Below are 144,179 nucleotides of genomic sequence, written 5' to 3' on the forward strand. Positions count from 1 at the left end.
TTGCACTGGCCATGAGAAGATGTTTTTCTGTAAACAAAAGTTTCAACCTTTGCAGGGCTCTTATACAGATGGCAAAGGGTCAAAATAAACCCCCGTGCACTTGAGGATCAACAGAAGTTTTCCATTGTAGTGTTGTATCATGTTCATTTTGTCTTGGTTCTTCATACCCCCACTGAGATGCCAAATGAAATACTTGAGAACACCCAGAGCAGCAGCCGAACATGACTTTGAGAAGCTACAAGGAAATTGGAGGACTCTGCTCCATGACTAATGTGCTGATTATAATATTTGCCTGCTGAATTTTGCATAATACATGGGAGAGAACTACAGAAAAGGAAGTCAATAGACTTGGATCACTTTGCATGCAAACATATTGGTGATCTGCTGCTGCTGAACTTACACAGAACTGGTCAAGATGAGGGACTTGTAGAGCTAAGCTGGGCTGGTTCTCTGCATGTGCTTTCAGATCAGTGATGGGAAACTGGATATAGATGAGTGAAATTAAGGTTATATTTGGTTTAAATGTAATTATATGTTGCTGGCTTGATCTATACTTTACCAATGTGCGTTTATGAATTTTTTCTCATGATTAGCAATTTCTGTTTGAAAGGGTGAGGAAGTGCTTGGAAGAGTGAATTACTGCTCACTGCTGCTGCCAAGTCTCATGTTTTAATTTCAAGTTTCATGATTTTGATGCATTTCTTAAAACTTAACATTCTTGGAATAAAGATTCTATAGCATTTCCAGACTTTTAAAATGTAAAACTTGAAGATATTTTACCTAGGAGATCAGATCTAAAAGGCAAATAGAAAGAATCCAAAATGTGTTACTTTAAGCATGCTTCATGATGTTAGGTTAATCTGGTGAGACCTGGGAAGCCTGACTCCTGAGAGTCTAAGGAAATTCTATGCTTTACTTCTTTGAAAAAATAGTACATCGATGATACAATTACATTTTTTCAAAATCAGTTGCAATAGCCAAATGAGGAGAAACATTTGCAATAGCTAGTACAATGGAGATGTTGTTTCGTTCACATTTTCATACAGTCCATTCCAGTTAGCCCTCAATTTTCCTCCTCTTTAATATGGTAACTAGCAGAACAAAATGACATGAGAATTTCAGAAAGCAGCAGCTCAAGAAGTACAGTTCTGTACTTGAGCAGGTGATGTAAGACCTGTTGGGGAGAGAAGTTTTATTTTCCATTTAAAATACCTTTGGTATTCTGGAATTTTGGATTCTGGAAGCCTTTCTTAGCTGGTTCCCTCTATTCCGTCTCAAGTTCTGTGCACTTAAAAGTGGCTTATTCAGAGAAATGCCTTTGATCTGAGCTCAGGTTCATCCTGTCAATGCATAGACAGAAATTAGGCTTTTATATTCCTGGGATTTGAGATTTCTATTCTCCTCCTGCCACAGATCCAATTTGCCTACTCCAACCAAGCCTATTTGTCAGTGATTACTACAATGCATCAGCCGTTACCATGTAACTGAAGAAATTAATGCAGATTAAAGAGTACATTGCCATAGGAATATTCCATTCAGTCCTAGAAAGACTGAAAGAGTGTAATTGAAACAGCATCTTCAGGCCAGTCCTAGTTTCTTGAAGCTTCCTTTCCCATTTCATTAAAGCTCGAAGCTCATTTAGTGTGGAATATGCAAGAGTGCTAGAGAGGTTTGCAAAAAAACAAGATGAAAGGAATGAATTAAAAGGAAGAAACAGGAATGCTCTTATCTGGGCTGATTTTGTGAACGCAGCATGGTGCATTATAGGAGTCAAATGACTGTAAGTGTTGCAAATTTCTGCACGGCGTGTCAGATCGAGGTCAAATCCTCGCTTTGTAACAGATGGTTTACTCTTGATCAGCATTGATTCTTCATGCAAACAAGCTCATATTTTTTTTCCTATTCATAAAGGTCAAACATAGATCCTGTAAGCCTTGCTTCCCTTTGTCCTTAGCATAAAGAGGCTCTTCTGAACTTCTCCCCTGCCATATCTGTTTCAGTGATCTTTCCCTCTAGCTTCACAACATTTTTTTCCATAGCAATACTGTGCTAGCCCTCAGCTAGATGCAGTACAAACATATGATCTAACAGGATTCTTGTTCCCAAGAGCTTATAGTGTAGGTAAAGCAGAATTATGATACAAGAAGTACACTTCGGGAGCAGTTATAAAAAAGCAAAATTCAAGTCCTCCTTCAGTGAGGTATGACTGAAGTAAAATGAACACTATGTGGACAGATTTGGCCCCTGAAATAGATATGTCCCTTTTTTGGTGTCTCTCTTCTCAGAAGAGAGGTGACTCACTGGTAACGGGGCTCTGTTTTGTTGTGTGGCTGGGCATGTTCTGGAGGCTACAGCTTTAAAGTTTTGTTATGAAACCTTTCTGATCTTTGAAATTTAGGACTTGAAAGAAAGAAGATATGGGTGCAATAAGGAAATTATGGTGAAATACTGTAATGTTTGGATTAGGACACATAAGGTTCAAGATCACACAAGAAGAAAGATGACTCCACCTGAATTTGGTGCAATGATTTCTACCCTGTTTACAGAGAGTTGCTACATTGTGGCTCTTATCTTGGAAAAAATGTCCTCAAGTCTACTGTTATTTAAAGATCTGTGTCATGAAAGCAGTAGGAAGATTAAAACAAACAGATTTTAAGCTTGTTAGCTTCTCACCTCTTTTTGAACTGCTCTGTTAAGTTATGAGGCTCTGTATTTTCCTTTCTTTAAAGTTTCTTTTCAGCAGCCTTTTCTGGTCCATGAAAGACCCACACAGAGCAACTGGGGAAAACACACTAGATAAGGGATATACAAATAACACTATCTGATGCGCAGACATAAAAAAATTATCTTTTGTATCATTTCTCAGAATAACCTAAGCTTCATGCAGCAGAATGAGGTTTCTTAGAGGTCCCAGGAGGAGCTCTGAAGGCAGCCAGAGGAGCAGAACTACTTCTCCTCTTGTCCTCTTGCCATCAAGAGTAGGAAAGAGGATGTTTGAGCTCCCAAGTCCTTCCCCTAATTTCTCAGCTCCAGCAGCAACAGTACAATGACAGGCAAAGGAAAGGGCTGTAATGTGGTTTGATAGTCTCAATAGACAGCTTTTACAGCCAGTGAGAAAACATATCACAGAGCAAAGGAGTAAAAAGAAATTAAAGCTTCACACCTGTCTCTTTGAACGCTATATTCTGTGACCTTGGGCTGCTGCTTTTTTCATTCCCAGCATAACTTTCCAGACTACAATTTACCCTATTAAGTGTATAATTTCTACAGTGACCACAAATAAAAGCTTTTGATGCATGTAATCTGGAACTGAGGTCCTTTCTCAGCATTGGTGCCTATGTGTGCTGGGTATGCATTGGGCTTTGGAGACAGGGAACGGGAGATCACAGTTCCTACATGGTAGGGTTGTCTGTCATGTTTACACTGATATTCTTGTCTGCACTTTGCATTACGCTGGGGCGCAATAGCAACAGTTAAACTTAAATGTCACTCTGCCCAAAAAAAGAAGAAAAAACAAACAAACAAACAAACAAAAACCAGCAGAAAAAATCAACCCTACCTGAGAATCCTGTGGTCTAAATGCACAAGAGACTTGGTAGGAAGAAAGCATCCTTGTTACTCACAGCATATACAAATATTTCTGAAGAATACATTTTTAAATCAGTGAAATATCAGAACATTTGCTTGTTCTAAGATATATTTGACCCATATTTTGCAAAGTGGTTTGGAAATGTAGGGTGTTTCTCCTCACAGTCTCTGTTGATTCTGTGTAGTATCAATGGAGTGGCACATCAGTAAAACTGGTTTTCATGAGGTAGCAATGCTCAGAGTAGCTTAAATAAATCTCCAGGTGAGCATCCGAAATAGCTCAGCTTGTCCCACCACCATTTTGATGTCTAGCAACTCTGAATGTATTTTTTCCCATGGCTGTTGATACTTAACAGTATTAATATTTTACTGGGTTGGGCAAAGTTTACCTTGTTTGGTCTAAACTGCACTTGCAAGTTGTCAGTAATGTGAAAAAAAATCCTGTCCTAATTTAGGAATAGTGCTGAAAACTCTACTCTACATATAAGTCCACATTAAAACAGTTCTTTTGCTAGTGCATCTTATTTTAATTGGGAAAATAGTATGACTTGGACTGATAGAAAGATTGTTTTTGGAACATTATCTGACCTACAGAAAGGAAGATGTACTGCTCTTAGGAAACAAAACTAAACATTTTCTAACTTGAGCAGGCTTTGGAGGTCAAATGCATAAAGATGTCCAGGTACTTAACTCTACAGAAATTAGGTGGGAAAATTGTTTAGCTCAGTTTTTATCTGCAAAGAAGCTGAAGAAAGCATGCCAAAGGTTATTTCTCCAACCAGAAAATACTGGCAAAATAAAGACAGCAGCACACATACAAGTTTAAGAACATTCATTAAATCTTCTAACAACATCTATTCTTTGTACTTGCAATATCCTTGCAGGATCTGTGTATGTTTCTTTGCACCCTATTAAAGCACGACAGACTGAACCTGCCTGATGGGAATTATATTGTGGATATCTGTGCAACCTTACCATGGTCCTGTTGTTTCCTCTGCCTGGTCCTGTTCCTGCCCTAAGACTGCAGAAGCATTTACCCTTCTCTGTAACAAGTCATGCCTCCTTCAGGGTTGAATTTCAGGCAAAAAAACCCATGCCTAAACCAGCAAACAGGGTAAGAAGAGGCAGTGCTTGCACGCTTGTAACTTTAAGTCCAGCTACATGAGGATTAGTGGGCTGAGTGGAAATGCCACGTCTGCTGATTTCTGAATGCAGACAAGCATTTCCTCAGACTGGGCTCCTGCAGCCACATTTGATTTGTCAGCCATTTCACCAAAATTGCCTGGACACCTCAAGAGACAACAAACTCTAAACTAAGCAGGAAGGACTGAAGCAGAGAAATAAGAGTAATCACACACTGTGGCTACGAAATCCTGGCTGAAGTTAAATCTGAGTTTATCTCATGACTCTCTGTTTTCAGTGTTCCAGTGTAATTTAAATGGGGAAATGCAGGTACCTAAACATAATGCTTTTGGAGATGGTGGAAGTTGCTGGAGTCATGTAATGTGTTGGCAGCTTTGACATAGGATTTATGGCAGGATTTGTGCCCTGCTGGAGCAGCAGCTGCAAGCCAGACGGGCTTCTTGGAGCATCTAAAATGACATTAGACAGCTCTTCTTATATTTAGGCACCTGAATCTCTTTAAATGTTCCTTTCTTGGAAATAAGTGTTTTAGCATCCATTCAATGCTGCCTCTAAATTACAGGAATGGTACAGTTGTGTAATCAAATACAGAACAGAAAATTACTGAAAGAAGGGGCCTCAGGCAGTCTCGACATGTCTTCTTGCAAGCATGCATCTTGACAGAGTCTGCAGGATATTGGATAATTTTTTCTGTAAAACCCACATTGCATTCAGTTTTTGGAAGGTCAGTGCATATGCAAAACTTTCCACCTTTTAATTACTGTGTACCTTTCAGACTCTGAAGTGAATACAAAATTATTAATTTCCTCGTGGCAAACTATTAATGAATACTAATGAATACAACTTTACAGTGCCTTTCCCTGAAGAAAAAATTACCTCAATCCCCAGTTTACTCTGGTAGATATGATGTCAGAATCTTTAAAGTGAGAAAGGGGACAGGCAATGTGGGCAAAACATCTTGATGCTCTACCTGTGTCGTGTCCACATGGGTCTCACGTAGAATGCACTGGGGTTCATTGATTAATACAAGGCTTGTCCAGTTACTATGATTCACAGTTGTATGCCACATGCTATTACAACTTAACAGGGGTTTCAAAAGGTGTGTTATGTCACCTTATCCCAGAGAGGGGTACTGATGAGAGGGGAACGATAAAGTCCAAGTCATCACATTTGCACTTGAAGTGAAAGCACATTAGGAGTGAGAAGACAAAATAGTGTGATATAAGAGTAAGGAAGGGGATAAATTATTTGAATCAGAGGAGGTGGGTAGGGAGAGGAGAGGACAGCAGATGAATTGCTGTGGGAATGCTTACTGCCCATGTCTGCAGCCTGGACACACTGGAGGACTCTGTGGTGATGCACACTGGAATGGTGCAGAGAGAATGTTCTTAAGTGTAGAACAGTGCTCTGTTTAACCTCTGATTGGAATCTCTGTTTCCAGTATTAAAATGATTAGTCCTAAAAGCCTAGCCTTAGGTCCAAAATGTGTCCTATACTTAATAGGCAGGATGAGCCTCAGGGAAACTGGAGATGTTGAGGCTCAATCTCACAGCAGCAGCAATGAATCAGCAGAGAGGGAACCTGAAGTGCCCACTCCTGGCAAAACAGGAAATCCTGCCTAGGATGGATGTTCCCATGTTGTCCTTGCTGCCACCAGCACAAGGCCTGGAGATGTTCTGCGAGGCCCTGAGTGAACCCTGAGATGCCCCAAACATGGGGTCCAAGGACAACAGACAAGCTTAGTACAAGGAGGTCTTAAATCCTTTGTAGACTCAGTCCCAGTCCTCCAGGGCCACAGTAAAGTGCCCCAACTGTAAGCCTGCCCTATTTGCCTGTGAACCACCATCTCCTTCACAATCTGTCTTTACAGTGTCTTTAGAGAATGAAATGGGCCTCAAGGGACTAAAAGAAAATGTTGAAGAGAGCAAGCAATAAAGTATGTGTGTAAAGGAAATGAAATGAAGGCTGTACAGGAACTCTTAATTTACCCATTTCCTAATTTCTTCACTTCTTTCATTATGTGGTGTTTGAAAGAAAAAATATCCATCTCCTACTGTCACTCAAAAATTAATCCAGACAAACCACAGCAAACAAAGTCCATGGCGTGACTCAGGCTTTACTCTTACCAGTGTGGTTGGGACATTTTAGGTCTTCAGCAAGTCTTCTTCTCTTTTTACACTCAGGTGAAGGGTTTTGTCTGCCATCTGCAGACCTCAGAGGCAGGAAGACTGGAGGTTTTGCAAGATGTCAGGGCCATTTACACCACCTGTAACTGTGCAGACAGAGAGAGAAATCACAAATTGGTCCTGGAAATGTTCATGCTGCTTCCTGCTTTTTAAAAAGGACGGTGCTGGAGATGTATTTCCTAATGGCTTTTATCAGACTCCTCTTTAGAAGCTTAAAGAGCAAACAAGTTCTTTAAAGCTACTGTGCATAGTGTTTGATACCTGCCTTGGCAATTTTTCACTTGGCCATGTACTTCAGTGATTGCTGAGGACCTCCAGGGCTACTGCCAAGAGGACATAGGAGCTAAACCACCTCCCAGTACTTGCCTCAGCATCACAATATATATAAAATGATAGCTGCAGCTGCAAGGCTTGGCACACACATCCCTGAGCAGTTGTGGGAACCCTTGATGTTAGGACTTGAGCCAGCTTCCTCACCGGAGGCTGCAGCCTCACCATGAGGCTGCACATCCCTCTGTATCAAAACTGAGTCCTTTTGGTGGAGGAGGCTGAGCAAAGCCTGCTCCAGCCACCCTCTGCTCATGGTTAGTGTGGAGAGGAGGATGCACATTTCCCACCCAAAACAGGGTGGGGGTTTGAAGATGGAGATCCACTGACCCAGGGGTGTAAATAAAGTTCCTTTCCTTGCTGTCAATTACGGATCAATTAAATCTAAAAGACAAGGCAAGGTAGGAGAGGATCTGTAGAAACTCTTTTTGGGCCTTTCCTGTGAACTAGGGTTACAGGCAATTTCTGGCAATTTATATGTGACCACTGGGAAAATTGGCACTGGCAAAAGCTGAATGTGGCTTTTGACATTTAAAGTAGTAGATAAATAGGTAATAAAATCCAGTGGAAAGCAATTGGTTAATTTTTAAATGTGTAAATTTTTAAAGGTGAAAGTGATTAATCACTAGAAAACCTTGTCAGAGGATTGGTGAAACCAAGCATAAGCCTTTTGATTTCATTTTTAGTCAAGACTACCTGTTTTCTGAAAGGCATTTTCTAGTTGAAACTAAAAATTACTTGAAAATATCTGGTAGTTTGCTCTGGTAGTTTCCACAAGACACCAAGTCAGGTGATCTTTGTTACCCCATGATTATTTCAGAAATGCACACTTCATACTTTAATATCTCTGGTGAGTTACAGACTAGCTGTTCTTTGCACCTTAAATGTTGCTGTGTGAACTCAGAGAGTGATTTGAATATAAGTATGCAAAATTGTGCTTGTGTTTTCCTGGAAATTCTTTAGCACTTCCTTTTGAATGTCCTTCCCTTAAGGCAAAAGGCTATCAGCTGCCACCTATACATGTAAATTCCACTCAGTTCTTGATACTCAAAGTCCTTCTCAATTAATGACAATGGACGAGAATTTCTTCCTCTAAAGGAAAGTCACAAAAACTAATAGTGGAGAGCTCATGACTTTAGGTTAAAAAAAAAATCTGAGCAGACAGATTTCTGAATCTGATATGTTTCCCAACTTTGTAATTCTTCCTTAGATTGCAAAACTGAAATATCTCTGTGAGCAAAGATGAATGTGTAATAGCTGAATTTGCTACAGATAACTGATCAGACATCCATGTGTCATCATGTGAACCCATGAGGAATTTCCTGAGTAAGAAAGATACCATATCAACCCACATTTATTATTTTGTTGAAATGTAAGTGTGATATATTTAGATACATTTTTTTCAGTAATGTCATCCTGAAGTTTATTATATGAAATGTCATTTTATTTGCAAGTGAACAGATAAATTTTTATTTTTCTTTTCTCTTTCTCCTTCAATTCAGGTAATGGGTTACTGCACATGTACAATCTCTGCTACTTAGCAAAATTGTACTGTATAATATTTGTAGGTCCATCTGTAAAATTAAAGCAAGAACCCATAACTTTGTGACATATTTTTCATGGCACTTATGAACAGCTGCACCATACCTGTTAATCTGTTAAATTCCCCAGAACACACCTTCTCTCACATTAGAAATTGTCCTACTTATTTTCAGTCAGCCAGGTTTTCTTACCTACATCCAGTACAGTTCCAGGCCATGTGATAATTTCCATAGAGGTTTATGCAACATCTTTTTTTTTTTTTGTAGGACTGCTTTTTACCTGAACCAAATGGTTAAAAACCAAATTGTAGCTCATGTTAAAGCACAGTTTAGGAAATAGATGATATCCACTGACTCCCTGGCTAATAAGTGGCCATCATGGCTTATGGAAAGTGAAAATTCCAAGCACAATCAGCTGATCATAAGGGCTCTATTTGGCATTGGTGTACACCCCAGTGCAGAACACACAATAGAAGGGAATGTCTGAACCATTTGATTAGTTTTCTTGCAATTACGAAATTGCATTAAGAAATGTACAAAGATCCATCTTAAAACTTTCTACTTTCACATCAACTCAGTTGCTGGTAGAGGCTGTTGGAGAACCTGTCTCTGCCTGTGATCAGCTTTGTTTACTTCTTTTAGCATCTCCACTGGCCATGTTTGCCTTAGCATCTTGGTCTGAATACTCTGATTGTTCCCATCTTCTTTTTGTCACTTTGGTTCCTCAAAGGAACTAGAGCATGAGGACGAAGTGGTACGTGAGAAGGAACTTAAAGGACAAACTCTGTTACAAACGTATTGTAACACGCATCATGAGTCCAAGGTGCAAATATGAATATACAGCATCATGACATCCTCTAGGAGGTAAGTCTTTGCAAGTTCCTGTGACAGCTGACACCACAAGGAACAAGAGCCACAGGCAGTTTACATGCTGCTGACTGTCAGACATCAACTGGGCTCTCTCTGTCACATTCCAAACAAACACTATACCTAAGAGAATACCTGTTCTGCACCAAGCCATATTGCTGTGTGGGGTAAAACAGCATGTAGGCATATTGTAAATCAGCAAATTTCAGTTGGCTGCCCAGTATTGGGGTGGGCTGTTGCGTATGGTGAGATGTTGTTACCATTCCCAGCCCTCAGGCCAGCAGCACAGCGTGGGTGAGATGCACAGCAGATACTAGCAGGATGTCCCTGCTGTGCTCAGAGATGCCATCCACTGCACTGCAGCATGAGAAGCAACAGGGGATTTTTGACTTCTTCATACGTGCAAAAGAAAAGGATCAATAATGCCAAGGAGGCCTCTCTCTATCCTCCCTATGTAGCCTCAGATCTCCCCTTTCCTTCCTTCCTTGACAGCCCTGGACAACCCTTCCTTCCACATCCCATCTTGAATTCCCTGCCAAGCAGAAGAGGTTGCAGAAGACAGTTTCATCATCATTGTACAGAAAGAATATACCAATTCCTAGAGAATTGCCCCCTTCACAGATGGACTTTCCCCCCACTCTTGACAAAGAATATGTTTTCCCAGTAATCCTACAGAAAACTCTGTCCTTAACCACCTAGAGATTCACTGGGGGTGGCCACTGGCAAGGGCATCACAGAGGGGTGGGACTGTTGAGTGTCTGTCTGTCCTCTATGATGAAGAGCAGGCTGCAAAAGCTCTTCTGCCCCTCTATGCCCCACACTGCAGTAGGCATGATACAGGTACATCCAGAAGTCCATCCTGGAGAGAGCAGTGCTAGAGTGAGAGGTGCTTTAGAGGAGAAGCTGGAGGAGAGAGGCTAGGGAAATGGGGTGGAAAAGGATCCCGTTTCTGTAAGGCTGATGGCACCTCCTGCCTGCCTGTGACACACCAGCAAAAGCCTGGAGAGGAGGTGCAAGGAGCAGCTCTTCCCCTGTTCCTCAGTTTATAGCCTATGTTGCCCTCTCAAATTGTCTCCCTGACTTTAGGAGCTACAGTGGTGCCCAGGATATTGAATTTTTCTATTTAAACATTTATGAATGATAAGGCCACTCTCACTTCTCTGTGGTCTTCTGTTTTAACATGTGGGATGGGTGCACAAATTGTGTTCTAGCCAATTTGTGGAAGTTAGTTCTTGATTTTTACTGTTACAGTTTTCTTCCATACATGTTCCTCTTTCTTTCATGCAGCTGGGAAATATTTTGCTGTGTCTTTTAATATCCTTTGCAAGTCTGACTCAGCTTGACTTTTGGCAATACTCCTTTTATTGAACACAGATTTCTTTGCTGATCAAATGCTTTTGCAATACTTCTGAGCTCTCTGCTACCCTTAATGTGACTTCTGAGATGCTGACTCAGTTTCCTTAGTCTTGAGACCTTTCTGACAGATTTTCTGTTTTTGCTTGGGATGTAAGTTGAAGATACTATGGCACTTTTGGCTTTAACGCATTTCTTTCCATTCATGTCTTCCATTCCTTCAGCTGTTAGAATTAATTTCATTACATAAAATTACACTTTAGAAATTGAAAAACTTTAAAGCCTTCCAGTGAATTTAAGCACAACCAGGTTGTAATAACAATTTCATAACCAGAGAATATAGAGGATACTCTTTTTTTTTCCTGAGAGCTTCTGTATTATATAAGTACCTTTCCTGAGAAAAATGCCCCAGAGTTCCTTTCCTTCTTTCCTTGTTCCACTGCAAGGTCCAGGCTCCCCAGTATTTCACTTCCCAAGGGTGTCCCATGATTCTTTGCTCTTCACAGAAAATCCCATCCCTACACTTGATCACAAATCCTGATAAAAAGACAGCCGTCCTTCCCCTGGCTGTAGACTGTGAGATCTCTCATCTGCATGATGTCTCTTCACAACACATTTCCCAGTTCAAAGTGCCAGCTACAATCCATACTTGCCTGCAGACCTGAGCCCCTTGGTCTTGGAGCACTGAGCTACGGGAACCACCTTGTTCCTCCCCGCAGGTCTCCAACCCAAACATACCCTCACCCTGGCTTTTTCTGCTTGTTTACTGTAGTCCAGTCCCATATGGCCAAGTACAGTTCTGAGGCAGGACTGGAGACAGGGCTGGGAAGAATTGAGGACAAGCACTCCAGCTGTAAGACAATGCTGAGGGCTCAGGACATTTTTATCTTATTTCCTGATGCATTTACTAAGGATGGAAGATTGTGATTCTGAGGATGATGTCTCATCATTAGCAAATTAGATGCTGTAATCTGCTTCTAAATGAATCTTCTTAGGGGGTATTACTCAGGGTCAGATTAAAATTAAGTGAGAGAAAGACTGATTAAAATATAAGGTGAGCTTCCGTTTTCTGCTCCTGGAGGGTGCAACATGAAACCCTTGAAAGGGCAGAAGTATTCTTAAACCAGCTTTTTTTTTTTTTTTTTTTTTTTTTTTTTTTTTTTTTTTTTTTTTTGTGGCCTACCCTGAAACTGTCTCTAAATCCTGATGGCTCACATATCCCATGGTGATGTGCATTTCCTTCTCTCTTCCAGATGCCAATGGGTGTCAGACCCCAGGTCAGTAGGAGACCAGGTCTTCACTGCCGAATGGAGGAAAGCATCAGTCCTTCCCATACTTTTCTAGCATGCAGGGTTGTAGCAACCTGGGCTAGCAAACAGTTGTGGCTACACCAGCAGAGTTTCCTTCAAAATACAGGATCCCAAGTTATCTGCTAAGGGAGGAACAGCTCCAAATGTCTTCTTGCCCTAGCTACTCATTTGTTCAGTCCTGCTCTGATTTCTGAGAGGGATATAATCAAAGCCAGCAAACAAGTCTGTAAGAGATCAAGTCTGCACTTTACCAGGGACCCAGGTTATCTGGTGGTATTTCATGGCCATTTTTTTGCTCCTTGGTTACATCAACCTTTATTTACCTTTTGTCATCTCAGATTAGTTCTGTCCAGATTCAGATGTCACACTGATGCCTTTAGGGTAATATGGAGATCTGCAAATGGGCCAATATAATGTATTTGGTTTTAATTTTTACTGAAATAAATGACTTAGCAAGCTACTTTATATCAAAGCTTTGCTATGGCAGATCAAAACTGTCCTGTTAATTAGCTGCCACGTTAATTAATTGGACGTGTGTGAGCTGATGTTAGGTGCGGTCAAATAGCAGCGTATTTATTTTTCTCACGGTGTATAAATGGCATCAGCATTTCTAGTTTCTCGTCTCAGAGCTGCTGCCTAATTTAATGACTGAACATGAAGGCTGTTTATGATGAATAGTGCTTTAAACTTTTCTGACATGCTCTCCTTTCTTCTTATTTTCCATCCAGTGGCACCAGGTGCATGGGCTTCTTCTGCTCCACGCCCACTGCCTGCCCATGTGGCCCCAGAGCCACTGGATGGCCTCACTTAGTGTGCCAAAGGAGAACATCTCCAAATGCCTGAATACAGCCTCCTTTTCCCAAGGCACTGACTCCCACCTCAGTGCCAAACTTTGCGCTGAACAGTTTCATGTCTTGTGTTGCAGCTGCTAAAGCTCCTTGTAGTCTTGGTAACTGCAGGGGACATTGCCTTTCCTCACTGCCGACTGGTCTGCACCGGGCTCTCCCAGCTGGTTACCACTGTCTTATTCAAAGCCCTCCTAATCTAATTAGGTGTCTCTTGTTAACATACTAACAACAAAGGCCACACATCCAGAACTATTATTTGATGCACAGAACAAAGTCCATTTGGTAATTTTTCTGTCAAGGCTTCTAATAACCAAGCCCATGTTTACTGCGTAATATATTTTAGGTTTTCAGGCATGAGCCAATTCCTACTGGTGTCCATAAAAAGGCCCCTGCTGACATTTGGCTGGGGCTCAAGACCTATATCTCTATCAGAAGGCTTTGCTGTCTGCCAGCTTTTTTGAACCTAATGCACAAATACAGCCAAAAGCAGGGACAGCTGTGAGAACTGTGCTAGTGAAACCAGACAGGTACATCCATAACCCAGCTTCAGTCTTTTTTACCTGAATATCTGAGGCAACAGATTTTAGCCTTTTCTTTGAAATAGCTGAAAAACAGATTTAAAATCTGACCAATTTTCTAGATATCATGACAAATCTATCATTTATTTTCAGGCCAGAGACTAATGTTGCTGCACTTAAGACAAATTCTTAAAAGACTTGTGTGTTGTCACTTGGTCTGAAGTGAGGTGTTAGAAAACAAAAGCAAGATCTTGCCAAGAAATGGCGATAGCTATTCAGGATGCAGTGTTTTATTCTCAGTTTGGTGGAAGTATTCATCTCCACTGGGAAGTGCTGAACAGCTTCTGACATTTCTGTTCCCTTTATTTTTCAGTCATATTAAAAGTTTACTGTATTGTAATCATGCACATACATACATAAAGTACCCATAGGATGGGACCAAACATGAAACTAGCAGATGTAGGGGGTGTGTGTGTGTAAGGGTGTGCTGGTGTGTATTGGACATCAGTCTCTCTACAGCTCGTTTTGAAGTAAGAAAAAACACACCATAGGGATATCAATTATCAGGATAGGATGAGGACAGTTTCAGATGAGCCTGTGCTCACGAAAGCGGACAGTAAATGAGGAGGTATAAGAGAGGCTGAATTCAAAAAGGAGAAAAGTAGCACTTTTTATATCATTTTAAACACACAGAGACCACTAAAAGAATAGACACCAAACAAGTGCCTAGATAATAAGGGTCCCATCTATTGTTAAAGGATAGATAAAGAGGAAAGATAAAAACTACTAGGCAGACACATTAAAAAACTCAAGAGACAGTAGGAAATAAAGACTTTTGAAGGACGCACTTTAGGAGAGTGGCAAATGAAGTCCAGAGTGGGCAGTTATGTCCTGCCAGCTCTATGCAAAATGAATGCAGCTTTGATAAAAGCTTGTTTCAGATATTCTTTTTTAATCCTAAATTTTTGCGAGTATATTGAATGAGGCATTTGAAGAAAACATGCATGAAGCTTTCGTGACCAGGTAATAAATGGTCCAGGATGAATTAATTCTGGTAAATGATTGGAAGAAGTTATGGATTGGCTCATCTCTGATATGCACTGTTAAGAATTACTGCACAAATGTCAGCGGGATACATTAGTGAGAAAGGGAGAATTAACACCTCAAAAATGTTCTTCAGTTTCAACATCCTACTACATTTCAGAAGTGCTTTGGGATCCAGTGAGATAAAACATGCTGTACAAATGTAGATGTGTCTTATTAAGTGTCTGCTAATTTTATTCTGGGAAATAACCCTTGCTGCTCTGAGTTCGGCAGAGATTTGCATAATCTCAGGTAAGTGAATAAAAAATGCCTTTAAAAAAGGAGGTTCAACCCTAAAGAATTTAAAACTAGAAAGGACATTATACTATTCAAACTTATCTGAATTTCTAGGTGATTTTCTTTATATTTTATCTTTCCAGGGGCATCTAGATCCAGCTGCATGAAGGAAACGGAGGAGTGGGCAAGGTAAAAGACATAAACAAAACCCTGAACATTTGAAGGAGAAGTGGCATAAATGAAGATTGAAGAACTACAAAGTGAAGAAAAAACACCTATGAGAAAAAGTATTGCTCAGTGAGTCTTTTAGTCTGTCACAGGGAAATTACATTTACAGTGTCACAGATCGATGAAGAATTTTTTTAGAGGGTAAAAATACATTCCTTAGCTCATTCTAATGTTATCATTTTTGCTTTGGAATGTTTTGCATATTTTAGATGATAAATACACCTTGACCATCCTTTCAGGTTCTGTCTCTTTCTCTGAGACATGTAGATTAACAACAAGCATAAATGCATAAAAGTCAGAACACTGGAAAAAACCTTGAAATCAGGGATACCACTCACCTTCACTGAAACCAAGATTTCATCCAGAGAGTAAGATTGTTCAATACAGCACAATCCTTCATATACACTGGGTGTTTCTGCCATCAACTAATTGCTTTGTATTGGTTTCTTCAAATTTTACAAATGACAAATACAAGCCATGAGGAGCCAGAAAACAACTGTCTGGCCTCAGGATTTTCTTCAATGGTCTTTGACCCAAAAAAAACTCGAGAATTTGGGGTTTAGGTAAAGAAAGGTGTCCCTGTCTTGATGATCTAAATAATGAAGGCTGCTCTTTTGGGTTAGATATTCCATCATTGACAAAGACTTTCTCGTCAACAAAACGTTGAGCTTTCCTTTTTGACCATATTATTTTAAAAAGCAAATGCATGATACACTGGGAATATGAGTACCGTCAGTCACAACAAGCTCATTTTAAAAACCTTAGATAATTTGCTTCCTTACTCCAATCAGATAGGGCATTGGAGGATGAGAACTTACTTTTAATTCTCATTCAATGTTTTAATTCCCATCCCATTCATTGTCACTTTCCTCCCATTTGTCCTCGTGCCAGTGTTGTCACCTTACTTAAATAACTTTTAATTCTTCAGTGACTACCTGGTGATTAGCCATTGAACAGATACATGCAGAGCGATCGTAACTCTGTATTCTAGTCTTAACCACCCACGCTCTTTTTTCTGTTCTTGTGAAATGAGACCTCCACTTCTCCTTGCTTTTTAATGACCCTTTTTTTGCCCTTCTCCCACCTGAAATTCACATTTTTGAGTATGAGCTTGTACAGAGTAGTTGGGGTTCTAACAGTCCCTTTACAATGGCATGCACACACCTCCCAACTATAAGAACCAAGCTGATGTACCTCACAATTATGTCTTTATTTCCTGACTGCATCGAATTGATTGATTGATTTCATCCTGTGACTGCCTAAATACCCAGGACCTTTTTTCTCAATCTCTTTACCCTGAAAGTTTTGTTTTGCCATGCCCAGCCATTTCATCAGGAATGACACTGAGGTGTAAAACACACAGTGTGCAATCAGTGAGTTAGATGTTTTCACACACATCACCTGCCAGTAATCCAAGTCTCGAGAGTTGAACCCAGCCTCAGAAGAAGCTCACCATGGAGTAACTTTATCATGTTTCCATATTGTGGCTTAATCTCTCACAAAGATCAAACCCAGTTCCCATTTCCTGGAGCTGTACATGGAGGAACCACACAGCAAAAGAAAGTTTCTGTGACACCTACTCCCATTCTTCTTCCAGCCAGTGCAGTGGTGTCTCCTAAAGATTTTTTTTGACAGCAAGTGCTGTCTGGGGGGCTTCCCTGCAAGTGTTCCCAGATTATTTTGGCTCCTACTGTGCAAGACATGTAGCTCAGAAGAACATCCATCTCCTGCACTTGCAAACATCTTTCTGCAGTGATAACCTCTTGTCCATCTAGCTTTGAGTAGTCTTGTCCCTCACCCATGTTTGCGGCTTTGTGTCCTTAATGTAATTCCAAGAGGAGTTTGTTTTTATGACTGAAAAATACCTGTTATAGGAAACTGTAGAGGTCAACCAGGTTTTCTCAAGGGGAATTGCAAACTCATGGGAAGAACCAGAATGCCTTTACTCAGAATGTCAAGCCACATGTACCTAGACAGGTTTCAACACAAGGCCATGAAGAACTGAACAGGTTGTAGCTTCAGGGTCTGCTGGTTATATTAGAAGTTGTGCTGACACTCAACCTGCCATTGTGGAAGCCTGTGGGGGACTTTCGAGATGAATTCTGTCCTTAGACTAAGAAATAGGAGGAGGTTCTTGGCTGTAAGACACTAGCAATGAGGACACTATTTGTATGGATATCTGAGTCCTGCTGCCTGTTCACAGAGGTTGATCAAGTGCCTCATTTACTTTGGGAGTGTTCACATTTTTTAAAAATCCCCATGCATGTAGTGCCTGCATGCTGTGCCTGTTAAAATCCCATGGCAATGCCCCTGGGGCTGCAAGTGATAGATACTTGGTTGCTCAAATATGTTTGAGAAGATCTCCCGTTATCATCCTCCCTTGTTTCTGCTGCTTTGCTACCATGTTCTTAAGACACAAGAGGTTTCAGTTGTTAAAAAATTAAGGAAACCGTTATTAAACTTTGGAAAATGTCCAGCATCGCTTCTATGAATGTTATTTAGAGCAAGTCTCAGGAATCCAGTCCAATCCTAGTGTAAGTCAAGGGAAAGTCAGATCTAGCTGATGTACCAATACAAAAACAAGACAGTAACTTGTAGTTAACAGCACACATGGTGAAGGTTGCAAAACATTGATGAAAAAGATAAGCTTGAGTTTCTTTAGCATAAATCTCAGTAAATAACAACCTAAGCAGGCACAGTCCAAAGCACAAATCTCAAAGGAATAGCTGCTGTTTTTTATAAGATCTGTTATTTATCCAGTAAATTATATGGACAGTAATCACAAAACAGAAATGATAATGCCTTCCACCTGAAGCAATGCCAACCATGAGTTAATGATAATGAATTTGATGGGAAGGCCATTTTGAAAGGAGCTTATGGATGGAAAAGCCCATCTGTGGGGTCTAGAGTACCTCTGATGCCTGGAGAGGCTACCTAGAGCAGAGGCTAGACAGTGGAATAAAGTAGGTATTTATTAAAAGGCTTTCAAAGAATACACCTTGGTCAGTACAAGAGCCTGGCTGTGGCTCCACCCAAGTTGGATGGCATGTCACGAGTTTTCACACTTTCATAAGTTTTGGTCCATTAGCATATTGGGGTTAATTGTCCAATTACAGCTTCAGGTCGTGAAGTCCCATTTTCCCAGATTGCCCTCCTCAATTTGCTGTTGTTTACATTTTTTGGGCCCAAAGTTGCAATGGTGTCCTTGGTTCTCAGGATTGTTTTGTCTAACTAAGCTGTGAAGAGAATTTGCTAACACTTTATATGAAGTTTAGAGTTATATACTAAAGCAGTACAGAATCTGGAAAATACGAAAGCTAAAACTTAAGACATCACCTTCCAGAGCAGAAATGAGTCCACTGGTGTGGATTTTACGTGAGCAGATGTAGATGGCTACAATGAAAATACCTGTGGCTGAGCTGGTTGTTGGAAGAAAAGAATCACTTTGGGTATACGATTTTTAAAATTATTTAAGCAGATGTATACAATGTTTCTGATTAATTACTCCTAAAATCCCTGGCTCTCCCAGTCAACTCTTAGGGGTTCCTAGACTGGTGGCCAGAAGGAGCAAACAAATCTGTGCTGTAGACATAAAGATACATGAGATCAGCTCACCCTGGTGTGCAGCTCAATAACCTAAAATAGTTATTGCTGTTCTACAGGTGATCTGCACTGTCTGATTAGTGAATAGCATGACCACAGGACATGTGCCAGCTCCTTCTACTGTTTCTGCTTCTCCTGTCAAAGCACTGATGAGCTACAAGTCATCAGATACCATGACCTAATTTATCCGTGCATTGCATCCAACATACTTTTCTATCACTCATTTAGACAGTAATTTATATTTTCCATTGGGGCAAAAGGAACAGACAATATGAAAAAGTTGAAAAGGAGTTTATGCTGCTTGAAATCAAACCAGATCAACAGTATTTTGCATTTAAGATGCACATTTTTTCAAATGATCTCATGCTTTTTTGAAAGAGCACATTAGGTGTAATTTAATTTAAGGAAACTGAGGTTAAAGATGTGATTCCACAGTATACCAGGTTGAGTACTGCATGGAGAGGAAGTGCTGCACTGGGGTCACAGAAGAACATTCCTGGGTTGTGGTGTCAGTGCAAATCTACCCTAAAAGTTGCAGGGAAACATTAATTTACTCTCCTGCAGCAGAAATCACAGAAACAGTTGCACTCCTCAGCAGGCCACAGTCAACTGTTAACACTGAAGTCCAAAAACACAGGTATCACAGGTATTGCAACTGCTTGGGATTTGTAGTGCCCTCTCCACGAAGCAACAGAGGAAAAAGAACACACAAGTCTTGCCAAAAGCAATGTCATTAAGTGCTAATGGGAAAAGCAACTCACCACAAGAGAAATCTATATCGAAAAATACTGACTACAGCTGAGAAAGGGTCCAAATAGCACCTACAGGATAAAGGAAGCTGTGAATAATTACTAAGAGAAAACAAAACAGGGTTTTTTTTATTTCTCATTTGTTACAGACACAGCAGGTAATGAAAGAAGCTTGTCTTGGAGCACATAGTTTCCTTCCCTTCCCTCATTTTCCTTTTCCCCTGGATTTCCACCACATTTCAGGGCATATTTTTTCCAAAACACAGCAATATTGGAGAAGTGCCCCTTGAAACTTAAAGTATAGAAAGAGAAGTGGGATTTTTTTTTTTTTTTGTACAGGTGAGATCTGAAAGTCAGATCACCAGTTAGGAAATAGATGCTGCCCTTACAAGAATAACATTATGAGGGAGACTTGGCAAAACTCGATTCAGATGGTGAACAAACAGGTCTCCTATCAGCTGAACACTACTTGTCAGGAATGGACCAACAGCAGAAGTAGGCAAACAGTGATGATGGTGCCAAACTTTACCACAAAAAAGAAACAAAAAAACAAACAAAAAAAAAACCACAACAAACCATTATAAAAACCCACATACTAAGAGAAAAACAGTTACTATAAAGAAAAAGAAGTGATATTGAGAGGATGCTATCTTTGAGCCCCCAGTACCAGCAAAGTAGTGACATGTTTTTGACCACTGTGCTAGGTTACACAGGACAAACATTACCAATTCCCAAGTGCTGTGGACACATCAGGACCAAACCAAGTCCAGCAGCCTTTGCTCCAGAAGAAGGGGTTCACTCACATATCCATAGGTAGGACTGAGGCCCCACCAGGGATACTTCTCCAGTTGTTCCATCAACCCCAGAAGGTGATAATGGCCTCATTTTCTGTGCTATATGTGCTGAGGAAGCAACCCCCAAACTGAGGGATCACAAATAATCAGCTAAAAAAGGAAAAGCAAACACTGATCTACCAGGAGCTATAAAATTAAGGCTCCTGTTTGTTATCCTCTTCTTTTCTACTCTTTGAGGATTACTGTATATGCACAGCCCATATTGAGCTTTTATCTACAGCCATTAGGACTGGAACTTTTCTTTTTTAATGAATGCTGAGTTTCTCACATAATGACAAGAGCTGTGCAAAGCATCAAATATCATAAGACATGTGAAAAACATCTTAAATTGGCAGTGCTGCACATAAAAAGAAACAGCTCTTGTCTTACAGAGCTACAGTCTAAACACAAGACAAAGAGTAGTAGAAAGTAGCACTACCATAACATCAAGATTAAGGAAAAATTTGCCAAAGGGGAAACTGAGGAAAAATCTGACACAGCTGTTTTTAGAGCCCTATTTATAGGGACACATTTCTTCTTCCATACACAGCCTTAATTTTCATGGGGAAAATAACATATTTTGCATGTTGCCAGAGGATTATGTTTTCCTTCCTAAAACAGGCAAACTAGGCTATTGTTGTGACAAATCATGCTAACATTTGCTTCAGCAGGCCATAAGCTTTGCAAATAGAATTTGCTGTGCTATGGCAAATTTGTATTTTTCAATGAAATGAATGAAAACAATGTTATGGCACCCAGAGAAAGCAATTTTGAAATATATTCAGCGAGGATTTCTCAGATTATTTGTGCAAGTGTATGTATATGTACAAAAGCAAACAAAATCCCATCCCCTGCAACTCCTCAAAGCATCAGGAAAGCGACAGACTGTGACACCTCTCCTTACATTGCTCTGCAGAACATTATTGCAGCACTGACCACAGAATTTCATATGGTAAACAAATTTTATCCATCAATGTGACAGCATCAGTTTTACTACGGGGTTAATTTGCTTCAGTTTGACAGATTATTTTAATCAGAAACCTAGCCAGTTCTCAGATGTAGCTTATTTTGACAGCCAATGCCAACAGAGTGTTCCTTCAAGTTGTGGGCACATTGATTATGGTGGTTATGAGATGAGCTAAAGCTATATGCACTTGTTCTCTTTTATTTAATGAGTCATTGAAATTAATAACTGCCATCTTCTTATCTTGCATTACAGTTGAGAAACACACTAGTTGTAGCCAAAAATAAGTTGAAAACCTGTTTTTATTGTTAATGGATCTGCTGTACTTATGCACTGTGTAGCTGTCACTCAGTTCCCAGAATTTTACCGTCTTTATGTCCTTTAAAAATTTCCCAGTATCCAGAGGCTATTTCATAAGTACTAGATCATACCTTGTTTCAAGTTAATGGAAGTGTATGCATCTGTGCTAGTATTAACATAATTCAATTAATCATATTTAAATCTATTTGCTGGTATTTGCATGAAATAATGAATTGATTAACATGCCTTATGCCTTATTCCTAAATTATTGACTTAAAAATGAAACCAAAGCTGAATTGAGACTTTGAAGCTTTAATTCAGTAAAAATGTCTGAGCATTTTATTGAACAACGATCTTACAATAAAACTATTGAGTCAAATACAACCTAACACTAATTATGCTGTAGCCCTTCATGGCACTGGTCATTCTGGCTTTTGTTGCATTCTGACCTTCTTCCACTTAAGCTTTGATTTTAAACATAAATTATGAGTGTGTGAACTCAAACTACATAATTACTTTGTGCTGCTTACCTTGTTCACACTGAAAAATTGCCTCTTCACATATGGGGTGACTGAGTCAGAGCCTGTGCAGTGGTGCATGAAATGCAGGAAATCACTCCACCAGCAGCTTGGCCTGGGTGACACTAAGTCTGCTTTGATGGCTTCATTCAGGGGAATTTGATATTTTGAAACAGTCCATTGCCATATCTTTCTTTCAAGCACTATCCTGCATGAGCAGGACTCATGGCTCCACTCTAGAGTCTCTAATAAAAGCATGTAGAGAAAGACTTTCAAAAAGGATGGAGCACTTTTAAGTCTTTACTGAAGCTGGCTTTGTCTTTCTATTTTATATTTACTGGGTAAGTACTTCTGAAAATCGTCTCCTCAGTTGCCATAGAAAAGTATCAGAAAAAATGTCCCACAGGTAAAAATAAGTTCATACCAGTGTTCACTTGCCCTCCCAATTTGTGCAGCCCATAGCTATTCCCTCCTCCCTGGCCCCTGTACACACAGCAATACTCTGCTCAGCCAGGAAATCTCATTGCTACAAGTAGGCCAAAGAACTCACTTCCCTCAAGTTATCAATCTGATTGATTTTCCTTTCAGTGTCTACTGACAACAAACCTTAAAGAACATTGCTCAATTTGCCTCAACAAGTGAAGATGTAAGGGAGATGTAATAACAGTTCTTCAGATATGTGAGAAGTAAGTGGGAAAGAGCCAACTCTTCCTCTCCTCCCAGATGGACAGAGCAAGGGTTTAGGGCTTAAATAGCAACAACAGTGATTTATGTTAGGCAATAGGATAACTGTTCTCAGTGATGAAGCATTAGAATACATTGCTGAAGGAGGTAAGGGATCCCTAACAATGCTCTTGGACAAACTCCACTGGTAAATTCTTTAGCAAATAAGTGTCTTAGCACAGAAGAATGGTATCAATGAACCTTTCAGCTTTTTTCCAAGCACTGGTGTCAAGTGGAAGGCAGACTTCATTGTTAGACTCTCCTTAGGTTCCACTACAAGTCAATGTCAAAATGGACATGACTCACTTTCAAATTCAAATTAATTTTTCTGAGGCGCCACTACTGATGGCTACAGCAAGCAGCAGCACTGGTGGCAGTCAGAGAGCATGACATGTGGGCAAGGAGGTGGCTGTAAAAATTTTTACAGGCCCCCTCAGCTTCTCCTTTCCCACAGACAATCTGCTCCTTCCACAGCAGGTCTGCACTCTGTGTCCCACCTCCTGCACTTGGGTGTGCAGGATCACGGCCACTGCCCTCGCTCTAGACCTTCAATGCAGCCACTCTGCCTCCCATTTTTGGTGGGAAATCTGGTACTTTGTCACTGTCTTGGCTTGCAAAGCAGGATGTAACCAAAAGTATGTAATCTATCACCATGTGTTGAAACCAGGTAGGGCGGTGTTCTTTATCTTTTCCACAATTCTTCCTCCAGGGAGATATCTTCTGTCAATGGGACATTGAGTCCCACTGCAGGACTGATAAAATTACATCATCCCATTAGGAGATGCTCCCCCTGGGGGGAGGAGACAAGCATTTCCTACCTAGATAAAATCAGAGTAGCCTTCCCCCCCTCCCCCCGCCCCCCCCCCCACTGGATTCCAGAGGAAAACCAAGCCTTTCCACATAATCATTGGACCTAGGGAGGAAAATGGCACCCTTTTACAGGATCACTGCTTCAACTGAACCACATCTACCATTCCAGGAGGGCTGCAGCCACCATTTAATTGGAGTGCTACCAACACCCTGACTGATGGGGTGTCAGGTTGTATTCTGACTGTCAGTGTTTTGGGTTTGGGTTTTTTTTTTTTATTACTGTATTTTTTTTTTCCCATTCCCATAGAATTTCTATTTCTATTCCCATATCTTTGCCTGAGAGCTCCTTAATTTCAAAATTATAATAATTTGAAGGGAGGGGGTTTACATTTTCCATTTCAGGAGAGGTTTCTGCCTTTCTTAACAAATACCTGTCTTTCAAACTGAGACAGATTTTGAATTCCATTGACATTGGACAAGGAATCTAGTGGAAGTCATTACATCTGTGGTCTGGAAGACAGAGAAATGTTGCTTTCTGCAGTGGACCATGCCAACCCTCTGAGGCAGCATGTATGGCACCAGAACTCACTCTCAATTTTTCACTCCACTTTACAGCTGGGGAGACCTCAGCACTTCTGCAGCTGATGGCACTGGCACAGCCTCATGGACAACATCAGCTGGCAGCCAGGCACCCTCTCCTTTCCTGACTGAGTGCAGTGCTTTCCCACACCTGCAGTATCTATGCTAACATTGTTCCATGTTAGACTGCAGGTTGGATGTTTTCATCTTCAAAGTGTCCTGGTTCTGGCAGTGAAGGTAGCTTAGACTGGGCTGGTGTAGTGGCTGTTGTCAGATGTCTCCACGCTGTGCGCTGAAATGACATCTCATCATCCCAGGCAGACAGGAAGCAGCAAGCAGGCGAGAAAGAAAATACAACAGAAAGTACTTCTCTGTCTGCCAAGGGAACAGTCCATGCACAAAATCCTGGCTGCTAAAAAGGCAGACAGCAGTGTTAGTAAATGATACCTTTGGATTTTTAGTGCCGTCTTATTACCTGAATTTTTATTGCATATTTATTAACTAATAATATGTAGTTGAATGCAAATGTATTTTGAATTTTTTTATAGGTTTCTACCAGTTTGTTTTTCTAAACACTGTAGTATTTCACCTTCTATTTGTGCATCCAGGTTTTAGTTATCTCTATCACATTGGAAGTACGTAATAGCTTTTCTCTGTTTTTCAACAGATATATTTTTTTTAAAGCTAGGTACATTAAAATTACTCCCTTTTTACTGTACAAGTGAAATAAAATCCTCCTCCATTTATCCATCTCTGAATATAAATTCACACATTCTTCTTTTGGCTTAAAAAAATCCGTAAATTTATTTTGTGGCAGTTGTAGTAAACTGCAGCACTTTAGAGAAGACCTTCTGTGTTTTCTTTTAACATGGATCCTGTTCCCAGTAAGATTTATGCAGAGGCTAAAAAGAAAATCATGCTAGTTTTTATGGTTAAAATTTCCCTCACACTTTAAGCACTAAAGTGTTCATAGCCTGAAAACTTCTGAAAAATGAAAACCTCATGAGTTTTATCAAATTTACAGCCTTCCAAAAAATGTTGGCTTTTTTTTTTTAAGCAGCCACTTTTTTAAAAAAAAAATCTATGTAAAAGTCCATTTTCCTGATGAAAAAGACTTGGAAGTTATGCTTTCACATGCTTACTGAGCTCCTCAGGCACATTAGAAAATTATTCCCTTTAGAGAAAAACACTGAGGGTTTAGGACAAGAATAAGCAATCCCATTGCAGAACACACTCAATGTGCTGGGGCTCAACACTTTTCTCTGAGGAACGTTTTGTGGTGTTATGTTGCTGTCTTCTCTATCTCTACTCTGTATCTCCCTCATGTTATTTCAATACTTACTTGAAGAGGATGTTTAAGTTCAACATAGTTTTTGTTGTTGTTGTTGTTTGTTTTTGTTTTTGTTTTTTGGTAATGTGGGCATGCATCTCTTTAAGTTCCATCTGGAAGACAGAAAATGCCATTTAGCACAGAGACATTCAGACATTATGAACACCCTAAGCTGGTGTTTGACCAGGGAGTATACCTACAGCAGTAGCTGGGTAGCCCAGCAAGTATGAGCTGCAAAGCAAATCAGTTCTGGTGCAGAGGACCCAACATTTGTGATATGCAAGTTTCTGAAGGTCTTACTTCAGACTAGCTGTAATAGTACCATCCCTTTTGCAGATGGAACAGCACTCCTGATCTGCAGTGTCTGGTTTAGGTGAATCCTAGAAAACCCAGCTTGTGTTGCCCAGCAGTGCTTCACAAAGCATGCTGAACTGGGGCATGCGGTTGAAAAGAAGGCTCCTGATCCAAACAGAAACAATACTGAAGATGCATCCCGAGCTACCCTGGGTTATACCTCAATGCAGAATTACTGGGACCACTGGAGAAGTCTGGTGGCTAGAATAGATCATTTCATTCATTTGAGTGATCCTGGGAAAAAGCCCCCTCCCTTCCAAATTGTGCCTCTCTTCCTAGAGTTCATTAACACACATGATGCATAGCTCTGTTAGTGGCCACTTTCTCATGTAAGGAAAGATCCTTAGCAAACAGTGGTTTGTCTCCATCTCCAATTTCCAGGGACACCCATGGGAAGCTGATACAAGGTAGGTGCCCAAGTACCTTTGTAGATCTCAGACATGCCCCCTTTGGCTGGTGTTAGGTGGTAGTAGGCAGTGATTAGAGAGCTAGGGATGTAACCACCCTAATCTTGGGCTTTTCAGACCCATGAAAACTAAAATAAACTCCACATCTCCCACCTTCATGGTGGCAGCTCTCAGTCAAGGAGCAGTACCTTTTTAGACTGTGATTACTTGATCCTTTGTGTCCATTTGACTGTGGTTGTATTTTGTGGAATCATCCACAACAGGGAACAAAAGTATCAGCTACTAAAATCTCTCAGCTGAGACTGAGGGGCGATTGCCATACCCACCAGTGAATTAAGTACAAATGCAGTAAAACCAATTTCATTCTATATGAGAAAGTCTGCACAGGATGAGCTAGAATTCACCTACTTTCCTCAATGTACAGGTCTGGTGAGTTTGGACCAATGTAAACCCAACATCTCTACGAATACATGCACACAGGCTTTCTCCCATCCTCTTCAGTGAGAGTGTGTTCATGCTAATTTCCTCTGCTTTCTCTGGCAGTGGGGAAATGCAGCCACCCTGCCACAAATTAAATGAATCCTTCACAGATAAGATAGTCATTGCAGCTTCCTGCATAGAGCCCAAAATTTTCATCCTGTTTAATAATCAGACACTGTAAAATGGCATTTTAAATATATTCACAGCTTTCAAACATCTGGTGCATACTGCTGGTGTGCAGCAGATGACTAACTTCTATTTATTTTGGAGCATAATGCCATGGACTATTTAAGAAAGAATATATGAGAAAGAACATCCCAAAGAAGGGCTTATTGGTGAACTTACCTGCCACTGTTCTTTACTCATTTGTTGGAACAGTATTTGTGTATTTGCATAACTTGAGCTGCTCAGCAGCAATCAAAGCTATCACTCTTCTGCTATCATTAGTTTTTGCGTCATTTATGTAAATATCCATTTGCATGGGTGAGCAATATGGGTCTTACCTTTGCCCATGTTTCAAAATTATTAGCAGAGAGAGATTTTGGCAGAAGGGTTTAGTCTTTTTGGAACCCTTTCTATATTGCTCAACCCTTTGTCTAAGTAATTTGAATATTTCTTTAAGTTTTACAGTCTCAATCTAAACATGAAATTTCTGATGATGTAGAGTTTCTGCAAAATTAGTAGTACCATGTCATCTCCCTTTACTTTAATAACTTGTCTCCAGCAATAGTCAGTCTCATTACAAAAATATATTTTATTTTGACAAGGTTTGTTTTCCATAAACCAATTTTGATTTGAAACAGCTTTCTATCCTTAAAATCAAGTCCTAAACTCACAATTCAACATTTTGTTTGGCTTCCAAATAGTTATGATAAGCTTGTAATAGCCAAACTTCCTGCTATGGGTTTTTAAAATACTGACATGTCATTGGCTTGCTTCCAGTCTTCTGGACACTGCTGGAAGTTTTCCGGTATGCTGAAAATCACCATTTGTGCTCCTTGGTTAGCTGTCTTAAAACTCACAGGTGCAGGTTATCCATACCTGCTGATTTAAAATGTTTAATCTTTGTAACTGCTGTTTAACATCATCTAGATCCATGCTTGGAATGACAGTCTACAGAGGGAGCTGTGATATAATCAGATTTTAAGTAGCACAGACTTGCACACACACTGGCCCAAAATGTTTTACCAGAGGTTGCCCAGTTTCAAGATAAAAGGCTTAGTGGTATTACTGAGAGCTTAGACTGGGCTGGTACACTGACCTATAGAAAATATATATACATCTCAAAATCTAGCTGACCTTTCATTTTTATAAATAAGAAAGGCTTTTGCTGTAAGAGCTGAAAAAAACCCAATCTTGTGAACATGAAATGGTTGTGTGCTTGAAGCTAAAGGAAGCTTTGGACAACTACTTGAAGAAGCCAGAGGTATTTTTCTGTCATAAAATGCGAATTATGATAGTGAGGGACACTAATCTTTATCTCAGCATTTATAATGAACTTGCTGTGGAAGAGGAAAGCCTACTTGACTTCTGTCAGAGTGTTATTAAGAACTTTCTTGGCAGTAGTTTCCATGAAGATGGAAATAGTTGTCCCCTAACATGTAAGAGTTATGTCCCCAGTGTACCTGACACAAAGCCCTGTCTCCCCTGGCACATTCTCCAGCTGCCTACCAGCAAAGCAGTGACTTTGAGCAGACATAGCTGAACAATTTTAAATGTCTTGATTTTGAGAGGGTACCTCACTGTCATAAACTATTTTTGATGGTGGTCTGTTTTCACTTTCTTTTCCTGCTTGCCTTGGCAGGTTGTCCTAGTTCTGGCCAGGACAGTGCTAATGTTTGCAGTAGGCAGGAGTGGCATAGGTAGGATCTGGAGGTTATTTTATATCACCTCACTCATTTTCTGGGGACAGGGGATGGGGTAGCCTGGTGGAAGAAGCAGTCAGTTATTGTCGGGGGTGAGAACTCACATGCAAACCATTCATTTCTTGTACATGCTTTTATTAGTATTGTTGGTGTAACTCTTAATTTTCTTATCTCATTGCTGTTTCCAGTAAATTTTTCTTATCTCCACCCAAGATCTTTATGTTTTGTGCCTCCAATTCCCCTTTTCATCCCATCACAGGAGGCAGGGAGAAGGGAGCAAGTGAGCAGTGCCTGGTTTGGACTGTATCAGTGGGAACATTAAACTGGGGAGTGCCGTTCCTAAATCAGGAAGCAGGTATATTTTCCTACAAGAGAATGTAGAAAATTGCACATAGCTCTCTTTGCCTCTCCAGGGGCCAGACCTCTATTTCCAACATAGCACGAAAGCTGGCACATGACAAGACATATCCAGGTTTCTAGACTGAGACCAACACACTAACAATCCAGCATGTCAACAGCTAACACCTGACCTCCACCATACACACACACACACACACACACACACAGCACACACACCGAGTTTTACCTGTGAGCAAATACAGGGAGTTTAGTTATTGTATGGGTTTAAACACCACTCAACAGTCAACGCTTTGATGACATCACAGCTTATGATAAGAAAAAACAAGATGGCTCTGGGTCACAGTTCTGGCAGTGCTAAATCTTACATACTGTTGATGTTTTTCTCATTTAATGTGGTTTTACCTCAAATACTTAACGCTGGGCATTATGCACTGTGTACAACTCCCCCCAGAATGACTCCTTTTAGCATTTGAGACGAAACATCTGACTTAGTATTTCCCAGCATGCAGGTCGTTGGCACAGTGTTTGCCTTTGAAGTGAAAGAAAACTGCAGCTGACAGGGAATGCTTTGATGAAACAGTTTCTCATGAGAAAATATGGATTCATAAACATGGAAAATTTTCATAGAAACACATGAGGCAAGAAGATAACTTAGAGTGAGGATACATTCTGGGGTACAGGGAGACTCCCATGATGGTTGAAGTGTTGGCTTGGATGGGAGGGATGAATGTCTTTCAGGTAGTATTCTCAAGTGCATCTCAGGCAGTAAATGTGCTCAGGCAGAGTCAGTGCAGTCAAGTGCTCATTCAGTGCTTGAAAATGGTAGCTAAAGTATCAGATGGAAATTTTCAGCACAGAATTGACTTTAGGTGTTGCTGATCAGCAGTGGGTAAATTTGTGGGTCTCACAGCTGAAGTGTAGGGACAGTATTATTGAGAGTTTCCCATGGATAAGTTGTCATCCCCATGCTCTCTGGAGAAATTTGCCATGTCGAGGAATGTTTGTCACCTGCAACAAAGCAGCAATACATTCCTTATCCATGTTTGCAAGTCATTCAATCGCACATTAAAAAACCAGAATCACTGGAGCATGATTAAGGTGTTAATGGAAAGACCTACAAATTAACAGTACCAAAGATGTTGTGGAAAGCAAGGTGTAAAAAGTGTCTTTGGATTTTGTCTTGCCCATCGAAACAAGCTTCTCCTACAGTCAGGTTGCTGTCATACGTGCTGCTTCAGCCCATGAGCTGCTTGCTTGTAGCCATAGAGGTGGCTGAGTCCCAGAAGCACAGCCAGGACTGCACCAGAGCAAATGAGACTATTTGAAAGTTTAGCAGACAGCTGAATGCCCTCTGTAGCTGAGTTTGGTTCTGTCCTGCCAGCCCTGGATGCAGACATAGATAGTGTGTGACCGCCCTCAGCAAGCTGGCAAGCCCACAGGCATCTGTGTAATGAGATTCTTCTGATAAATGTTAGAGCCATGGAAAAGTCCATCTACAAAGCTCTCCTCCAAGCCTTGGTGTCAATGACAATCAAAATAGCAAGCACCCAAGGCTGCACATTTGTGGAATCTCAGTTAGAACAAGTCTTAGACTTCATAAAACAGGCATAAAGCATGTTGGTAGCTTTCCTCACGGTTGGCTTTTATTCACATGAGATCTCACTCAACAAACTGAACAAACTTCAAACAGGGGTACTAATAAATGTCTGTCCACATTGGAAAATCCATTGGTCACAGCAAACTCTCATTTCCTGAGACATGTCTATTCCCTGAGATGTTCTTGAGCAACATCCCTAATCTAAGCAGCCTGAGCTGGCTCAGAGAGAGGTTTCCAGGTGGGCAGAGAGGGTGAGTGCAGCTTCATGTCCAGGCCCACCAAACTTGTCCTATATCTTAATGATGGGTTCTCAGACAAGCTTAAAAAATTGAGCTGCTTCTGGAGGTCAAAAAGTCAGTCCCCAAACTCAGGAAGAGGTGACCCTTTTGGTCTCCGGGCCTTATAATACAAGGGCAAAAGTATTGTCCTCCTGACAGCTTCCTTTAAGCCTTTTTCCTAAGAAGATGCTTGTTTAAGAACACAGTTTGTTTTCTCACCTCCTGAGACAAGGCAATTAGCCTTCTCTAGGTAAAGCTTCTTTAACTGGAAGCAGTTAATGTCAATCAGTTAATTACAACACTGTTAGAGGCCACCTTGCCTTTACCTGGCATTGGGAATGTCTGTCCTGTTACAGCCTGTCCCAGACTGGAGTGCTCACAACCTATGTAAACTCTTGCATTACTTATGTACATTACAGAAGGGACTGAATAATTCTGAAAACATTTCAAAGATGAGGAATATCCCTTTTATTTGCTTAAGTTGTGACTACTGTGCTGCAGTGTATCACTGCACAAAACAATGACACCTGAAAATACATATCTAATTTGATATATGCTCATACTAAAGTGCATTTAACTACAAAGATTAATGTGTCTGAAGGTACACTTGCTACTGGAAGAACAGAAATGCAGAAAATGCTCAACAGTCCAGTAACATAATACTGATTAATAATACGTGCATTTCTAAGGTACCTTTAACATACTTCAAAGGGGGTTGCTGCAAAAGCCCCACCTTTGAAAATTAGGGCTCTTCTTCCATCATGCAGACTGGAATAAAGGGGAGCCTGTCTAAACACTTGGCTCCCTATGCATAAAACATATTTATTTATTTATACTAATCATAAATGGCATCAAAAATAATTCTATGCAATTAAAACAGGACCAAGAAAAGGAATCTGATATAGTGGATTTTGAAGCAACAAGGAAAATTAATGAAAAAAAGCTGTGTGTCTGTCAGAGAGCTGAAGACACTTCAAATAACAGAATCGTGGCAAGCCTAGAACTCCCAAGAGGTCAGGCAATATTGATCTGGCCAAATTTCATCATATAGGAAAACTTACTGTGCTGCATGTCTTGAACAGTTACAAAGCCTACAACATTTTCTAAGAAGACTTGAGTTCTCATGTCTCAACCACAGCACTATGAACAAAGATTTATTGTGTTTTGGAAAGTTTTTCCCATGGAGGACGAAAGGTTTTTTGGTTGTGAAAACTATAGGTGTCCGGCTTGGTTACGCTTAAGGCTCACATTTTCCAAATTTCATAGCAATTTTTATGGCCAAGCTATTATAAATTAAGTTTAAGAGCAAAGCTTTTCAAGGCGCTGTATCAAATGTTGTTGCTGTTCTTAATTTAAATTACCCCTACTACCATGTTTTTTTCAGTTGCTAATTTATCAAAAGAATTAAGAGCCAACAAAGAAAAGCTATCAGGTTTCTCAAGCGAGATTTGATCTTTATGAGAAAATGCATGCATAAGTTTCATTCTTATTAAACACTTGTGAGCATCCAAAGATAATGAAAATTAGGCTATGTCTTCCTGATTTCAAATGTGTAACTCAGAGGCGAAAGGCGCTTTGAGGCTGTATCACAGAGAGACTAGATCTGTGAGCTTGACATTAATCGTATTTTTCACGTCATGCTTCATGCCTGCTGTATTGCTACATTATTTGCATTACGCAGTAAGCCTCAGTCATAAACAAATATATCTGAAAATCTGTATTGTGAAGGTTCGAGAACCGCTTGAAGACATAGCTCATACTACAACACTTAGATACATTGAAAACTGCGGGTAATTCCAGGAAACATTTTGAAGTTTTTGGTAATTTCACTTTCCCCCCACCTTTAACTTGATAATCTCTTCTCTTTGATTGAAACTCTTAATATTTTTGAGTTGCCTGCAAAAAACATCTTCCAAAACCATACTTTAAAGTTTTCCTCCCAAACTAGGTTTGCTGGGGACATACAGCATACGCAGAGGGAAAGTTAAATAACAATCTGAATCCAAATACAACAGATAGTGCCTGAAGAAGCTGTGAATGCCAGCAGGATTTCCCCCAGCACGTTATGATGCTGGACATGTTTGAATCAGAAGTTCAGTACCCTTTCCAGACAAGTGGAGGGGAAAGGTAACTTTAAGTTTCCTTAGGAATATTTCTGGAGGAATTAGATGCTGCAGAATTAAGCTACCCCAGACGTACGACAGGATTTCCTTAATTGGCAGGAAAATATAGGAATTGGGAAGCTAACCAAGCTTTTCTCAGGTTCTGTGTTATGCTGGACTTGGAGCTTGCTACCTTGCTGACAAGACCCAGAGAGCAGAGGTCAGCCTTGAACAGCATCACATGTATCTACCACAGCTGAAGCTCCAAGAAGGGCTTTTGGAAGGAGTCCCTCCTCATTTTTTTCTATCTAGGAATTATGAAAAGTCTTTCAAAACATGGCCTTGTTTTGGTGCAGGAGTTAGAAAAATGAGGGAAGACCCTACATGATTCACATGTACTAAGTATTGCCACCTTCCCATGTATGCATCTCTATCCCTGGCAGCAGCCACTGGCCCGTCTCATTAAAGAGACACTGTAAAATTTAAATCAATTTCAGCAATGGACATGCAAGCAATGTGCCTGCCCACAGGCTCCACTCTCACATCTGGTGAAAAAGATGCAATTATTAGCTTCCTTTATTCCAACCTTTCACCAGAGGTATCAAAGGCCAGGACAAATGATAAGAAAGTCATCTACAGGACAGTGCTGCTTTCCTAGCTCGAGTGAGGTTGCAGCAGCTCTTTTCAGGGTCACCAGACCTGGCAGAAACTCAGCTGTTTATGTTAATTTTTGGGGTTGCAGCAGGATTCCCACGGGGAAGCTCCCTCAGCTCTGTCATATGATAGCAACAATGAAACAAAAGCCGCTGTAGTGCATCAGCAAGAAGAGCAGCTGCTAGAATAGTGATTCCTATAATCTGACATCAGTTTTAGTAAACTTTGTCTGTCTAATGTGCCCAGTGGGATTTTACAGAGGTAATACCCTTCTCACACAAAACTGCAGCCTTGGGTTTTGCTTGCAATTAAAAAAAAGTGGGACTAAGATAATATTTTTCTAATTAACAGCCTCCTAAATATGTGAGCAGAAATTGCACCAGATACAGGTCCATACTAGTATGATTTTAATATATATTATGTTAATAAATTTGTTTTGGTTCTTTTCATCCAATTTGTGTGTTACCACTTTAAAATGTGTGTTATTAGTACGCAACTTAATCTTTAGCACATTATCCATAAGATTTAAACACAATGCTCTCTTAAGTTTGGTTATATCTTCTGTGACATTTATATTTACTTTCCCTTTTTCCTATGCTAATAAGTTAAAGATGCCCTCAAGCATTTTTAGTTTACATCTGTGTATTTATTTCCATGGAATTACACATTTCATGTTGCACAGAAATATGCTTATCTGGAGACTGGTTTTTGTTTCTTTTTATCTTGCAGATATCAATAAAACCAAATCTCTCTGTTTCTCTTCTAGGTTAAAAAAAAAAAAGTAATTCTCTTCCCGTTAATGAACATTATTAGTGATGTTTTTAGTTTCCCAATTTAATAGTCACCTCCTGTGTTGACAACTCTTTCTTTCTTCACAGAACAAGGGCACAAAGTATCTCATATAGGGAGAGCCTGTGACAGATTGCCCCTTCGCTAATGGGGGCTCCAGATATATGACTGAAACATTTACATCAGAAATGGATTGCCTAGACCTAAATTTTTCCCACTTCAAAGCCTGAGGGTGACCAGATCAATTCACAAATACATCTTTCTTCTTTCATTTCCTTACTGTGTCATCATCATGTGAAAGTCCTAAAGGGTTAGACCAGAAATAATTAGGAAATTTTTATTTATAATAGAGTATAGAAGCCAAAGAAAAAAAAAAAAAAAAGAAAGAAAAGATGAAAGAGACCAAAAGGAAACTGGGGGAGTCCCAGTAAGTCTGCTTAATAGATAGGAAACAGGTCAAACAAAGAAGGCAATTTGTGTGTGTCTGGGAGAGATTTCCTAGTGTTAGCAGAGATGCAGATTTCCTTGGCATACTAGAAAAAGTGGGATTTACTTTCTCCTACTTGGATGTTCACAGTCTGGATCGGGAGCACTATCTCACTTTCAGCTCAGTGGAGCATCCCATCCTGAACATCTGCAGAGATGTTCCTAATTATCAAAAGTTGAAATAACTACTCAGCACTTTTAGCTTTCAAAAGTCATTATTTTCAGTGAGGCAGTGTGACAGGAGAAGGGGCTGGAGAAGTGGATGGGAGGGTAGGAATGAGAAAGGGTAGGCTGGAAACAAACAACAAAAAATCACAGTAACATGAGGTAGTAGGTGAAGGAGAGGAATTCATAGCTCCTAATCATTAGTGACATGAAAGTCTGAGCTCAGGTCATGCTCCACCATGGAGTATGGCTCTCTATGACATAGGAAAAGACATCTTCCTGTAGCACGAGCTGAGGAGACCCAGTACAATGCAAGAGAGAGCTGAATGACTTTGTGAGTCTCCCCATGAGTCATGAAGAGCATTAAAGGTAGAGATCTAAGACTTTAGTTTTAGGCTTTGAATATTTGATGCTTTCTACAGCTAACCAAGCATATGCCTCTCATTTAGCTCACAGCCAGACTTTAATCAACACTGACATCAAAGTTCCAGATACTACAGCCTTCCCCTGGGTCACAGGTAAAGCTCCAGTTCTTTACTACCATCTGGGAGAGGAATTTTACACTTGGTTTTCTTGGATGCTGAGGACTAAGTATTATTCTGAAGACAATATATCTCCAGGGGCTGCAATTCTGCCTTGAGCCATCAGTGGCTAAGAAATCTGCACAATTTCTTGAGGACTTTAGTTAAATGCAGTCTAACTTTTCTGTGCCAGCTGGGTATAAAAACTGAAATGCTGGCTGCAGCAAGAGCCACTGGTCAATCAAACACTATTTCTATGTCTAGAAAACTAAAAAAAAGTTGCTTTAAAAATCTTCATATTTTTCCATGGACTTTATTCTCAGAGAACAAAGATATGTTTGAAGAAATGGCAGAGGTATATAACACGTCTCTTTAAAGGTACACTGCAGTGGAATTTAGGTCCAGCATGTACTTGGAGCATTGGTCTATTTACAAACTCAATATTCTATAAGGAAGAAATACTTGGTGCATATTTTCTGCATACTGTTTCCACGTGTAAAACTGAATGTTACTTCTGTGATAGTTCTCTTAGTTTATACTCCTAATCACAGCATTAGCTGTGATTTTTGCTGAAATAATGATGTCAAGGGGGAGTCGATAATACATAGCTCTTAGAAACACAGTTGTGCTTGCAAATGCTGCCGGGACAGCAAAATTGTTTTTCATATTGCTGCTTCTGTTCAGAAAACTGGAACAAGCTCTAGTGGGAAATCACTTTATTTTGGTGCAAGCAGTGATTCTTCATGAGGGTTTGCCAGGATTTCTTTAGAAATAAAAGCCCTCTTCCAGAGTAGACAAAGACTTCGCAGTTGATTTTTTCTCTCTTTTGGCAGAAATGCCTTACAATTCCACGCTGTATTTGCAAGTCTTGACTCTAACGACATTCTAGTTAAAAGTAAAAAACATTCCTTGTTGGCTGGTTTGATTTAGCACAGAAATTAGATACAGTTTGTTTAAAAAAGAACTTTTAATTGTAGCTCAAAATAGAGTGAAATGGCATAAAAACTGATGTCATGGTCCAAAAATACTATTCTATTTTGAACATCTAAATGATGTCTGGTCTTATAAATGTTCAGATTATCATAAAAGTAAAAGAGAATCAGAAGAAAACTGAAAGTGCTCTTTTATAGATCGGGCAGAGTCTATGATTTGCGTAACAAAAAGATGCCCTGTAAAGATATGCTTGCTGTCAAAACTGAGATACTGTTGCATACTTGTCTAAAAAGGAGTTAGCAAACATTTTCCTTTTTATCCAGCTGCAGTCAATGAAATAGGGCAAGCAGGCTGTGAATGAATACGAATTAAAGTTGTTTGTAGGAAATGCAACACATAAATTGAGCACTTTCAGAAACGTTATACCTGAGAACGTACGCAGGTCTAATAGCAACTCGTGCACAAATAGTTTGTTTCCATGGTCTTTTCAACATGGGTATACCTCTGCCACTGCTGTTTAATGCAGTGACTTCAGTGATGTAACATTTATGTCACAAACTGGGGGGTGTCAGCTTTCTTGCAAAGGGAGTCATGTGGACAAGGCACAAGTAGCCCAAATCCTCTGCTCCCAGCCCTCCATGAGATGATACAGGTGAGAGAGCCTTGGGCCTAAGCTGGAGCACACTCAAGAGCTAGTGCCAGGGGGAAATCCATTTTTGAAATGTAATAGTGCAGAGCTTCCCGAGTTCAGACCCTTGCTGCCACTGCCGTAAAGGTAATCCCATACTATCTCTGACTGCTTGGGGAGCCATCTCTACCCCCTCACCTTCTCTTGTCCCAAAGTGCATCCTGCTTGATGATCCACAACTGCACAGTAGGTTCAGTACAGATAAATTCAGAACAGCATTCCTTTTCTGTTTTTCAGTTTGTCTGTGAAAAAGGAGGTGGAATTTATCTCAAACATCTTCTGTAGAAGGAAACCAAATCTATATGAAACCCCAGCCTAGCTAAAGGAACTGAAAACAGAGGCAGTGGCCAGGATTTGCCAGTGCTAGGACACAACAAAGACCTAGAATACAACTGCTGGGGCTGCAGTCCACAATGCTCCTCATTGACTGCGATGTAAATTTAATCAACCCTGTTCTCTACATCACTTTTTATATTACATGAATACTTCAGCTCAGTTAGACCCTGCCTAGACCCACAATGTGGCCTCACAGAGCTCTGCCCAGCACAATGTAGGGGAGATAGCCAAGTAAGTCACAGAGAAGGTAGCAGCAGCTTACTGACACCCAGCTACACCCTGTCTCAATGGGTTACGAGCACTCCTAGAAAACTGTGACAGTGTGCACCAGTGGAGGAATTAACTACAAATAGAGTTTCTAGGCTTGCTGCCTCCATCAGGACATTCTATCCAATCCACACCACTGTTTATGGAAGGATGACTGTTCAGCAAGGTACTTTGGGAAGTACAGTGGGTTGTTTCAGTGGGAGAGGGCATCTGCATCCTGCAGTCTTTGTGCTATGTTGGCTTTGATGCATAGAAAGCAGAGCAGCTTCACAGAGGAGCAAGCATCACCCAGTTGATATCTGGAAATGCCATGAGGCATACTGGAAATGAATGTAACACACTGGAGAACTGTTCTGGGAGGCTAATGCCTAGCTCTACGTTGCTCTCACGAGCCACAGAGCACAAAGAAGGTCAGTACACTTTATAGCTCAATACAGCATGGCACAGAGAAACTTCAACAGATTTCTCCAGTGGGGCAGGCCAAGTGGGATCCAAAATCCCACTTCCATATGGCAGTTGTAGGTTCTTTTTTTTCCCACTGAGCAAGGAGACTTGCAGACCTCTTTAAGACTCTGCTGGTCACAGCTGAAAACAGCACAGGGATATGAAACATAGCTGGTAGTGATAAAGATGTGGACAGATCTGGGCTTGTAACTGAATCTCCATGTCCAAATAAATATTTGGTTAGTTTTGTTTTGGATTTATTTACAGGGAAAATTAATTGACTGTATTTGTTCCCATTATTGTTTTTGATACATTTAAAGGAAATGCCTATTAGCCTTTGAGACTAAACAGCATATGCAGCTCCAACATAATTTCAGCCACCGAAAAGTGAGATATCTGTTTAAACCAGTTGTCTATATTCCCTTTAAGGAGGAAAAAGACATCTCCAGAGGACAGTTCATCCTACCTGCAACAGGTTGGGTGATTGTCACTCCAGAGGTGCCTGCATTTCTGCACTAGATAAAGAAAGCCACTAGTTGTCTATCTTAGACACAGGCGAATCTTAACCTCAGCTGCCTCATTTCAATAGAGATCCTGTCTTCAGTAACTAAGAGAAGCAAAACTCAATGAGCTTTCAGTCAATAACATTTTATCCACTATAGCTGACCACAGAGCAATATGACATGAATACAAAACAAATGTGATGCTGAATTGATTTTTGCCTTTTTTCTTTTATATATTTTCTATGTTCTTTACACATATATTTGTAGCTCTGTAGCCCATCACAGTATTCATAGCTAGCATTTAACCTACTCTATTAGACAGAAAAACAAGATAAATTTCCTAGTGGCTCCAAGCTGGGGGTCCAAGGTTAGCTTCTCAGGGAAGACAAGGTTGAAACTTGAGAAGAAGCTCTCTGAGACACATTTTCATAAACAAAGATTAGCTCCTATCTAAAAGAGGGAGAATTCAAAGAGGGATGAACTGGGGGGAATTACCTCACCACTTATGTCTCTAACTGGGGATTAGATATGCTAATGTGCTAAACATAAAAAATGTATATGCGTTAATGCTAAGGTGAATCTTCGGCATTTTCCATCCGGTGAACTGTGCACCTAAAGATCCTTATAAAGGTAACCCTTTTTTATCACCAAACCGTGTCTGGATCATAATTTTAGGACCAGCAAAAAGGCATCAAGTGGACAGTTGATTTGCTGATGCAGGACCCTGTTATTGCTTTGAACACGTGCTGCAGTTTTCTCTTGTATCATTGACTGATAGTATAACTTTGGTTAGTTAGCCAAACTAACCCAAGGACTATGGTGTGTTGCTAGTTCTGGATAAATCCAGCGTTTGTTTGCAGGATTTCTAAAGCGATTAGAAAGGAACTTGACATGTTCATGTTCTTCCAGGCTTTTAAAGGGTCAAAATGACACATTCTTGAACATATGATTATGTTACAGAAACTGAGAAATCATCTGTTAAAGAAGATGTAAGAAAACTTCTAAACATTGTTTACATTTTGTGCATGTTTCTGCTTATCAGCTGAACAGTGGCTGTGCAGTGAGGATTATTAACATGGCATCAAAGTTCTACAGATAAAAATGCCCCAAGCCTTAACCACAGGTTGAGACTCTGACTCAGGTTCAGCTAACAGCACCTCCTAAATTTGCCTTTGAAAGGAGCTACCCTACCATGTTATTTTGATTTCTTGTCACTGTCATAAATCCAATGCATGTTGTCATAGACTATTGAGTGGACATTTGCCACAGCCAAATCCTAATTGCTATACTAATTTCATCTCCAAAGCCCCAAACCAAATGATCCACTTCTTACACAGGAACTTGAGCAAAATCTGGGAGGGAATTGCTGCCTGCTCTCTGAGGTGTAGCAAGAAAAGCAAGCTGTTCCTGGGCTGACATCTGTGTTAACAATGGGCCATATGCAGGCTGTACAGAGAGAGCTGGTAACATACCCAAGATCATGCATTTCACAGATTGTACCTATTACTGACATCTTGTATAACATTTAATATAAGGATAAACAGAGACAGCAGCCACTCGGACTGGGCACAAAACAATCAGCCAGACAACCTGAAGCAAGGGAAATGGCTCCAAGATAACCAAAATGACCACTCCTAGGAGGAGCTGACTGCTGCATTCCATTGTTTCAACTACCCTGGCTATTTAGGTGTGCACCTACAATGGGGAAATCACCTGCAAGTACCTTCACACCTGGCTTCAGATACAGGCATTATGGCATTTATTTCTTGGCTCCTGTAGAAAAAAAGTGTTTGCTTGTATGAGTTGCTACCTTTAGCAGCAAGCCAATAAAATTTCCTTCTCACTGCTTGTTCTCACTGCTTTTCCTTCTTCAGTTTGGCAGTAGACCTGCTCACAAAGGCACACAGTAAACCAGATCACAAACTAGATTAGAATGAAAAATAGCCTTTTCTGTGGTTCCTCAAAATATCTGTGACAGCAAAACCAAGAGCTAGCAAGTTAAAGTGCCTCAAAAGGGGACAGAAATAGGGCAAGAAGGTCAAGAACTTCCTAAGCCTATTTCATGGCCAGTGTCTCACGAACTAATGCAACAAACACGGGCCTGAATGACACAGGAGTAGTTTGGGATGGACACAGACACAGAAACCATGCTAATAGCTGTGAAAACCCAGTCCCAGCGGATGCACCTCCCCTCAGCAAGAAAGGCCTAGAGGGGTAATGGGCTCACAGGATGCAAAGCTGACATTTACATTTGTATTATTTCCAACAAGGAGCAGATGGCAAAGGGATGCTCTGTAATTTCCATCTGAACCCTAAAGAATCCATAATCTCCATTTCAGTTGGGCACTTTCGGGTCCTAAATCAGTGCTGTGTGCTGCCAGGTGACAACAGCTCCCTCCTCAAAGGCAGCTGCCTTTCAGCAGGGGATGACTGTACAGGCAGTTAATTAGGGACCCTGACTTGTCTGTGAGATTTATAACAGGCAAAAGCCAAATCATGGCTTTTCCACTGCAGGAACAACAAGCTGGTGAGCTCTGTAAATGCAACTTGGTACAGATGCTGGAGGCCACCTCCTGCTAGGTGAGCGTGGGAACCTGTACACAATTTCTAGCCTGGCACAGTGTCCTCAGCTGGGATCAGGGGTTTTCCAGCAGTGCTCTCGAATTCAGAAGCAGAAATAACACACAAGAGGCAACCAACTTAACATACCATGACAAAAACAGATATGGTCTTTAGAACTTTTTTTACATGAATGCACTTGTTTATATTGCGTATCAGATAGATTCATAGGGAAAAATGTTTAGAAACATCTAGATAAATTGCCCACCTAAGTAATCATAATTTTAATATCAACTCCATAAAAGAACAGAGATAAAATAGGAAAAGGATCACAGAAAACACATCCTGAAACTCATTTGTCTGAATTTGAGCATCCTGAATTGATATGATCCTAGTAAATATCCTTAAACTCAGAAGAGGAGGAGAAAAAATTATGAGCAGCCATCCTATTTAACAGAACATCTAAATTCACAAGTCTTCTAAATCTAAATGATTTCATTAGTATCAGCAGGCTTTACAATATCTGTCTCATGAGACAAATACCATTTTTAATGCTGAGCATCTTCACTAACATTTTTTTCCTTCTGGTTATTCAGACAAACTAAGTCATCAAAATGCAAATATATGAAGGTGCAATCCCTCAGTGCAGGCCCTTCCAGGTGCTGGGCAGCAAGTATTCATTGTGGAGGAAAGTGTCTATGAAACACTATGTCTATGAAACAGTGTGCAGGAAAGCTATGCAATGGGCTGCTGACTGAAATTTCCATGTCATCGCACCATCCCATTTTGAAAACTCTTGTCAAAAGGACTGAAAAAACTCCTACAGATGAAAAAAAACAGAGGACTAGATGATAAATGTGATGGGCATGACCTTCTTAATGAGAAGGCATTTTTGACAACCCTTAACTCTTCCAAAGTTGTGTATGTCTACCAATACTGTGGGCATGGGGTTTATAATATATACTGCATTCACAAATACACAGAGCTGGAAAAAAAAAGGACCTCAAAGCCTCTGGCAGTACAAGATAGCTGTAGGAAAATGGAATAAGACTGATAGAAAAATAATCTCTCAGAGACTTTTGGTTACCAAGAACTGTGAAGCCAGATAGTAATGAAAACTTAAATACATTCATACCTGCTTCGTGGTCCCCTAAGGCACCACAGCACTGCCTTGGTAAGGGTCACTTACTCCAGAGAGAGGGACAACAGCATTTACAGAATTTTAATTTAATAGGGATTACTCAAAAAGTAAATTACTCAAAAAGTTGCAGGGGCAGAAGTGAGAAGCAAAGTTAGCTCTGTGGATACTTCATCCATCTGTAGCAAGCTGCAAGCCTGGCTTTCTCAATGATGGGAGTTACCCTCCCAAAGATGGAGATGCTAACTAATAAGTGTCTTGCTCTTTAATTAGTTCAGCTGCCCATGGTCATCCTGGGAGCAGAAAGTGAGACAAGCTTTGTGGAGAGGCAGCCAAGAAGACCAGGCTTCTGGGTCTTTCTACGAAAAATAGTAAATGAGTCACATGTGCAGTCTGTTTACTATTCTAAGAACTGTCTTCTCTCAAAACAAATACCAGCTGCTTCTAAGGCAAAACACTGATATCCTTGTTCCAGACAAGGTGGTAGCGTTGTGACAAATCTACCTTGCTTTGTACAAGGAGACAGGCAGAGCGGGCACTGCAGATGGGACACGGATAGAGCAGGAGCCTCATATGATGATCTTCTGACAAAGGCTGAAGGCTCCACAACAGATATGTGAGAGTAGCACTAACAGGGGGAGTCAAAACAGGCTGCTTGCCCATAAAGTACACCCCAAGTCAGTAGCAAATTTTAAAGCTGAGTATGGGGGAACTGACACATTTCTTCAAACTACAGAAAGCTATAAACAAAATGGTACCAAACCAGCTTTGAAGGTACCTTGCAAAGCTAAAAAGGAACCAAGCAATTTATGATGCACCTAAAGAATGCTAAAATAAAATAGGTTAAAGAAAGACACTTAGAGAGGCAAGGTGACAAGTCCTGATAAAAAATCCAAGCCTTTTAGTTCACCTACTCAAGGAACACAGGCAAGAGAAGCACCCTCTTCTCAACATCATGTGTTTGACATATATAATCTCAATCAAGACAGTTCCTTTGCTTTTGTTTTTGTTTTCTTCTTATTTGGCCCTCAGATTTATAAGCAAAATAGTGCAATTTAGCAAATATGTCAAAGGAATCAACTGGATCTCATGTGGCTTTAATCACCTCAGAGAAAAACGGCTGACAAGCCCCTCTCTAGCCATTTATTTAGATTGCAGATATGGCAAAGCACTGTAAGAAAACACAGAAGAACTCTTTATAAACCGCAAAGCAAAGTTAGTTCTTGTCACAAGATTCAGAGCCTGGATATGGTTTCAGCAACTGAGGCATTAATATCCTGTGGGGAACAGGCAGAGTGGGCAAGGACAAGACTCTCTGGGTCTGTAGCCCAAAGCTGCTGTATATGTGAAAGCCAGGGAAGAATGGATAGGGCAACAAGGTGGGAAAGGAGAATGCATTTGAGAAAGCCACATCAGATATTTCTCCACAAATATTTTTATATGCTCAACTCATCAAAAAAACCCAACAACAACCCAGCAACAAAATTAAGTAAGACAAAACAACACTTGAAAAGACCTAGGTTGCTGCATGGAGTCAATTCTCAGCAGTGGCCTGTGCAAATAAAGCTGCAAGCGATAAAGGCAAGAACTACACTTTGCAACTCATAAAGACAAATCTCTTTTCTTAGCAAGATTGCAGGCCATAAACTAACAAAAAACACTATCAAGAAGATTAGAGCCTTTATTTTCCACTTAAGCTTAGACTGATAAAACAGTTTTTACAATAGTGTGCTATGCGTGTGATAATACAAGATGTCTTCAAAATCAAGCTTCAATGATGACTATATCTAGGCTCTTGACATTCAATGCTGGAAAAATCTTTAATTAACTAGGATGGCAATTCTGGTTTAAGATCACAGGCACAATGGGATTTAGTGAGTATTCTTCTCAATTGGATTAAAAGGGAATAAGACACACCTCTCAGTGTAGTAATACTGAATGGATTCAGTTTGAAGATTCATATTCCAGGGGGAATGAGATAAAGGCGTCCACTTTATTTGAATTTATTTTAGTGTCATCCCTCTAAAAATACCAGATTCATCAGTTAAACTGCATGGAGACATTATAATCCTGCCATGAAGTCTTAAGACACATGCCTATCAACTGCTACAGTTTTCTCCACTTACCCACCCTAACATGTCAGCATGAAGAGCAGAAGACTAGAGACGAATAAAAAAATGCAATGGGATGTCCCAAAATCTCAAGGTTTCTGGAAAACAGGTTCAGATGGATTATACCTTCCTATACCAACAGTTTAGACCAACAGACTTCACACCCTTTTTTTTTAATTATTAAAAGAAGAGGTTGAGAAAATTTACAGCTACAGTTTTGTCGATTAGGATCAAGATACAGCAGAGTGCTGAGTATATATTTTTGCACAGTGGTCATATGACATTCCTAGCAGCCACTCTTCAGAAATGTTGTTCAGAAATGCAAAAGGCAGAAATTTTACCACTTTTTACTTTTAAAAAGCTTAACAAACTTTTATGCTTGTGATTAGACAGCTTTTACAGCAACATTGGTAAATCAATATGTGTTTCAAACTCTCATAATTTCTCAAAGCCTTCAGGAATCACAGAGGAGTTAATTCTGGAGCTGTCTGGCTTGCTGAGGCTGCCAGTTTGTATGAAAGAGCCATGCTCCAGCCTAAAGTCTGTCAAATTGCAATTTAGAAAAAGGAAAGTACAACCTTATAGAAAAAGTTGTTATCGTGGGTTATCAGGAAGGATTTTAGCCAGCAGTGATCAGCTGTATCAGAAGAGTGTTTTCCTCTCTTCTCAACAGATACATTTTGTCATAGATAAAATAGATTTTAAGATTATTTATGCTGCAAAAAAGGTATTCATAGCTCTGACAAATAACTTGTTTGAAACCATCCCACTCACTAATTTCCAAATGCATTTCCATTCAGATACAAAAATGACAAGTCCTTCATTAAAGCACCAGTTTTTTGATGACATTACCTTAATCTTGCCAATATTATTGATCTATTCAATGTTTACTTCAGCAAACAGCCCTACGGATGTCTAAAAGCAATCTTTTGAATTGACTTTGCAAAGGAGCTTGTCCACAAATTTTAAATCACTTTCAGGCTTTCAAGCTGAAGTGAACTTTTCAAATATAATTTCATGTATTTTTCCTAGCTTAACATTCCTATCTCCAAATCTGTATCGTGTCCAAAGTCTGTAGATCTCTCGTCTCTCTCTTCATTCTGCACTCCCCCAAATGTCAACCTACTGCAAGTTGTCTCCAGCAGATGATGAGAAGAGATGGCATTACCTGTCCTAACGTACTGCCACAATACCACAGTGACAACTGAAGAGAGGAACACGTGAGGTTGACTGCAAAGCCAAAGAAGAACCTTTCTGGTTTATGCTCATATATTTCAGACAAAGGTAGGAAAAAGACCTAAGAGAAAACCTCCACTGCTTAAGAAACTTCCTTTTGCTTCTAAAATGCAAACAGGATATAGACAAGAGAATTTACAGCATTCAGTGCAATACACTGGAAAGGGCAACTACATTTATCATTATAATTATTAAAAATAAATGAAGGGGAAAGGTTAAAAGCAATTCACCTTTGTTTCCCACTTACTGTTGCTATTTATAGTCAGTCAAATCATGTGGAGAATACTGTTGCCACTTTGATTTTGAGATCTAACATTGAGCTAATGCTCGTGAAAATGAGGCATATGATGCAGAACCACGCGGAGCTCGGCTTCATGTGATCAGGGATGTGCAGGACCTAAAGGCAGGCCACTAACTGAAAGAGCACTAATCAAGGAGAACAGGGAAAAACCTGCCACAATAACAACATCACATGTTCCTTGATAATGCTTTAGTGAAAACCTCTTATAGTGTACCATGCCCTGGTTTTGCACCTTTAAGAAATTAAATGCTCCAAGTGTTTATGTTAAAAAAATTCCAGCTCACTTTTTCTCCTACAGAAATGAAATCCAGAGACACCTGGAAAATGGGGAGACACTAATAAATTAAGTATTTTAGTTTGTTTTCCTCCCTAGTATTAATTTGATGAGGCTAGCACCTAGTAAGAATTATGATTTTAAAATGTTATTTGATTTTGAAATTGTTGGTGTGCTAACAAAAAAGTATTCCATTTTGCAGCAGAGGAAGGATTCACCTATCAAAAGATACTGGCTGTCAGAGATGAAAGAGAGTAAAGAAATGGAGAGAGCCATTTTAAACATACAAGACAAGACTTTCATCTCATGCTGGACCATGTGGGACAGCGCTATTAACCTTGGGGAAAAATCTGACAGGAGTGAAAAAGAAAGGAGGATGAAGAAAAAAAAAAGGAATATTTTACCTTCAATCATATTTCTGATCTCTACCGACACATTTCAAGAAGTCTACATTTATGCTTTTCTAGGGGTGAAAGTTTTGCCATATATCCTCTACATCTTTCTGTATATCCAGAAGTGTTGTAACGGGTGTGCTGACAGTCTGTGTGTCCTTTGCCCACTTGCCTGTTCTAGTGCTGCCCGTGGATACCTTGGGCAGAGGGCACGGCTGGTGAATGCATGCATGACCCCTTTGCCTGGGTTGCCTGTATCCCTTTCTTTCACCTCAGCAGCGTGTGACACTGACTGCCAAAGCAGTGTAAATGCTAGACATTTGTGTAGTTTGCGTTATTTCTGCCGGCGGAGCAGCTCCATTCCAGTTCTGCAGCTACAGAAGCGAGTGCTCCCAGATCCTTGTCAGCGGTCTCATCGGTGCTTAAAACCTCCCTCTGTGGGATTCCACAACCCCTTCTCGCAATGCGTTTGTAGTCTAAATTCTCATTGCTCTTTGCAGTTGCCTTCCTTATATTTAAGCGATTTTTTCCCCCTAAGAACTAAATGGACAACTTTTTATCTTGCCCTCGAGGGACATGAAAAACAATCGCTCACAATACTTAAGGACCCTTTCCATGTTTAAACTCCCTGTCATTTTTCTCTTTTCCATACAAAACCAACCACTTCTTTCAACTCTTCGCTTTGTGCCACAGCACACACTTTTAAGTCTCACTCGAGGTGCTCTAGCCTTTAATAGGCGGTGGCCCACAGCGGGCTCGGTCGATCTCAGCAGGGCGAGCAAGGGCGGAGGCAATACCTTTGGCGGCTCCAGAATCTGCTGTAACACCTCCAGGAGCGATCAGTGAGGATTTCAAAGCTAGGCAAATGGCTTTGTACCCGCCCTTTAAGGGATGCTCTCTCCGTTTCCAGCTCCCGTGCCCAGCCCGACCGCTCCCTCCCCACCTTTCTCCGCTCCACGCTCCACTCGGGCTTACGCAGCCCCGCAGCCCCGATCCCTGGGGTGCTCGGCACGGCAGAACGCCGCCCGTGAGGACGGCCAGCTCTCCCCCACGACAGCACCGCGCGCACATTCAGCCACTGGGCTCCGTGCTTTTTTCTCAAATCATTCTTTTTAGGGGCTTTAGGGTGAGCCCAGAGGAGGCACCCCAGAGCGCTGCCCTTCCCCGGGGGCGGGGGAGCTGCTCACCTGCGCCCATCCCCGCGCCGGCGGGGCGGGGGCGCGGCGCGGGGCGGGGCCGGCTCTACTCCACTCCCTCCCGCGGGGCTCGGGCATCTCCGCGCCGGGCGCTGCGAGCGGCGGCCGCGCCGGGATGGAGGGCGCGATCCTCGCCCGGGAACTGGCGCGCACCGTGCTGCTGCTGCTGAGCCTCTTCCCCGCAGGTGGGAGCCGCGGGCGGGCGCGGAGCCCCGCGGGGCCGGGGTCGGCACGGGCGGCGGCGGGGAAAACTTCGGCGCTGGCGGCTCCTTCCACGGGGCAGCGCCGCGCCGAGGGTCGGGCGGCAGCCCGCGGTGTGCCCGGCATCGCCCCGCGCTGCCCTTGCGGGACGCCCCGCCGGGGAAATAAAGCCCTTTGTTTGCCGTGCGCGGCTGTCCGGGGCTGGGAGAGCGGCCGGCAGGGAAGCCCGTCACCCCCCGCCCTCCACCTCCCCGGCCGGGCTGTTTTGACAATAAACTATCCGGGGATCAGTACAAAATGTCCCCGCGGCTAAGTGCTCGTTGAACAATGGGCAGGAACGAGCGGCCGGCGTCAGGTGTGCAGCGGGGTGCAGCCGGCTCGGGGGGCTCGGTGCCCTCTGCGCCGCCGCCGGGCCGGTGCCCCGGGTGCAGGGCTCGCCGCGGGACAGGGCATCAGGGCCGGTCTGCTCCCGCACTGACGGACCTTCGCGAAGAGGAGGGCGGTGGGTGCCTGTCAGGCCTTCGGGGGGGTCAGCTGGTGCTAAAACTTTGGAGTGTTGTAGGTTCTCTTCTACTCCTTTGTAAAAAAGGGGTTTGCTTGCTTGACCTCACTGCCCTGGAGCACAGATCTAATGGTTTTAAATGCTGCATCTGCCTGCAGAGCTGGGCAACTTCGCACATGGCTTTCAGAGCCGCCGTGCATCTCCTTGCGTGGTTTGTAGGATTAGGAGGCGTTTGGCGGTGTCCGGGGGAAGATGCTGGAAGGAGGTCGCTGCAAGATCTGGGAAGGAATTTGGCCCTCGCCACTTAAGTCTGAAAGGAGATAGGGTGGAAGGTTCTTTCGGTGCGTATCTAAGAAGGAGCCGAGGATCCAGGGGAGCGATGCACAGCGATAGGTGTCTAATGTGTGCTGCCACCACCAGAGAGGAGCCTGGCAGAACACCCTGTGTGACACGGACGGGGAGGGTTCCACCAGCCTCTGCCCGCGGGAGCAAATACAGCTAAAACACCAGAAACCAACAGTAGTGACAATTTGTGCTTCTTCATTGTAAAACAATTCACTTTAGGATGCGTTTATGGTTTTGTTTAGATGACTTTTCCTGTTTGCTGCCTTTGTTTACTGGTCATTTGAGTAAGCGTGGTATCTGGCAATTTGGGCTTTCCTATTTAGAAGTACTCACATAAGGCGGTAAAATGCTGTGGCCATAGGGCTGAGAAAGTCTCCTACCAATGAGTTATTGCTAGAAAGAAAGTTTTAAAATGTTGAAATTATTAACAGCTGCCAACTTTCTTCATGTATTTCTTGCCTGCACTTTTAGGTTATCCTTCATCATATAGTTAGACTGTCCTTAAGAAAAGATTGGAAAACAGGTCACACTGGCAGCATGTCCTGGAAGACAGAAGTGCAATTTCCAGAGTACTGGAGGAGCAAGGGGGGAACCTTTCTCATGATCCTTCTTCTCCTTCTGGGTTTTTGCACTTACTTGTGGGAGACTTCAGGGGTGCATCAGACAAAAACTTGTGTGAACAAAAACACACCATGTTGTAAGAAATAACTTGCTGCTGCAAAAGACAGCTGTCCTTGGGTATGTATGTGCATCATCTGCGTATCACACAGATGCAGGAGTATTCTGGGCTAGTTTTGCAGTGCTGGGGGAGGTACAGCATGGTGGTTCGAGTCCTGGCAGCAGCACAGGAACATCTGAAGTGACAGGCAGGACAGAGCTGACGTGCTGTTCTGGATTGTGTTGCTCCAGAGCTAGTTTGATGCTGTGCTACTTTTGGTTTTGCCTCGGTGTAGACACTTGGCTGGGATGATCTCTCACAGTCCCTTTTGAGACCTATCCTGTTTATCAGTATACAGATTTATAATAGGTATCTTTTTTTGGCTGTTGTCAAGAGCTTCTTCCTTTGGTTGCATCCAGGGAAGGAGGATGTTGAAAACAACTTAATGTAGCTTCTCAAAGGGTAAACCATTCATCTTTTCTGTCCACAGTCCCTTCCTACTTTTTGTTTTCCTTGCGAACTAACATGCTTCCATACTTCCTTCCATTTGGGACTTGCCTTGTCCTCATTTTGATGCAATATTCTGGAACGACCTTTTTTCTCCTCCTGCCCTCCCTCAAGGCTCACTTTGTCCCCCACCATCCAGTACTCTGCCAGAGCCTCTTGCATTTTTATCCTGTGGTCATGGAAGACTGGACATGGTTCCTTTCAGCATCCATCCATCAGTGTGAGCTTTTTTCCTTCCAATCAGTTGCAGAGTAATGGGAGACTTTCCCTGTGCCCAGAGGGAAGAATGTCTCTTTTCATGATGCTTCTGCTGTCAGCCATGAGGGAGGAAACTTGAAGAAGGAAGATTGAATTTGATGAGGATTCTGATTGCTGTCATTCAGTCACTGCCTTGACCCTCCTCAAGCCATCTGAGTATCCTGCCCTCCCTACTCCCATTTCCATCTCTCACCTCCTTTTCCTCCCTCCCCTGTGGCAGTGCAGAGTCTCCTGTACAGAAATATGGCCTAAGGCCACTGCCAGAAGCAGAATGGAAATGTCAAAGATTGCTCAATATTCAATTCTTTTTTTCTTCCCACTGCCACTGGGAACCCTCTTCCTGCAAGTGCATAAGTGATTTTTGTTCAGGCTTTATTATAAAGAATGTGACAAGTTTGGCAAGAAGCGAGACTCCCATTTACATCCTGTTTAAATGCTATTCATAGACACTGAAGGCATTTCCATGTGCTTATTTTGCCAGAGAGAGCCTCTTATCCACAGATGACTGCAGCTGTAATACTGTTGGCTTGTATTGGCTCTCTGTGGGTTTTCCATCTCACTTCAGCTCTCCTAGTGATTGTCCAAACAGTAATGCTTCTTTGCAGGTGCCTGAATTCAGCAAAGGATCCTGAGTCACCTCCAGAAGGAACATGCTGCACCAGGATACAGGTGGAATTGGAAGGGATATGTCTTTAGCACATGTAAACATGGGCTAGGACAGGTCTTGGGAGACACATCTGAGTCGTATTCCAGTCAGTAGGAGGTTCTCCTAGTGAAGCTTATCCTTTTCACTCTCTCATCTCTTCTGAGAGACTAATGGTATCTCTATAGTATTTGGATTTCTGTCTGAACTATAATTTGTTGTTACTGCAAGTTATTAGAACGATTTTTAAGGCATATGTGGAGCTGCAAAACTAAATACCAAATACTAGGCATTTGTAGTTAGAATGAAAACTGCTTTCTTGTCTGAACAGTAAACAGTCCGATGGAATCTGAAGGTAAGGAGCAACAAATTCTGGATAAAACAAGAAGCACACAGCATCAAAGAGTTTCAACAACATATATGTTTAGCTACAATACACGATGACTGATGTAATCTCATATCAGTCTTGTAGAAGAGAGACAGTAATTGCTCAAGGTTAAGCCACTTTTCAGCTTTTTTTTCTGCCCACCAAGATGAATGCCATTGCAGAGATCAAGTGTTACACATTGTCTTGCTCTATGGATGTGACACATAATTTTACAGATGTTGTTTTCTTTTTCATGTGGTACAAACATCTTCCAGGATTTTGACTCATTTCCTTAAGTCTCAGCTGTTCAGAGAATGGCTAGAGGAAATGAGGTCTGATATCCTAATGCATTGCATTTACTCTGAGTACCCTCTCACTTTAAGTACAAAAATTTACCTTTTTAAAATTTCTGAATGTCTTTCTGACTGTTCCCGTGCACAAGAAACAATTTGCAGATGTTTCTGTCCCTTAGAAACTCAGCTTCCCTAGTCGAGGCTTTTCAGCTGTAAGAGTTCGTTGTAACTTCAGGCGGGAGAGAAGAGCTGATGCTGCTGCATCAAAGCAAAGTGTGTTACACCTTTTGGTCATTTATTTGTAAAAATCTGAAGAGAATGCACACAAATTAGGAGACCTTGATATAAAAGGAATTTTAAAATTTCTAATATTCTTTGCTATTACTGTGTTCTGTAGTATTTGGCTTGGCTTTTCCAGTGACTTTTACAAAACTAAAAGGTTTTTTTTTCCACTAGGACCCTGTTTGACAATGAATCCTGCAAACCGTCATAAATGAACGTAATTTTACGTGTGTGAGCAGTCTCCTTGGCTGGCTGCCAAACCTGATGACAACTGAAGTGTGTTGTTTGTCCACTGGCCAAGATTGCTGCCGTTAGTGATAAAAGCATAAGGAGAGTGTAAACATCTGTGTTTGAGGGGAGAATGTGACTCCTGTTTTCTCGGGGATACCAATTAGAAAGCTCAGTAAATGTTATTCTCTCAGTGGATTTCCTCTTGGGGATTATATTGATTTATTCTGAAAACACAGGTTTTCAGATTTAATGGATTTTTAATGATATTTTTCATGTTGCAAAAGTGTTGTGTCTCTTTTTTGGGGGAGGATAGTTTGTTTTTACAGAATGTAAGGCTCTTGACTTCAACAGCAAAAAGGCATTTAAATAACTGAGAAGTTTATAATGTTGCTACCATACTATGCAGCTTCTGGGCTGCTCCATAGGGATCATTTCTGGAAATTGAACTAAAATGAAGCATCACTGGGTAACATTAGGAGCTACAGGGTTTTTTTTGTCACTGGGGGAGCTGACTGCATTAAATGTCTATAATTTTAAATGTCATCTTTGCAGTTGAATCTGTAATCATGTAACACAATCAAATATCTGATATGGAGAAGAATTCTCTGGTCAGCTAGGCACTGGCAGTTGTAAGTCTTAAGTGATACAGAGGGTGCATGGGCTGATTTAAGTTAAGAAGAGATGAAAACTGTGGCAGGCAGATGTGAAAATCAGAGAGCTGCATCTCTTGCAGGTTCTTCAGAAGCATGGCAAATGCCAGGTTAGTCTGACATCTCCTATATTTTCCTATCAGTCTTTGTGTTAAGCTAGGCAGTGCTCTTCTGCTCATCCTGGGTGACCATGCTTCTCAGCAGGGACCAGAGGGCTGGAGCAAGACTCCTATGAAGACAGGCTGAGAGAGCTGGGAGTGTTCAGTCTGGAGGAGGCTGGAGTGGATTTGTTTTACAGAAAGGCATTGTGCAAAAGCCACACATGAAAAAGAAGTCAAGCTTGTTGGTTATAACATGTCATTCAGAGCCTGCATGCTTTGAAGGGATGGAAGATCCCAGTGAGCTGTGTAATAGAAATGTTTTGGGTGTTCGCATGCCTAGGCCATTCAGAACTAACTAGATTCCTGCTGACAGGTATCGTGAGATTTGAAACTTGCACTTGGCTCTCTTACCTGATCTGTTTTTTGTTCAGGAGTTAATGGCTGCACTGGATGTCACATGTTGAAGGTTTTGTCTACAGGCCTCAGGACTGGAAACTTCATTCTTTGCTGAATGAAATCTGACTTTTTCATGCATTCATCTTTTTCCTGCAGCTGGGTTTCTAAGAGACACGGCAGGTTTTAGGAAGCTCCCATAGAACTCTTACTCATAAGGCTGGAGGAAACCTGCAGAGAACTGGTCTGTCTCCAGCTCTTCCTTGTAGTCAGATGGAGCAGATCTCCACACAGACTTTTGTTCTAACCTGATCTAAGGCAGATTTGTGCTCCAGAGTCTTACCACCTGTTTTTTCCTGTAAATAGTTATTAAAGGTCAAAAGCTTCTTCTGATACCTAATCTCCCTTGCTTAATTCCATGCTTTTATTCTCCTGGTCTTTTGGGTATAATGAACTACTATACTACTACATCACCACCCCTTTTATTATAATATTTTACACATTGACAATATAAACCCTTCAGCTTCTCTTTTCTATGATAAATGTTTTCCAACATTTTCTTTTGGAGTGTCTTCTGTAACTCCTTATTCTCCTCCTCTTCTCAGCCCTCTCAGACTTGTTTGCATTTCCTCCAGATATGATGCATAAAATTGACATCTGACTGCAGATGAGAAATGCAGGTTCAATAAAATGGTTACCTCCCCCTGTACTATGTGCTTCAATTTGATTCAAAGCATTGTAAATCTGATTTTAATCACGATTTAAATCAGCCAACAGTAAGCCTCATTTTAACTGTTTTGCATTTGTACTTAATCATTTTGCAAAGAAAGGTTTAACCTCTTTTATTACCATTGAGATAGTTTTAATTAAATATAGCCTTTGCAGTTAATGTTATACTTACTTTGATTAATCACTGTGCCTGTATTTAAGCAATTATGTAGCTTGTTATATATACACTGATCCTGATTCTTCATGTGTGTGTGTTTTAGTATGAAAATAGAAAATGTTGACATTTCTTGTATTAGATAATTGATTTTTACTGATGATTTGCATCGATTACAATGAAGGAAACAAGAATTCTGAAATGTTCTTCCGTTAGATAAAAAATAGCACCACATAGAAGGCAGCCAGTTCAGAAGAAAAAACTCATTGAGAAATGTTTTGAAATAGAGAATAGATGCCTGAAAGGCCTATCTGTAGTCAAAACTGGTGGCTTCTAATTGCTATGCTGCAAAAATTTTAGCATTAGACCATGTCATTCTCTCCTTATTCTTAGAATAGCAATGGAAAGAAACATTCTTTTATTTTTTTTTTCAGCTCCAGATCAGTAGTTCTTCTTTGAATGGATTAGTTGCTTAATTGACTTGTACTGAATGAGCTAAAATAAAGAAAATATTTTCTCTGCACCTGCTAGAAAGCTCCAGATGCCAAATGCTGGTCTATTGCTGCAGCACAACCTGCCTAAAGGTGCTCAGGGACTGACTTTGATGAATCCAGTAGTATGTTCAAAATATTGACAGCAAATGTACAGCTTGAATAAATTTTTGCTTTTATTTTTTTTAATGATTAGAGGAGCTGTAAGTTTAAATTTACATTGTTGTATTTTCAAAATCACTGTTGAGAATTTTTACCTTTTAAAAGGAAAATGTGCTTTATAAAAATGCTGTGGTTTGACTTTTCATGTAATAATAAATTAAATATGCAGCTTAATAGGGTATTTTTACCTGAAATGGTTCTATATGTATACCTTTATATACAATTCTGTGCTAGGACCTGATCCTGAGGCAGTAATTTTCTGCTGCTCAGTAGCTGTTTGATTCTCTTCTGCACTTTTGATGCTTGTTTGCTATTGTCTATGTCATGGAAGTGCTTTCTATGCCTGGATGAACATAACTTTTGTACTTCGAAGAGAAATCATGTTATCTTCCACAAAATAAAAGCTTCCTCCCAATAGTCTTCATTTTAACACAAGCTGTTAAGAAGTTTCCTATTCCATAGCACGTCTGACTTCCAGGTATTATACATAAAATTGCTGACTTTGTAGTAGTGTTAATGTTATCATACCTAGGATTTGAAGTATGTAGCACAATAAAAGAGGTCAAATGGAAGGAGCAGAAGTAAGCCCTGTGTTTCTGGTCTCCTCCTATAAGTTAGATATATTCAGAAGAGATGCTGAAACGGGATTCCCTGTTTAAGCTGGCACTCACATTTAGTCCTCTGTGTATCTATCCTGGAGCAGGAAGGAGGAGGACTACTTTTCAGTAAACAGCTACCTAAATATATGTATGCAATGTCTATGCAATTTCTGATAAGGCTTATACGTAAACTAGAAAATCAAATACAATTTAAGAGCAAAAACTGCAAGTTAGACTTCTGTGATACTGGAGATGGAGTTCAACAGCTGAGTTATTTATCTCATTGGCAGAAGACTGAGGAAATGAAGCTGAATTGTCAGAAATATATCCGAGTCTCTGTGTTCAAAGCACTTCTATCTAAGATGACATCAGTGACAGATGTTGCTGGGTGTTGGTGTGATTTTTCTGAGGTGAATTTTTTCACCTGAGTGTATTGTAAAAAAAATGTGCCAGTGACTCCCCTAGAAACTGTCCTAGTCATAGTTTGAGAAGGCATATGCAAAGATACTTTATATCTAATATACTGGCTACCTCACTAAAAACCGACTCATTAGGTTTGGTATTGTGTGTAAAACCACACTTTTGCAAGATTTTTTTTTTTTTGCCAGCATCTCAATAGAAAAGCTGAAGTGTTATTCAGACAAAGGAAATCTAACTTCTTGCAGGCTCATCAAAAATCTCTGAATGGGTACACTTAATTAATATGGACAAATGTGGAAATATCCTAAAACCTGCCTCTTAAATGGATCCTGTGCCATGTGTCTGCATGACATGATGCAATGACATGTATTTTGGTAGCACAACTATATAAATACTCTATCTTATTGCTACAACCAGAATTTTTCTCATTAATCTGTCAGCTCTTTCAGTGAAGGAAAAGAGAATACAAAGTATAATGGACATAAGAGATAGCTGTGTCTTTTCTGCAAAATCTGGTGAATATGTTAATCTGAAAGTCTTGTTTATTGCTATAATCTTCTAGGAAAATGTACTGAACTAAATATCTAGAGAAAGTAAAAAGCAGTGTTCCTCTTTGTGGTATTTAATGTGGTCCATCATACGAGCAGTGATAACATAATTATGCAATTATTGGTATATTTTCCCCTCTGGAGGCCTTATGTAGATGATTACCAGTGCACCTTTTAATGAAATTGCTACTATTTGATAAAATTACTGCCAAGACCTGAAATAATTAGAATTCGCATTGCCAAAAGTCTTACATCTCCTTCCTCAGTTGAGTCTTTTCCAAATAGGCATTAATTCAGATTGCAAAACGATTTACTGTTCTCCAGTTTTCTCATTTCTCTTCGTTAAAATTACCTTTTCATTGCATTGCAGAAAACATGCTTTCAAGCCTGTGTTGCTCATTACAGGGAACATTCGTTCAAAATGGAAGTTGAAAGACACTGCACCTTCTAATGTAAATGTCAGCAAAGAGAAGGGAGAAGAAAGAGCCATTAAAGGAATAGATGGGGTGCATGACAGCTGAATATGAATATATATGAATACTATGTGTTAGTGTGCTTTTTCGTTCCTTCGAATCATTCTCCATACTTACTTCTTAATTTGTTTATTTATGTGTCTTACAGCTGACAAAACTAACTCTGGGACAGCTGGTTAATAAGTAATTTTGGAAATGAGAGGGAAGAAGGCAGTAATTCAGTAAGAGTAAGGATCAATCTAAATATATAAATCTCAGTACTGACAAGTGCCTTTTCTTTTTTTTTCAAATCTGCTTGTCTGTAAACATACATGTTTAGCTGTACTCTGTATTTCTCCTTGAGTGAGAATACCAGGGAGTTGTAAGCACAGGCCATTCTAGTTAAAAAAAAAAACAAAAAACAAAAACAAACCAAAATAATACAACAACCTGGCAGGTCAGTCATGCATTGGGTTTGGTTTTATTCATTAATACATTGCCTGTAGATTCCTTCCATGGTGGGAAGTATGGGAAGTTTAGGTATAGGAGACCATAGTGCATCAATGTAATATAATGAAGTGAATGAATCACCTCACGTAGGCTGTCACACATAGTGCTTCAAGATAAGTGACTGGGCTACTGCAGTGCACATGGTACTCCTTCAAAAAAACAAGCCCTGAAACAAGAGGAAAAAGCCCCAAAGCTGTGACTTCTCAGAAAAGGAGGATTCAGGGAGATACCATACTCAGCCTTGGAAGGAAACAGGCTGTTTGATCCTGCTGTAGCCAGTTACTCTGTGTGCTGGACTAGAATTATATTCAGCTACATGTCTGCCTTTGACAAATGGCTCTATTTGCAGAGTGAGGGATGCCTGTCAGAAAGGGCAAGGTGCTCAGCAGGTAGGGACAATAGCCTGTTTGCATGGCTGGATTTTCCTCACCCCAGCAAGGGAAATAAAGCCAGTGGGAAGAGGAAGGTGTGTCTGTCTGTCTCTGGAAGGTGCAGTTGCTTCCCCCAGCCCCTGGCCTTGAGGGAGTGTTGCCCTTCTGTGTATAGGGTAGCTCTCGCATGGTTGTGGAGGTCGTGTGAGGAATCTGCTCTGCTAAGCCTGCTTCTGAAGCTGTTAGCTACATCACTAATTGGTGCGACAAGACCCCCTGCAGGAAGATCTGCTGGCTTCCACCCACAAGCAGGGATTGTCCCAGGTGCTCATGGTTATCCTGCCTGAAGGTTCTGTCAATGTTTCTCGTGGACCCTGGAATGTAGAGGGTCTATAGAGCTGGCTGGATTTGTCTTCTTGTTATAGTCTCTGATACTGGCTCTTCCCGATTCACCATATCTTGTTCTAAGGGGGTGCTTAACCTCTCTCCAGGTGTAGCTGGATGTCCACTCAGTCTCCTGAGCTCTTTTCTCTGAAGTGGTAAGCACCAAATGCCTCTTGTTCTGTGAAGTGCCCTGCCAGGGCATGAGGTGTGTCATGAGGCAGGCCACGTAGGTGCAACCGTGGCCTGTGGAGCTGAAAGGTTACCATGGGGCTTCACTGCAGAGGAGGGTGCCTCACAGTCACAGCCTCCGCAGTTCCCCATGCCTCCACGGATGATAAAGACAACCTTTGTTCTAAGCTTCTGCCACTTTTTCTCTTGGGTTTGCCGTGAGTGGGAATCAGCTGGCTGGTTCCACACTTGCTCTTTGTGTGGGAGATCTTCATTTCTCCTTGATGCTGTTTGCAGATGGAGTCAGCTTGGCTGTGCCTTTGAGTGCTGTGCTGGTGAGCTCTCGCCTCCTGCTCCCCACGGTGCCCCTCCTCTGCCCCCTTCCCTTTGTGGGTGAGGGGGCACGCAGGGCTGGGTGGGAAGACAAGGATTGCCCTCATGCAGCTGGGTAAAAGTCAAAGCCCTCATTTTTCCTCTACACTGGTCTTCTGCTTAGTAATATTTGGTTTCCAAGAATCCAAAACTTCAGAGTGAGCACAAGCTTGTGAACTCTTTGTTTTCTCGTTTTGGAAAACACGGCATTGAAGAGTCTGTTGGTCAGCAGATAGCACCGACCCCGGGAGATGGGTTAGAAACAAACCGCTTCGTTCTGCAGGGAAGCGTAATCAGCCTAGACTTAAGTATGTGTCCAGTGACAGATAATTTTTCAGTCTCTGAAAAGATGTTGAGGCAGAGGAGAGGGGTCAGCAAGGATTTGTGTCATTCAGGTACGCTGAGAGTCCATGGCAGTTGCAGGGTCAGTCATGTCTTGGGTATTTTTTGACCTATGTCTTTGAGGAAGACGTTAGTGTGGGTATTCATGTGGATGGTTTCTTTTGCTAGCCACCTTCTCCCCCACAGCCTGGTTGAAATGGGATCTCATGTAGCTTTCAGATCAAATAATTTAAAACTGACATTTGCCATTGCTAAACTTTTCATCTAGCATAAGGGAGAGTGTCTGTTTAGTGAAGTGGAACAAAACAAGTAAGCATATGATAGCATCTCTCCTTCTAAAAATCTGGGAGATTTTATGCATCAGAGTAAATTCAAGTTGTTTCAATGCAATTAACATGCAAGTTTGACACTTTACATTCTTTCTTGGGGCATGAAATGGCAGGACAAAGAAAATGTAATTGAAAGGATCTTACATTCTTGTCCATCATAGCATACGTCAACTGTCATAGTGGCTTTAACAAATAGGAGACAGAGCTGGAAAGGTGATATTCTTCAATTAGACCTGTGTGTAAATACTCCAGTGAGGATTGAGCAGGCTTCTGGCTAGGACCTCTGCACTCGTGTAAAAGAAATGGTTTTGCTTCTGCTCTTCTTTCAGACCTGCAGGAGACTTGTGTCTGAAAACATGTTCCTTTTTTCCTGCAGCACTGGGTATGCTGAAAAAGGATATTACTTCCCTGCAAGCCGTGTCTTGCTGATATCCCTGGACCATGGCATCTACAGCAGTGCTGCTACTTTAACTGATAAAGCATATCTCTTGTTTCTGCTCTCTTATGTTGTTGTAGATGAAAAACCACGGTGAGTGAGGTCTGTGTGATAGCCCTTGAAATGAAGCCGGTGCCCAGAATGCATAGGCACTGAAAAAAAAGTCTCTTCAATTGTATCCAATCCCCAGAGTCTTACACAAAAGTTGTGGACATTTTGTCACTTGAAGTTTAGGTCCTCTGTGCATTTATGATAGAAAAACGTTAACTGCTTTAGAAATCATGGTCAGGATCAGGTCATGGTCAGGTCGCTGTTTTCACTGTGCAGTGTTTGTACAGCTTAAATGATGATGACTATGAAGGTTACAGACAAAGGGGAAAAGGGAGAAAAGGCAGAAGCTTAGAAGAGCTTGCCATGCCCTTTCAGTGTGTCCCAGCCCTTGGGGAGGCAGGGTGAGGGATTTGCCCCTGCTGAGCTGCACTAAACCTGTTGGCAGGGCACTGCCAGTCCTGGCAGAGAGGCTGGTACTGGATGTGATCAGGTTGTGACTGTGCTGTGAAGCCACACTCTGCCTCTGCCCTGGGTGATGTTTGACACAACTTGAAAGTGGAAGGGCATGGGATAAGGCACAGGGATTTTTGTTTTATTTTTCTTTGGAAGCAATCTGTTGTGTTCTAGAGCTGCCACAAACTTCTTGTTCCTTTTAATGTTTAGATAAGAGTTGAAAGAGGAAGGGGCCACAGAGAGACTAACCTGTTTGCTTAAGGTTTGTGCAGGAAATCTGTGGCAGAGCTGGGAATAAAATCCACAAAGTTTGACTCTTCATCTTACTCCATGGCAGGACCACATCCTTTGCTTGCTTGGCAGCTGGAGATGGTTTCCAGTTGCTTGCAAGCTTGATGTGGACTTGCACCTGATGTGCTCTTCCGTGCTACAGCAGTGTTGTATTGAGGCTGAAAAGCTCCAGCATTAAGTGTATTTTTTTCCCAGGATGGTTCACTCCTTAGCTAGAGCTTTTGTTGTTTGCACATCCCTTAATTGTTACAGGAACATTCTGCTGTCCTTAATCATATCCCTGCAATTTGACCTGCATTTCCTATCAGTATTATCTAGAGCTGTTTGATTTTCTAATTCTTCCAGCCTGGTTTTCCAGATGTTCCTTCTGCATGCAGAATTTACAACTGCTGTACTCCTCTTTCCTCCCTCTCCCTTCATTTTAATATAATAATATATTCTTTTTTTCAGTTACACAGCTTTGTTCTCAAGTGATCCCAGCACTGCAGTTTTTAACTCAAGTTTTTTATATTACATGGAAAAGTTAGGGTTGTGGAAGTGAAGCTCTTCAGCTGTAGGACTCAAATTTAGTACATCCAAAACAGAATTTGAGCTGTACAACTCTGAGCTTATTAGTTTATTTTTGTTTTTTAAAATTGTGACATATTTGCCATTATCAGTGTATTTTTGTTAGCATATAATAACTACACCCTCTAGTTGCCCTTGAGGACAATTCTAGAGGATCGTCCAGAATCCCAGTGTGGTACTTGGGCTATGCAGTGTGTGGGGAATGTTGAATGTATCATGGTGGGATCCACAATCTGTGATCAACAGTGGGATCATCTGCCCCAGTGGAGACCACAGGACCCATGTGGGTAGAAGACAGGTTTCCTCTCTTCTCCTTGTCCTGAGTTGTTCCTGTGGTCAGGTGGGCCTCTCTGAGATGGGGACACTCAGCTGAATATTGAAATAGTACTCTACCTCCTTTTCAAAGGTGTGAAGTGGTAGAGAGGGTGGAGGCATGCCCAGGTGTGGGGTAGATAACAAAGTAAGGATGCATACCCACAGCTGGAAAACTTCAGTGGGGACACAGCAGTGGGTTCCTCCATCCCATTGCTCAGTAACTGGTAAAAACCATGATCCCGCTTGGGCTGAACGCAGAGCTCTGGGAGGGGACAGCAGACGCTGTATCCCATGGGGTTTGGCACTTGGAGATCCCTTGCTATCTCTAGCATATATACTGCCAACACAACTGATTCCTGAATCATGAGTCTTGGTGTCGTGGCTGTGTTTACATGGTTGATGTTGCTGGAGTCCCGAAGAGCAACAGAGGGCCTGGAAAGAGCCCCATCACTCGGTGCCATACACATGGAGCAGTCTCAGACACGAGTCTGAGAAAAGATGAGGAGAGAGCAGATGGACACATGCTGTGGGGATTAGTGCACCAGATTACAAGTTGTTAGTTAAACTCTCAGATTTATGTCACTTAATTATTCCTCCAAAAAGAAGATATAAAGTAATTCTCATCTTTCTAAACACCATCTTAATTCTCTTTTTGAAGACAGATGATATTTTGGTGCATAATACGAAGCACATCTAATAGTCATTGTGTTTACAGCCGGTTGTCCCTACACTGTCATAGTTTTTTTGAAGAGACATTATTTTCAGAAGGGAAGAGAAAAAAACCCTTTACACTCTGGGAATCTTTTGCACAAGGCATTATTCAATTTGTAAATTGTTTTGCTGAGAATTCATAGGTGGTGTAAAAGGAACCATAGCAAAGTACTCTCAAAACGGGTGATGCTTCATCACATTGTGCTAGTTTCCTCATTTTTTTTTCCCAGCTCTTCTACATAATGTATTTCTCATGCCTCTTGACAGGTCAGGCTCTCCTGTGTTGTTTACTACCTTTAAAAACTTCCCAATAACTTGCTAGATAATCCTGCTAGTAAGTGTTACAAATACTTGAACTCCTAACTGGAATGGTAGGACGAGAACTAGGGGAAAGAGTAGGTAGGAGTCATAAATGTTCCATAAAAATATGAAATTATGTTTTTCTAATCTTTATGGCAATTATATTTTTGTGGGATACTTCTTTATCTGTTCAGTCATGTGAGTTTATATAGAGGATTAGTGGAACTCATGGAAAATTTCTGGTGGTGCTGGAAAAACAGGCACTGGTGGACCTGTCTATTTGGTTTAGCACTGGTAAATTTTCATCAGAGTGAGATGGGGAGAGAACAAGGGCTTCCTCCAAAATCCAGACCACAAAGTAATTAGTCTCTGCAGGTGGTCTGACCATCCTTTGTTTCCTACTCTGTGGTGGATTTGTCAGGAAGAGGAGCAGTTACCTGACCTGGTCTTAATCCGTTGTGTACCTTAAGAACTACTAAAGCTGTGAGATGAGTGAATTAAGTCTGGAGTGTATAACCTCATCCCAAGTAATTATCCAATTGTTTTTCCTGAACGTCTGTTGTTATCTGTGTGGGTAGGGAAATTCAGCCTCTGAATGGAGCTGCAGAGTGTGTTTTTGCATGCAAGTGGTGTTAGGTTTTGAGCATGGCTGTTACATGTCCAGTCCAGCTGTACAAAGCTGTGCTGTGCATCAGAGGGACATGGAGGTACTTGTAGGATTATTGAGCTGACCTCCATAAGGGGAAGGGTTTGTTACTGCAGAACCTGTCAGCATTTACACACAACACAGTGATATGTATGGTTTGACAAATCCTTCCTCAGGTAGCAGGTCGGTTATTGCATTAATCTTTACACTGCTATCTCTAATGGGTCTCTTTTCCTCTGCAAACCCCTTGGTGATACCCTACACTTGACCTTCCCCCACCCCTGTGCCCTAGGGGTGGGTGCTTAGGTGGGTTTGGGAAGGAGGAGTAGCCCGGTGTCTGTCCCCAGGACTGTCCAGGCTGGTTTTGTCTGGGCAGTCTGGAGCCTACACTTAGCCCGTGTGTCATTGTTGGTGAATACCCAGGAGGGAAGTGGAGGGAGCAGTTTTGCAAGCCAGGCTGCCTTGGCACTTCCTCAGGGGCAAGTAAATGACTTTGTTCCCCATGTAGCTCTGGACACTGGAATGAAGCCACCTCTTGCTGCAGCTGAGGCAGCTGCTGGAAGAGGGGGAGCACAGGTGGGGCCAGCAGGCTGGTGTGCTCATCCATCCCTGCTGCCTGCATCGTGCCAGGGCTGGGGAGCTGAGGCTGAGCCATGGCAGTACATCACCTTGTTCTGGGGAAGGAGGGCTGCTCTGTGTCATGGTGAGGGCACACGCTGGTGTTTGCTCCATGGCAGGGTCTGTGTGACATGCCCAGGACTGTGCTCCTCGAGCCAGTGGGCAGTGGGGGCCCTCCCAGTCCAGCTAAATGTGCACCTCCCTGGCAGGGACCAAGCTGAGACCTTGCTGGCTGCAGGCATGGAGTGATGCCAGCGAAGGATGTCCACATCTGCTTTCTCAGTCCTCCCTGACTCGTCTGTTAAGGTATTGCCTGCATAGCTATACCACACCACACTTTCGCTGTTTTATGCAGCTCATGTAATTTGTCACTTGAAGTGCCCTGTTGTCTGTGGGAAGCAGCAGAGAAGTTTTCCACAGAGGTCCCCATAAAGGACCCGCATGGTTTTTCAGGACCCCTTTACAGATGTCTGCCCTCTGTCTTTTCGCATGCCAAAATTTCCTGCCTCTGATCTGTGGGGCTTGAAAATTAGAGGTCTCCTTGCCTTAACCCTGCTGCCAGGCGCCTCCTTGCCCAGGACAAAGAATTTTTCCAAATTTCCTGTTTACCATGCCACTGCTGGCTGGGACTTGTTCTTCTGAGACCTTGGACTTTCACTCTTCTTGTTTGAGCTACTGTGCCACAGCTCAGACACTCACCTGCACTTTGAGGTAGCAGATTTGAAATTAACAGTTGGGTTTTTTTGCCTTTTTCTCGCAATTTTTATTTCTAGGATGGTTTTTTACGCATTCTGTCATGGAAGCATATATGCAGGATTAGTGGACCTCACCTGAAAAATTGCTTGGTGACACTGGAAGAATGAGTGCCAGTTGAGTTTAACACTGATAAGTTGTAATTCCAGGGAGGGCTCCTTTCAAACTACAAACGAACAAAGTAATTAGTCTCTGCAGGTGGTCTGACCATCCTTTGTTTCCTACTCTGTGGTGGATTTGTCAGGAAGAGGAGCAGTTACCTGACCTGGTCTTAATCCGTTGTGTACCTTAAGAACTACTAAAGCTGTGAGATGAGTGAATTAAGTCTGGAGTGTATAACCTCATCCCAAGTAATTATCCAATTGTTTTTCCTGAACGTCTGTTGTTATCTGTGTGGGTAGGGAAATTCAGCCTCTGAATGGAGCTGCAGAGTGTGTTTTTGCATACAAGTAGTATTTTCTCTGTCATGACTCTGCTACTACACACAAATGTTGTACAGTCCTATACAACTGTGTGATATGAGCAAACAGCACAGTTATTGTAAGGTAAGGATTACTCGTGGCACTGAAGAGCCACTCTGAAAGGGGTAAGGTTTGTTACTGCAAAATCACCTCAGTATTTGCATATATTCTTCTGACGTTCAAGTGGGTTTGAAACCGTGAGAGTTTCTCTGGACTTCTGTCTATGAACTCCACTTTTGCAGGCTCAGTAAGACTTTCAAATCATGAGTATGCTAACTCAGCAAACCCTTGATTGTCTTGCCCTAACAGTAGAGCCAAGGAAGCCTGAATGTGCACCTTTCTATGCGTAGACAGTTGGGAAGTGGTTGGGAACTGTGAACTGGAGCTGCTTATTTTACAGAGAAAATATTTTGTGTGTAGGTTTAAAACATTGTGTTAAGGCGTGTTCCGTGACAAAGAAGCTAAATGGTCACTTAGAGCAGCTTTGGTGACTGGAAGATTGGTGTCTTGGTGAAATTAATTTGGTAGCATTGGGGTGGAAACTTGAATAATGTTTTGCATGTTTTTATTTTTTTAATGAAGGAAATACTGAATTGGCATTTCACGTAAACAAGCAAGCAAGTATGGAAGGCCTGTACTGATGCCTTCATTTAACTGGACACTTCTAATTCAAGAGTATGAGTGGAGCATCTGAATACATGAGAGAGCAGTTATAAAAAGATAAAAGTTCTTGGCAACATACTGAGTAAATGACAAAGAATGATTAAAAGTGTTGCCATGTAGGATCAGACTCATATGTTCTTGAATTTAATTTTTAAATAGCTTGGGTCTGTTCCCATTCAAAAGCCAAAACATTGCAGAAAGTGGTGCATCTGAAACTTTAGTTTCAAAAGGTTTTTTAGAGGCCAGCTTCCACCTGCACTGGTTATTTTCTCTGTGTACCAAAGGTCTTGCAAGCCAAAAGGTGTCTATAGAATTGCACAGTGCTATTGAAGCATAGTATTTTTAAGAAATAATTCCCAAAATATTAGTTGCACATATACAGCTATAAAATCATAATTTTGCTGCAGAAAAAAAAAAGAGAGTTTTGTATTGACAGACAATATTTTGTGGTTTTTTTTTTCCAGGTGGCGCACAGTCTGATGTAGAGTCTTTACGGGTTGTGAATAAAGGGGAGGAATTAAGGCTGACATGCAATGATGAGGGACCTGTGACTTGGAATTTCCAGAACTCGGACCCATCGGCAAAAGCAAGGAGTTCCAATGAGAAAGAGTGGTACACCAAAAATGCAACAGTCAGAGACATAGGCAGATACACATGCAGAAGCAAAGGGAGTATTGTCTCCTCTTACTATGTTTTTGTTAAAGGTAAATATCAATGAAGGCATTATTTTTGCTTCCCACTCCTCCTCTTTTCCCCCTCCCCCCCCCCACCCCCCCACCCCCCCAAATAATAGGGTAATAAATGTTGGAAGACGGAATTAATTTGAAGTGCAGCAGGAGAACACAGTCTGGTAGAAGAAATCTTCTTCCCTGTCCAGTAGGAAGAAACCTCATTCTCTGCTTTGTTTGCAGTGGCCTTTGTCAGCAGCACAAAATTCTGGATGAGTTCCTCTTTACATCCCCATTAATTTTGTGATGAAGTTTATCCGAGCTCCCTTTCTAGATGCTACCTAAGTGATCTGATTCCATTGTATGAGTCAGTTATACAGTGAAGAAGCAAGAAATATGTAGAAATGTCTTTTTAAGTCTATGCCATCCATCAGTATGGAGTCATGTAAAGTTTGGTCCCAAGCTTTTAATTTACTGAGGCAGTCGGCCTAAAGGATTTGGTCTTTTGAGACTGTGCTCCCGGGCCTGAGCCAGGAAACAGCAATGATTCCTCTGCCTTCAGCTTCTGATCTGCCTTGTGACTGATCAGAAATGTCTCAGACAGGAAAAAAAGTGCTTCTGCTCTGACACATTTCTCAGTTCTTTATTACTCTTCTTTGTGCAGTGTTTTCTTCAGATTTCTCCTCTGCTGATGTATGTCTACATCAGCTGCCCCCAAGGTCACAGTTTACCATGCTCAGGCATTCCATTTACTTTCCAAGGAAAATTGTTATTTTGTTTCTGCTTCACATAGCTCTGGTTGTATTCCTAACCTGTTGATGGTAAATAGTCCTATGGCATCCACTTTCTTAAGACAGCATTCCTTGACCAACAGGGGATGTCTCAAAGAGCCCCCTTGGAACCCTGCTAATCCTTCAAGAATTACTGCAAGGCTGCTCTCCAAGACAAGGAGATGCCAGCACAGCAAAGCACATCACAGCAAAGATTATTTTCTTGAGGGAAGATATGTGGCGTAGCGGCCACACAATTTAAAGAGTGCTCCTTTAACTGCTTCTGAGTTCTTCAAATAGCCATGCAGCTACCATGAGTAAGTTTTCTTGACTTTCAGTTTTTCTCTGAGACGATAATTACAGGAAATCCAACATGTATTTTACCTGTGTGCGGTAAACAATCTTGACTTTACCTACCATGTTGTTTTTTTTTCCTGAAGGTCATGGTAATTATCCCTGACAGCTATGATCATAGAGATGTTTTTGCCTTCCATTGCATGAGTGACTCCTTCACCTCAGGATAGCAGGCAGCTCTCCTGTGCATGCTTACCAAAGCATCAGGGAAGTTGTGTGGCCCTCATGCAACACGTTACTATCTTTTTTGTCTCGGCTGTGTAAAAAATGGGCAACCTTAACTTTGACAAATTCCTGGCAGTGAAGTAAGTATATTTGTGAGGTTGACCATCATTTTGCATCAGGCATGGTTTAATGACACCTTACATCACCTATAAGGTGCTGCCATATGCTCTGCTGTTTTTGGGGTTGCCACAAACATGCCATTATACTTTTCTTCTTCTAAAGGGGGGAGTGAAGAGAACACAGGACCAAGAAACTTGATCCTGCGTAGTGACATCTAGAATGGTGGCATCTGTTGACATCTTGTGTTCTTCTGAACCTACTAAATCCAAATTTCTTCCATTTCTGTGACCAAGAATGACACAGTGTTGACAGACTGTGGATGTGTACCTGCTTCACGTTTCTGTTTTGGCAGAAAATACCTGTGTTGTATCTGTAAAAGCATTTTTTCCTGATTCAAGCAAGCCTAGTTCAGACTCCTGTGTAAGAGAGAAAAATCTCTTGATTTTGATCGCAAGTCTTCTCAGATGGAGGCCCCGATAAGCAGTACTGTGTCTTGTGTTGGAAACCTGCAGTGTGCCCAAAAGGCAAATGCAATGCAAGATGTCCATGGGGCAGAAGGCCATGAAAGGAAGAACATGACCATGAGCAGCCTTGTTTGTGTCTGGATTCTCTATAAGAAGTTCTCTCGTGTCTTCTCACTGTGTTATTCCCTTCCAGAGGGGGATTGAAGATGCAAGGGGAGCACCTCAGCAATTCTGCTTGCTCCAGTCAAGGCCTTCCCTGCAATTTCAGCTGTTAGTGAAACAGGTCTTTGTTCCTGCTGTTTTCAATTTTTTTTTCTTGTGGTTGCAGGGAGCTACACCTTCTGCCTAAGGAAGATATCTTGGTTCTATCCATACTGGAGAAAGGGGGACTGAGTAGAAAGCAGTCAGTTATGTCTGTTAGCAGGGACATTTAAATGAACACTTTTAATCCATCCTCTTCCTGCTCAGAAGTGACAACTAGTCATAGCATTTCTTTTAAGATCTCTGTGTGCAAAATACCACATTTTGGTTCTGTTCAGAAATTGCTTACTTTTTTTTCATTTCTTAGTAGTCTCCATCCTCTAATTCTAGACTGATGCTTCAAAACCTGTAGTTTGTGGGGGCTTCTTGGGTGGTAATATCATATTCAGCTAAAGCTACACCCTCACCCAGAGCTAGAAACCAGCCTGTTCAGTGATGAGGAGCTCCTGATGTAGTGAATTGCTTGCATAAACATCCCAGGCTTCATTTTCAGCCTGATACTTCTTGTCATAAACCAAATGCACATTGTCCATCATCTTAAACAAATTCTCTCCGTCTTCCTTGGTAAGCCATGGTTTGTTGAATCATTCAAGTTGTAAGCATGTTTGCAAAAAAGAAAGAAAACTTTTCTCTCTGTTTTTGTTTTTCTAATTCATTCTACTCTGTAGAGAACGCAGATGGAATCTCAAATAAACTTTTACAGAGGGTTTGTCATCACACATTCCTTTATTTTTGTGTTTGCCAGCTTCTTAGCATTTCAAGGTCATGACATATCACGGGCTTCAACTTTGGTTGTAGAAGTGTTTAAAGTACTATATGTTTATATGCTGTTGGTTGGCTGAGATGTGAAAGATTGCATGATTATTTTTCAATCAGATACGCTGTTTGTATGCCCAGTTTTTCTTCTAAGAAGGCTAAAAATAATCTCTGCTTTCAGTGAGCAGAGAGAAAGAGAGAAGTTGTTTGCTGTTTCCTGTGGTAGCAATGTGTGTTCATTTAGATTATGTATTTTACAGAAGTGAAAACCATAATTTTAGGTGCTTTTCAACTTCCATTTGCTCATAAATTTCTTTCAAATCTTCCCGTGGGCATGAAGCCTTACAGCCCTGCCACTAGCTAAAAGCAAATTACTTCTAGTGGTCTGTGAAAATCTGTTTACTGTTGTGGGGATATTTTGGACCTAAACAAGGCAAAAAAATGCCCTCCATTTCCAAATAAAAAAGCAGTAAGATTATTTTTAGTGCACATGATTCTTCAGTGTACCTGGTATTGAATGCTCCTGCATGTCTCCTGTCATGCTGCTGTTTTTAGGAGAAAATTTAATGTCTCTTGGTAAACATGGATTAGGCAATACTCAGTTTTACTGGGTGAAAGTAAAACTTTTTTTGAGAAGTGCCCAATTGTAGAGTTGGGGTAATCAGAAGTTCCCATGCCAGCTTGTCTGACAGATCTTTGTGTTTCTTCACAGATCCAAATGTGCTCTTCCTTGTTGATTCTCTGATCTATGGGAAAGAAGACAGTGACATCCTGCTAGTGTGCCCACTAACAGATCCAAATGTTGCAAATTTCACACTGAAAAAATGTGATGGCAAACGTCTCCCCAGAAATATGATGTTCATTCCCAATCCCCAGAAAGGCATTGTTATAAAGAACGTGCAGAGGTCGTTCAAGGGCTGCTACCAGTGCTTGGCTAAGCACAATGGAGTTGAGAAGATGTCAGAGAAGATTTTCCTGAATGTGAGACCAGGTAACACAGGATTTTTGCCTTCTTGTATATAATCTGATTCCCAGGAGCTGTAGAGAAGGGCTGTGAAGCCTCACTGCTGTCCAGAAGAAAGTGGTAAGCTTAGAAAGCTTGTTTTGGGCAAGTTGTGTCAGGGCACAGATTGACCTCGTGACATGTAGCTTGTGGCTGTGCTCAGAAGATTTGGCCATGACAAGTTTTATTTTGTGTTCCTGGTGATTTCCAGGCACTTTCTTCATCCTTGTAAGAAATATGGGTTATACTGTTAAATTCTGAGGGCAAACAAGCACCCTGAGGTTTGTACAGGTTTGTGCAGGCAAAATTATTTCGGTGGCTGACTCCTTTGTCTGTTGCCCACAAGTGACAGTAGAAGGAACTAATAGATGGCATTGAAGAAGAGGGACTTGGTGGACAGGCAGAGCTTGTGGAAGGAGAAGGTCTTTGTCTTCATTATTACTGAGTGAAGATGGTCACAGCAGCAGCCGTGTGCACAGATGAGGATAGGGAATGCATTTGTGGCTGAGCTGCTTGCTACATGCAGCACTGCACTTGGCAAACCTGTTGGTATAATACCCTACACTTGACCTTCCCCCACCCCTGTGCCCTAGGGGTGGGTGCTTAGGTGGGTTTGGGAAGGAGGAGTAGCCCGGTGTCTGTCCCCAGGACTGTCCAGGCTGGTTTTGTCTGGGCAGTCTGGAGCCTACACTTAGCCCGTGTGTCATTGTTGGTGAATACCCAGGAGGGAAGTGGAGGGAGCAGTTTTGCAAGCCAGGCTGCCTTGGCACTTCCTCAGGGGCAAGTAAATGACTTTGTTCCCCATGTAGCTCTGGACACTGGAATGAAGCCACCTCTTGCTGCAGCTGAGGCAGCTGCTGGAAGAGGGGGAGCACAGGTGGGGCCAGCAGGCTGGTGTGCTCATCCATCCCTGCTGCCTGCATCGTGCCAGGGCTGGGGAGCTGAGGCTGAGCCATGGCAGTACATCACCTTGTTCTGGGGAAGGAGGGCTGCTCTGTGTCATGGTGAGGGCACACGCTGGTGTTTGCTCCATGGCAGGGTCTGTGTGACATGCCTGTTCTCCTTAGAGGTGGGCCAAGAGATTGAGGTGTGAGGACCCTCTCAGGTGTGGAGTTTGCTGTGGCGAGTGTAAGTCTTCTTTTCCTGATGATTTGGAAAAACAGCATTATCACTCTCAGTATTGTAATTACTGTGCTGTACTGTTCGGTCCCTACTGAGTTCACCAGGTAAAACTCCCACTTTCTCCTTGACTCAACATTTAAATGCGTTGGAGACTCTTTGATGGGTAATGTTTTTGTAGTTATAACCATGGTACTCAGCCCTGCAGATGTGAGCTTCTGGTGCAGAAAGACTGAAGAGGCATCTTTGAATCAGAGAGCTGTGCAGGAATACTCAGACACACAACAGCTATGGTAGCACAGGGAGTGTTTATGTACAGCCCTGCTCAAAACAATGAGGGGCTTTATGGACTTAGGGCTTTTTTTGGATGTCCAGAGATGTTTTTGGCAGATGAGAACACAGAATGCCTTCTGCACTGGCATCCTCCTGTCACTTGGGAAATGCTGAATGCTGAGGGGGATTTTCATGTGAGCCTTTACATCTGAAGAGAGCAAATATGTTTCTTTATTCTCTTCTGTAGCTTCTTACAATAACACGAAGAAAACATTATTGTTAAAGTATGAATGGCTGAGAAGCATGGCATTTTCCTAAGTCTTGTACAATTTACCTAAGGTAACTACAAAAGTCATGTTAGAGGCAGAAAGAGGGTCTGGAAGACCTTACCTGATACATGCTGCATTCACAGTTTGTCTTCCTGTGTAAAAGCCCTAGTGTGAAGTTAACTGGAGTATAGTAAAAGAGGAGAACTTGAAGAAAGGATGAAGAAAATAGAAAGAAAAATACCCACAGAGGGAACAGAGGAAGAGCTGAAGAGCTTTGCAGAGGCAGGAGACCCACAGTCCTCATATACACCTGATTGTTGACAAAAGATATCCTGAAGCAGAACAGGGTACAGCTACCCCATGCCTGCATGTCACCCCCTGCATCTTGGGTGACAAACTGTGAGCCATCACTGTAAGCAGAGATTGTGGTACTTTCAGGCACAGGTGTGCAGAAGTCCTTGAGCTGTACCTGTCCTTCCTAGGTTGTCCATCAGGAGCTTTACAGGGACCAGACAGACAGGACTTTCTGTTGGCTGTAATGTTTTGTAATTAAAATCTGCAGTTAGTGCTGGGCTGCTGTTCTTCAGTGACTGATCTTTACTGTGTTTTCAGTTCCAGAGGGCTACTTTTTAATCACTGTCACAAAATGAATTGTCTCACTGATGGTTCAACGCTATTCAGTTTTCATCATGCAAGTTTCTATGCTCTAGCAAGTATTATCTAATTTTTAAGTGTAATTTGAAGTGAGGTTTAAGCAGAAATATGCTTGTTGTAAAGGAACAACTGCGTAATATATTAAAAAATTTGAATACATCTCAGAGCCTTGATTTTATTGGAAAGTTAATTAATGGCTGTTGATTTTTATCCCCCCCGGAAGAGCTGAGACTAATGAAAAGTAATAAACTTTGAAATTATTTTCCAGTTCACAAAACTCTTCCTGTCATCTTCTTATCAAAAAGCTATGAGCTTCTCAAAGAAGGGGAAGAATTTGAAGTCACATGTATAATCACGGATGTGGATAGCAGTGTACAAGCTAGTTGGATTTCTCACAAAAATGGGGTAAGTTCCTTTAATTGTATCATGTGTGCCAGTACAAAGACTCTCTGTAGACATTCACATGCTTGTCTTGGGTAGGTGATGCTATTTTGATTTGGTTTGTTGCATTTACAAAGATTCAGTATCCCACAGACTGGTGAGAGGCAACAACTGTTCTGTGCCCATGAGGATGGCTGGGAAGAAAAACATCTGCCTGGGCTTCTCTTCTCAAAAAGAAATTAAAGTTGGGCCCTTCAATGTGAAGTTTAGGTGACCTCTGTTGGGCTTCCTAAATACGGAAGCGTGGAGTGCCTACACATCACATTGCAATCAATGGGAGCTGCAAATATCAACACATGGACTGCAAATTACATATTCTAGTTGTTATCATTAACAGTAAAATACCTGCTAATTAGCATGGGGTTGTGTGTGACAGGAATAGTAGTAAGCATTCACAGGAATGATTAATTCATTTAAATTACATGGTGTGCCTCACTAACTGGAAAAGCTCTGAAAAATGAACCTGTGAACTGGCTTCTGTCTGCCAGTGATAGATGAAGTTTCTGACTGGTATTGCCAAATTAAATTATTGAGAGGCTCAGTGCTCTGAGAGTTTGATACTGGCAGTACAATGACTCTGCTGAAGAGGGGCAGAGAGATCCCCTTCCCTGGTAAGCCAGTGTGCTGTCAGCTGTGTCTTTGAAATGAGCAGCAGACTCTGGGTTGTTCTTCAGAATGCTTCTTCATCTTCTGGGTGTACCCTGAAGTTTAAATTAATTAAAAGCCTTTGAGAAGACCTTTTAGTAACTCCTGCCATATACTCTCCCATGCTAATGGACTGATCTTTTACTGCTAATGGTGGTGACCAGAATACGTAATTCTCAGCCCATGTATATGGAAGAAGAGACTCCTGTGATATTTGGATAAATCACATCTCCTTGGGCACATAACAAGCAGGAATCCTGTTCCCTGGGCCTGGGCATGCTGTGCTCAGCTAATCCACCAGCTCTGGCAAGGCTGTTCTTGCTAAGTGCTCGCTGCTCCAGAAATCCCACCCCACAGCTCTGAACATTGAGAAGGTCTAAGTGGCATGAAGGTGGCTTGGGACATGCAGATCTGCTTTTGTTCCTGTGCAGGACCTTCATCTGAGAGTTCCATTTCTTCTCTCATTCCCCTCCTTCTCTTGTGTTACAGATTGATGAAATTGAGGCCTTCCCTTCATTTTTTTGTGCTGTCTAAATTTTTATTTAATGTTTAAAGGCCACGAGGAAAGTATTTTCCCAATAACTTTGACTTTTGTGTCCTTTATAGTAAATAGGAGGAGCTGCTGTCTTTGAAATTCTGACTATCAAATTTAATTTTTGTATTGAAAGAGAACACATAAACTTCGTATTTAAGTATATTCAGAATTACATTTTGTCCTGAATAGATGAGAGAAAAAAAATCAAAATGCTTTTTCCATGTATGACTGAAGTTATCACCACTTTGGAAAGTTAGGAGACTGGGTATTAGCAAGCACAACCATACTAAATATACTTTTCTTGTGGTTATTATAAGTCAGAGGGAATCAAAATTGCAGTGAGAAGCTTTAATTTGTCTAGAAGCTCTTGGAACATGCAAGAATTGCAATAATTCAATTAGAAAATCATAACAAGTCCAGGTCTGCATTTGGTTTAATCAGTGTGCAAATTTTCTAAATCTTTCCAACCATACTGAACGTTCTCGCAGAGACTAAAGACAGCATCTCAAAGCATTCATTTTTTTTCTATGCGTATGTGTAGAATCATGACATATTTAAGAGAATGAAGTTTCCAGTTTCTTTTAAGATTAATAAATAGAGAATGATATGGATCAAGAATCAGAGTGGGTACCAGAGGGAGGATGCTGTGTATAGCCTGCTTCCAGCAGGGCTCTCTGCAGCATGCCTGCAATCAGGAGATGCTGTGTGCCTTGAAACATAGAGCAACACAGTTAAAATGAAACCCCAGGACCTTAAATTCTCTCTTGTCATTCATTGGGAAGCACTGCAACCATGAGAGAGTTGCTGAGCTTCAGGCACATTTTAGCTTGAGCTTCATTTTAGGGCTGAACCACACTTCTGAGATGCAGTGACTTCAGGCTTCCACTTCTGAGTATTAGGAAAGTCAGGACCCAGTGGTCATTTTGCATCAAGCTCTACAGTTAGAAATGCTTTTTGTGAAAATAAAACCTCCAGTTGGTTACTCACCATCTCACCAGTGTTCACCTTAGTATTGGAAATCTAGTCAGAATAAGCTGGGTCTGATCTTGGGCACAGCAGCCTTGTCATCAGGTAATGGGAACATTTGAAGAAGCTAGAGGTCTAGTTCTTTGGCTTGGAGTGATCTCCTTCATTTGGTTTTCTTGGGGCAGGTGAGCACAGCCCCAAATTTACCTCACCCTCACACCATGTCCCTCCACATTCTTGCCTTAGAAGGGGTGGGGATAGGATTTGGGAGAGGGCATTATCTCCCAAAGGCAGCTGATCACACACTTGTTTTGCATGGAGAGATTCTAGTGACAGGTTTGTCGTGCTGGCTTACTATTCCGGTTTAAAGTTATGAATATTAATATGGCAAAGTTATAATTACTTCTATTTTTAATTTATCTAGGAAAGATGATGCATACACAGTGTTTTAGATGTTAATTGTTTTTTACCGACAGATTGTTACAAGCAAAAGCAGAAATTTGGGTGATTATGGATACGAAAGGAAATTAACATTGAACATCCGTTCAGTGGGAGTTAATGATTCTGGAGAATTCACATGCCAAGCAGAAAACCCTTTTGGAAAAACCAATGCCACAGTAACCTTGAAAGCTCTAGGTAAATACTTCTTGTAGAAATCTTAACATTTTTAAGAGCAGGAGATGAAGAGTGAGAACACTGGGGAGTCTCCCCTTCCTTCTCTCTCCCTTTCCCCAAACCTCGGCGAGTAAGGTTGGTTTTCTGAAAAGGTTATTGCTGACTGGTGCCATATGGGATGGCTCAGGAAGTTGTGGTGTGTATGACTGCATTCATTTCTATAACCCCTTGCTTGTTATTGGAAAGTGATACTAGAACAACCACCCAACAGTTTTTCTGTCCCTCTGGTTTGTCTCATCCTTCCTGGTTTAATCTAAAATTTAAACTGGTTTTAACAAAGCAACTAATTTACCTTCTCCTGGTACGGTCCCAATGCTTAAGTAATTTGGCAGTACAAGTGCAAGGCGCATCTTCAATACCTGCCTTGCAAGCATGGAGAATTTCACTGACAGTGTGTCTGTTTTTTACATAGAAGTTGTATTTGTACCTCTATTTAAAATAATGCTGTGAGCAGCATCGTGGTGCACATAGACAGCATGAAGTTGTTCTGGAGGTCACCCCCTTGTTAAACCCACTATCCATCACTTCTACATGTTTTGGATCATGTCACTAAGCAGTGAGCAAACTCCCTTCCTCCTCTTTTTTAATTACAGATGTGTTTAGAGTGTGCTGTATATTAACTTGGATGACACACAGTGCCTTTTGAATTTTAAAGCTGCTGAAACCTGCTCATTTGATAAATTGAGTACAATTAAGGACATGTTGGTATAGTTAATAAGATCATTCTGGTCTGCTTAGTTGCCACAACCATTTCAGTCCCATTCAAGGGTGTAGTAACTGAGGGAAATACAGCCCTGGATTCTTTTTTTGTCCCCTTTTCAAATCCATTTTTCTGTTGCACAGACACACACTCCGGCCACACTGCTTGTTTTGCTTTCCCTGGTAATGTAAAGAAAACAGAAGTGTTTGACCTGTGTGGGTCAGATCTGCAGCAAACAGGCAGAGGTTTGAGTGCCCTTAACCTTGCTGTGCCAGTTGAGGGTGTAGGGCTCACAATGACAGGGATGTTTTCCTCATTTTTTTGCAGAAGAGACTACATTCATATGTAAAAGAGTGAAACAGTGTGGAGTATGAAAGAAAATCTTCTCCCCAAGGGGATCCATGTGAAAGCTTTTATTATAAGAGGAGGGAAATTCTTCACTACAGAAATTTTTCGTACTACTACATATGCAAATGTAGCTTTAAAAAGGATTGACTTTGGAAAGTCTGGGATTTAAAATAAAGCATAGCATTATGAAAAGTAGGAAATAAAATTTTTGTTTAGTAAAATACAAAGTTTGTATTTAATAAAAACACCAGAGAAAAGATGGAATCTTTCCTTTCTGAGATAATTTTCTCTCTCCACCCTCTCAAATTTGACTTAAATAAGCTCCAGCTTTTTGATACCTTTCACCATTTATTGAGAAACTGACTATATTTACCTGAACTGTGTCAGCTCCCAGGGTCCTTCCTGGAAAGCGGTGTATACATAGAGGGAGATCTGGGATTGCAATAGATACTAAATCACTGTGGCTTTAACATTAGCCAGAAGTTTTACAAGAAATAATGTTTATTTTTTTGCAAAATTCTTAATTACTTTTTCTATCGGTTAATTTATCTAACTGTAGAAGGTACTAGAACTGCATTACAGGGACCAATAGCATTATAATATAATTTCATTTGAAGGGAGTTTGGTATGATTTTGGATATAGCTTGCATAGGGAATCTTGTGTTTATACATAAAACTGAAAAAAGCATTGCAAAGGAACTGCAAACCTTCAGTTTCCAGATTTGAAATATTTTCCTGTTTTCTAATGATGAAGACCATTTTAGAGCATACCTGCCTGCTGCAAATTTACTTTATCCTTTCTTCTTCAAAGCATCTGTCAAGTGCTCTGGCAGATCCATATGCTTTCACCAAGCCCCACTGGCTCTGGTTTTCCCAAGCTCGGATGCCCAGCTGGCCACAGCAGTTTGATTACTAGAAAGTGGGAAGAAGCAGTGATCTCAGATTGACTTTAGGTCTAAATTCAAGCTTCAGTAAATGTGTTTCCTTGTAATTGCAATCTGCCTGTCAAACTCATAATTCCCTTATGAATTTCTGTAGCAGGACTGAAAAACGTCTCTTTTTAAAGTGAATCCTCAATCTGATGAGTTTATTAATGAAAAAAACACTACATCAAGGATGTTGTTAGACGTGATATTTTGGAACGGAACTGCACAGTGATAAATGGTATCTGCCAAATTAAAGATTAAGACCCAGCAGCAGATGTACAGAAATGCCTTAGTTTAAGATGATTGGTATCCAGGCCTGTGGACTTAGCACATTTTTCTCTAATTACAGCTTTTAATAGCTTTATTTGTAATGTTGTTCTTAATTACACTTGACAAAAATCCTTTAATACTCTACTATACTGTAATAAATGATTTTAGTTTTCTTTTTTTGTAATGTTTCTTTCACACCAGACAGTTAGCAAATTTTTGGAAAAATAGAAGTACTTGAGTAGAATCAAACACCTGCTTGCATTTTGCCAAAAGCATGTAGAAGGTATTCATCACCAGAAGATGGATTATTTATGCTAAGGTCCTCAAGGCTTTTTTAAGTCCTGTGCCTCATTCTATATGTAGCTAGTAGCCTTGGTTTTGGCAGGTGAGGGTTTAAGTTCTGCTTTGCAGAGGTTTCCTGTTTCACAGCTGGATGTTTGATCACTGATCTTGAAGTTGTCTAAGTGTGGTTAGGGTACTCACAGTCCTCTAAATGGCCCTAAAATTGTTTTTCTTCTCCTCTTACGACCATCAGCTAAAGGATTTGTCCGTTTGTTTGCAACAATGAATACCACAATAGATATAAATGCAGGACAAAATGGAAACTTAACAGTTGAATATGAGGCATATCCAAAACCAAAGGAAGAAGTCTGGATGTACATGAACGAAACATTACAGAACTCCTCAGACCATGATGTCAAGTTCAAGACCGTGGGCAACAACAGGTAATATGCATGGCTGTAGGTGTTGATTTCACTTTGGAACAGCAGACTGAAGTCTGCTCTGGAAAGAGGAAAGTGGGGACGGTGAGAAAATGGTGACTATAAAAGATGTACTACATGTGGCTTGCTACAGTAACTGGTGCAAAGTCTTCCGACCTACATTTGGAATAGCATCGAGCTAACCACACCATCTGAGAACCAGCATGCTGTTTACTTACTCAGCTACATTCCTGTCCAATAAGCAAAAAAGAGGATTTAGGTTGGTTGTGTGCAGAAACTCCCTTCACTGCCACAGCATACCTCAGTGCTCTGGAAAAAAAGCTTATGCTTTTTTTTCTGCTGTACACTGTTTTCTCCTGATTCCTTGTCTTCCAAAAATCCAGTGAACCACCTAGAACCTGTGGCCTGGGTTGTGAATCTGGGTTCCCTCTTCAGTGAGAAGAGGAGCAGGTGGTGATGCATGCACGGTCTGAATTTGATGCTCAGCTGCCCCCCAGGCACACATCTGGGTGTTAGAACAGGCAAAACTTCTGGATGTTGGAAGTGCAATGGCAATCACAGTGTAAGATAAGACTGTTTGCATAGATGATGTCTGCAGAAAATTCCCTCCTTTTTATCCATGCAGCAATCACCTGTTCAGAGCAAGTTGTGTCTTAGTAATGCTTAAATTTTTTCTTTACAGTTACACAAGTGAACTTCACCTTACACGATTAAAAGGAACAGAAGGAGGCATTTACACATTTTTTGTGTCCAACTCTGATGCCAGCTCCTCTGTAACATTTAATGTCTATGTGAAAAGTAAGTAGAGTGATCTATGTGAAAAATAAGTAAAGTGAACAGTCTGAAATATTTCATTATCACAGTCATTGTATTTTATACAACATAATGTATGCACAAGATGTCACAGTGTGGTTCGGCATATGAGAGGCTTTCTGAAGTAAAGCACATGCTGGAAAACTAAATGTCAGGATATAAAAGTGCAGAGTACTCACACAAATCCACCTACTATCCAGCATGACCTTATATTCTAGCAAATGTATTCCAGAGATTACCAGAGAGCAGCTAGGTTGTTTATACAGAAAAAATCCCTGTAGCACCTGGAAACATGATCTCAGAAATAAGTATGTATCATAAACCTTTTTATAATTTGAGGTGGAGCAGGATACACAGGGATTATAATTTGCATTTTTGGCAACTGAGTTAAGATTTTAATTGTCCTTGATTTGTTTGAGTTGATGAAGAGTTTGAAAGCTTGTCAGGAGAATTACTCACATTTAGATGCCTTTTGGCATCTAAATACTTCAGTACAATAGTATAAATCACCATTGTTTTAGAGAAATCACCATAGCTTTACTAATGTGTGTGTTGTCTTCTTTGGGACATGCTTGTTAAGGAAGAGCACTGGCCTCAGTTCCAAAGAGCATTCTTCAAGACAAAAGCTAAACTTCAAAATTAATTCAATGGAACCTTCAGAAAACCCTGTCCTTAGCAGAGCCATCTTCTTAGAGCATTTCATGTCCTCAACCGACAAATCTTGGCTGCTGCTAAAGGCCAAGATTAAGGAAAATTAAACAAAGAGGGACTCTGAGCCCAGCAGGAGGAACCATATCGAAAGTAAATGTGCTGCAAATGCAGTTTTGTGTTGCTGTTATGCAATGTGTCCTTTTTCAGGCATGGTTCTATGCAGAGGACTGTCAGGACTTCCACAAATGCATCAAGTCCTTGCTGTTAATTTTTGAGTTCTACTCAGTTATCATTGAAGATAAACATTTGTAGCATCTCTATTAGCAGTGACATAGTTTGGATCTAGAAATGTCACTTGGGCTCCTTTCAGAATGGTATTTCTTCCTTCGTCTGTGCATGTTGATGCCTGTATTGTGCCTTCTATGTTTCCTAGCTCTGATTTCTGAGGTAATGGCACTGGTCATCTCAGATGCCCTTTTTCTCAGTGAGTGAGCATGGGTCAGAGTCATGAGGGGTCATTCTAGTGTTTAAAAAGATTAATGGAGCAAAATGTTGAGTCAGAACTTTAATTTCTCTGAAGGAATGGGAGAAATTGCAGGTTGCCTATAGTCCGGGCACAAGAACTAAAAAACCACTATCTCACAATTTTGGCATCATCAGGTGTCAGTTCTCAATGCAGATCTCCGTGTTGCTGCTTTTTAGGCATGTGCTACTTAATAAAAGCTGAAAATCCCTGTGGATCGTAGTTAGGAAACCTGATCAGGAAAAGAATAGGGAAGCAGAACGGACAAGGCGAGAGGGAGCATAGACACTTCTGTTCTTCTGAATGGTTTGTCCATACAACCAGCTGCATTCAAGTCTGTTTCCTTCTTTCTTCAACTACTGGTCTTGTAAGTAGCAAGATCAGCCTTGGGATGCTGTGAGGACACTTAAGCAGACTCTTAGCACCCACATTGTCATGCACTGTAGCTCTGGGTGGACTGCAGCCATTGCTAAAGCAGTTGGATTTGATGCACTTGACTCAGAAAGATTATTTTGGCATTTTGACTAAGCTCCTGTAAATATTTTTTCACTTTGAAAAAAAGAGACAAATAGATTGGCCTTTCTCGGGGTTGTTTTTAACAAAAACAACTCCTAGAAAGGGGGTTTTCACTGAGTTATAGAATGTTCATCATTTAGCTGTGGAACACAAACCTCCTGACAATATACCATATTGTTCTACATAGCAGAATAACTGCCAAAGGTGAGTCATGTATGGGTGGGTCAGATCCTGATCTAATGGTGTGTCCTCACCTGACATTGTTGTCAGGGATTTTGCATAAATTGCTTAGATGTAGCTCTTGATGTTTATGTGTCTGGCTTGGGCATGTAATCAGCAGAAAATAACCAAACAGGTAAAACAGGGTTCATAATCAGGAGAATGTCTTCACGTAAACAAATATTGATGCTGAAGCATTTGCTGAAAGACACGAAAAACCTAGTGAGAAGTACTTGCCTTGGATTTAAACATATTTAGCAATTCCATATGCTAATTTGAAACAATGCTAAATTGCTTTTAAAATAGTGTAGTAATTCATATTAAGTGTATAGTGGTAAGCAGCTCTAAAATTAGGAGCCAAAAAGAAAATTACAGCTTGACAAGCAGTATACTATACTCAGTTACAATTAAGAAACTGTAGAAATCTCCAGAGTGGCAAGGTATGGTATATCTAGCAATTATCAGAGGAATCTTCCAACTAGTAGCTGAATTTAGTGCAAAATAATATTTCAGCTTAATTATAGTTACCAAAACATTATCTATGCAGTTGGGGCTCCTGCTGCAAAGAGAAAACTGGTCATGGTATTATAGATCCCATGAAGCCAAACTCAGCTGTTTCCTTTCATTGGACTATGCAGTGAACAATGAGGAATCACCATGATACTGTAAAAAGATTTGTTCCAATCCAGAAAATGTAGCTCCAGCAGGAAAAACTCTCTCTTTGTCTGGGATGACTGACAATACCTATTAAATGTTGCTTTTTAGACATTTACTTCGGTAACAATGAAGAAAGGGAAACTGGAAATAGAAAGCAATTAAACGCAGAATTTCATTATACAGAACATTGAATTAAAATAGGAGTGACCTCTTATAAGTTGTCCTTGATATATTCAGAATCAGCATTAATAAAAGCTGAAAAGCAATCAATAAACTTAGTGAAATTAGAAGTTTAAGACATTTAATGCCTGATTACAGAAGGTGGTATGTATATATGCTGAGAAATGTAATGAAATGTTACATATTTAAGGGGTTAAAGTCAGAACAGTTAGCAACATCTAGTCATTAGGAGTCTGATAGCAGGAGGGGTAATTAGGCAGTGTAAGTCATAAAATCTAGCACAGTAAAATCCCTTTTAAAAGAAGATGCATGGTAACAACTTGGCATCTGTTTGTGAAAGCCAGTCCATCTCTGCTCCAGCATGCCCTGAAGTACCTACACTGGTGGTTGAGGAAGGTGCTCCAGCTGCCAGAAAGGGGTGCAGGTGCTGAGACACAGGCGTGGCAAAGGAGCAGCCAGTGGGGATTGCAGAGCAGCCATCTCAGCCCCCTTGGGTACTGGCATAGGGAGCTCTTTGCTGCCTCAAGTGAAGTGCATCCCTTAATATCTGTGAGCCAGGGAGACTCGGGAGCCCTCAGTGCTGGTGGGGAGAGGCTGATGGTGCTAATTGCCACATGGGAGTGCTTCACCAGGCACATGGCAGGCAGGGCTGCTCTTAGGTCAGCACATCTCAGAGGCTGCTGCAGCTCAGCTTCCCGTGGCACCAAGGCTGTACCACTCTGCCGGGGCTGCACAGCCTGTCATCTCCTTCCACGCTTGCATGTGGCCTCGTGGCCATATAGACAGGATTTCATTGCACTAGGTTTTTACAGTGGAAAGAGCCTAACTAATATGGGGGTTTTCATTTCCCTTACTCAGCTTCAGATGTTGCGTGCAGACCAACTCTGGCACAGTAGTTTTTTTCCCAGGGTTTAATGCACAGATGCCTCTTACATCTGACTTCTCAGTTCTCTCATTTCTTGGGTTACATTGTGCTGTAATGTTGCCTAGAACACAGCATATACCTAAACAAATAGCACGTGGTTTGTAGTTCAGCTAATTACAATTTCACAATCTAGCCATTTTGATTGGAATTTCAGAAATGTGAGTTACATGTATTGTGTGAGCATTGAGGCTGGGTGAGATGCTGTGTGCTCTGGGAAAGTTCCTCACCAAGTGAGTAATGCTGAAAATCAGTCTCAACATTTTGCAACAATGTTCGGTTCTTGGTGTTTTGCGTAAAACACAACATGCAGATTTAGAAATGAAAGAACATTTGGTTCCTGTAATATGACACAGAAAATGGTGGTATGTGATTGAGGATATACGTGTGCTTTGTTGACTCTAATTTAGTCAGCGAGTAGAATATTCATTATAAACTAACCTTGTGCCTGGGTTCTATCTGCAATAAATCTATGTTTTCCCACTGCAGTCTATACAGCTTCACTGCTTTATAGAATTAGGAGTTCATCATACGTTTCTGTAAAGCTATATTAACTGATAATAGGCTATTGTATCTATCAGGTGAGCAGCATCACTCCAATGTAGTCTTTATAGTTTATTTCATTAACATCTGTTTAGGTGATTTTGCAAGGAGGCTAAGGTTGTTAAGGGAAGTAAGGTCACTAATTCCAGTTTCATCAGGAAAAAACCTTGCTGTGTTTGTGGTGCTCTTAGCTGAAGCCTATGACATTGGACTGATGACTCTGAAATCCACCTGATTGCATTGGTTTCCTGCCTTACTTGAAACAGGGCCTCCTAAACCAACTGCAGGACTAACTCCTGTGCAGGATGTGACAGAAAGCATTGGCTGGATTTAATTGCTTTCTAAGCTATCAGAGCAGTCACAGTTCTCATTTGAAAACCTAATACATTCAGCCAAGTGTTGGCTTCCTCTACCAGCAGTGTTTCAGAGAATCAGGCAGTTGGGCAGTTCAGTTTCTTTGAGGGATGTATGTGCTCTGTCAGGAGGTGTGCACTGGTTGCTTTGCTTTGTTCCTTTCCTGGCTGCAGTGGTAATATTGAATACACAGGGCACATGTAAGAGGGATGTGGTTTGACAGATTTAGAACACTTTTAACTGGGAAGAAACTGTTCTTTTTGCAGATGGATCAAGTCATGCTGTGCAGGAATGGGAGCTTTACTGTTGTTCCAAGCACACACTTCTTTGGATTGTTTAAGCTCTTAGCTTTGATGGTTTAGAATCTTTCATCAAATCCAATACTGAGGGGAGATGAGTTATTCTTCTAACACCCAGTACAAGCATTCAGTGTAAGAACTAATATTTTCACAGATGTTTAATTTTTGCAGGACACCAGTTCAGAGCCAGACATCCTTGAGCATTAAGAAGGTCTTGCTCACCTGAGTGATTCCATGGATTATGAGGCACTCAGGTTGCTGGTGTGAAGAGCAAATAGTGTAAATCCTGTGTTCCCCTAATGGATGACTATTGCTTTTCTTTATTGCAGCAAAACCTGAGATACTTACTCTGGATATACTTAGCAATGGAGTTCTCCAGTGTGTAGCAGCTGGATTCCCAGCCCCTACCATATACTGGTACTTTTGCCCAGGAACTGAGCAGAGGTAAGTTAGGTAAACAAGATTCTCCAAAGGTTATTTTAGGTGCAACACATCCAATTGCTAATTACAAATTAAGAACATGAAATGACTTGGTAATAGTTACATTCAAATGTTGCATCATGGTTTTCATCCTTTTTGGCATTGCATTATTTGCAGTAGTTTGTGAGAAGGCAGAGATACATTTCATTTTTCTCACATTATTCTGTCCTTGAAAAGGGAATAACCAGCATTTTCTGCTGTGTAAAAGACAAAATTTCTGCTGCAAGCTAGCTATGGCTTTTATCAGCTTACAAATGACAGCTGTTCTATGTGCAATTTCACAGAATGGCAATCACAGAATCACTTGCAAATGTGGCTGTTATAATTTGTTTTATTGTGTAATGAAGTAATTTTTCCAGACATAATGTAATTAGATTTCTGTTCACATGAAACATATGACAAGTAAACAAGTCCAGTGTTGTTATGAATAAAGCTGGATGTTTTAAAACTAGGTGTTTATAAGAAGATTGGTGAGTTTCACTGTGAAGTGAGTGAGCATTTGTGAAGCAAATGTTAAAGTTTTGCTCGACTTCCCCCATGGTTATAGATATCATAGTAGCAAGTAATGGGTCTCCTTCCCATGGTGTAATTTGTTTTATATCTAAAACAATTGTTATTTCCTTAATGGTTTTAAATAGTACCTTTTTAAAAATCTTAAGTGTGTGCTCATGTAGTAAATATGTGGCATATGAAGGAGAAGCAACATACTGAGAGAAAAGAACTGGCTATTTTCTGACTGCATGTAAGCTTAATGGTGTTTATGTATGTAATGGACTTCATTGTGTTGTAATAAGATGATGCTTGGGGAATGTTTTCAGAAGTGGGTAGTAGACCACAACTGCTTGACAATGAAATTGAAAATGCATGTTGAATGGTATAAAACCCATAGAGAAGTTACAGACCTGTAGGTATGTGTAACCAAAAGCAAATGCAAAGACATCATGGTCTCCAGTTGGGCCAGGCTAGGTGTATGTATCCATTTCTCCCACTGTACAAGACCATGAGACACCATGAGTAGGCTGTTTCAGGGCTAAGATCTTCAGCTGAATCCCTTTGTGGACCAGAGTTGTTCAGTTCTCTGTTGATCTGGCACTTCAGATAGCAGACCATTGCAGGTAACTCAGTATTGTTTCTCCAGGTGTTTTGATTCACCAACAATATCCCCCATGGATGTCAAAATTGGTTACACGAATTCATCAGCACCGTCATTTGAACGAATCCTGGTTGAAAGCACCATAAATGCCAGCATGTTCAGGAGCACTGGCACTGTGTGCTGTGAGGCCTCCAGCAATGGGGACAGGAGCTCTGCTTTCTTCAACTTTGCTATTAAAGGTAACATCCATGGGTGTTACAAACATGGGTGGTGTTTGGCTCTTTCTGGAGAAGGATTTTAAGTGGTTTTGCCAGAAGAAAGTTTACGGTACCGTGGCTGAGCACATGATAACATACTACATTGCATGTTCTGCCTGTCAAAGTCTTGCTTTAAGTTTTCAATGACTATTGTGGTACTGTCTTTTTATGGCACTTGTTCTGCAGTGCAGTAGGTAGGTGGGTTTCTTCTGTCTGTGCCGCACGGAGGAAAACCACCTACAGCATTACCCTGGCTTTCCCTCTTTCTCTCTCCCTTTTGTTTTCCTGTCATTGTCTGTTTTGACTATTTAGGCCATCACTTTTTTCCAAGAAAGTTTGCATTTTATTTTAGGTTTTAACAGTGTCTCAGGAAAAATGCAGTCCCCAACTTGCCTGGAGCCTAAGTGTCCTGCTACTATAAAAGAAGTAACAACAATATACTGCAAAATGGCTTATGAGTTTTGTAGTGGTATTTGTAGGTTTGTGGGGGAGAAGAAAAACCCACTAGAACATAGATGATTTGAAATGTGTTTGTGAAGCTGTGCTCTTCTCTGCAAAACCAAATGTTCTACTTCTTTTTTTCTGCTACACCCAGATATAACATACAAACAAATATGCCAAATTTGGGGCAGATGGGTAGTAGAATGGTATTTGTTCGCTACTTGGCACAACCTCTCCTTGTAGTCCTCTCCCTGTGCTGTAGTGATCATACTTAGGTAGGGAGCAAAGGGGAAGAGGAGAAATTGGGACTTCAGATAAAAACTTCTTTCTTTAACCTAACTTGACAGAGATCATGCAAACCCCTTGCATTAACTGATCTTAGTGCCAAACCTCCTGAATTAATGAAGCTGAGACTCTGAAGGCATCAAACTGCATGGTTTCTGTGCCAGCTCCATCTCCCACAGCTCATTCAGGAAAGACATTCTGATACACCTGAAGCACATCTGGGAAAGTCAAAGCCCCAAACTGTATTTCACAAAGAACCAAGGAAAGGTTTTCACCTGCATCTTTTTATCTTGTTCAGTATTTTTAGGAGAATTTTCTGTTTCTTTCCAGAGCAAATCCGTACACATACCCTTTTCACCCCTTTACTAACTGCATTTGGAGTTGCTGCAGGACTGATGTGCATCATAGTCATGATCCTGGTATACATATATTTGCAGGTAAAATCAGGAGCCCCTTTGCCCAAATTTTTTAAAAGTTATGTGACCTACTTGTGGAGTCTTCAGTAGTAACAGCCATTCTCTTTCTTTTCCAGAAACCCAAGTATGAAGTTCAGTGGAAAGTTGTTGAAGAAATAAATGGAAACAACTATGTTTACATAGATCCAACACAACTTCCTTATGATCACAAATGGGAATTTCCTAGAAACCGTTTGAGTTTTGGTTAGTTCAGATTTATTTAACTTCATCTGCAAGGTAGAACCTTCAGGTCTCATATGAGACTTTGGTCAAATACATCAGGGTTTTGTCACAAAGGTGTTGTGCAATAATGCAGATAGTGATAATTGTTCATTCTTGCCTTGGGGCAAAAGACAAGCAGGTGTGTCTGAAATAGCTTCCTTGATATAATAAAATAAAATGTTGAGCCCTACAGGAGGAAGTACTCAAAGTCGTTATGGAGTGTTTTGTTTTCTTTCTTAGGTAAGACCCTTGGTGCTGGAGCTTTTGGGAAAGTTGTTGAAGCCACTGCTTATGGTTTATTTAAGTCTGATGCTGCTATGACAGTAGCAGTAAAGATGTTGAAAAGTAAGTTGCTGTAGTGTACTATACCATGTTTTCTCCCTTCCATCTGGTTGGTGTGTTACATACTGCACACTGTGCTTTGCCTTGCAGCAAGTGCCCATTTAACGGAGAGAGAAGCCTTGATGTCAGAGCTTAAAGTGCTGAGTTACCTTGGAAACCACATTAATATCGTGAACCTGCTTGGAGCTTGCACTATTGGAGGTGGGGTTATTTGCAGATTATTGATTACTTCTGTTCTTTTTTTATTGCCAGGAGGGTGAACTTTGTGAAGAAGAATCCAAGGTGCAGCTCTAAGTGTGGAAAATACAAATTTCATCTTAAAATCTTACATTTCGTACTTAGACAGGTTGCAGACCATCATGGTTATCACCTGTGATTTACTGAATCTAGATTTTAGGCTCATTGTAAAAACAGTAGTAAGACCACTGTAGCTGCAGCTGAACAGGAAGGCTGCTTTTCTCCTCTTTCATTGGGTGCTTTCTTCTTGAGAGATGACAAAATGTACAGTACAAATTTTTACCTCCACCACGCTGTTCCTCATTAATGAGAACTGGTTCCTTGTTGGTATCCAAGGTGAAGTCAACAGGCTTGTCTTGTCTAGTTTTCCAGACTTCTGTTTAAACTGAAAATTCATCTGTTACGGGACCACTAAAGGTACAAATTCTAAGCAGCAGAAAGTTGCAAGAAGTAATTCTCCAAATAAAGTATTGCACAACCTTAATGTTTCACATTTAGTATTAACTTCATAAATTTGTTTTCTTACATAATAAAAGCTACAAAATCTCCCGGAGTGTCAATAGAGAGCGATAGGAACCTGTATTATTAATTTGTGTGCATTTTAATATGAAAGATGATATTTCTTCTTACACACTTTTCAAAGAAAAGGGGCTTGTAAAAATTCATAGTTTCAGACAAAGGCAAAACACATCTCAAAAGTAATGTTTTAAAAATAGGGTGAAACAATTTTGTTCAAGCTGGCAACTAAGTCAACTCACTGGCCCGAGTGCATGTGTCTCTCAGTGGAAAAAATGGTGTCTGTAAGAAAATAACACCACAAACAATTCTTTTGTTACTGTGAAAGCTGTAATTTTTAACTGCAGAAAAATGGAAATAAACCAGTAAGGTTAGGAAATTATGGCAGGGAGTAAACTTAAAGATGAAATAACAGTGTAATTACATATTCAAGGTCTGTAGCTGGAGTCATGCACTCAAAAGATATATATTTGATCTGTAAACATTCATGCTGAAGATGACTTGATTCCCTTTTCTGATTTCATTTTACTATTCTAAGATGTTGTGCAGTGTACTTCTCTGTCACAGCAGGCTGTTCTGTTTGAATGATTTTTCCTATTATACTGAAGAATATAACACTCTACATCATTTCCAAAACATTACTGAAGGAGTGTGAAGCTCTACTGTAAACAGAAGTGAATCAAAAGGATTAATGTTTGAAGCTTGAGTTACTCTTAATGTTTGGAACAAATAACTTCCTTCAGGAAGTGAGCAAAATCAAACAGATGTGTCTGGCCAGAAGCATTATCACATGAAGAAAGAGAAAAAGACTTATTTGTTTAATTTTTATATAATGTAATGCTATTGAGGGGCAGAACATTAATTGGGACACAGCTTTAGCTGGACTATAGTTATTCATCTGTGAAAGGGAGGATGCTGAGTTGCTTTTCTATAACTTTTCAAGTCTAGACAGTGCTAGTCAGTGTGATTTTTTGGTGTGCTTCACTGAATGCTAGCTTTATGTAAGGTTTTCTGCTTTAAAAACAATATTCACCAGCTTTCTAAACCTTACATTCATCTACAGGTCCCACTCTGGTCATTACAGAATATTGCTGTTACGGTGATCTTTTAAATTTTCTGAGACGGAAACGAGATTCATTTATTTGTCCAAAACATGAAGAACATGCAGATGCAGCTGTTTATGAGAACCTTTTGCATCAGTCAGAGCCTGCAGCGTAAGTATGACCTGCTGAAATGTACTTGTGTTTTTAGAAGATTGGGAAGGAGGAGAAATCAAAGTTTATTAGGGGTAAGAGGCGTGGAGAAACATTTAATGCAGAAGGCTTTGAAGATTTTCTGCTGCACAAGAAAACAATTTAATTAAGAGGCTATTTGTTCAGTGGGTAGTTTATTCTAACAGAGTGTCATTATAGACAGAGTGGATTGTATGCACTCTTTGTTTTACTTCGTTATCAAATTTTCTGCAGTTATTTCATGCACCTCCTTGGCTCCAATCTTTTTATATATTTGTGCTTATTGTTATTAAACTTTGGTAGTGCTTATTTAGCAGTTTGAACAACAATTTCTGCCAAATTCCTGCCTTCAGAAATGACTTTTACAAAATCAAACCAGTGTCTTAAAATGTCTGCAGCAGGCTGCCACTGACAGCTCACTGCATTTTGTGGTGAAACAGCCTGTGTAATGATTCTGAGATTGCTCTTTTACTTAATTCATCTGTATATTTTTAACTGCTGCGTTTTATCTACCATCCCAGAGTTCTTTCCAAGGGTGTTTCCAGGCGGATTTCCTTCCATTTGCAAAGTGAGAGACAGCTTACCAAAACCTAGGGGCCATTAAAATACCTGCTCATTCTAAATTTTAGTCTTTTTATTGCTCCTGGCCCATTACTTTGTGTTGGCAGTCACGAAAGAAGCAGGCAGACCAAAGGAGGTGGAAAAGTTCTTTATCCCAGCAAGGCATAGTACTGGTGAAGCTGTTTGTGCCATGGCAATAAATGGGTAACTGGTGATGCCCCAGAGAGGTTGGGACCACTGGGGTGATGAACATAAGGCTGTGATTTGCCACTGGAGGTGTTCCCTCTGTTCAGTGTAGAGATCTTGCTGTTTAAGCATACTGAGTTATTGTAAATGGAGTTTGCAAATTGCAAAATGTGTTATTAAAAGCAGAGTATTTACAACATTCTCATGTTAGTATTTGCTACAGCTGCATGTGTCAGATGTGTTTCTGGTGGTAACTAAAGTTCTTGGTGAATTCATCGCTCCTTCCCATGTTAGCTCTGTGGCTGCATTTATTGTTCTTAAACTAAGCTTTTTAGTTTCAGGCTAAGGAAGTATATGAGTTCTAATGTCAATGAAGTGAAAAATGCCAAAGTACATCCATCATTTCTAAAGGTGCCTAACTGTATAGTTATAAACCACACAGTATGAAAATCTGTACATTTGAATTATATATAGCAATAAGAAAATTTAAACTTAAAAGAATGTAGCAGATGGCTGTCCCAAGCGTCAGCTGATTTTTTTGAAATACATATGAATCCCCTATGGAACTTGGGAATTTTTGAATTTAACATTCTTTACCATTTGTCTTCTGCATTTCAATTGCCAGTTGAGCTGCTGAAATATTCTGGTAGAAGTTGGCCTAAGCAGAAAAAGGAAACACTAACAGATCCTGTGAAACATCTGGATGCTAATTTACAGAGAATGAAGTCTGTATAAACAGTATATTCATGCGAATGGTGTTGTTTGCTCACCTGAGCCAAACTCCAATCTCTGAGGTGTACCATTAACTGTACCAACAAACCTCTCTTTCTGTACAGGCATTTCCTCATTTTTTTCACACACCCATGAATTTCCAATAAAGCAATTATTCAGAAGGTTGGGCTGATGTTGGTTTTTGTTTGAATAGATTTTGAGACCTTTTTCACTAAATTATGTTTTCTTTTTTTCTGCTGCCTCTACAGTGATGTTGCCAATGAGTACATGGACATGAAACCAGGAGTGTCGTATGCAGTCCCACCAAAGGCTGACAAAAAACGACCTGTGAAGTCTGGTGAGTTCAGTGAGAAGGAATTCTGTTTGCTGATGGGAGTGCAGGAAGATGGGCTTCATGGATTTGTTCAATTTTATTTGTATCAGTAATATTTGTATTTTGTGAATGGGGACACTTAAAACTTAGTAATTGATGTGAGAAGGCTTGAAAAAGAACAATATGCTAAATTACAGTGTCTTACATTTCTTCACACTTAAATGGAGTATCAGGATTATTTTTTACTTTTTGGTGATGGGCTGTTTATGTGATTTTAGACTGGTACTTACTAAAATTACTGTTTTGTTTAATGTCAAAACAGTTCTACATGATTTCTACATGATTACTACACTTGCTTAACTCAAAAGCTGTTGTTGTTTATACTGTGTAGGATCCTACACTGATCAGGATGTTACCCTTTCTATGCCGGAAGATGATGAACTTGCTTTAGATGTAGAAGATCTGCTAAGCTTTTCTTACCAGGTGGCAAAGGGCATGAGCTTCCTTGCCTCCAAAAATGTAAGTTAAGAATTTTTCAGAGATGGACAGAATCATTAGATTTTTTGTCACTTTCAGTGTTTTAATGTAATCCGTGTGTTTAAATGTTGAATATTTCTGTTCCCTCTCATACCTGAAGCTTTACCTGATGGCTGTTGTTGTGTACTGTGCTTATTGGCCAAAAGTGATGTTTTATATCCCAAAACAGAAGTCAGTGCCAAGCAGTGTTATTGTATATCCACTGTTGAGGACAGTAGAATCAGTACAAAGTTATCTGTTTGCATGAGTTTTAAATAGCATTGCACTTGATACTTCCCTCATGCAGAATACTGCCTTAAATGGGGGAGATACCACATTGTGTGCTCTTTTTTGCTTAATTCACAGCAGATGTCTTTGATTTTTTAATTTTCTGGAAAGATAAAATCATCTGAGAGACCCACAAAAATATTCATTGTCTACACTGAACATAATAGACATTCCTCTGGGTTTCACAGACAACCTCTGGGTTTCAGGAGAGGTACTGCATAACAGAAGGGGATTTATAAAGAAGTCTTAAGCACAGCATAATTAGTATCTTCCTGTGGTTATTCTTAAATTTTATTACAAAAATGCCAGTTAACATGTAAATATTATAACTAATGTAGCTACTACAGGTGCACCTTAAATAAAGTGCAAAACCAAACTTAGACAATTTAAGGAAAGGAAGACAATCCTGGAGTCCTGTGTTACTGTTGGGAAATGTGTCTCAAACTCTGCTCTGAGGAAAGTGCACATTAAAACTTGCTCTTGCACTTGTTTTTCTTTTCCCACTGTTTCTTCTTCCAAACCAAACCATAAGTTTTCTTCCCTTTAGTTTATTTTTCGTCTATCAACACATTCAAAATAGGCCTGACATGCAAACATATCATATTACAGATGATACACAGATTCACCACACTCCTGCATCCTTCACTGTTGAGGACATCCTGTGCTTAGCACATACTCATTCTGTATTTCTTCTCGTAGCTCCCAGATCCATTATGTATTGTTCCTAGTGACTTTTTTTTATAGTCCTTCCATTTTTGCAGACCCAGTGGCATTAAATAGCAAAGGCAGTAAAGAATGTAACATCACCTCACCTTGAGGATGAGAAGTAATGTGCAGGATTGCTTTGGCAGTGCCAAGTTAACACATATATCACAGAATTAAATTGCAGTGCACTAATATGTTACTGGTCCTCTTCAGTTGTTGTATACTTAGATTCTTTTGGCTCCTGCAGTTAAATTAGTTAATGCAGATGGGCTGTGGGCTGATGGATAAGGTGCCTCAGATTGCCTTTCATCCTTGAGGCAGGAGGGTCCATGAAGACCAGCACACGGAGTGCCCTGCTGCTCTTCCACAACTTGCTTGTATGTCAAGGCTGTGCAGGAGTCGGGATAGGAGCTTGTTCTGAGAGGACAATTGCCTTAAGCATTTGGTGCCTTAATCACAGGCAGAGCTTCCTCCCTTGGACAAAGTCTCTATTCAATGCAAACTGCACTGATGCTGGAGGAAAAAGGCAGAGTCATCCTGACTTTTGGCCATTCCTTCACCTTACTGCTTCAGTGCTGTATGACAGCTTTACATGCACCATCTATTCTGCACTTGGCATACAGAGGTGAATGAGAGTCTGCCAGAGCAGTGAACTATTAAAAATCATTCCCCATTTAAGCATTCTAAAGGGACAGAGATTAAGTTACTTGTGCAGTCTGGAGTCACTTTCTCAGCTTGATTTTCATAACTTTTGATATTTTAGGTAATCTTTTGGTTAGAAATTCCAAAAGTTCTGTATTTCAAGGAAAAAAGAAATGTTGAACTGTCTTCAGTTATTTTTAGATAGCTGTGGCCTGCATGCTAAATACCATCAGTAAAGCTGAAGCATAATACTCTCCTTTCGAGGTGAAAAAAATAAATAATTTTGTTAGAGAATCACCTGTATTCTCTAACAAACATACATGAGCCCCACAGTCTTATATAAAGAAACAGCTGCTGGGAAACTCAGGCACACTTCTGGAGCTGCAGTTACCAACACATGCCCACGTCTAAAGTGGAAACTGGAATATTAGGTGGTTTGGTCACTGAATGCATAACCATCTGTTAAAAGATATGGGCATGTGAGAATTTCCACTATTTAAAAATACTTAAGTCTGCTTAAGCTCTCATAGGTACTTAATAATTCAGCTTTTCCAGAGGAGTATTTGTGTTATGGGATTCAGTTTCTGTGTTTGTGTGCTTTGAAGCTGTTACCATAATTTTCCCTATTTTCAGATTTTCAGCACTTTTCTATCAATGACAATAGTTACTTAATAGAATATTGGGAATATTTTGGAAAAAAAACACATTTTCCCTCTATTTGTCCTGTATTAGAAGGAAAGTCAGTGATGATTTTGATAAATCAGAAAAAAGTACATTAAATTTCAACTGAGAATGTGAAACACTGCAAAATTCAATGACTACAACTGCTATTTTCTAAAATAAATGCATAGACAGCCTTATTAATCTGGATCAATGTAATTATTATAAAGATACATCAGAATGTTTACTCATCTGAGTAAGCTTATTAGCACATGGCATCATTGTGATTTACAACTTGCCTTAAAATGCATAGTACAGTAAGTTACATAGCTGAGTAAACATGGAACCAAGAAATAGCCTGTTAGGGATATTATCAACTAGTTTTGTTTGTTTGTCTATTATTTAGTGCATCCATAGGGATCTGGCTGCAAGAAATATTCTTCTAACTCATGGTCGAATTACAAAAATCTGTGACTTTGGCCTGGCAAGAGATATAAGGAATGACTCAAATTACGTGGTCAAAGGAAATGTAAGTATATATGATACTTTATACACTTGTTTTTTTGAGTCAAGCGAGTTCCTATTGCCTTGACATGCAAAGAAAAGTCTGTCTTAGATGGAAATCTGGATTTTCTAGTTTGGGTATATATATATCTGTGTTGGGTAGGAGGGGAAATTTCTAACATAGATGTGCGTGCTGACAAAATCCTTGGTTTATACTTGTTGTACTGGAAAATATGTGCTCGTACCTGAATGCATGTTGTAGTAGAAGGGATGTTTTTGCTGCACCAATATATTGCCCAGTCTTATTATACAGTGAACGTACTCAAAGTTACTGCTCTGTAAGTAATGGCTAGTTTTGTTATGGAAATACTCTGGTATCCCAGTCCTAAATTTTGGAATTATTTGTAAACTTTTCCCCTGGGCATTGCACTATTTGTCCGTTCTTGAAATAGTTTATTTTAAAAATACCTAAATAATCAGGGGTTTGCAGTTTATCGTTTTCTGTAGGGGATCATTCAGACAATGAAAAGTGAAGTGTGAATTTACTGATTAGAGCATCAGTGGGAAGCAGTTGGTTTTCTCTGATTCCATACGGGCACCCTAACCTCGTATGTATAACAAACAGCTTTAGCTTGCAGCTATAGTTCAAACCTTTTAACAGGGGTGGGACAAGACACTATATTTTGATGAGAGAAGTTTAAAACCTCCCATGTAGTAGAGTACCAATCTCATGAGTACCTATTAAACCTCTGGAGGGGTACAAAGGTGCTTTGAAGTGATGCAGATTACTTTGGCAGCACTTGCAGTGCCCTTTAAAGTGCCAGTGCAGTAAAAACAGCCCTACTACAAAAGAAAATCGAGTTTCTCTGTGGTTACACTGGAGAAATGTTTATGAATCACAGATGTTTTGCATCTCAAACTGGTTTATGCTGCCTGGCTTAGTGTTTTAAGTCTGTGTCAGATAGGTGCAGCCAGCTGCTGCCTTCAGAGTATGTCTGCTTTCACTTGCACTGTTTTTCAAAGGAGAAGATCCCTGTTCAGCAAGGCAGCCCTTGTCCCCAGTTCAGCTGAGGTCTTCATGATCTTAGTGATCAGGGGCTGGTCATTACTTAGGGGCTTGACAGCACATAAACTGAAGCATACCTGTCTTAGCTTTGGCAAGCTGATAAAGAGAGAAAAATCCCACATCTGAGCATCTCTCACCAAAGGGGTTTGCCACTCACTTCAGTCAGTCCATGGTACCTCAGGTATCTGACATAACTCTGCTGCTGTGCTGTCACCCAGCAGGCCTTGATGTCTCAAGTGCCTACAGCATCCTTATTTTAGGCTGTGAGACAGACAAGTTTATTGGTTTTCTTCAAAATAATGTCAGTACCAGGCACTGGTTGCCTAGAAGTTGAGGTAAGGGAGCAGTAGGAGCTGAAATAATTAATGAATGGCTGCTGTGACAAAATACTGAGTAGCATTTAGTGTAACCAAGCTAATTTGAGGCTCGGGGTCAGGTTAAGAGTTGCCCGATCACAAAGGGTCCTGGGAGTAGGAAGTTTAGACCAGCAGCTTAGAAGGAAAGTGTGCAACTGAATTCTTTTGGTCTAGGTTGTCCTTTAAGTTTCTTGAGGTCACAGAATCACAGAATCATAGAATGGTTTGGGTTGGAAGGGACTTCCTAAAATCATCTAGTCCAACCCCTCTGCCACAGGCAAGAGTATCTTTCACTAGGTCAGGTTGCTTAGAGCACCATCCAACCTTACCTTGAACATCTCCAGTGATTGAAATGTTGCCCAGATGGAGTGTCCACAACCTTTCTGGACCACATATTCCAGTGTCTCACCATCCTCATCATATTTTTTTTCTTTGTTTCCAACCTAAATCCATGCCCATTCAGTTTAAAACCGTTGCTCCTTGCTCAGTCATCACAGGCCCCAGTAAAAGGTCTCTTTCCATATTTGTTACAAGTCCTTTTTGTATATATTGAAAGGCCACAATGAGGTCTTCTATTCTCCAGACTGAATAACCCCAGCTCTCTCGAACTTTCTTTACATGAAAAAGAAAGAAGTCTGGTTTCTTCCAAAGCAGGACAGATGTTTAGGACAGAGGCCTGACTGTCTCCTACAATCAGACATGGAAAGGGCAAACCAGGGAGAGGAAGGTAGAAGAAAATGCAAAGGCTTCCTGTGTCCTTTCTTCTGCTCCAGTTAGCATTTACACAGGATGTTTCTATTTCCACACAAACTTACGAAAAATCACAGAATCACAGAATTGTTCAAGTAGTAAAAGATCTTGGCGATCATTCACTCCAATTGCTAACCCAGCACTGCCAAGTCCCCTAAACCATTTCTCTAAGCCCCACATCTACTTGTCTTTTAAATATATCTAGGGATGGTGACTCCATCACTTCCCCAGGCAGGCTGTTCCAATGCTTGGCAACCCTTCTGGTGAAGAATTTTTCCTAATATCCAATCCAAACCTCCCCTGGCACAATTCAAGGCCATTTTATGTAGTCCTGTCACTTGTTATGTAGAAGAGACACATCCCCACCTTGCTAAAGCCTCCTTCTGGGTAGTTGCAAAGAGCACTAAGGTACCCCAGCCTCCTTTTCTTCGGGATAAACAACTCCAGCTCCCTCAGCTGTTCCCTGTAGGGCTTTATGTTCCAGGCTCTTCGTTACCTTCATTGCCCTTCCCTGGAAACACTCCAGCCCCTCAATATCTTTATTGCAGTGAGACCCCAGAACTGGACACAGGACTTGAGGTGCAGCCTCCCCAGTGTTGAGCACAGGGGGACAATCACTGCTCTGGTTCTGCTGGCCACACCATTGCTGATCCAGGCCAGGGTGCCATTGCCCTTCCTGGACACCTGGGCACACACTGGCTCATGCTAATCTTCTGCTGACCAGTACCCCAAGGTCCTTTTCTGCTGGGCAGCTTTCCAGCCACTCTTCCCCCAGCCTGTAGAACTGCAGGGGGTTGGTGGGACCCAAGGGCGGGATCCACCACTTGTCCTTATTGAACCTCATACAATTGGCTTGGCTCATCAATCCAGTTTGTCCAGATACCTCTGTAGAGCTTTCCTGCCCTCCAGCAGATCAACACTTCTGCCCAATATATATATATTAATATATATTACTTTTATTAGAATTTAAATTTTTCTACTGATAGACTAAGGAGCTAATGCATATGTATTGACTAAAGCCTTGAAGCATCTCAACTGTGTGAATCTTGTCTGCCTGTGCCAGCCAGTCCACCAAAGTAGACTTGCTTACATGCTTAATGAACCATGATGTGATCACTTAAATTATTTTCCTATAAACTTCCTTATATCCTTTATTAACTAGACAGAAGGAGTCAAACAGTATTCAGAAAACCAGAGTGCAAGGAACTGTATTAGCATGATAGACCCACAGAAACACGGATCACTAGCAAGGCAGCTCTTGGAGACTCTAGAATGCTTAAAGTTCCGTTTTTGGTTGGATGCTTCTTCATTTTAAAAGTATTTAATGCACATAAAAAACAGAACAAATTGATTTTACTTTGTCAATTCTGTATGCCTTATGTCCATTGTCTTAATTTATTCCGTCTTCCCTGGAAAGGCTCGTCTTCCTGTGAAGTGGATGGCGCCCGAAAGTATTTTCAATTGTGTCTACACCTTTGAGAGTGATGTCTGGTCTTACGGGATATTGCTTTGGGAGCTCTTCTCTTTAGGTAAGCTCCTTCAAGATCTGTACTTCTTATCTGTTTCATTTTGGGGTTTACTGCAGATGCAGAAATCACGTTGCTTACCTGCTCTCTCAACAGGAAGCAGCCCCTATCCAGGGATACCGGTGGACTCCAAGTTCTATAAAATGATCAAAGAGGGATACAGGATGTTCAGCCCTGAGTGTGCACCACCTGAAATGTGAGCAACCAGCCCCTCCAATTATCAAAACAACAGTAAAGATGTGAAGGGAGGGAAGCTTGTATTCTTACACTAAGGCTCATTTCACTGCCCCGTTATATTTTTTTCAAGTTCTTTTCATGTTTTAAATAATTCATGTACTCTTAACTAGTAGAATATATGCCTGTGTTGTTACAAGCAATGAAATACACTCATGCCTTGTGCCATCTGATCACTTTGTCATGGCACCTGCTCTCTGTCAATAAATTATTGACAGATCACAGAACATAATTAAACATTTTTACTTCAGATAAAGAAGTCAATGAGATATATCACCAGACTGTAGAGCATCTTCGTTTGTGCTGTACTTATTGACAGCGAGAGGACTGGTTACTGATCTTCTTTATGAGACATTCCTAATTCACTGTTTTGTAAAAGGATTGGTATTTAACAAGCTGTCAAAGAACACTGTGTCCAGAGCCTCCCATCAGTAGTGAGTTCTCTGTTGCCACAAGCACAGGTGTTAGCAGCACCATTCCTGTTCTTAAAGTCATTTAAATAAGATGCGACACTTTTGTTTTAAATAATAATGCAGGAGAGATAAGAACTCTAAGGATTTCTTCATGAGCAGTACTTAATTTTGCTATCTTTACAGGTATGACATAATGAAGAGTTGCTGGGATGCTGATCCTTTACAGAGACCCACATTTAAACAAATTGTACAAATGATAGAGCAGCAGCTTTCAGATAATGCCCCCCGGGTAAGTAATGGATTAAGCACTTTCAAGCAAGATGTTACACTGGAGCTGTGAGAAGCAAAGAGCCCAGGCACTGCATTTTTAGTATTACTTATGTAGAATTGCAGCATCCGTCTGGGTGGCAGGAATGATGTTTGAGCTGTTCCATTAGACAGCAGCTATCTAAACCCATATCCAAAATTTACTAGCTGCAGGACATTTTTTGCATTACTGATGTTTCTCACTCACAATAGACCTGTCACAACAAATTTGGATGTTACAAAATGCAATGGTACTGCATAAATCCATCTTATCCTAAACTATGAAAAATTCTGTTGATCTGGGAAACATCTCAGAAATAAAGTATAATTAGTTTTTATTAGGCAAGCTGTTGGATGAAGGGGTGGAGCCTTTGGTGCTCTTCTGTAGCTTCTCACTTGCCTCTCCTAATACTGTTTACATAACCTTGGAGGTATGTTGTGACAAATTTTATGTGCTGCTCTTTCAATCATTCCATAGTGAAAGCTCATTCTGAGCAGGCAACTGGACAAAACAATCCAAAGAAAAACTGGAGGCACATCCTAAACTTGGGTTTTCTCTCTCCATAGATTTGTGTTTTACTAGGGTTTACAAAAGTATGCTTAAACCAAATTTAAAAATAAAGCTTCCATTTACCTTCTGGGTGCCTCGTTTGGGCAGAGAATACATGGCTTCCTGACAATTTGAGAAAAGAGGAAACTGAAAGCTGCTGGTGTTCGATTGCATCCTGTAGTGTATTTTTGGCAGGCGCAGGCATTACTAAAACAAAAACAAGAATCTGAAGGAATTATTAGTGAGGTTTCTAGGGGAGCTTAGTAAACCTGAGCTATTTTTTTATTTTTTAGCTCAGCTGAAATTTGGCATGCAGTTGGAAGCTATAGTGTTTCTAGTAACTGAGATTGAGCTTCATGGTTCTTTAAAGTAGCAGTTAAGCCCAAGACCTTTTGAAACTGTTTTGATTTGCAAAGAAGCTCCTGAGCTGGAACCCTTCCACAGCAGTGTGTAGTACACAGTAGGGAAAGGCTATGAAAGGAATGCTCTCCAAGAATGTGTGAAGGGAGCAGTCTGCAAAGTATTGACACCAGTCTTTGGCTTCTGCAGGTTTATGCCAACTTCTCAACCCCACCTTCCAGTCAAGGAAATGCTCCAGATCACTCGGTGAGGATTAACTCCGTGGGCAGCAGTGCTTCATCGACTCAGCCTCTCCTGGTACGCGAAGATGCTTGAGTGGCATGTGAAGAAGAGATCAGATGTGTTAGCTGTTTGTATTGCGCAGGGGCTGAGAGAGGGACGACTCCAATAATTTCTCTTTCTTTTACTTGCTACTACCACTGTGTAGCTGAAACGTTGTTGTAATACTGTCCTTTACCATGCACTGTTATACATAAACTTAATCTGCTGAGCACGGTTACAGGCATCATTGCAGTGTTAATTGAAGCTGTATATATTTTGCTGTATTGTGTGTATTTGCAGTAGAGAGCCAGATGTGAGGGAAAAAAAAACCAAAACAACCTACAAAAGAAATCCTAAGCCAGGGTGTGGAATTAGATGACGGTAGATCAAACCAAATCTGCAGTGATTCTTCTCTGGATCTGTGCCTGGAATGCATACAGTCATTTCCTAGTTAATCTTGTTTTTCTGAATTTCAAAAATAAACAAGTATTAAGTTAATGGTTTTGTAAACCCTTTTCCACATCCAGGCAAGCCTGAGAGGCTTTCCCAGTCAGGCATCATAGGTTGGAGGCCAGTGAGGGTGTTGTATTTACCTGGGAAAAAGAGGTGAAGGAACCAAGACCCTTCCAAAGTTTATCTGCACAGCTGGAAACCCTCCTGGGAGCTCTGGGGTTTAAACCAGAGAAGAAGGGAGGAAGAGCATGGATTTTCATTGTTATTTCCCACCTGTGCTGTCACCCTTGCAGAGCAGTTGCATGGTTTCCATGGATATATGCACTACTTCTTCCCACCGGTGCATTCCCTGCCAGGATACAGCTGCCCATGCTGGGTTTCACTCCACCATGGAGCCTGAACTGCTGCTGTGGCACTCTGCCTGGGGTGTCCAAAGACTTTGATATTTGTTTTGCTTATAGTTGCATCTAAAGGTGTTCACCAAAGATAGGTGGGCCCTGCCAATTTGGTCAAAAAAGAGGAGGAAGGCTGCTTCCAGTAAACTGTATTTGGAGAAGAGGCCGTTTAACAAGTCATCTTATCTAAGGGAGAGCAGAGGAAAATAATGCTCTCCTGGGGACCCTTTCTTTATCTTGTCCTACCCAAGTGAATCTTTCCCACAGGCAGTTTTGGATAGTGCTAACTGGAAAGGGCTATTTTCCTTCACCCCAAGTTGTTTCTGTGCCAAATTTATAAATGGCATAAAAGAAAGAATCCTTTCATTCTTCTTTGACAGATGTGAAACTTTGGGGTCAGCATCTGTTGAGCCCAGGGTTGTGCTTAAAAGTGTTTTCTAACCCCTTTTCTTCCCACCAGGAGCACTGCTGGTTCTTTTCTTCCTTTGTTTCTGACCCCTAAAATAAGTAAAGGCATTGAGAGAAGCATATCTCAGATGCAGAGTACTACTTGAGTACCTATTTATTTACAATGCACTTAAGCACTCTGTAACTTTTACTTTACCAGGATTTTGGTTGAGTTTACATGTAATTCAAATGTGTAACTAACTGCCCAAATACAAGGTAAATGTAAATACACACACTGGTAGTATATTTTGGGTTACATTGAATACCGCGCTCCTTCTATGACTGTGCATTTGGTTTATTGTTACAGGAATCCATCTTTCAGAGTTAAATAAAAAATTAGCCATTTGCACTGAACTTACTTAGGCTGTTGCACCTTTCCAAAGTTAGCCATTTGTTTGGATGCACTCTTATGCATACTAGTTGTTGAGCATTTTCAGTTTAATGCTATAAAAAGCTCTTTTGTAACGTGTTGGCTTTTGGAGCAACTGTAGACAAAATAGTTGTTATAGATGTCTCGGTACTTTACAGACACTTAGCTGAAAGAGGTTTGGGTTTTTTCGTTCTTGAAATTTATATTTTTATAATTTGGGGGGTTTGAAGCTTATTTTGCAATGGCTTGGTGTTTTGAATGCGTTTATGCATCGTTTTTGTAAATATGGAAATGTAGCAATAATGTCCTTTTGACTATTCTCAGTCCTTGAGTCTCAAAAATATTTTTTTATATATATATGCAAAAATTATATGTATAAATATGTAAGTGTTTGAAAGTTTATGAAACACTTATGGATATGTTGCTCAGTTGTAGAATTGCAGTTAAGAAAAGTTCAAATAAATCTGTAAATATATATTCAAGTGCTACTGATGTGTATTATGTTAAGATGGAATATTTTCATCTAAGTTTCATTAATTTTATTAATCTCAGGAGTAAATTCCTGTGCTGAAGCAAAATTTCAGTGTCTGGCCACACACAGGTCAGTTCTGGCATTCTGGAACACTTCTGCAAATACATGTCAAAAAATCCTATTTGCTGTTTTAAGTTCTTTATCTGTGAATATGTGGAACAAATAGTTGAAAATTTCAGTGCAGCTTTGTTCTGGAAGAAAATGGCAGTTAGAAGATAGATCTTGTAGACTGCTGGTGCAGTCTGTATGTCATGAATAGTATTTAAAATGAAGATGTCTCAGTATTGCTAAGGAAATTATTGCAGAGGCAGTTGGAGCCACCCAAAGATGCAGTGATGCTAAATATTCTCTCTTTCTTAAATAAATGTACATGCATGCTCTGGGCCCCTCTTTTCAGGCTGGCACGAGAGTTCGTGCTGGACTGGCTGAGTGCAGCACTGCTGGGAGGCAGCAGGAGATACCTGGGGCTGCTGCTTGGGAGGGGGGTCATAAAGGGAAAGCTTCCCTTGCTTGAGCTCTGCCCTTGTTGCTCCGTGTCTCTGATGTAGTTACACCAGGTTTGAATTCTGTGACTCCCCTGTTCACACTTGTTCCTGTGCCACCTAAGAGTTTGCCTGGTTGGTATGTGATTTAATAGTAGTTACAAAGCCTGTAAGTCTCTAGAATTGCCCTTACTAACTTACATGAGAGACAGATCTCAACCGTTTTGGTCCTTAAACATTCCTGTTCTCTCAGCAGACCACCTTGAAAAGCTCCCCTCCTTCAGCTTCCTTTGTAGAATAGCTTCCTTTTTTATTTTTTTTCTTCCCCACATGTCTTTGCTTTGCTATTTAAAACTAATTAAGGAAATTATTACTTAGTTTTGTTAGCAGCCACAAGGTACAAGCTTTGTTACAATTGGCATTGTCATTGTTTTTAAAAATGCTTCAGAAGATATCAAGATATGGAACCGTTTTTTCCCTATCTTGTCCACCCCCACATTCAAGCAGAGTAGAATTCATACTGAGGGATTTCTGCAGCTGAGTTGTACAAATAATTAGTGAATTTTCATTTAGCATAGCCAAAGGAGCTATTTTATGTATTTATTTGGTTAGCACATCATTAATTTTATTTTCCTGAAATGTTTCCCGTTCTCAAACACCCTAGGATATTGCATCTCTGTTTTCTGAAAAAAAATCTTGCTCCTATTTTCTTATTACAAGGCTTGCAGTGATTACCACGTCCATTCCTGCTCATGGTCAAACAGCCCGTTTCCTTCTGAATTATTTTGTTGTGCCAGTTCTAAGCAATAGCTTTCATGGAAAAGCATGACATGCTTTATTGACATTTATTTATTTATTGACATGACAGCAATATTGACATTTAATATATATTTTATCTGCCCTTCAAAGCATTATTGTACCCAGCTATAAAGAGCAACTGGCACCATGTTATCAGCATGGATCATCTGGGCCATGCACCATCGTGGACCAAATGTTCAAAGGGAGAGTGCAGAAAAGCGGTTCGGGATCCTCACAGTAGTGCCCAGTGACAGGACCAGAGGCACTGGGCACAAATGTGTAAGTGTCCCTCAACATCAGAAACACCCTTTTTTACTGTAAGGGTGACTAAACACTGGATTCTCCCACAGATTGTGAGGTGTCTGTGCTTGGAGACTTTGTGGATATGGCCCTGGGCAATAGGTTTTAATTCCTTTAACTCCTTAAGCCAGGGAGTTGGGCCACATGAAATGCCTTCCAACTTCAACCATTCAGTGATTTTGCAATCAGACAAGGGCACTTTGGAGAATCTCAGCTGTAACATGCACATGGCCAGAAGTAGAAAAGAAAATCCGCCCCCTTATGCTGAGCATTAGAGAGCAACTTGTCTGTTCCCTTTACTAGGTAGAAAAGAAAATACTTACAGGCTCTGTAGGAGAGAAGAGATCGTGGAAGCACTAAGGATCATGGAAACACAAAGGGTGTGCAGGAGTTAGTGACCAGTATCATGTGCATCACCACCACTTCTTTTTTGTTGTTGTTGTTTCTGGTTCTTTCATCTCTACATTGGTCTTTGGGAGGGCAAATGGAGACACAATATTCTGGGGCCGAGTCACCAGGGAATGACCGTTCACACCCTGGACCAAAATGTTCACATTGATCTCTGGAGAAATTGGACAACAGCACCCTTAATTCTAGTGTGTTGTAGGCTGAAACTCAAAGAGTGAAATATTTCCCTCTTCTTGTATATGGATTAGGGAACTTCCTACTTGTCCTGTAGGGAGGTCTGAGTCTTAATAGAGGAGAGGAACAGTTGCACAGACTTTTTAGCTTCTGGTTTAGAACCGTAATTGTAACAAAAATGTGATAATCCACTCTGTAGATTACCTGTGGCTTCCAGAAAACTTCAGTAACTATGAGTAATGGTTAAAGATGGCCTTCAATTGCCGTGTTTCCTGTGCACTAATTTCTTAGAAGATTATGCTGTAACTAGTACTTTTGTGTCCAGAAACTGCTCTGAAGCTATGTTTCCTGAAAGATTGTCTGTATTTCTTAAATTGATTATCATTCACTCTTCTGGTGAGGATCATTATCTGTCAGTTGCCAGCCAGGCAGCAGAGATTATTCACTAGCAGCAGTAGCTGCAGTCACTCGATTTTTTTGTCTGTGCCCTAGAAATGATTCTAGCTAGGTTGTGACAGGCAGCAGAAACCAGTATACCCCAAAGGACCCGCTGGGCTTTGAGTGTGTGCTCCCCACGAAGCGCTCTCAGCAACATCAGATAAGGGCTTTGCATGGCACATTTAGCCCTATCTAGCCATCACGTCCCCACATGGGAAGGCACAGCATGTAGCTTCCCTTATAGACCAGCAAACATCAGTGTGTAGCACTAGTTAACCCCAGGACTTTCTCTAGCTGCAGAAAGCCCAAAATTTGTACATTTTGAGACACACGTAGGAGTGCCAGCGGCTGGCTGCTCTTCAGCAAATTATACTTCACGTGTTTTTGAATGGTTCAAGTACCATTACTGGGCAGGGGGCCTTGCTCTTAATGTGTGGCTGTGGGTGGAGCTGGTGTGGCCACCAGAACCCTTCTCTATGGCCTAAAGGGTGCCCAGTAAAGAGAGGGAGCAGCTCTCCTCCCCTCCAGGGGTTACCCAGCAACAGAGCCCTTCTGTGCATGTGCTGCATGTGCTGTTACTGCCAAGGCGTGTGTCCTTCTGGTACTCTTCCATTCGATCATCCCACAGCAGATTCATAACCCACAGTTCAAGAAATGAAACTAAACAATGGTGAAGCATAAATATTTTAAAATTAAATCAGTTCCTCACGGCAGTGCAATAAAAAAGGGCAATTGCAACTTCACAGATGCTGTTTTTGGCATTTTCTCTTTTGAGTTAAAATAGCAAATCCAATCCAAACTTGTGAGATGAAAGCATATTTGTATTTTCACCTTCAGCCATTTTTCATTCAAAAGCTGTTTGCATTTTTCTTCTTTTGCTGGGACTAAATGCTACCTAGTTACTTCAAGAAATTAGCACTATATGAGACATCCCACATTCTTGTGTAACATATTTTGGGTTTTAAGTCACGCTGATCAATAGGATGTCTCTGAGCCAAAGAACCCAGGGAACGACTTGGACCAGAAACAACAGATCAAAAGTAGCAAATGCTGCACCAAAAGCAGCAAGTAGTTATTCAGCCCCTGATGTCTGAGGACAGCCTGGAGCTGCTGCATTGCTAAAAGAAGCAGAAGCCTGTCAAGCTTCTTGGGCTGGATACCAGCACATGGGCAAGCCTGGCTGCAACAGAAGTATTATTGGCTTTATCCCTTCAGAAGTCAGGCCTGGAAGGGTTTCCTCTCTAATAGTGGTATTTGCAAAGCTTCTCTTTTGAGTGAAGAGGGAGAAATGACTGGTGTAATACATTTTAGCTGTTCAGTCTGAAGACACTGACAATAAAAAGGGTAGTGGTGGGGAATTAAGTGTATTTTACAGTACCTTCTCTTTTAATAATGAAAATAAATGTTTGTAGAGGATGTTTGTCAGCATCCTTTGAACCATATTAATGAAATAAATTAAGTAGGATAAAATCACCTTCACTACAAGTAGTTATCTAAATTTTAAAGTTTTGTTTTTTCCTTTCAGAGATTCTAGCTTTTTGGGGCATGGAGAAAATACAGAAATATGAGCAGTACTGATAACCCCTCCCTCTTCAGGAAATTAATAGAACACAAGGACTATAATTACCTTTCAGAAATTTATTGTTAAACTACTGGAGACTTAAGAGGCCTGGGGCAGTAGCAGGGAATACCTGAGCCTGGTAATGAGGAATTGCCATTCAGAAGTAGAGCACTGGTTTACAGGGAGGCAGCTCCTGCAGGAGCCAGAGGCCATGGCTGAGCAGTGCCTTGCTGCATCCTGTCCAGCCATTGACTGTCAGCTCCTGAGAGATTTCCTAGCATTCCTCACACCCCTTGGAATGGCAGCAGTTGAGTAGTTGTTTTTGAGTTTCACGTGTCAGGTTGGAGGAAAAAGAACCACGCTGATTTGATTTTGGTCACTTGAGTGGAAAAAAAACAACAAAACAAACAAACAAAAAAACAAACCTTTTTTTTAATCAAAAAATCAAACATTCTTTCAAGGTTCCTCCATTGACTGCAAGTAGTGTTGCACTGCCACACACTCTGCTGTGTGGTTCCTTCTGGGAGTCACCAGCAGGACCGAGGCAGCAAGAGCAGTGGGATTCCACCACAGGGATTAGCATCCCCACCAGTGCTCACCAGACAGCTTCTCTGTGGAGCCACAAATGGCACCTCTAGGGTCAACAAGAACACATGCACTGTATTTCATTGGCCCCTTGCAAAGAAGCCAACAGCACTTGACGGGGGTAGGAATTTCTTTAGCACAGAGAAGAGTTAACCTAGAGGATTTTCTTCCCAGGTAGTCTCTGTGACTCTGTTGGTTAATCCCAGCAGGAAGTATATTATCTGCTGCTTTACAGCCTCTGCCCCAAAGAGCTGGAATGAAAAAAATATACTTTAGGATCTTTTACCTTCCTTCCTTTTTGGTGGTTTTGTTTGTTTTTCTTTCTTTGTTTGGGGGTTTTGTTGTTTTTCCTATTGTTTGATTGTTTGGTTGGTTTGGGTTTTTTATTGCTCCTTTATAAAGTTGCCTTGGCACCCTCAGTTCTTGCTAGGTTCAATATTTTTGATTTTTCTGTGAAGGAGTTCAATACTGGAGAAGATCCTGGTTTAAGGCAAACTGTTCAAGGCCTCCCTCTAGCAGGAGGAGGCTCAGGTCTCTCTTTGGGATGTGTGTGTTGTGTAGGGCTGTAGCTGCACCAAGCACTGTCCCCCAGGCAAACACACTGCTGGGGCAGACAGCACTGACCCAAGCCCCTCCGACCTCTTCTGCTAATGGCTTCAGGAACAAATATCCTTTTAATCATCTCTGTAAGCTGTTGTTACAATTACATAAGATCCTGAGGCCATGTGATAGTCATGTGTGCTGATCACCACCCCGGCACTTTTCCCAATCACAAGTAATTGATTGATTCACCTCCCTGGATCAGAGCAGTGCTACCAGCTCTGCCCCGAGCAATGCCTGTGTGAACAGCCATGTGACAGGGGTTTAAACCTGCTCTTGTCATTCCTTCAAAGCAAAGAGCATTGCCCTCTGGATGGAAGGAGGGGAGAGAAGGGAGGTCTGAAGAAGAACCATGTTTTATCATGTTTTCCATGGTAATAAAATAATTCAGACTGAAAACATACCTGCTTTGTTACACTTTGCCCTTAGTTCAGACTTAGAGAGGGAAAAATGAGATCTTGATAGAAGGTCAAAGTATTTTGCATTATACATTACAGGATCATTAGTAATGTAGCTACAAATGATAAAGAAAATACCTGTTAACCAGTTGGAAAGTAAGAATTTTGATGCTTTCATTTCCCATCTAGTAACTGGGCAGTCCAAGGACAGTCCACTTATATGACAAGAGAAATATTTTCAGAAATAAAATGACCAAGGATGTTTTCTGGCTTGATGCCCTGTCTTGTAGAGCAACACAAGCATCTCATGTTGCCAGGCCCAGACAGCACGTGCAGATTCATCATCTTTTCAAGATTTTTTCTTCTGATATCAAAAGCCTCTCAGAAGCAGAGCCTGATTTATGCCCAAGCCCATGAATACGCACAAATTAAAACTGTGGACAAGTATATGCACACCTTGCCTGCCCACCCAAGCCTTCCCCTTCCAGTCAAGAACAGATAGGAAGAAATTGTAGTTTTATACTTGTGTGCAGCCAGTTCTAGAGCAAAGATGGCACAGAGAACCACAGACCTCACTTGTGCTGTGTTATGAGATCATTACAGTCATATGATGAGCTATCTAGATTGTTTGGCACCCAAACTGTAATCTGTGGTTACATATAAGCCTAGCTGGAACAATATCTACAAATACTGTTAAAGCTGATCTACAGCATAACAGCTGGAGAAGGAAATGTATCTGCTCCTTTGCACAAGGAACTTAAACAAAAACTGTTTTGTTTTTCCTCCATGACAAAAAAAAAAAAACCAGCCTCCAGGATTCAGTGGAAGTTTTAGAAAACAGGCTAAAACCAGCTTTCCTACACCGAAGCATTATTATCCTCTGGGATGTCTTTTCCTCCAGTAAAAACTAAAAAGCTCAACCATCGAGTAAATGGTAATTTTAAATTAGAAAGAGTAATTTTTCTAGTGGCAGATTAAATGTGAATTGCACACTAGCACATATTTTTCTAAGAGGTTCAAATTCATATCAAAACATGAAGTTGCTCAATGCATCAAAGGAGAAGGAGTGGAGGCAGGAAAACCAAGCTTTGTGATGTCAGAGCTGACTGGCTGGGCTGGGCTGAGGCTCTCAGGGGGCAGCTGTACCTGCTATGAAATCCAGTGCAGCTGGAGGTCATTCCTTCAGTGGGGAGGCCAGGACAGACTTTTTGCAAACTCGAATGAAAGAGGAAGGCAAGACAGCAGCAGTTTCCAGGAGTGAGGGAGCCCTGCAGTAAGGCTGAGTTGCAAGAGCCATACTGAGAATGTGGTGTCAGACACTCAACAAAGACCCCAAACATGGGGAGATCCAACCTCAAAGCTGATCATCTGTAGAGACCTCATCTGTTTCCCTGGAAAGTGATTTCTGGTATTTAGCATTGCACTCTTGGACAACAGCCCCATCAGCTGCTTCAGGGGAGGTTGGAAACAGATGATACATCACCTGCACCTCAGGAATAGCTGCCTCATGGCAGGGATGTATCTTCTTAACCCAAAGCAGTGACCAATATTTAGTACTCTGCACCACAAGGCTGAATATTTCTTCTAATTTTCCATCCTGCCCAGTGTCATGGTGAATATTTGTGATAATTAAATTTCTCTTCCACTACATTTCTTTTTTAAGAGCCCAAAAGTAAGAAAAGCCTCCTTCAAAAGAAAATGAGTCAAATATTTCCCTATTACCCTGAGCAGTGTTGTGCAGACTTGATGCAGCTGGTAATGAGGTTCCAGGTCATTTCTTATTTTGGGTACCATCTGCTGCAAAGGGAAATAGCAACCAAGTGTATTTTATAAACACCATATGAATACAGTTAATTTTGTCTAATGTCCAAAACCTCTCTCCTGACTAAGTATATGCTGAACTCGAAAAGACCATTCCTGAACATCCGTAAAGATTCAGAATGTCTATCACTTCCAAGCAGACAGACTCAATATAATTCTTTCGAAATAGATGTTAGCATTTTACCCCAAGTGTGGAAAGTGGGCTCTACAGGGCTGCTGTGACAGCCAGCTCTACATCTATGCATCATGACTTATGCATATTATGCATATTATGTCATGACTATGTATGACAGACTAACCATGGAGACTTTACAAGAAGAAATACTTTGGAATTTGCCTTATTATTTCACCTATCCTTTGTGCAGCATTTTTAGTCTTGCTGTCAAGAGGCCTTTTGTCATAAAAAAAAATCTGATTATTCTCGACAAGTCTGTCAAGAAAACTGTTTTACCAAGTGCCTGCAGATGCAACTTGCTAAACTAACGGTTTGCTTCCGAGGATACTTACTGTTACTAGGATAGCTCCTGCCAAAGCATATTCTTCATTACGTCCTTACCAGTGCTTTCCAGCACCCACCTGTAGTCCTTGTGCAGCTGCTCTTCTCCTCTGTGCCTGCCACAGAAGTATGTGGGAAGAGGTATACAGAAAGGATAAAAGTAGATAGGTTAAGTGTGTGGAAGGCATGGATTCTGTGCTATTTTGTCCATGCAATCTGAACAAGCTCCTGAGGCAGTCTGGCACAGGCACCACCGTCAGACATAGAGCTCCCTTGGGAGGCACTCCACAGGGTTGATGACACCCAGCTCTACTGCCTGGAGGAGTTGCTCTCAGGATGGGGAGAGAGAGCAATTTGGGGTAATTGCACTGTTAATTTTGGCTAGAAGGAAAAAAGTCTTCCTGCCAGAGAAATAGTTTAACTACTGGCAGCAGCATAGTACGTACCTTCCAGTTTTGTTTGTTCTTCAGCTGTAATTAATTTAGTCCTTTGTAAAATTCTACATCATGAATTATGAAATACATTAAATAAGCCCAGGTCTCATACCATGTGCATTGTGCTCATGCATTCCATTAAGGGCTTTATTGAAAGAGAGGTAGTTCCCACTGTGTTTTGTTTAAAGAAGGTTTTAGTTCATGCTTAGGCATCATGCAAACCAGCATCTGGTGCTTGAGCAGGTAGGATTTTGTGTTGCATGGTATGAAGAGCCAGATGAAATGAAGAAGTATCATAGCTCTTGCCTCCCGGTTTGCTCCCTAATCTGCATTTGCATGTTGTTCAGGGAACAGTGACCTGTGGCTGTGATTGGAGGCAGATCACTTAAGGAATATTTTTAATCATATTAATTGTATTCTAAGATTCAAAACCAGATAGATAATTACTGCAAAATCACCCCTTAAATTAGGTGGTTAATAACCATGTAGATTGCCTCCACTTTTATTTAAGCTTATCTCCCAAGATTTAGCATTTTTATTGCAGTCTTTCCCATGTCCTCAGTGGGCTGGGCAGAGGCAGCACAAGGAGGAGACGATGCCACCAGGCTGGGACAGATGCCCACAGGAGAAGGGGTGAGAGTGTCTCCCCATTGCTTCTTTCCCATGCAAAATGTACAAAGTAATTTCTGAGCACTGACCTCTTCCACGCTGAGCACAGATTCTCTTTTTTGATGCTCTTATCTTTAGTCTGCATGCCATGACCAGCTGTACCTTATGGGACATTTTCTTCTCCTTTTCCAGCCCAAGTTCCTGTTTAGAAACAGATCTTAAGTAGTCTACCACTAACCAGATTAGCCACTTCTTTCTTCTATTTTCCTCTTCAGTGCATTTATTTCAATGTCTTATTTACAAAACTAACCATAGCAAAGATCATTCTCCCTCTTTTTGTCTCAGACATTACTTCATCTAATTGCAGCACCCTGAACAAGGGATCTGATATGTGGGATTGAGTAGCAGGGAGTCCTTTTACAATACTGGCTACATCTGGTCACAGCTCGCTTCCCAATTGCCTCCTACCTCAGGCCTGGCCATGGTGAAAATGTGAACAAGGATGTAGACAATGTACCCACATCTATGTGAAAAATCACAGAATCAGAGTTACTAGGTTGGAAGAGACCTTCAAGATCATTGAATCCAACCCATGCCCTAACACCTCAACTAAACCATGGCACAAGTGCCACATCCAGTCTTTTTTTAAACACATCCAAGGATGGTGACTCCACCACCTGTCCAGGCAGACCATTCCAGTACTTGATCAGTCTTCGTGTGAAAAACCTTTTCCTGATATCCAACCTGCATTTCCCTTGGCACAGCTTAAGACTCTCGTTCTGTCAGTTGCTGCCTGGAGAGTGACCAACACCCACCTGACTACAACCACCTTTCAGGAAGTTGCAGGGAGTGAAATAAAGCAGTTTGTTGTATAATAAAAAGTAATTGGCACAATCAAGAACAGGAATTTTCAGAATTCAATTAAAAAATCAGCAGTCATAGTGAGATCTGGTTTCCAAATAGCCTCCTCCTTGGGGCAGCAATGCCTGTAAGCGGGAGGCTCAGCTTCACCAAGTGACGCACTAGCCATGCTGTCCCTTGGCATGAGAGTGGATGCCCTCTTTGTTCAGGCTTTGCCCACCAGCAGCATGCTCTCCTTGATGCTCTTGCTGCATGGCACCACAACAGAGGTGGGAAAGCTCCTTCTGCAGAGAGCTTTGCTCTTGGATTTGAAGAATAAAAGGATACCTATGCACTTAGTAAGAAAGCTGGTCTGCACAGACCTGTGAACTGGGACCTTCATGAAGCCTTGGTCATATTGCTACTGGAAAAGGGCAACAAATTGTGAGAAACTCTGCTCACCTTTTAAAAAAGGTTTATTTATTAAACCTTAACAAAATACAGCAGAAGGACTGAATAAGGAAAAATTACAGCACTGGAAGTCCCCATGACTGGCAGCCATGTGCTTGACTACAAAATGGATGTTCTGCTTTTTTATACTCTTACACTTTTTACACTCTTATACTCATATACTCTATTATACTCCTTTTTATACTCCCGAAGTCTTGTCAGTCAACTCCTTTGTGGTCTATTGGTGGAGATCACTTTCTTATAAGGTGGTTGGAGGTCAGGCACTGCCATGCCACGCCTCCTAGTAACAATCTTGCCCTTCCCTCAAACACCCCAACCACCAAGGCCGTCCAGTGGCAGCAATACAAGGAGGAGGGGAAAGAGGACTATGAGGAGAACAAATCACAGTAATGTAACTATACATCAATAAAACTTCTCTTAACGTATACATAATATTAATCACCTAATTGTGAGAGCCAATTATCACATTACCTATCTATAAAAAAATACAAGATGGAAAACCTAATAAGTTGAGATGAAGGATGATGATCACTTACTAATTACCATCATGAGCAAAGAGGACTCAGTGTGGAGATGTGGTTTAGTGGTGATCTTGGCAGTGTTGGCTTAATGGTTGGACTATATAGTCTTAGTCTGGAAGGTCTTTTTCAATCTAAATGACTCTATGAGTCTAGGAAGTTGGTGGAAACAGTCAGTTCAAAGTTTCATTCCTTCATAAGTTTTGCTCTTTTAGTATATTTTTTACTATTTTGTATCCCTAGATATATGTAGGATTGGTTCCATTTTGTAGGCCAGGTTTTGCATTAGTCTGTTACTTTCCAAAGCATTACCCACCCAAACAGGTTTTCAAATACATTTTAGTCTAGCCAAGATAACAGCTTTTATTTATTAATTTTTATTTAGTTATTTACTTATTTGTATTTATTTTCCTTTATTTGCGTATCCATTTATTTATTTACCTTTATTTAATTAAATAGAAACATACTTAAAAATCACATAGAATAGTGTTATGTTAGGGCATAGAAGCAGAACCAACATTAAAAAACCATGTTTGAAAGACAGCACATGTTTGTGCATGTGTGCATGTGTGCATGTGTGCATGGGTGCTCTCTGGATGCATATTTTGTCTGGTTTGGAAGGGTGTGATGCTAATTGCAGTGTGCTGAGTTCTTTGAATATGGGCTTTGTGTGTGGATTTCCCCCTCCTGAGTATAAGACTATTTAGGCTGCATGTATTTTTAAAGTAAAATTAGATATCTGTGGAAGGTTTACAGTAATTCACTTTCAATTTAGGGCTGTTTTCTGAACCAGAACAAACAGCTGAGCATCTGTTACCCTGAAAACGTTACAAAATGCAGTCACCAGGCAAAAATCAAGCATTTCTGAAAATGATTATTTTGGCTACATAATCAGGCAAGCAATTACTGCATTATCTACAAAGTATGATCATACATTATTAATACATTTACAGAGAAAAAGGTTTCAGTAAATGCTGTTTTTCTGGCTTTTATGATACTCAAGACTCAGACGTAATTCTAGCTGATTGAAAGTACTTCATGGCTTTTTCATTTCCCAGTTTAAGGTGCAGTTTGGTTGGACATGAGAGACAGTAAGGAGGGAGCAGGAAGAACAGAAGGATATGGACATTCGTGTAAGTGATTACAGACATCCTTCCTATGTGTCATGCATATCCAAAGCCAGAGAGCCAATTTTCCAGTGGAAAAGGTTTTAATAAATGCAAACAGTGTAGTGTGCTGTGCTATATAGAGGACTTTGTATTTACATGTTCAGATATACAACCAGGAAGGCATTTTTCACTGAGCAACAGAGTTTCATGCGATACAGAGAGAATATTTTCAGAGCTGGGAGAAGAGCCCAAGAGAAGCGCTCACTGACCTTTGATGTTCTAGGCTGCCATGACTTCACAAACTAATTCCCATCTTCAAAAGCATCTTAAAGCGGGATTAATTTCAGTTAATTTTGGCTGTCTGAATGTTAGGCATCCTAGCCAAGCTCCTACCCCAGTTTATTTCTGCAGCCAGCAGAGAGACTGTTTCACCTGTCTTGGATGCTTACCCTGTGACAGGATGAATCACTCAAGCTTACAAAGACAGCATTTATACGGCTGAGGCTGTGGGAGGTGAATCCGTTAAACATTAACAGTTTCAGTCAGTTTGCAAACGACTTTTGGAAATGGAAATTAGTTTTCCAATTGACTTGGGGAAGCGAGTGTTACCTCAGCCCTGACATGACCGAGCAGTACTTTCTTCTTATTGAGCTGCTTGCCATAACCTAATGTCACCAGCTGGAACAGAAAGATTCACAACCTGGTTTTGGACAGATTATCTCTGGATCCTGCTCTAATTCCTTTTCTAAAAGATGGCTGAAAGTGTATCTTAAAATGTCACCAGGAAATACTTTTGCCTTATTGACAAATAGCCCAGGTTGCTTGGGAACTCATCTGCCAAGACTGCTTTAAAGATAAAGAAAACATAAGTGAGACCTAGCTGGGAAAGATCTACTCAGAACTTGTGCTCATGCCAAGAAGGAAGTTGATTATAGAGGGGGCTGTGTGTGTGTTTGTGTGTGAGAGAGAGAAAACATTGGCAGGCAGGCATCACAATAAATAGTTATACAAATTACCACTAATGGGTGGCAGCACCAAACTCCATTGGATATATTTATCCTTGGCATGAGGAGGAGTAATTAATCCTAAATGCACCCTTGTGATATAGGTAAGTATTATTATTACCCCAGTTTGACAGACGCAGAGAGGTGATGTTTTGCCCTTGGCAATTCAGCTTTCCAGAAGACTAAGATAATTTATGGTGGAGGATTACGTTATGCTCTTTAGATGATATTCCCTATAACATTGCAACACTATCCCATAAAGAAATACATGGGATAGTCAGAGATTTTGGAAGCTAATTTACAGCCAGAAAATTCAGCAAGCAGGTTCATGTTGAGGTGATCTGGAAAACCTCTAAATACACAACACGACAGTGTTTATGCTGGCACACATGCGTCAGTCAAGAAAACTTGCTTTTCAGCAATGGAAACTTTCTGAGTGTCTTTTTTTCCTTTGAAAATTCACACTTTTGTTATGTAAACGGCAGCTCTTGCTCAGCTTTTGGGGTTTTCTATAAAACGGTCCCTGAATGGGCTGTGGGTTTTTCCCTGCAGCATGTAAATCATCCTAATGCAGTGCTTGAGACTGTTCCCCTTTCCAGTTTATTTGCTGGTAAAGAGTCAATGACCATCAGCTCAAAGAGTTCTGCTGCACATCAGGAAGTCTCCCAAACGAAGGAACATTTTAAAGTAATTCCTTCAAAGATGTGCTATCCATAGCATGAGGAGACTTAAACTGTGTACCATATGTTTAGCATATAAAGGTTTCAACACATAGCAAGTTACAGCTGGACAGACAGATTGCATGTTGAATTTCCTACACACTGATCTGTAAAGCCTGCAAGATATTTGCATTTTCTGTATGTTTTCATTTGGTGCAAATAATTTTGACAATAAAAATCAAAATCCACTAGGACATAGAAATCTAGCTTTCTTGACTGAGAATGAAGCTTTGGAACAAACAACAACAAGCACTCTAGATTGGCTGGAATATAAGCAATACTTTTGGTATCTGTTTCTAATGCTAGAATGTTGGAGAAAAGAAAAGCATCATATTATAAGCCAAAAGCACAATCAGACTGAATTACAACTTCATTACACAGGAAAAAGAAATTGAAAACATCTGTATTTCTTATGCCTAGTTCAGCTTTTAATGGTCATGGGTCAATGAGTTTATCGCCTAAATTTTGCACTTCCTTAAATTTTAAAAATAATTAAAATGTTAAAAATACAAATTTCTGGTTTATTTTCTCAGAGAACTCTTGCTTGGGACCATTCCAAAACTCTCAGAGGAAAATAGTATTTGAATACCTTCTTAATTTTGAAATTCCAGGTACAAGACACCAGTGTTTTGAACTAACGTGCATTAGTAGAAAATGTCTTACCAAAAATTATTTGATACACCCCAAGAGACGGCTCATCATAACAGTCTCAGGAGTACGTTCCTGTCTGTGAAGTATATGATCACCTTCATGTACAATTCAAAAAAGTTTTAAGTTAGTCTTTGGAGAAAACTTAGGATCTGTAAGCATTTAGATAAGTATTTAAATATATTAAAATGCCCTTTTAAACATATCAGTATCCAAACAACCTAAACACTGGCATTAAACATTTGGACAAATGCACATTTCTAAAAACATCCCCCTGCCCGCTAGGCTCTCTCAGAGGGGCAGGGGGCTGAGAGGCACAAGTTCTGGCTGAGTTCAGGCTGGCACAATGAACAAGTGTCGGGGCTGCTGAAGACGCTGCTGGCTGGCCCCATGAAACACATGGTTGCCAGCTGGAGAACCTAGGCTGGCCACAGTCTGCTGTGAGGAGCGAGGCAGGAACTGGTGCCCAAAGACAACCTCAGATTCACAGATGAAGCTATCCCTTCAACTTCTCCTTAAATAAGCTGGAAAAGAGGCTTTATGTGCCAGGAATGGGCACTTGACAGAAAGCAGTAAGGCTTTCCCCATCTCCAGCTGGGGTGTCACTGCCAGCTGCTTTCCAGGGCAAGGGAAAAGAGCCCTGTGTTGAGAACCTGAGCACCAAAAGGTATCCCAGCTTTGGCTTCTGTGATACCCTCTCTGAGCTCCCTTAAATCACTGGGAGTGGAGCCACTAGAGTGCCATTTCTGTCCCTTTCTGAGTCTCTGTGGTCTGTATGTGGGACATTTTGCCGCCTGCAATATCAAAGACTCCAAAAATGCTGGCTTTTCTTCCATGCTCAGAAAAAGCCAGGATGCAAATCATTCAAATGTCTTCAGAAACCCTTGGGAGCAAAATAATATAGAGCTATTTCTTTTCTCACAGCGGCAGTGGTTGCCACTCTGGTTTAAGTTTGAGCTGTGCTGTGCAGCGAGGAAATAATAAAGATCTAAAATGCCTGGTAAAGAGAATTGTAAAAGATTTCAAACTGAGAAAAATGGTGTAGTAATTGGACTGTGTCTTCTCGAAATTATATCCCGCCACTGAGAAAAATCACCGCTACACTGCACTCCTTCGGGTGCGTTTGTGCGCATACACACACGCGTACCCAAGGAGAGAGGAAGAAGAGAAACCCCCCGAACCAGGCAGTTTCAGTTTAGCCCCATTGCAAAACGTAGGTGGTTTATTGTATTTTTGTCTGGGTGGAAAGGAAGCAAACGGCCCTTGCTGGGAAAGCGGTGGGGGCTGCCTGTCCCGTGAGCCGCAGATGCTCAGGAAGCCGAAGCAGCTTGTGCATAGGAAGCGCTGCCCTGGCCGAGCCCCCAGCCCGACCCAGCGCCCCCGGCCCCGCTGCTCTGCCCGCCAACCCCCGCCGCTTATCGAAGGCACGGCGGCTTCCTCGCACCCTCGGCTGTGGGGCAACCCGCCGCTGTTCATTGCATAACAAAGCCGTTGCATAAGAGGATCTGAAGAAAGGATCAAATAATTAACAGTGAATAACCGCCACTGCGTGTTTTGACAATCTGAACCCGGACAATAGTTAGGGGGCAAAATAAAGAAGCGTGAAAGAATCTGTTTCCTGAAACGGTGCGCGGCTGATTTAAATCTAGTGTCACTTTTTCCAGCTAAAGACTCAGCCTTAATTAGTCCAGACCAAACCAGCTGGGGCTTAATCATTTATCTATTTATCTAATGCTGGTCATCCTTCACAAGCCCAAGGAAAAACACGGATCTTTGCTCTCGTGACCTCTTGCATATCTTCTGGGCTCTAGCCCAACGCCGCTGATGTGCCCCAGTGTCACATCTCACCGCAAGAGCAAAGTGATGCTTAGTTGGTCCACTGTGAACTATTGCACTAAAGGTACCCAACCGTGACTTGGTCAAGTACAACCTTCTACCAAGAAAGAGATACAGAAACTTGCCTGGAGATGGGATAAATGGCATCAGGAGAGTCATCTTCCCCTGAAGTAGCTGTAGACAAGAGCTCCCCTGTAGCTGCCAAGGGCGTGTATGAACACTGGGGATATTTTGCAGAAAACCTGACTTTGCAAGTAAAGTACCGTGGGCAGATGAGCAAGCAAAGAGTCTCTGGGAGTCTCCACCCAGATGACAGAACTGGAGACAATTTCTTTATTTTGTTCACTGTTTTATATCACCATATCCTAACTTCTGTAAGAGAGAGAATACTATCCCCAAACTTTGTGAAATTAGGTAGGTGAGTTTGCAGTCAGAGAGCAGTTAGACAAGTTGGTAATAAGATATCTCATGCATGGGCAATCATAAAGGTTTGTCCACTACCACATTACAGCAACTTTTATTTGCAAACTAAAAATAGATTTCTCATTGAAGAAAGTGGTCTAACTTCTTGGAGTTAGAGCTTTAGGTCACAGTCCTTGATAATCACTGCCATCTTACAGCACAAAGGAGAAATAGTCCTTTCTGCTGATGAATTCCAAGTCTTTGAACAAGGTCTATTAATAGGAACCTGAAATGGCACTACCTGGGAATTAGTGTATCAGACAAGAGCCACCTGCATCACCCATAACTTTTATTACCTGAAGCTCTGGCTGAGGATAAGCACAGATTTGGGAGCCTTCTTTGGCCTTTTGGCAGGGAAAACTCTAACAAAATCTAATGCAGGATACTGCCCTTGTCTCAGCGTGAGGTGGCAGATATGTGCCAAGGTGCTGGGCAGGATGAGTATTCCTTCCTTGGTATCCTAAAGTAGTGCTCAGGCATATAAAGAATATTATCTGTTATTATTCATCATCCATAATAAAATGGTATTAAGTCAGAATCTGCTATTAACTCCTTAGTGACTGGACTTAGATTCTTCCAGCATGAGTTACACACTAATGCAAAATGCATTATGCTTTTATGGTAAAATCCCACTAACTGCACCAAGAGGTTAATTAAACTGGAGAGAAGAAAATAAAGAGGCTTTTAGAATGAATTATTCAGAAGATCATTAAGGATCAGACACACATGAAAAGCATGATACTTAGAGATCCTAATTGTAAACACACATTCCTGGATTAAGAGAAGTTGTGCTGCTGCTAACTGTTGTTAAACAGCAGAGTTAGCCGGCATGCCTTTAAGAACCGCTTAACTGAGAACATTTCTTGTGCAGAGGACCAAGGAGGGGGAGATGAATGCTTTAAGAGGAGCAGTATCAGACCTCAGAAGGCTCCTTCATTCTGTGCTGGCCACTTGGGTCTCCTTTTGTCATGAGCCTATTCATCCTTGCTTCAGGTAGCACAGGTTGGGTACAGTGCCTGCAAATACATCCTAACTCTACTGACACCAAATCCCCAAGTGCCATGATCCCTGGGCAGCGCCTGGCAGAGCCATTGTGGGCTGTAAGGGGTCACTGCCTGCCCGTGCCGACCTCTGATCCCCTGGATGCCCAAACTCAGATGGCACTGGCTGCTCCTCAGTGGAGGAAATCAAAACACATGGAGCCCAGGTTTTCTTGGGGGAGGCAAGAAAAGTGGCAGTAGCCTTCCTGCTGCCTTGGCCCCAGCATAGGCATGACTCTAACAAGGGGGACATTCTTCTTTCTTCCCATTCGTGTCTCTGCTCTCAGAGCTGGTTCTGACCAAAGCTGGCCACCTTAACTCTACACCAACCCCCATCCCACCGTGTGTGAATCACCCCCTGAGCTGTCAGATGTATGAGAAGTCTCAAACACAAATGCTTTTTCTCTGAGACTTTGCTTGATGAATGCTGTGGTGATCAGCAGATTCACCAAGACAGGCCCTTGTGGTATTTTCTGAACTCTGAATGCTTTATTTGTTTCCCATTATGAAGCTAGAGTGCAGCCACATTTTCAGCTACACAACTGCCATTTTACACTTTGAAGAAACAACAAATGCATGAATTAATGTCAGCTTTCTCATCGTTAGAGTCTAGTTAGCAAGTCTCCACGGGGGTAATTAAAAGTGAGGTTATAAAATATATAAATTACACTTATGCTGTACTTGTTGTCCCTTTATACAGTCAGAAAGATATCAAAAGGTAGATGAACATTAGGGTCCCAGTCTAGATTACATCTATTTAACTCAAGAGGACCAAAGGAGTTTGAAATGACAAAACATGGTGCTTATCTTGGGCTCTGTGATACCCTTTGTCTTAAGCTGTCTTGAGGTGCAGTATGCAGATCATTTTAAGAGCTGTAATAGAGGGGGAATAGGAATAATGCTATATTACCATCCCAGCCTGGAGCTGTGCTCTGTTACTCTTCCTTCTCTATGCTTAATAGAAGGATTTGATAATACAGACTCTTGAATGTAATTTTGTTATTAACCAGCTGAAAAGAATTCATTCATTCACCTTAAAAGTAACTCCCTTGTATTTCCTTTGTGAAATGGCAACTGTGGAAATGAAAAGATCCTGCTTTCCCCAAGCCAGCTCAAATATTTGAAAATAAATACTGCAAAACATTCCCTTGAATCCTTCTGAACTGACTAGATTTCAGGTTGAAGAGCAAAGAGAGAAGGCTTGGGCATGCTGTGTCCCAATGCAGTCGTTCAAAATGACGAATGTTTTGCAAGTTCAAGGATGTATGTCAAGTCTCTGCCACAGTGCAGTGGCATTCTTGTAAGGTCAGCTGCTGTCATAAGATGTTTGCTGTGATACTCCCTCTTAAATGGACTGACATGTGCACTTCTTCAGCCTGGATTTGGCCAGGATAAAGAGCCAGAAGGATAAATTTCTAGGGGAAGCTCAAACCCACTGTTTCATCATGTTCCATGAAATATATACTCCACAAAAGAATAATTTCTTACAACCAGGGAAACACGCACTTCTCTGTCAAGACAGAGACATGACCTTTAAATTTTGAGGAGTCTTCCTTTCTGATCAACTTTTCTGGTTTCATTTTTAACTTGCAAGATGAATGCTGTCCTTGAAGCTGGCTAATTCACAGTCCCTGATACCATAACTAACATTGTCACCTGAGAGGCAAACCACTGAGTGCCAAATAACAACCTTGGAAAACAGGCTCTTTGCTCCTGAGTTCACTCTATTTTGCTAATGGTGACCACCCTGCCTGGGCAGCTGCTGCTCTGGAGATGACAGGCTCCAGTGTCTGAGCATCCTGCACAGAAGCCAGCTGGGCAGGCTGAGCTGCACTGGGGGATGTGCATGGGCATGTAGAGTGGAAAGGAGCGTTTATGGAAGGCATTTCAGTGGCTGCTGACTGGGCTTCTCCCAGGTGAGCTGGAGGAGGCGCAACAGGGAACTGCCAAGCACTTTCTAGATTTACAAGAGAAAATGGTGGATGAGGCAAAAGGGGACTGAGGTCTGGGTGAGCTCACCTAAAGCTGTGACGTCCCCTATAGCCCTCACTTTGCACGAACAAAGCAGTTGCTTTGCCCCACCAAGACCTGCACCTCAGAGCTCCTTCTGAAAAGGAGCCTGTCTCCTCTGCCAGCCTCCCTGTGTGCTGCCCAACCACTCCTCCATCAGGTCTTGCTGCCTCCCACCTCACCCCACAGATTGCCAAATGCATCCCACTTTTGCAGAGTTCCCCCCTCAAATTCTCTGGCAGGAAGAACTGCTGATTCACACACACCACCCTGGTCCTTGAAAGCATTTCCTCCATGCCATGAACAGCCAGGAAACTCACATAGCCATTTTTAGGAGCATTCTGACATCCCAGGTACCACTGGGTTTTGCTCATCTTAATTTAGAAATCTTTGCCTAGTGTGGTGGATACTTTCAGTCTGTGCAATGCTTCTGCCTTCATCCTTGTGGCCATAGTCTTAAAACTTCACGGTCTAGCAAGGGCAGGGCACAAAGCCCTGGCACATGAAAATATGCCTCGGGATTAATTTTTTAAAAGCAGAGTAAATTACATACCCTGCTACTGTGGCTTTAAGTGCAGATGTCTCACAAATGTGCAGAATTTTTTCACTCTTCCTCCAAAAGAAAAAAAAAGTGACACGACATGTGCTGTGTGCCAAGGTTTGTTTTACAGGAGAGGATAGGATATGTGCCAGGACAAGGTGTCACCATTTAACTTACTTTCCTGAATATTCAGATGAAGCTGGTGGCACATCAGCTCCCTGCTTGCTCTTGGCATCGAGCTGTCCTGTTCAGTAACTCCCCATCTTCTGCTAGTTGGCTGCTGAGTTGTCTAAGCTCATTTGTCCCCTCGAGATGGTGTGAGCCACATTCTCACTGTTTTTTCTGTTGAGATGTGAAATCTTAAAATGAGATCCTAATAGAGTTAAAAAACCTGTTAGCTATTCTCTTTCACTTGTGTCTACTGCTACCATGGCACAGTAGTTACACTAGGGTTTCTATGCCGCCTTACACCACCAGCTATCTCAGTGGTTGTGGGGATGATGGAGTGGGATGGAAGAACTGTTGAAATTCAGCTCCCAAAGGAGAGTTTTGGTTCTTCTTATGGGAAGACAATCACTCCAGTTTGCAGGCCAAGGGAGATGGACTTAGCTCACTCTTCCAAAGTGTCTTTCCAGTGATGAGCCAGTCATGTCATGCAGAGAAGTGGATGCCGAATGCACTTGAACACAATTGAGTGTGGTGTGATTGTCCCTAAACTGTTTGGGTGTGCCACATAACAGCCACAGCTGCACAGGTGAGGAAGCTTAAAGTTATTCAGGAGAGGTGGAAGGGTTGGGTGAGAGTGTTGATCTGCTGGAGGGCAGGAATGCTTTGCAGAGCGATCTGGGCAGACTGGATTGAGGGATTGAGGACAATGGTATGAGCTGAACATGAGCCAGGTGGCTCTTCTACCCTCATGTGGGATCTGCAATTCCTAACCTTTTCCTGGGAGATATTTTCTAACCTGTGCTTAAAATGCTCCAGCATATAATTTCCACAGCCTCCCATATTAATACTACAGTGCTTCACTGCATGGGTAGAAAGTGAAGAAATAGGTTTCCTGTTTCCTTTGCTACTGATTCTTGTTCTAATCACAAGGCATCTGGAAAATAGTAGGTTTTGGTACCTTTTGTGATGATCCTTTATTTGGCTTTTGTTTGCCATTTAAGTAAGCTCAGCAAAAAGTCCTCTGTGAAGGACTACAGTTAAAACCAGTGTGCACATGCAGCTGTGACAGTCCTCACAACCTGGAGGCAGGGGGCTTGCTACTTTTCAAAGTCTGAGCTCTGGCTCTGAGTGAAGTTCCTGCCATTCCTGCATTAACTTGTCTGCTTTGGATTTGGTAATCAGTCTGGTGATCAGTCTGAGACTGCTTTTGGAGAAAAAAACAGGCATGTGACCACTGAACCCTTCCTGTGTAGCAGCAATTCTTGCTCAGCTGACAGCTTGGTGGTGTGTTGGGAGCACAGAGGAAAGGGGAGAATATCTGGCCACTGGTTGCAGTGTCTGCTCCCTGTTTAAAGAAGAAAATTGTGAAGAGCACATGAGCCAAAGTACCTCTGAAGCTTTCAGGATGCCTTGAAAGAGCCTGTAGCTAAGGCTTGTTTCTCCCCAAACTATGACCAGTGTGAATCTAGAATAACTTTGAAAGAAAATTTACTTACTTTGCTATGATCCAGGTCTTATAATACTGAATGTACTTATTGTTATTAAATTGACATCTGTGATTTCACAATAAATGGAGACACATGAAGATCTAATTCTACTGTATATTCATAAGAACAATGAAAAGGGATGTTCAGTGCATTGTAGAAGGAAAAATAGAAGCTTCTCTTCCTCTTTTCCAGTATTTATAACTAAATCAGATGTATTTGAGTCATATGAAAGCAACTTGCTGGGCAAGATTCAGCATCTACAGAGAAATAGCACATGACCCTATACATAGGGTCAACATCATAACACGCAAAGAACACCTCCCAGAATATATGTTGATATAATTCTGGCATTTCTGACCTTTCACATGAGTGGCATAAGGCATGAGATTGTCATCTTCATAATGCCATTTAAACATGGCAGGGTTATGTGTGTCAAACTAAGCCATCGTTTCAAAGCATGAGGGCAATAGGTTTTATAGAAGGACATCATCTTTTTGCAGTAAGGAAAGAAAACACTTCCTTTTTTCATCCAGACTGTTCAGGGAAAGTGACTCCCACACTGGAAAAAGACATTCCCAAACTCATTGAAATGCAACAGCCTTTAAAGCTCCTGAAAACAGATATTAAATGCACAGTTCTCAAATAGCGCCAATAAAAGCTTACACTATGGGCTAGAACGAATTTGTAGACCAAAATAATGACTTCAAATTTTGGAAGAGTGGCAAAAATCACATGGAAACACAAGCATCATGTTAATTGGTAATTATGGCATGAAGTCAATGCAGGTGGAACTGGAAAACCTAAAAATGCACTAGCAACTGAATTCACTAATAAGTTCCTTTTCTCCAGGAGCTCCAAGGAAAAAAAAATGTAACTAATGTACTAGGAGATTCACAATAAAGTTGGTGGGGTTTTTTACATTACTTATGAGTGGATATCTGCACTTTAGACTCCACTACAACTGGAATAAACTGAGTTTTAATAACCATCCCCTGTTTACCCCCCATTCCTTATATACCCATGTGACAGGAGCATTAAAACAGCAATATCTTGTTATATTCCAACCTCACACTCTGCTGAAGCAGAGCTTGCAGTTGTAGCTGTTTGGGAAGTGCTGCACAAAATTAAGCCTCTGGGCTGTTTGTTGTACGCAAGCCTCCCAGAGGTGATATAATAGTTCCAAACTTGAGAGAGGGAGCCAAGAGGGTTATGCAGTGTCTTAATAAATATTTCAGTTCATGTTTACATAGTATACAACTTTGCAAATAACACATAAAACATTTCTGAAAAATCTTTGAAATGGAAAACTTCAGGTAGTATGCATTGATGTTTCCTTCACAACAACCTCCTCCTTCTCCTCCCCTCTGCAGAGATTGCTGATGTCAAATACAAGATCTTAATACACTATTTACATTCCCGTTTCCTAGCACAGAAACACAGACTTTTCCAGGCACTTAGCTTCCTGAATCTCAGACAACATGCCAATCCAAAGATCCTGTTCATGTACCTTCCTGAAGAACCTCCTTCTTACCAGGGGATGCAGGGTAGGATGTTCCAGGGGAGTCTTTGCTGGAAACTTGAGAATGCTGAATGAGCCATCAGGCACAGGTGTCTGCATGGGGATTTTGCTAGGACAATTTAATTCCTTTGGGTCTTTTTCAAATTCCTGAAAGAAAGGAAAAAGTGAAGAGTTGCTGTCTTGGCCCATCATCTGAAGAATCACCTTCAGGTTCTTGTATGCCACAAGACAGGGTGAAGATCTATTAATGACACCATGAGGTAGAAAAACAGAAAAATCTGCTCTCAACCCTTCTGATCATGACTAAGAAATTTGAATTGAAACCACACAAAAGTCCTAAGCCCTGTCCTATGTATTTCCACAGATTTTTTTAAATGTGCCGATGCTATTATCTAAAAGAGGAGAAGGCACATTAATAGGAATTAGAAAGGTTCTGTTCTACTTGGACCTGGGCCTGTATCAGAGATGGTGAATAAGCTGTGTACTACAAGAAATCCACTGAGCGTTTTTGATTCCTGTTTTTCCTCTTCAGAGCATGTCTTGTATTTGTCTATTTTTATAAAACCCCATTTTAAAAATAGCTGATTTCCTTCCTGACCAGGACACATAAATGACATTTATTGGCAATCCTGTAAGCTTTACATTTTGTTTCTCTAGTCGCATTATCATCAAGTAGGTGTGTATATATAGGGTGGCAGAACAGTCACTTCCAGAGAAAGCATGCTTGTGTTTCTGAAAACCCATTTGTTCAGGTGTCAATACATTCATTTCTCTGTTAACAATACCTACTCATAAATAAAAAGACTGTTCACAAATATCTCTGCAAACAATTGAATTAAGGTAGATGTAAAAAATGTAAGCATGGCTGATTGAACTGTGAATCCCGGGGAATTCAGTTTTCCATCGATTACCCAATTCTATCCACTCAATACTTTGAGAAGCATGTATCAATGGACATGGCAGTGCTCCACAACTTGCCCTCCTGTCACATGCTGCAGTATCAGCACCCTCTCACCACCATTCTCCAGCCTGATTCAGCAGTATCCATACAGCAGGCTATGAGCAAGCTCTGGTACAACCCTCCACCAGGTATTAGCACCAACTGTCCTCTCTCCAGGACCACCCAGGCTCATTTGTTCCATGGTCACAAGAGGGTGCACTCCCTATGCCACTTACAGCTTCACAGGGCTGGTTGGAGACAGGGGCTGCTCTCTGGTATGCCAGACTCCCTGTGGTACAACTTCATTTAGCTGCTCAGGGTCACCAAAGTGTTCAAGGTTTGATGCCTCTGTGTAGAACTGGGGCCATCCTTTCAGCATGGTCCCTGCATCACCAGCTGTGGGCCCAGTGGAAACTCCTACAGGAGGTCCTGACTGTCCCATTGGGAAACTCTGTTTTCTCTAGACTGGAAGACTTGTTCAGTCTGAGCACATATAAACCCCATTATTTTAATTTCCCATACACTTGTCTCAGAGGTGATTATTAAAATCACTCACCTTGATTCTTCACCGCTGTGGTTACTTTGCACATTTTGACCCTCACAAGAAGTGTGCACAGTATGCTTGTGTTCATACCCAGCTGTTAGTTGTTGTATTACTTCTGGGATGGTGAGATGAGAAGGAGAACAATAACATCAAGGTTGGTAGTGAGGTGGCACTTTGGTTTTGATCAAGTTGCAGAGCAACACAGGCTTGGTGCCCTGACCCAGAGAGCTTGTAACCAATTCAAGTTCAGTCCAGACAAACTGTGTTTAAAATTTGAGAGAAGGGGAAACAAGCTTAACTGTTCCTTAAACTTGTGTATATACATTTGACAGTTGCTAAAGTAAAATTACCATCACAGCATAGACTCACTATAACTTAAGATCTGTGAAAAAGCAGCATACAACCTTGGCAGAGCAGTGCAAATCTGCACCATTCCAACATCAGATTTCTCATTAAAAATCTGACACACACCAAGAAATTTAAGCAGCCACAATGGAAATTGTTTACTTGTTTGTAGCATTTTAGGAGCAACAGGGAATTGTGATGGATTCAGTACAATTTGAATTAAAAAGCTAGATGAAGCCTCACAGGCCTTTCAGACTGATAGCTAATCCCTGTGAAAAGGGCTATGAAATGAAATGATAGTTTCAGGGCTAGTTCCATTTGCTTACTTAACCCAAAAACCTTGTTAATGCCTATTAAAATTAAATCCAGTAAACAACAGCCTCTCATGTTTATGGGCTGTCAAGTTAATTTCCATAGAGCTGCACTGTCTTCATTGTCATTGTTGACCAAGGGTTAATTCACTGCAGGAAAAAGTGCGGCAAAATGCATCACTTTAATCCCTTTCTTCTTCAAAGATGAAGCAGTAGGAAAGGAAAAGTAACAACTGGGAAAATGTTCAGATCCGGAATTTTTTATATAAACTTGTCAGCCATTCCTGACATCTTCTGTAATAAACACTCCACAATAAACAGTGAGGACTTTTCTTAAATCTCCATAACATAACAACTTTCAGAGGAAAAAAAAACAAAACTGCTCAAAGACTTTTTCTGAATGCATTTGCATTTCCAGGCTTTGTTGTGTTACCTACGTAAAATGAAGCAGTTGCTTTTTCACCATTAACTCTTTACAGAATACTCCTCAGGACCAAAACAGAGTCCTGTGTACATACCACAGTTTCCAAATTCTGGTGTATTCAGAGTGGTGAGCATATCAGAATGTGGAAACTGTGGTATGTAGACTGGTAAAATCCTGACTTTCTGCAAGCTTTGTACCACAATCACCCCAAACTTTGAGAGTCTGAATTGTATTCATTTCTTTCACCCCTGCAGTCTTTTTGTCCCAACATTCCTGTATTTTTACTGACCTGAAGCTCTCCACAAGCCAGTATTTGCAAAACTCCTGGCGTTCCTTATCCATTCCATATTCCTAGTATTAAACACACAGCCATCCTCTCCCATACCAAATCTCATCATACACCAAATAGCCTCAGCCACTGAGTGATTTCTGTTTTTCAAGTCAATTTCCTACCAAATGAAAGGCAAAGAAAGTCTACACCAACATTTAATTTTTCTATTATTATCTGAGACACGCTGCTAATGCTTGCCCAATTTTTGCACCAAATAAACCAAATGAATGAACGAAACATTCAAAGACACAGATGTTTTCAGAATAAGATGGGGCACTTGGTTCACACAATTGTTCTGCCTTTTTTTTTTTTCCTGCATGGTTGTTTCCTGTGGAGTGTAGGATATGTTAACTTGAAGCCACAGAGTACTTGAAACGCATCTACTGGATCAGCCTAGTGCATCAGTGAAAGATGGCTAACAGTCTTCCTTTTCCTGTGCAGCTGTTGTTTGCAGAAAGGGATAATTTTTGAGTTGATTTATTTACCTTAGCCTTTTTCTCCCCCCTTCTCTTCTTAATCAGTTGTCATCAGCACGCTAATTGTTACTAGTAGCTTTGAAACAATGAGTAAACCTCATTGATACAATTAGGAATTTAGTAGAAAAACATCCTTGACGTGCAGGTGGAAAGCTAAGGACTTTGTCTTCAGAAATGTTGATATCACAGAGTTCCCAGTAAATTAAAAAAAAAAAAAAACAAAAACAAGAAGAAACAAAGGTCTCTATATTCAGTTAGAAAAAAAAAAAAAACAAACCTGAAAAGTCCTCATTTTGTTCTTTTAATACAATAGACAAAATTTACGTATGGTTTTGGGAAATCATTCCTGCTCTGATATGACAGTCCGCTGTGCTAGGACAGGGTGGTGTCCAGCAGCAAGGTCCCTTGTTCGCAGAAGGTGGGCTCAGGAATCCCCCGAGCTCTTCAGAGAGGGCACAGGAACCATCAGGGTGGGTACCACTGCTGTCCCGGTCCTGAGAACCAGCAGCTGCAAAGACAACGCTGTCATTTCACACCAGGTGAAACTTTTTGCTTTCACAGGTCAGGAACGCTTAACCTTGTTGCTGGTATGTAAAACACCTGGCTCAAGTGGTGCCTCCACCCTCAGTACAAAGCGCAGGGGTGCCTCGGGAGGTCGGGCACAGCCCCACATCCCGCCTGTATGGACCCTATTTTCTGCTTGCTGATGTTTCCTGCAAAGCTCCTCTTTCACATTCAGTACTTTGGTTTTTAGGTTTTGGGGGTTTTTCTCTTTCTGTCTTACTGGTGGAGGCTGCCTCTCTGTGGCAAGAGCTTGCATGGAAGGTGGTTGTGCAGCATCCCCCTGGTTGTAGCTTGTGAAACATGCAAAGGCACCAGTGCACTCTTGGGACAGCTTTCATGAGCTCCCAACAAAACCCTGAAAAGCACCAAGGAAACTCCTCATGGTGCTTTGAGGAACTGAGGGCTTGCACGTTTCTTGGTTATTAACTGGACTGCCCTGCAGTGTCAGAGAAATCAGAGAAAGTATTGGCTTGGAAGGGACCTTAAAGATCACTCAGTCCCAACCCTCATACCATGGGGAGTCTAAAACTGGTAAAAAGGTTTTTGGCAGCCTGAGATCACAAAACACATTTGTGCTCTGGGGAGGGATGGGGCCTCATTTCTTTACCCACAGATGCTCATTTCACTAGCAGAAAATTTCCAAAGAAGTAGACAATCAGAGTGTCAGCATTTTGTTATTGCAATAGAAACCCTCTCCTCCAACCAAATAATTGTTGGCTTTTAACATATGTCTGCCTTATAGGATTGAATTTGGCTATAAACAGATATGAACCAACTTTCCACTGAAGTGTCTTGCATGGGAAAGTGCCCAGACATCAAGATGAAAGGGCTTCTGAGGAAAGGCACATGTTCTGACATTTTACTCTGTCAGTGCCACACTACTTCTTGACCACTGGCCTCAGGAGCTTCTGGGGAGAGCAGGGTACCATAACCCATGGCTCCCAGCCAGGCCATGCACTCTCTCTCTCTAGAACACTAATTATCAAACTATAGATACTGATAATTATCAGAGAGAGAAGGCTCAGACAAGAAAATTGTATTCCTGCGGCTGCTTTTTAATGCTGATGCTTGACCATTATTGGCATGATACAGCAACCCAGTGTGTTAGTTTGTCCCACAAGCCAATTCTTATAATTTCAAAAGGAAAAAATAAATCAGAAAATAAGTAGATCCTCGTTTAATAATGAGTGGCCACTGCTCTGTGTTCCATAAAAGGCAGAGCTATCTGCAGCACAGCAGGCGCAAGGACTTGGCAGGAGCCACCAAGGCCCTTTATCTGTTTTCCCCTTTCAGAAGAATGAAAGCTGCTGTTTTTCCTTTTCCTGTTTCTTTGCTTGGGGGAATCTGTTACTTCCCTCAAGATTTACATCCTGACCTATGGAAATCTTTGAACTGTTCTCTTCAGCATTTCCCTTAGGGAGGGTCCTTGCTGAGAAACAAGGCTTCAGGAGCACAGGCTGGCATTATTTATACATCTGACATTAGTAACCTATGAGGCTAATGCCTATCTGATTCCACTTGATTTTTAAAATAGAATTAATTCAGAACTGAATATTGGTTTAGGTATACTTCTCATTGTATGATTTTTTGGTATGTTTATTTGTTTGCTCATTTTAAAGGAGGGCACAAATTCCCTGTATCTAAGAAAAATGCAAAAAAGAATCTTTGTTATTAGCCTGTGACCATAGAGTATCTCTACTTCAGGTCTTGTACAGGTCCTGCAGTCAACAGCAGCAGAAAGAAAAAGAAGGGGACTCTTGAGTAAGGGCAGCAAGGATTCCTGTTTACATCTAAAAGCCCTATGAAAGGAAGGTACAAGGAAGGGTGAGCTTCAATTAGTAAGGGACTAAGATTTCTAATCCTGTCTGTAAGAGTGGAGAAATAATCTCTTTCTGAAAGTCTTTTGCTTTGGCACTGTTTTGATAATTTCTAATAGCATCTTCTTAATTACTCTTGTAGCAGTTGTACCTGCTCATCTTGAGGAAGCATTAGATATCTGGACCACATTCATCTTGTCCAACATTTACCATCTGTGGCAGCAGTAGCTGCCTGCATCTGCACTTAATGTCGAGGTGCCCATCCTGCCAGAGATTTTGTCAGCTGAGATGTTGTAATCCGTCTGGGAAAATCTAGTCAACTACTTCAGGCAAGAGTAATTGCTTTCTACATTTCATTAACTCCAGTGACTCTAAAGGGTGCTTAGCTGCCAAGCTGGAATGTAGTTGTGCCTCAGAGGCACCTAAAGTCAGGATAGGAGTAATTTCTCTTTTATTACACCATTGTATACAACAACCACCTGATTGCTGACCCAAGCATTTTAAAATCTGAGCCTCTAGTCTGCTGTATTTACTGAAGTTCATTTAAATGCTTAAGGTTTGTTTGTTCACTTAAAAAATGTTGTAGGACAGTACAAAATTCACCAAACGGCTCAAGCTTGCAATGTAGGAGAGGCAGTGGTGTGCAGAGTGGAGGCAGAGTGCCTCACTGCCAGTTTCAACAGTTCTATTTTAGATCTACAAAATACACTGCAGCATGAAGGAAGATTGGGAGAGTCCCCTAGAGCTCTCAAGGTTTATCACCTTACTGCAGAGTGGCAGATGAAAAGCTCCAGAAGAATGGCAGCAAAACATACTTCCAATAATTCTTTATTAGTTCAGAGAGACTCGGGGCTCTGGTTACCCATGCTTATTCAGAAACAATCAATTCAGTGTCTTGGTAGAAGGGAACTCTCTCTGTGTGGGGCTGTTGACATTACTTAAAAGACAAAAGACAGTGTTCCCATGTGCTAGGCTTTTTGCTAAAGATGAGCAATGATCTGTCACCATGTCCTCTCTCTTGCTATCAACCCTGAACCCCACAGACAACAAGGGCACAAGACTATAGTCCAGTCATTGTTTCCTTTCCATGGGAAACAGGACTTTTCTATCAGCCAAATAGCATTTTAACATCTCACATGACCTAATCAGACTTCATTGCATCATGTGGCTGTGATCCAACCTTCAGGTGCAGAGAAAAGAGAGCAATCCGTAGCTCGGGAGCACATCCAGAGGAGCAAATTGCCAAGCTGGTTACACCAGCTCAGGTCTCTTTGCAGAGGTGAATGACTCTGGAATAAAAATGTGCCTCTGTGAGAACAGATGAAGAGAGATCACTCACTGCCACTGGTGGTTCTCTAAGAACATCAAATGGACCAAACAGTTTTTGCTTGCAAACCAAACATTATTCCCGGGAAACTCTGGGCACCCACCATGATGAGATCAGGCTCTTGCTGCCTGGGAGTAACAGCAGGCAGATCAAACACAGCCTGACCTTTTGCAGAGGTAGGAACTTGGCCCCAGGTAGAATGAATGGTGGTTATATTACCATTGTAATCTCAGTGTCTTCTTTCAGATACTGCTTATGCTTTGACAGGTATCTTCACTATTAATTCCTGAAAAAAGTTCATTAATCTCTTAATCTAACCACTGTTGCTGAAAAGAAAAATGTTACACGTGCCTCTTTGCTGCACATGAATTGATGGGTTAGTCCAGCCAGCAATGGAAGTAAGACTCCTTAGTGCTACCTGCCTCTATTTTATAGACAAATCTTGTCCTCATGTCAGGCTATGATACTGGCGTAGAATTTTTTGTGATGAGTCAGTTCCTGTTTATGACCAAAGGTGCTAGTAATTACTGAGGTATATCCCTGATGAAAAACCCTATTTTTAACAAGAGGGCTGATGACTGGTACTGGCCTGGTCTGAGTACAGGCATTTTACCCTCCTAAGGTCTGCCACTTGGGAGGAGGAAGCTGTAATTGAAGACATGAATTATGAAGGTAATACCTTATGAAGGTAAGCTACAAACAGGGAAAAGGCCACATAGGTTCATTGAAAGGCAGACAGTGCCACATTAACCCAGTGTCTTCCTGTGACCCTACATGTGATGTTCCCAGTAGATTTGCTCTGTTATGGTTTCAATAAAGCTGCTACCATGGTGCCATACAAGAAGCATCAATTAAGAGAGGAGGTGTATCAGAGCTGTGACCTGCCAAAGCTAAAGGGAATGAGACACAGGCTACCGAGAGGGGTGAAGCACAAGACAACAGGGAAATCACTAGAAAGTCTCCTCAAGGATTGGTCTTTAGTTAGGGGTTGCACATTCCAGCAGTGTGGGAAGGCCACTGCCAGTGCCATCAGGAACTCCAGACTGAGCTTTGTTAAGACGGGAGGTAGACAGGGATTTGGAACTGACCAACATGTCCACAAAGGCATCTGCTGTGCCACCAGCTCCTGCACCACTGTGCTGGGCAGAGCATTCAGTGAATGTAACCTGCACTGTCAGACCACTGCAGACATTCCATATGTTGATCCAAATACCTTTTCCACTTTGGATACCACAAAAGCTTCCACCTTCGTCAGCATGGGAGGATACCAGGGACCAAGAGCTGACAGTGCTGCTGGCTGCAGAGGTCTCCCAGCCCCTGGCTTGCCCAACAGGTGTGTCTTGGAAGATAGAGAAGGACCAACTCTCTTCTTCTTTGAAAGCTGGGAATGCTCAGGTGGTCACATATAGCATCACGTGGTCGTTATAAATACAGGGGTCCAAAGAAGGCCCAAGAAGTTTATGTGTGTATGCTACATACAATATATATATCCCCTCATGTATGTCACAGCATTAAGGATAAGAAAGTGTAAGAAGGAAAACAACACACTGGTTGTGAGGTAAATTAATGGGTTTTTTTCTTCTTAAAGTAATCTCCATTCAATATAATTTTGATTGCTGGATAGCTAACACAAACAAAAGCTAGACAGATGTTTTATTTAAACAAAATATGGCTTTTTGTAGAATAGCAGAGAAAGAAATAGATGTTTTATATACTGCAGAGGATCTAGCATCTTCCATTCACTAGCAACAAAAATGTAGATGCTCTATGAGTAAGAGCTCCTCTTTCCAGTGTCATCATCTGTTTTATATTTCCACTTTTCCCATGGGACACCCTGTTTTGTCCTAGCAGCTGGGCACAATAGAGCCCCAAAAGACATCAGGCAGTGAGTGCTCTGCTGTGCCTGAGTCTGCAGTGTGTGTGCATGTGTTTATTTACAGTCTGCTCAGTATCTACTTACTGGTAGGCCAAACTGTGCCAAGAACAGCTGATGTTCTTGATCATTAGATGGCTTGTCTCTCCACAATGATACTCATTCGGGTTTCTTTCCCTCTCCCAGTGACTGATTTTCATGGAGCATACAGAAATTTCATATTTTTGAAACTGCTAGTCTTCCATCCAACCTGCCTAGCAGGTTCAGAAATTACTAGTGGGAGACTAGGATTACTAGTGATCACCCACACTATCTTTCTTAGCAAACCAGCCTGAAAATAAACCATCTCAATGGAAATCCAAGGTTACCCACCTGCTGTCAAGTGCTTTTGAAATTCTGTTGGGCTTGTTATTTTCAGATCCTAAACAGAAGCATAATGATAAATTATGATAAATACATCTCTTTATCTAACATGGATATTCACGTGTTTAGGTAGCAATATCCCTCCTATCATCAGTCTCTTTCAGGCTGTTATTTATATTTGCTTCTGTTCTTGGATAGCAACTTGTCTGTCATTTATTTCTTCATCACTTCCAAAGCAGATCACTGAAATCTGCTGTAGCTGGAGTTGAGTACAAAGGGCATCCCTTTGAGGTCCTTGTGTGGGATAAAGCAGCCTATCTTTTGTGGGTCATATTGGATAACATATACCACCACAAATACAAATGAAACACAGAATCAGTAGCCAAATCCTATACAGTCAAATCTCATTTTGAAATAAGGAAGCTTTCTGGCCCTAAAGCTTTATATTTTTTTAAATTGTTGATTAATGGACCCAGAACAGACATCTACATATACACTTTCTGTTGACTTAGAGAAGTATTTTGGTCACAAAGTAAAATTGCACCTACATTTAGCAGACCAGTTCTTCAGCTAATCTGGCAAATTATACAGTTTTATTCCACCTCTAAAATAGTTGTTATCTTGTACCCAGTGACCTGAAACTTTTAGTAGAAAATGTGCATATTTCTACACAATTTGCATTCACTACTCCTCCTGACCCGGAGGGCCACAGGTGTTCATAAACCAGCTGGAACTGAAGACAATATTTCCCATTAGATCCTCTAGTCCTCTTTTTCTGAGCAACCTGCACTCAGATGTTCCTTTGCTTGCTGTGCTCTGGGTTGTCTGCAGCCCTTCAGGCTGTCTCTGCCCTACCTGAGGTGGTCACCCAAGCTCAGCACCAGGTCTGTCATTTGCAAGGCACAGGCTTCCCTTGCACTGCCCTAATGCTGCACTAACAAAGCCCCGGCTGAAGCAGCATCCAATGCTGCCACATCTCTGGGAGTAAGAGGTAAGACACGGGGACAGGTCAGGAGGAAGCAAGAAAGCATGGCAGAGAGGTCCCACAAACATTCCCAGACAAGAAAGTCTGAGAAAGACACTTGCTTTGCATGGAGGAAAAGCAGAAGAGGTAGCAGAAGAGGTCACCAACGGGCAAATGATACAACAAAGACAGTGCTGGTCAAGTGCCTCCTTGTTTTCCAACAAAGGACAAAAAGAAGCCATCTAAACTTGCAAAAAACAGACTGAACCTAGAGTTGAGAGCAAACTTCGCTAGTGAAAATGAGCAACCACAGGGGAAAGGCTGGCCAGAGAGAATATGAAATTCCTACCTTTGAAATAGGGATGTTCTGGATGTTTTCAGGAATGGGACAGACAAACATCTACTAGGGCTAGCTGAGGCATAATTAACCCTTAGGTATTGCAGAGGATTCAATAAAAGAATCTTTAGCGAGATCCATCCCTATATTCCCTCAGTTTGTGTTTCTTCATCTCTTCTATCCTAGGGAAGCAACAAATACAGAAAGTTGGATGTGCCATAATTTGTGTACAGGTATAGCATAGTCCTTTCACACCAAATTTCTAAATATTGAAAATAAAAGGAAAAGGAAAGAAGGTAATACAGAGGACAAAAATAAGTCTGAGAAACAGTGATAAAGTCTTTAACACATCCAAGGAATTAAGAGGACATGGGAAGAAATTATGTATGTGAGAGCCTTGTTCTTCCAGCACTAGATGGCTCTGCAACCCCAAGAAAGGTTTGACTTGCTGGCTAGCCTTCCTCTCACTTCGGAGAACAGAAGAAGCAAAGGGAAGCAATGGTGGCGAGAATGCTTCCATCCTCTCTTTATAATAAAAGAGAGCAACATGGCAACTGCAGATCTTCTAGATTAGGGAGTTCAATTATGCCAATCTATTTTGATTGTATATGACTTGTGCTTCATAACAGTCTTTAAATTACTTTATTTAAGGATTTTGGATGCAGTGTGTAAAAGTATCATTTGCATTGCTGCATAAGCAATGTAAACTCAGATTATTCAAATTATGTGAGAAAGTAGGGTTTAACTACCTGGGCTCCTGACGTAAGGGTATGGACCTGCTGGAGCAATCCCAGAGGAGGCCACAAAGATGAACAGAGAACTGGAGCACCTCTCTATTAAGGCAGGCTGAGAGAGTTGGGATTATTCATCCTGGAGAGGAGAAGACTCCAAAAAGACCCTGTATCAGCCTTCCATCACTTAAAGGGAGCCTACAAGAAAAACGGAGAGGGACTTTTGACAAGAACATATAGGAATAAGACAAGGGGTAAAGGCTTCAAATAGAAGGAGGGTAAGGTTAGGTTAGATATTGGAAAAAATTCACTGTGAGGGTGGCTATTCACTGGCATAGGTTTCCCAGAGGAGATGTGGATGCCCCATCTGTGGAAGTGTTCAAGGGCGGGGCAGCCTGATCCAGTGGAAAATGTCCCTTCTCACAGCAAGGGGGTTGGAACCAGATGATTTTTCAAGTCCCTTCTAATTCAAACCATGCTGTGATTCCATGATTTTATGACCATTTGGATATTATAGCAGGGTTTATTATAATACTGGCACATTGAAATATTTTAGTAAGAATCAGTAATTTAATATCAGGTATGGCCAATTTTACAGAAGGACAGTGAGCAAGAAGTGAGTAGTACAAGAACACTGGGAGATCTGAAAGGAGTCTGGTTTTAGGAAACTTAATAACCTGTCTTTGATACAAATTTTTTAAACAAAAAAACCAATGCAAAATAAACATATTAATTACAAAAAAATATGCTTTTTTCTAGTAAGCTTTTTATTTATATCAGAGCTGTAGAAGAAGATCCACTGAAGTCAGAGTTTCCTATAATATGCTATAAAGCATCAGTGCTCTGAAAAAGCATTAGCAGGAAGGTAATTTATTTTATAAGGATTTGATTTCACTTGGCACAGAGTCTGTCCTTATTTTAGCATGCTATATTAAGCTACTAAAAATTCCTTAGATTTTTGTTGCTTTGCACTTGTCTTTCTGTATTTTTGGTCTCCTAGCAGTGAACCTACACCATTATCAATCGATCCAAACCACTGTTTCTACAGAAGGTCACCTTCCTTTTCTTCTATTCTTCCTTTATCATTTCACTATGAAAGTGGTCACTGGCTTCCTGTCAATTGGTACATCATTCAAATTCTTCATTTTCTAATTTTTGGGGTCTTATCTACTGTTTTCTCTATGCATCCAATTTATGAAGAGGAATTACACAACCTTGCATAAATGGCTTATTTTTAGAAGCTTATTAATGCTCATAATGCAAATATTTGCTAATAATATGAATTACAAGCATGAATGGCACTGAGTTTGGGTTTTTTTACATTGTGATTTACAAATCAAAGTTGTTACGTTGCACTCCTTAGACATTCGGTTGAGAGAGAAACATTTCTTCAGACTGTGAGGTTCGAAATCTCTATGATAACCATATCCAGGTGGAGTTCATTTTAGTTTTATTCCTATTGCTTCTTGAATTCTGCAATTTCTGTAGCAACCCCAGAGGTTTAGTGTGAAGTCTGAAGGCATATGCAAGGGAGAAGCAGCAGAGACCATTTTTTCTTGTGCAAGGTGGAGATAAGAGTAATGTACAGGTCTGTGTTCACATCTTATGAGACATTGCAGTTAATGGGAAAAGTGCAGCAGAGGGAAGCAGTAAAAGAGGCAGAATAGAAAAATGAAAGGTGGCTTGGTTATGCTGAATTTACCTTGACAAGGAAAAGAAATTTAAGGTCTAGAGACAGCAAGTGCTGGCAGCTGGAAGCTAAAGCCATGCATATCTGATCTCAGTGCTTGATCAAGGGCAATTCTCAGGTGAATGCTCCACCTCTTGCTGACTTCATATGAGAGCTGCTGGACCACTTCCAAAAACTGTGAGGCAGGATCACCCTCAGGAGAAGAAACAGTCATGCAGAAGGAATGGAGGTGAACATGTTTCATGACAGATCTTTGTTTGCCATATCCTAACCTGCATGGGTGCATAATTCCTCCCGTTGGTCATCCCCTGACTCCATCCAAACACCACTCAGTGAAACCTGAGTTTCCTACACACGTGTCAAAACTTTATAGTGAAATAATTACCCTCTCTGGCTGAGTAGTAAAGCCAGGCTGTAACAAAAGTGTTGTGGAAGGTCCTTGAGGCATGGTAGCCACTGCCTCCCACGCAGCAGGCAGGAGAGCCAGCTGGACAGAGGTTACATGTCTGATCTGGTGTGTGTGGTGGTGGGCTGGCCATCTCACACTGCTGGCACAGGGGACAGCTCCGCTCTCCACGTGGGGAAGGAGCCGGCAGCCTAATGGGAAAGGGAGCCTCTCCCATAGTCTGGACTAGCTACTTTAAAGTTTTATTTTGACGATGTAGCAGCTATTACTAACTGTTTTTTTCCTCCTCTTGGGCTCTGTTTGAATAAAAGCTCTGCAGCAACTCTGCATTTGAGAGCTGTGCCAGCTGCAGGTCCAGCTGAAGGCCACACAGCCAGGACAAACCTTATTCTGTGATGAGAGTTGAGGGAGAAGAAACGCAGCAGGTTTGTTCAAATTCAGGATGTTCAGATAAAGCTGCATGACCTTTCACACTTTATACTACATGTTATGATGTTTTTCAAAATGAACCACAGATGTTTTACTTTGTTGAGATTTTTTATCCCTGGTTGAGTCACCTATTTTCCAGGCCATATCTGGGCAGCTCAAACAGGAGTTTTAATGAAGAAGCCTCAGAAAGAAAGTCAATATTTTATTTGATTTTTAGATAATTCTCTGCACCAGAAATCATAATGAAATTAACATAATTTCTACTAATTACATGATGTAGAATATTGGGAAGTAATGGATCCTATTCAAACTGCTGGTGTTTCCCATCACTTTAATTGAATCAATGAGGATGAGTTAGGATTAAATTTTGTCCCTAGCTTGCATCTTTTCTTTAAATATTCTTCTCTGATTACAACATAGGAGTAGAGGAGACTAAAAACTTTCTGAGAAACTTTAGACCTTAACGGTATATCTCAGCCCTCTTGAGCAAATGGGATCCAATGAAGCAAATCAAACTGGAAATACTATGTAAAATGTTAATATGTTGGTAAATGGCCAAGGACATCTTCTGAAAAATGCCAAATATCACAGCAGGGCATGGAAAAAGCCTTTACTTCTCCTTTTGAACAAAAAATAATAATTTTTCCAACAAAATATGTCAATGGGTTATGGCAATATCCTTTTGGGTTGATACTGATGTGCAGGGAAGAAAAAGACAAATTATCTGGTGAGAATTAATTTAAATTTCAGTCAGTACTCTGCTGAATCCTTCCTAGAAAGGAGAACAGAGACCTGGTTACAAAGAACAGTTTGAGAGTAGTAGATATCAGTCCACCCAACCACATCCCCGTGATTTTTTTACTGAGTGCTTCATTTGGTTCATTGTTTTCAAAGAGTTGTGTAATAATACATTCATATCCTCAGAATACATGTTATAGTTTTAGCAGAGCATTGTCCTTGGAAAGTTTTCAAAGCATTTCTGTATATTTGCAATATCTGTGGTTAACACAGTCAAGTCAGAGTGATTCATTTCCTGCCCAGTAGCCACTTGTCATTTCATGTTTCTTTTTTTTTTTTTTTTTTTGGCTGTATTATTACAAGTATAAATGGAAAAATCACTACTTGCAGATAATGAAAGTGAAGGAATTAAAAATTGAGACATACAGCAGAGAACGTCAGCCACATAAACTCGTTTGCAAATGCCAATGCAGACCAGTATTTTGTATGAAATAGCTGTGGTAAGTGCCTCCATGTTCGCATTTAGAGAATCAGTAATTTGAAATCTGATGGAGCCTTGGGTTACCTCTATAGTGTAAGCTCCTGAGTGATGAAAAGAAAAAAAAAAGTCCATTTTATTGCTTAATAATTGACATTTCATTGTATTTTTGTTTGGAGTGAATCTGTGTTAGTCATGACCCTGAGAGTAGCTCAATTGAGTATGGTGCTAATAACACCGAGGGCAGAGGTTTGATCTTGGAACAGGCCATTCACTTAGGAGTTGGACTTGATGATCCCTGTGGGTCCCTTCCAACTCAGAGCATTCTGTGATTCTGTGATTAAAGCTTGGTATCTCTAGTCGTCAGTAATTTTTCTTTGAAGGTGCAGTCTCTCTAGAGATTTTCAGGTATTATTCAAGTAGGTGAGGTCTGAGGAAAAGAGCTTTATTTGTGACATCTTCCATGGATCACCAAGCCCAGAGTTGCCAAAATCATATCCATGATAATGAAGTAAACCTTATTATATGTTGGATTACCTCCCTAAATTTGGCCTATTTTTACTGAAGAAAAACATAAAAAAGACACTAAATTCCTCTAGTCTGTCAGGTCGAAGCAGCTGCTGGCAAAACAGGAGTTCACAGAAGGCTTTAACCAAAGCATTTGTGTATTTCTATGGCTCACATCCTATGCTTGCCCTAGGAAGTGACCTGGCAATGCCAAGGGCCATTGGGAGAAAAGGAGCAGAGAGGCAAGCGGTACTAATTAATACTAAAGATACTCTAGCAGTAAAGAGTGAAGTGTCACTGCCCTCAGAAGGAGTTAAGTTGACTGGACAAGTCATATACATGTGGAAGGACTTTTGGGTAACAAAATCTGATCTCTTTTCTATTTGAATTCAGGAAAATCCAGGAAAAAGAGGCAATATATCGCTGAGAGAATTCAAGATTATATCTGATCCCTGATTTTATCTTCTTGGGAAGATCTGATCTTCAAATACCACAACCTAGTGTCAAGAACTGTGGCTAGCTTAATGTGGAAAGAGAACTCTCTAGTCCTGAAACATGAATGAACATGAATGATAGTAGAGGTTCTCCGATACCTTAAAGTTGGTTCATGATGTATGAATCTAAAGAATCACTTTAGCACAGTTTCAAAGAGAATTTTAAGGTGTCACAAAAATAGCATATGAAAGTATTTTGCCTGGGATGCATCTTTTAAAGCATGAATAAAATCGACCAACTCCTAGAGAAATGGGAAGTCCACCTTGCAACACTCACAGCTCAGAAAAACAAGGACAGCAACCTGCCTGGATTAGAAGTATAGAGGCAGTAGGAAGCCTCTGCCCAACTTGGCTCTTGCTAGCAGAAAGGAGATCTTACAAGGACCCAAGAAACAAACACAAATATTTCCCAAAAGAAACCAGACACAGATAGTATAGAAGTCATCCACAATAATAAAGGGTCAGATCAGTTTTTTTTATCATTATAACTGGTTTTTAATCTGTTTCTAACCATGGAAACAGGAGAGACTGACTCATCAGTTTCAGATACTGCAAAGATCAGAGAATCACAGGATGGGCAAGGCTGGCAGGAACCTCTGGAGATCACCCAGTCTAACTCCTCTGCTCAGGGTATTTTGTTCACAGCCATGCCCGGACAGGTTTTGAATCTCTCCAAAGACAGAGAACCCACATCTTCTATGGGCAACCTGTACAAGTGCATAGTTGCCCTCACAATAAAAAAGTGTTTCTGGGGTTTCAGTTTGTTCTGTCCCCACTGGGTACCACTGAGAAATACTTGACTCCCTCTTCTTTATTCTTTCCCCTCAGGTATATAAACGTATAGCCAAGATCCCCCTGAAGACTTCTCTTCTCCAGGCTGAATGAAGAGTCTCAGCTCTCTCAGCCTTTCCTCATTTGAGAGATGTTCCAATTCCTTAATTGTCTTTGTAGCCCTTTGGCAGACTGTAGCCCTTTGGCAGACTCACTCCCGCATGTCCATGTGCTTTTTGAACTGGCGAGGCCAGAACTGGACCTCACAATCCAGATCTGTCTCACCAATGATGAGTAGAGGGGTAAGATTCCCTCTTCAACCTGATGGAAATAGTCTTCCTAGTACAGTCCAGGATGCTGTTGAACTTCTAGACTGCAAGAGCTCATGCATACCTCATGTTCAGCTTGGTGTCCACCAGGACCACTAAAGCCACTTCTGTTTTATTTCCAGACCTCAAGTCCCCAGCCTGTACTGGTGTCAGGTGTTACTCTTCACAAAGTGAAGGACTTTGCATTTCACCCTGGTGAACTTTATGGAGATCCTTCCAGTCCATTCTTGCCTGTCAAGGTCCCAC

At 41.1% G+C, this 144,179-nt stretch overlaps 1 protein-coding gene across 1 annotated transcript; it reads left to right on the forward strand.

The window, feature by feature from the left end:
• The first annotated feature begins 48,189 nt into the window (after positions 1-48,189).
• KIT (KIT proto-oncogene, receptor tyrosine kinase) lies at positions 48,190-101,125 on the forward strand. Its single transcript, XM_062493518.1, has 21 exons — positions 48,190-48,259; positions 66,266-66,505; positions 70,072-70,350; positions 72,946-73,082; positions 75,741-75,900; positions 78,719-78,908; positions 79,588-79,703; positions 84,912-85,026; positions 86,201-86,394; positions 87,469-87,575; positions 87,671-87,797; positions 88,056-88,160; positions 88,248-88,358; positions 89,974-90,124; positions 91,870-91,958; positions 92,326-92,453; positions 95,152-95,274; positions 98,839-98,950; positions 99,044-99,143; positions 99,778-99,883; positions 101,000-101,125. The coding sequence occupies exons 1-21, from the start codon at positions 48,190-48,192 to the stop codon at positions 101,123-101,125; spliced, it is 2,886 nt and encodes a 961-aa protein (XP_062349502.1).
• The last annotated feature ends 43,054 nt before the right edge of the window (positions 101,126-144,179 follow it).

The sequence above is a fragment of the Cinclus cinclus genome, chromosome 5 (assembly GCF_963662255.1).
Source record: "Cinclus cinclus chromosome 5, bCinCin1.1, whole genome shotgun sequence".
In the NCBI taxonomy this organism is placed as follows: Eukaryota; Metazoa; Chordata; class Aves; order Passeriformes; family Cinclidae; genus Cinclus; species Cinclus cinclus.

Coding starts and splice junctions, on each gene's coding strand:
- KIT (XM_062493518.1), top strand. CDS start 48,190: ATGGAGGGCGCGATCCTCGCCCGGGAACTGGCGCGCACCGTGCTGCTG. Junction 48,260..66,265: donor GCTGAGCCTCTTCCCCGCAG/GTGGGAGCCGCG, acceptor TTTTTTTTCCAG/GTGGCGCACAGTCTGATGTA. Junction 79,704..84,911: donor ATTTAATGTCTATGTGAAAA/GTAAGTAGAGTG, acceptor TCTTTATTGCAG/CAAAACCTGAGATACTTACT.